The sequence below is a fragment of the Oncorhynchus kisutch genome, linkage group LG2 (genome assembly GCF_002021735.2).
Source record: "Oncorhynchus kisutch isolate 150728-3 linkage group LG2, Okis_V2, whole genome shotgun sequence".
Classification (NCBI taxonomy): domain Eukaryota; kingdom Metazoa; phylum Chordata; class Actinopteri; order Salmoniformes; family Salmonidae; genus Oncorhynchus; species Oncorhynchus kisutch.
Window position 1 is genome coordinate 9900356 of NC_034175.2, and position 121896 is coordinate 10022251.

The 121896-nt window shown below is 44.8% G+C and overlaps 7 protein-coding genes and 1 long non-coding RNA gene across 17 annotated transcripts; 6 read left to right on the forward strand and 2 right to left on the reverse strand.

The window, feature by feature from the left end:
* Positions 1 to 6784: 6784 nt before the first annotated feature.
* LOC109907367 (CD276 antigen-like) lies at positions 6785 to 10311 on the reverse strand. 5 transcript variants are annotated; one of them, XR_004202506.1, is made up of 6 exons: positions 10302 to 10311; positions 10145 to 10176; positions 8191 to 8547; positions 7831 to 7896; positions 7581 to 7682; positions 6785 to 7467 (listed from the first exon to the last, which is right to left on the reverse strand). XR_004202506.1 is itself a non-coding variant. In XM_031787091.1 (5 exons), the coding sequence occupies exons 1-5, from the start codon at positions 10304 to 10306 to the stop codon at positions 7328 to 7330; spliced, it is 600 nt and encodes a 199-aa protein (XP_031642951.1). In that variant the 5' UTR covers positions 10307 to 10311; the 3' UTR covers positions 6785 to 7327. The 5 variants fall into 5 exon arrangements, 3 of the variants coding, with proteins under 3 accessions (XP_031642951.1, XP_020360889.1, XP_020360895.1); XR_004202504.1 differs by having other exon boundaries at positions 7831 to 8103; XM_031787091.1 differs by lacking the exon at positions 7581 to 7682.
* Positions 10312 to 10961: 650 nt separating this feature from the next.
* On the forward strand, positions 10962 to 24614 carry LOC109907381 (uncharacterized). 3 transcript variants are annotated; one of them, XR_004202507.1, is made up of 7 exons: positions 10962 to 11137; positions 11979 to 12055; positions 15091 to 15157; positions 18549 to 18683; positions 18819 to 18953; positions 19097 to 19165; positions 21661 to 24614. It is a non-coding gene; the product is annotated as an uncharacterized LOC109907381 (long non-coding RNA). The 3 variants fall into 3 exon arrangements; XR_002257540.2 differs by lacking the exon at positions 19097 to 19165; XR_002257534.2 differs by lacking the exon at positions 21661 to 24614 and having other exon boundaries at positions 19097 to 19430.
* Positions 24615 to 27577: 2963 nt separating this feature from the next.
* rbm42 (RNA binding motif protein 42) lies at positions 27578 to 38767 on the forward strand. 2 transcript variants are annotated; one of them, XM_031787106.1, is made up of 11 exons: positions 27578 to 27849; positions 28098 to 28158; positions 28338 to 28473; positions 28626 to 28695; positions 30553 to 30624; positions 30763 to 30929; positions 33392 to 33568; positions 33737 to 33883; positions 34062 to 34179; positions 37501 to 37695; positions 38098 to 38767. In XM_031787106.1, the coding sequence occupies exons 2-11, from the start codon at positions 28103 to 28105 to the stop codon at positions 38208 to 38210; spliced, it is 1251 nt and encodes a 416-aa protein (XP_031642966.1). In that variant the 5' UTR covers positions 27578 to 27849; positions 28098 to 28102; the 3' UTR covers positions 38211 to 38767. The 2 variants fall into 2 exon arrangements, with proteins under 2 accessions (XP_031642966.1, XP_031642961.1); XM_031787101.1 differs by having other exon boundaries at positions 27579 to 27836.
* A 748-nt stretch (positions 38768 to 39515) lies between these two features.
* On the forward strand, positions 39516 to 93499 carry arhgap33 (Rho GTPase activating protein 33). 3 transcript variants are annotated; one of them, XM_031787140.1, is made up of 24 exons: positions 39516 to 40073; positions 49536 to 49604; positions 54071 to 54162; positions 55266 to 55350; positions 67899 to 67985; positions 68261 to 68398; positions 68729 to 68821; positions 69327 to 69449; positions 70126 to 70203; positions 71096 to 71162; positions 72830 to 72880; positions 74120 to 74269; positions 74617 to 74719; positions 76383 to 76527; positions 76633 to 76715; positions 78073 to 78180; positions 78374 to 78522; positions 81880 to 82036; positions 82158 to 82297; positions 84097 to 84171; positions 84502 to 85247; positions 85348 to 85534; positions 85696 to 86066; positions 86338 to 93499. In XM_031787140.1, exons 3-24 carry the CDS (start codon positions 54152 to 54154, stop codon positions 88762 to 88764), a joined length of 5574 nt encoding a protein of 1857 aa, XP_031643000.1. In that variant the 5' UTR covers positions 39516 to 40073; positions 49536 to 49604; positions 54071 to 54151; the 3' UTR covers positions 88765 to 93499. The 3 variants fall into 3 exon arrangements, with proteins under 3 accessions (XP_031643000.1, XP_031642981.1, XP_031642991.1); XM_031787121.1 differs by lacking the exon at positions 49536 to 49604 and having other exon boundaries at positions 39518 to 40073; XM_031787131.1 differs by lacking the exon at positions 49536 to 49604 and having other exon boundaries at positions 39521 to 40073; positions 85696 to 86042.
* On the forward strand, positions 76722 to 78066 carry LOC116353129 (uncharacterized). The gene is made up of 2 exons (XM_031787144.1): positions 76722 to 77149; positions 77186 to 78066. The coding sequence occupies exons 1-2, from the start codon at positions 76759 to 76761 to the stop codon at positions 78043 to 78045; spliced, it is 1251 nt and encodes a 416-aa protein (XP_031643004.1). The 5' UTR covers positions 76722 to 76758; the 3' UTR covers positions 78046 to 78066.
* Positions 93500 to 103278: 9779 nt separating the features above from the next.
* LOC109901636 (uroplakin-1a-like) lies at positions 103279 to 106633 on the reverse strand. The gene is made up of 7 exons (XM_031787150.1): positions 106151 to 106633; positions 105655 to 105855; positions 105405 to 105479; positions 105164 to 105271; positions 104329 to 104505; positions 103955 to 104038; positions 103279 to 103763 (listed from the first exon to the last, which is right to left on the reverse strand). The coding sequence occupies exons 1-7, from the start codon at positions 106181 to 106183 to the stop codon at positions 103719 to 103721; spliced, it is 723 nt and encodes a 240-aa protein (XP_031643010.1). The 5' UTR covers positions 106184 to 106633; the 3' UTR covers positions 103279 to 103718.
* A 2407-nt stretch (positions 106634 to 109040) lies between these two features.
* On the forward strand, positions 109041 to 112637 carry LOC109900983 (uncharacterized). The gene is made up of 3 exons (XM_020496937.2): positions 109041 to 109166; positions 110278 to 111172; positions 111393 to 112637. The coding sequence occupies exons 2-3, from the start codon at positions 110295 to 110297 to the stop codon at positions 112201 to 112203; spliced, it is 1689 nt and encodes a 562-aa protein (XP_020352526.1). The 5' UTR covers positions 109041 to 109166; positions 110278 to 110294; the 3' UTR covers positions 112204 to 112637.
* Positions 112638 to 112771: 134 nt separating this feature from the next.
* ppox (protoporphyrinogen oxidase) lies at positions 112772 to 121681 on the forward strand. Its single transcript, XM_020505346.2, has 13 exons — positions 112772 to 112901; positions 114514 to 114621; positions 114777 to 114911; positions 114985 to 115100; positions 115239 to 115371; positions 115463 to 115607; positions 115736 to 115929; positions 117693 to 117753; positions 117900 to 118018; positions 118142 to 118255; positions 119071 to 119220; positions 120192 to 120234; positions 120394 to 121681. The coding sequence occupies exons 2-13, from the start codon at positions 114535 to 114537 to the stop codon at positions 120525 to 120527; spliced, it is 1431 nt and encodes a 476-aa protein (XP_020360935.1). The 5' UTR covers positions 112772 to 112901; positions 114514 to 114534; the 3' UTR covers positions 120528 to 121681.
* Positions 121682 to 121896: the final 215 nt, after the last annotated feature.

Consider the following 121896-nt stretch of genomic DNA (forward strand, 5'->3'; position numbering starts at 1 on the left):
GTATTTTCCTTATTGACTCTCCTGCTTTTCCCATGTTGCTGGGCCTACCCTGGTTAGCTTGTTATAACCCCACTGTTTCTTGGCCACAGAGGACTCTCACAGGGTGGTCGCGAGAGTGCTCAGGTAGGTGTTTAGGGGTTTCTGTTGATGCTACAACGGTGGAGAGTCCAGACCAGGTCTCCACCGTGCCGATTTGGCTCTCTCCATCCCTAAAAAGAAGGCGGCTCAATTACCACCTTATCGACGGGAAATTGTGTGATAGATCTCCTGGTAGACGCTGCACTTCCCAGGAGTCACGTGTATCCCCTCTCACAGGCAGAGACGGAGGCTATGGAAACATATGTCTCCGAATCCCTGCCTCAGGGGTACATTCGGTTCTCCACTTCACCAGTCCCCTCAAGATTATTTTTGTGAAGAAGAAGGAGGGAGGTCTGTGTCCATGTATTGACTACCGGGGTCTAAATCAGATCACGGGGAGGTATAGTTATCCGCTACCGCTCATAGCCACAGCGATGGAGTCAATGCACGGAGCGTGCTTCTTCACCAAACTAGTTCTCAGGAGCGCTAACAACCTGGTGCGTATCCGAGAGGGAGACGAGTGGAAGACGGCTTTTAGTACCACCTCTGGGCACTATGAGTACCTCGTCATGCCGTACGGGTTGAAGAATGCGACATCAGCCTTCCAAACCTTTGTAGACGAGATTTTCAGGGACCTGCATGGGCAGGGTGTAGTGGTGTATATTGATGACATTTTGATATACTCCGCTATATTCGCCGAGCATGTGTCCCTGGTGCGCAAAGTGCTTGGTCGCCTGTTGGAGCATGACCAACAGTCCATCTCCTTCCTAGGGTATCGCATTTCCACGTCAGGGGTAGAGATGGAGAGTGACCGCATTGCAGGAGTGTGTAATTGGCCGACTCCCACCACGGTTAAGGAGGTGCAGCAATTCTTAGGGTTTGCCAACTACTGCCGGAGGTTTATCCGGGGGTTTGGTCCGCTACCTGACCAAACCCCCGGATAAACCTCCGGCAGTAGTTGGCACACCCTAAGAATTGCTGCACCTCCTTAACCGTGGTGGGAGTCGGCCAATTACACACTCCTGCAATGTGGTCACTCTCCATCTCTACCCCATTACTTCAATGCCGAAGGGGGGCCCGGTGCCCTTGCAGTGGACAGCTGAGGCGGACTGTGCTTTCAGTCACCTGAGGGCTCCGTTTACCTCGGCTCCCGTGCTGGCCCATCCGGATCCCTCTTTGGCGTTCATAGTGGAGGTGGACGCGTCCGAGGCTGGGATAGGAGCGGTGCTCTCTCAGCGCTCGGGTATGCCACTGAAGCTTCGCCCTTGTGTCTTCTCGAAGAAGAAGCTCAGCCCGGCGGAGCGAAACTATGATGTGGGGGACCGGGAGTTGTTGGCTGTCGTCAGGGCCCTGAAGGTGTGGAGACATTGGCTTGAGGGGGCTAGACACCTTTTTCTCATCTGGACTGACCACCGCAATCTGGAGTACATCCGGGCGGCGAGGAGACTGAACCTTTGCCACGCAAGGTGGGCCATGTTTTTCACCCGTTTTGTTTTACCCTGTCTTACAGAACAGGCTCCCAGAACGTTAGGGCAGACGCATTGTCCCGGCTGTATGACACAGAGGAGCGGCCCATGGATCCCACTCACATACTCCCCTCCTCTTGTTTGGTGGTGCCGGTAGTGTGGAAGCTGGACGCGGACATTGAGCGGGCATCAAATGCAGAGCCCGGTCCCCCTCAGTGTCCAGCTGGGTGTCTGTATGTTCCGTCTGCTCTCCGCAACCGGCTGATCTATTGGGCCCATACGTCACCCTCCTCTGGTCATCCTGGGGTCAGTCAGACGGTGCGCTTTCTTAGTGGGAAGTACTGGTGGCCCACTTTAGCTAAGGACGTGAGGGTTTATGCTTCCTCCTGCTCGATGTGCGCCCAGTGCAAGGCTCCTAGACACCTGTCCAGAGGTAAGTTACAACCCTTACCCATTCCACAACGGCCGTGGTCGCACCTGTCAGTGGATTTCCTAACTGATCTTCCACCTTCAAAGGGAAAGACCACGATCCTGGTCGTCGTGGATCGTTTTTCTAAGTCCTGTCATCTCCTCCCTTTGCCCGGTCTCCCTACAAACTGTGGAGGCCCTGTTTACACACGTCTTCTGGCACTACGGGGTGCCTGAGGATATAGTGTTTGATCAGGGTCCCCAGTTCACGTCAAGGGTCTGGAAGGCGTTCATGGAACGTTTGGGGGTCTCGGTCAGCCTTACCTCAGGTTTTCACCCCGAGAGTAACGGGCAGGTGGAGAGAGTTAACCAGGATGTGGGTAGGTTCCTGAGGTCTTATTGCCAGGACCGGCCGGGGGAGTGGGCGGCGTGGGTGGCAAAGAACTCGCTCCGCCACTCCTCCACTAACCTTTCTCCCTTCCAGTGTGTATTGGGGTATCACCCGGTTCTGGCTCCTTGGCATCAGAGTCAGACCGAGGCTCCTGCGGTGGACGACTTCAGTCCCTTGTGGACTGGGAGGGGTATGGTCCGGAGGAGAGATGCTGGGTTCTGGTGGAGGACGTGTTGGATCCTTCCATGCTGCAAGATTTCCACTGTCTCCATCCGGATCGCCCTGTGCCTCGCCCTCCGGGTCGTCCCCGAGGTCGGTGCCCGACGAGCTGCTGGAGCCACGTATCGGGGGGCGGTGGGGGGGGGGGGGGGGGGGGGGGGTTACTGTCACGACTTCCGCCAAAGTCGGTCCCTCTCCTTGTTCTTGTGTATTTAACCCTCTGTTTCCCCTCATGTCCTTGTCGGACATTGTTTTGTTTGTATGTGATGTGCTATTTAGTGTTGGTGTGCGACGGGTTTTGTACCCACTTTGTTATTTTGTACATTTTGGTTGTTTTGGAGTTTGTTCAGCATTTATTAAACGTTTATACCAAGTTCGTTCTCCTGCGCCTGACTTCCCTGCCACCAACACGCACCCCTTACACCCACTATTTGGTCTAACCTTGGAGAATACATTGTCTATAATAATGGAGAACAAAAAAGGCCTATTGACACTTCCCTGGGGGATACCATTATCCCCCTCATACCTTTCTGACATAGAGCTCCCCACCCTCACTTGTATTGATTGTCCAAAAAGAAAGGCCTTTATCCAGTTAAAACTTTTCCTCCAAGCCCCATGATTTCCAGTTTGATAAGCAGACCTTCCTTCCACATCATATCATAATCCTTCCGTATGTCCAACTCTAAGGACAGTACAGGATCCGTCGTTCCCCTGCCTTTTCTGAACCAACTTTGGTCTGGTGACAATAGGCCTCTACTCTCCGGGAAGTAAGTGAGCCTTTCTGTTATTATCCTTTCCATACATTTACAGACAAGAGATGTTAACACTATCAGCCTATAGCTTGATGGATTAGTAGGGTCTTTCCCTGGTGTCCGTATCGGCACCACCACAGCCTGGTCCATTCCTGACACACTTTATTGTAAGGGGACAATATTTTCCCCAATTACAGTGTCACTGTGATGAGCCATCATGATGTAACACATCTCATCCTTCCCTGGAGATGTTAGACCAGCTTTAACTATCACTCTCTTCATCTCAGCCAATGTAAAAGGGGCAGGCAATGCGCCTCCTCCACCACCTCTCTGATCCAGGACCCCCAGATGTTCTCTTCTGACCCTCTCTCTCTCTCACACACAAACTGTCCCTTCTCTGCCAAATGATTTGATCTGTGCACCTTCACAAATGCCTGGGCTAAAATCTCTGCCTTCTCCATGTTTCTCAATGCAACAGTTTTCCCCACTTGTCAGCACAGGGAGATTCCAATATCGTCTGTCCCCTCTCCCCACTTTTAATCATCCCCAATACCTCTCCCACTGGGGTAGTCCTGCCAATGTTTCATCAGAACCGGTGCCAATACTCCCTATTTTCTGTCCTAATGGTCCTCCTTACTACTGCTTGTGCTTGCTATATCAGGTGCTAGTAGTTATTGGACCTTTTCAATATCTTGAAAGAACCATTCCTACTCTTTGCAGCTTCTCTGCACTCTTCAGTCCACCAGGAACTGCCTTTCTCCTTCTCCCTCTGTACCTGTGGGTATCACCTGCCTTGAGGCCTCTACTATATCCATTTCCTCAATCAATTTCCTGTTGTATCTCCCACCCTCATTCCTACAGTACATTAATGATAGGGTAGTGATCAATACTCCCTGTAGATTCCTCCCAACTACATCTGCCTGCCATTGAACTTGAGAACAGAGTAAGATCCAGAGCTGATTCAATTCCAGTTACTGGGTCAATCCTGGTTCCCCAGCCATCATTAAGGCACATAAGCCCTTTCTCATCCAGGAGTTCCTCAAACACTTGTCCATTTACATCAGTCCGAAATCCCCTCATCACATCACCCATCTCATATCTTGACCTTTTACACTCCCAATGGCCATCAACTCTTACGTGGGTTGTAAAAGTTCACTATTAACATATTCCCCTCTCCCGACCACACTTCTACCACTACATACTCCTGCTCAACTCTTTCTCCCACAAGCATATATGGGATCCCCCACTTTGTAAAAGGTAGCACACCCTGCCCCTCCCGCTGCCACCCCATCTCTATGGACTGCAATTTAACAAAAATCTAGGGTCGTTTTAATCCCTGTCTACGGGAGACATATCACATATGGTTTATCTGGTAAATCCTCAAGAAACTGTTTGAAATCTTGCCACTTCTCACATTCCATTGGAGGATAACACCATTATAAAACTAACCAAGACATGATTCCTAGGTGGACTGATTCTCAATCTCATTGAGGTCATCCTGTACATTTCCCCATGTCAGTCCTGTGATCACAAGATATTTCACAGCCTCATCCACAATGATCTGTATCTCAGTCTTAGATGGCCCTTTTCTGTGCAATTGATAGCTGCCGTTACAAATGTAACAACCTTTTGCATATCTACCATTCTTGTCATATCCCCCATTCTGCTCGCTACATCACACCCAAACTGCTCTATCCTGGAGGTGCAACGCCCTATCATGTCACTTTATGTTAGTGTTTCCTTTATTTTGGCAGTTACCTATTGCCGGGCTGGTCAAACAGGCTGTTGACATTTATCAATGCACAATTTATTTTGGGGGGTGTAATGCAATTACGTCCAATTGTTCTTATAGACAAGACAGTTCAATGGAAATGCACAGTGAACAGGCAATTATCGCATCTACTAGCCATGCAAACTTTCTAAATGTCGATAAACATCACTGGATAAGTTCATGGAAACCTAGCTTATAAAGGTCATTTTGATGTAGTGAACTACTTTTTCAAAGTAACTACTTAAATAAAACTAACTTTTTCTTAAAGACTTGCTCTGGTACTTTGGCGACTAAGAACGTTTTTTTTTTTTAAACCTGCCGCTTTGGGCTGGATGTGTCAATGTGTACATACATGCATAATCTATGAGCAGACTTACTGTCTAACTTCACGAAATCCCTAGTTTGAAAGCGACTGAGGCCAGATGAGGCGCATGACACAGCAGCCTGGTGACAGAGAGCGCAGGAGAGGGAGCATGTGACAGGACCCCCTCCCCAACGCATGGCTCCAGCCGTAGGACGGCGACCAAAGGGACGATCCCGAGGATCAGGAGCGGACAGGTCACTTCTGCTGAGGCTGTCGAACCGGCTGAGGCGCAGGAGCCTGGCGACCTAGAGCGCCGGAAAGGGAGCATACGTGACAGTACCCCTCCCTGGCATGTGGCTCCAGCCGCAGGACGCTGACCAAGGGGACGATCCCGGGGATCAGGAGTGGACCGGTTGTCTCCGCTGAGGCGCGGAAACCAGACGAACCGGCTGAGGCGTGAGAGCCTGACGAGGTGTAGGAGCCCAACGAGCCAGCTGATGCGTGAGAGTCCGACGAACCAACTGAGGCTTCAGAGTCCAACGAGCCGGCTGAGGACTCCCCGGTCGATCCGGTACTGACACCTGGACCCAACATCCCTTCCAACACCAAAAACACTCATTCAGGGAGTGAATAATTGAATAAATTAACGAAACATAATACAAACCATGAACAACACACAAACCAGAAACAATAACACCGGTGGAAGGAACCAACGGGATTTACATAAATAGGGCAAGTAATCAAGGAGGTGAAGAAGTTCAGGTATGTGTTATTAGGTGCTGATGCGCGTTACGAAGGTGACAGGTGTGCGCAATAATAATCAGCAGCCTGGTGACCTAGAGGCTGGAGAGGGAGCACACGTGACAGTCCTGGGGATAATAATCAACTAATCATCAAGCATTGATTATTTGAACCAGCTCTGTAGTGCTAGGGCAAAAAACAAAACCTGGGAAATATTGGTGTAGCTTAATTTCTTCCAGTGAGAAGTAATTGGTAGCCTGTTCAACTATAGAGTAGCTGTTGGAGGCTATGTTGGACTATCGTTCTGCTTTTTAGATGATGGGACCTGTACATCATGCTGCTACAGTGGAAAATAAATCCAGACATCCCTACATGAATTGGAATTCTCCCCTGTGCAGTCTAAGCACATGAGAATGAGAAATCCCCTGGCTTTGATCAATGTTGCCCCCTGCATCCCACTGGAACACCAAAACAAATCTATTTGCTCTGGGTATAATGAAATAAAACTATAGTTTCATGTCATTATTTGACCAAGAGGACTCTACTAAAATAAGAAATGTGACAGGAGAAAATTACACTCTCCCTGTGCTGCTGGTATACTGCCAACATGCCAGTTCTTTACTGTAAAATAGATTTAGCAAAAATACATCACAATTGGGGTTTCATCTCCTTTTATTACAAAATAACAAATTCTGGAAATTATGATACACTGACTGGAACACACATGTAACAACTTTCATTAGACGCTATAGCTGCCATAATTTCAATCAATATATACATGTAATTTATAAAGCCCAGTAAGACATCTGCAGATGTAAAAGGTGATTTACACAGTAACCTGGGCTAAATCCCTGAGCAAGTAGCAGTAAGCAAAAACTCGCTACATGGAAGAAACCTTAAGAGGAAGTAGATTAGGAGTAGAGGTACATATGACCATCTAGTGGTGTGGTGTGCAACTCCCATTGTCTATCTTTAGTGAATGTGTCAACTGTATTGTTTGACAATACAGTGTGTCAACTCTCATGTTGAACTTTGTGTATAAAGTTTTATAGTGTAATTCAGATTTGACCAAATGACTTCCCATGAAAATGGACTTTAGTAAACAAGGCTGTCCTCCCTTTATGTTTTCTCTGTAAACAAGCAATGATAATTGCTCTGGCATGATGCCTGTTGAGTGACCATGGACTGAAGGTCATTCTATTCTTGTGTTTTCTCATCCTTTTTGGTCTCCTGCTCAGACCTCTTCCAAGACAACAGGAGCACTACTCCCAGCAGCATAAGCAGCAGGGGATACGTAAAAAATCTGCTCCTCTTCTCGGCAGGCATCACACAGCACACTGTGAGAAGAAAGGAACACTCAACCTCAGTCACTGAAATAAGCAACATTCCCCTCTATATCTGACGAGGGTTTTATCATGAACTGTAACAAAGTATTGTGAAAACCACTTACAAATATATTCAGAGAGACACATACTGTTTGAAGCCCATGGTCAAAGGCCATTGTGCAAGTATGGTATCATCATTCATCACATCCCAATGGACTAGGTAAAAACTACACCAGAAGAATGATAATAAGAACACATGTACTGTATGATCAATAATCCAAAATACCCAATTCCAAAAGAACTGTAAACAAATGTTAAAAGTATCTGAAAACAACATTGAGTCAAGGAACAAACTCTGGAACCCTGATATTTTACCTGGTGGTGGGTGGAGTGTGAGAGACTTGGTGAAACTCTGGTCCAGAACCCTCAGTCTAAGCTCGGCTGTAACAGTCAGAGTGCTGTTCAACCACAGTGTCACCTCACTCTTCAGCTCATAGTGCCCCCTGCTGTCCAATTCCATAGTGGTGTTACTGTCCATCACCCCTTTCCACACTAACTCTGGCTGGGGATACCCCTGAGAGGCATGGAGGGTGATAATGAAGCCATCACAAGTGGCTTGGGCGGATATCCTGGGTTCATCATAAGGGGCTGGTTTGAAATATTATAAATAATTTTGTAGGGGCAGTTATCATAATTTAATCTATACAAAAAAGATGCAGCACCAATGGAATTTACCTGCCACTAGAAGTTGTAGCTTTTCCAGGGTGCCTCCCTGTTCATCTGTCACGTCACAGGTGTATTGGCCCTGGTCACTCGGCTGCACACCACTCAGTCTAAGTGAGGCATTTCCCACAGTGAGCTGGTCTTCAAACAGATGAGTGCGTCCCTTGTAAACAACACTCTGTCTTTCCAGCTGATCTCTTCCATGGTAATAGCTGTGGACCACCTCTTCTCCACGCTGCCAGTTGATGACCAGTTGGTTGAGGTTCAGATTTTTAGACGAAGGGAAAGAGCAGTTAAGGGTGAAGTCACTGCCCGGAGCTGCCACTTCTCGGGGTTGTAGACTTGTTGTAGTTACCACTGATGATATCACTGATATATGGAATAGGTGGAAAGAGAGGTTTGAGAGAGGGAGAGTGGTATTGGTAATGTAATGCGCTGTTTGGAGGATTCAGAGTGGAAGGTCAACTATAATGAAAGTTAAGACTAGCTATCTAGCCGAGTTGAGCGGCGACTAGTTTGGGCAGACTGGAGTGCCGACGACACATAAATATTTTTTTTAAATTAAAAAAACAACTGATTTCAGTACCCAAAGAATAGCCCACAATTATACAGACAAATGTTGTGTGTAATTGCGGCATGTTTTTGGGGTCCTGAAATCAGTCTTTTGATAAAAAACGTCATTTGATGTGACATCGAGCTCCAGTCTTCCCACACTAGTCTCAGCTCAACTCCATCGTAAATCGTGGAGTTGAGTTTAATCGACTAAATTAAGACCAGCTCTACAAAATGGGTCTTATTCTCTAGAAGCAACCACCATCTCAATAATTTCGGTGAAAGACAAGAATTCATAGACAAATGCCAGGCATTAGCCTACTAATGAACTGTTCCTTACCTACAATTCTCGCTCTTATTAATAGAGCTGGGACGATCAACTGTAGGCCTACTTATGTTACTTTTCTGAGTCAATTCAGAAGGCATTAAATGTCAGTTTTTTTTAAGAAACACAATTTATTTCAATCTCTAGAGACTAAGTTTGGGAAACCCCAGTCTATAGGCCTACTTGGTGAGTGGCAGTGACTCCTGCTATTAAAGTACTTGCCCAGGAGGCAGTCGGCTGCTGTCCTGAGCCACTAAACTCCCTAGCACTTTGCACATTACATAACATGCAAATTGGTAAAACCGTGAGCTCTTGTTGTACATACAATAGCATAGGCCTAGCGCTGGAAAGTTGTTGTAGGACTGATAGATCAATTATCCTACATGTATAGCAACAACATATTGTGAATTAGCAGTCTAGCTAAGTTTGAGGTTCCACTTCCTCAGGTGGTGAATAATATATAGCCTATAGTATATATGCACAAAAATGTCAGCCAATTCTAAGAGCAAAACATTTATCTGATGGATCTGGATCCTATTTTGGCAGGTTGAACATCAAAATATCATGCATTCCCTGGATATTTTAGATGAAACAGATTACTTTATAAATACTAGACTACCATCTGAGTTGATTTAGCCTACTGTACTTGGCACTGGGGGAAAAAATGTCTAGAGCCTTGCCGCTAATAATGTAATGTAAAGTAACTGTCCATTAAAAAATGATTTCATCATTGTAGGCCATTTATTGTTATGAACAAATTAGTTACATTTATCACAAAATTACTTTTTGCGCAGCCATTCTTATTACAGTAATATTTGCAGAAAATCAATCATTGTTACAATATTGTATCCCTACTTCTTTGCTGTGTAACCAAGAAAGGACAGAATGGTTTAAATTACACAATTCATGATATCGGTTGTCCTGGGCTTGTTTATGCATGTATTATTTGTTTTCATCAAACAGTGTTGAATATGTAGTAAATAAATAACAGACTTGGGTACTGCACACTAACGCACTAATCACTGTACACGTGATAGTCGATGAGGGATGCCATTTACCAACACATACAAATACGTCGTTTTTACTTACTGGTAATAAACAGCACTGAGACCACATGCAGCCTGAAAAACAAATATATACAGAGAGACACATACTGTTTGAAACTGGCTTCTAATAATCCATGTACTGACTTTATTCTTTATTTTCTTTCAACTTTGTGGTGAAGGAATGACATTTTAGCTCATACCCCATGTGCCGAGAAGGAAGCATAAAGGAAGTACTGCAGTGGGTGAGTTCGTTTTACTCCGGGTGGGCGGGTTTCTCACATTTTAAACCTTTCCATTGGCCCTTAAGTGAAACCTCAAGAGAGAGGAACTGAACCATAAACCTGAAAGGCCAGTGGTGTAAAGTACTTAAGCAAAACATACTTTAAAGTACTACTTAAGTCGTTTTTGACAACTTTTACTTTACTACATTCCGAAATAAAATGGTGTACTTTTTACTCCATACATTTTCCCTGACACCCAAAAGTACTCGTTACATTTTGAATGCTTAGCAGGTCAGGAAAATTGTTTAATTCACACACTCATCAAGAGAACCTCCCTGGTCATCACTGCCTGTCTGATCTGGTGGACTCACTAAACAATGTGCAAACTCGCTGCAATAGATGGCGGACTGAACACAGCAGTGTAGATCACCTCAAGATAAAAACGCAATATCGGTAAGTTAGACTAAATAGTAGCACTTCACAAACTGGTGGGCTATAACCTTCAATCTGGATAACAACACAAATCATAAGACTAGAGAAATGTATCGACAAATATTACAAAAACAAGCAACACCCAAACATGACGTAGAGTAAAACAGTGGAACCAATCCCAAAACGTGACTCTTCTACAGACACGGACGATTTATTATTTTCACCACCGGGAATGGTAAAGGTCGAACCCGAGCTGTTAAAATCAATACATGACAAACTGGGCATACTTTAATGAATTAGTAAATATATAAAGGAGTTGAAGGCAAGCCTCAAGATGAGTGACGAAAAAGCTGCGACATTGGAGTTGAAGGCAAGCTAAAAGGGTCAGTCAATAAGATTTAAACCGATATAAATTCATTTAAAAAGGGGGTGGGTATAATTTGTGGAACGTTCCAACAGGAATCCGTTCCAAAAACTTCGGAAATAACAAGGTTGTCAACAAACAACGCATACAAACTCGTATAGCGGTAGAATGAGATTCCGGATAGGGAGTGGGCTATGTAATTCAGTTTAACCACGTTTATTCCGAAAAATATCTGTCTTCATTCTGGTAGCCTCCACCATTTCTCGTTCGTTTTTTTAGTTATTTCCGGTGTTTCGGCATTCGGCGGATGAACTCTACTGCGCCTCAATTAGGCCATCGCTATGGTTAACATGTAATTTAACTAATGACTGCTAGCGCCAATATTTTTACATTGCTAGATGGAAATGCTTCTCAACTACTGGCCTTGGGACTCCACTACATTCCTAAAGAAAATGTACTTTTTACACCATTTTTAAATGTTTTTTACTAGGCAAGTCAGTTAAGAACAAATTCTTATTTTCAATTACGGCCTAGGAACTGTGGGTTACCTGCCTGTTCAGGGTCAGAACGACAGATTTGTACCTTGTCAGCTTGGGGGTTTGAACTTGCAACCTTCCGGTTACTAGTCCAACGCTCTATTTTTTTACTCCATTTACTCCATACAGTTTCCCATTCCATGGTCTTCTTCTGATGACTACAAGCATATATTATGAACCTTCAAAACCTACACTATAGGATGGATATGTTTAGGAATGGGGGACGCAATTTGAAAGTTACATGTTTCCAATTACCAGCAAATAGACGCAAGAAATATTATACCATCATCATAATATTGTACCTTTTTCCCTTCATTTTCTAAGCTATCATAACATGTGGGATTCTTCACGGGGACCAGGAATCGGAACGTCTTTGAATGGTCTACAAAGCATGCCCCCAGGTAAAAGTAGGCTTTTGCAGAGAAGGGTTATATTGTTATTCCACGACATAATATGCTACCACAACTCTATTAAAAGGACATTCTATACGTCATTCGTGCTATTTGATGGGAACTAGCCCCTGTCCCCCTTCACACAAGACAACAAGAAAAATGTTGCCCCATAAATTGCTCCTCTGGGATTTAAACTCTCAAACCCTCCTTTGGAGATCAACCAAAATAACCACTACTCTACCAGTCAGACAGATTTAACTTAGAGAGTTTGGATGTATTGAGACTCCTTCCCTGTTTTCACACGCTATTACCTTACAGACGTATTTTAAAATAGAGAGAAAATTAAAATGTAATCTATCTACACAATAGACAAAGTGAAAATCAGGTTTTTACATTATAGCTAATTCATTACAAATAAAAAACAGAAATACCTCATTTACATAATGATTCATACCCTTTGCTATGAGACTCAAATTGAGCTCAGGTGCATCCTGTTTCCATTGATCATCCTAGAGATGTTTCTACAACTTGATTGGAGTACACCTGTGGTAAATTCAATTGATTTGATATGATTTGGAAAGGCACACACCTGTCTATATAAGGTCCCACAGTTGACAGTGCATGCCAGAGAAAAAAACCAAGCCTAATCAACTAAAATTGTATCGGTCACATGCGCCGAATACAACAGCTGTGGACCTTCCCATGAAGTGCTTACTTACAAGCCCTTAAAATTAATAAATCCTCTTAGGGATAGGCGGGATGCAAATGTCTCAACTGGCCAATTGCCAGGGAAAATGCAGAGCGCCAGATTCAAATAAAATACTATAAAATTCTAACTTTCATTAAATCACACATGTAAGATACTCAATTAAAGCTACACTTGTTGTGAATCCAGCCAACATGTCAGATTTAAAAAATGCTTTTCGGCGAAAGCATAAGAAGCTATTATCTGATAGCCTGCACCATCTGCACCAGCAGTAAACAAAGGAGTTAGCATATTTCAACCCTGCAGGCGCTACACAAAAAGCTGAAATAAAATATAAAACATGCATTACCTTTGACGAGCTTCTTTTGTTGGCACTCCAATATGTCCCATAAACATCACAATTGGTCCTTTTGTTAGATTAATTCCGTCAATATATATCCAAAATGTCCATTTATAAAGCGCGTTTGATCCAGAAAAACACAGCTTACAAAAAACGCAACGTCACCACAAAATATTTCAAAAGTTGCCTATAAACTTTGCCAAAATGTTTCAAACTACTTTTGTAATACAACTTTAGGTATTTTTAAACATTAATAATCGATCAAATTGTAGACAGGGCAATCTGTATTCAATACAGGAAAGAAAGCAAACCAGCGCTGCTTTTCACATCTTGCGCAACTCACAAAAGTGTTCCTAGTTTGCCTACTTCTTCATTGCACAAAGGAATAACCTCAACCAAATTCCAAAGACTTGTGACATCCAGTGGAAGCGGTAGGAACTGAAAACAGGTTCCTATGAATTATCCCTTGGCAAAGACAACTCAGGGAACAGAGAGGGGAATAAAATAAAATAAATTCTGAACAGTTAGTCCTTTGGGTTTTGCCTGCTACATAAGTTCTGTTATACTCACAGACATGATTGTTTTCTATCCAAATCTATGAATAATATGCACATCTTATACTCTTGGCATGAGTAGCAGGAAGTTGAAATTGGGCATGCTATTTATCCAAAAGTGAAAATTCTGCCCCCTAGCCCCAAGAGGAACAATGCAGGTCAAGAAATAGAGTTAAGAAAATATTTCCTAAATAGTATAAAGTTGAAAAAAAAATGTAAATTCATAAGTAACACAAGAAAATGACGTAACAATAACGAGGCTATATACATGGGGTACCAGGACCGAGTCAATGTGCGGGGTACAGGTTAGTTGAGGTCATTTGTAAAGTGACTATGCATAGATATTAATGTCAATAGTGTGGGTTGCCATTTGATTAAATGTTCAGCAGTCTTATTGCTTGGCGGTAGAAGCTGTAAAGGAGCCTTTTGGTTCTAGACTTGGTGCTCCTGTACCGCTTGTAGTGCGGTAGCAGAGAAAACAGTCTATGACTTGGGTGACTGGAGTCTTTCCTCTGACACCGCCTATTATATAGGTCCTGGATGGCAGGAAGCTTGGCCCCAGTGATGTACTGGGCCGTACGCACTACCCTCTGTAGCGCCTTATGGTTAGTTGCCAAGCAGTTGCCATACCAGGCAGTGATACAACCTCTCAGGATGCTCTCGATGGTGCAGCTGTAGAAGCTTTTGAGGATCTGGGGACCCATGCTAAATATTGTCAGTCTACTTGGGGGAAAAGATTTTGTCGTGCCCTCTTCACAACTGTGTTGGTGTGTTGTGACCATGATAGTTCGTTGGTGATGTGGACACCAAGGAACTTGAAACTCTTGACTTGCTCCACTTCAGCCCCATTGATGTTAATGGTGGCCACATCGCTATATTTGTTCATGTAGACATACTTTGAATATGTTTAATATCTGGGTGAAGCATTTCATTTAGTCTTTTTAATTTGTCGTTTTGAGTGACCTGCAAATATTTTAACATCATTTGGAGGGATGTCTGTAAGAAATCACTTATGATGATCATTATTTAATTTTAGTGTAATGACATCACTCACTTCTCCTGAAGGGCGCACATAATATGATTCACTATTCGCCACAAATGTAAAAGCATTAGATTGGCGGATGCATGGCCCAAAAGGAGTTTCTACCATATTTCCTGTTCATGCAGAGAATTGAAAGGGGGCACTTGGGAAGAACTGAGATATTTGGTACAAATTACTGCAACTCCTTACTCCCTCCTTGAAGTAAAACCAAGGCCTCCACTACACGGCTGTAACCTGTCTAGTCATTTCTAGTCAGTGATTACTTCTAGGCAGGAAGAAAGGAGGGAAAAGATGTAAAAGATTGAGCAAGCCACTATTGTCAGTTGCACAACCCAATCCTGTTATTTGCATGTAATATACTTTTGACTTCTGACCTGTATACTGTCTGTAACCATTCCACAGATATCTCGTACAGTGGAAACACTTGCACCTCGTCCACGTCGGCAATAACTCATCACTCCTACTCCAGGTAAATTCATTACATGAAGTTTGATTCCCATATGACCCCACTCAACCCCAGGGTCAACATTCAATCTAACCTGGGGCCTTATATATCAAGTGTTTCAGAGTAGGAGTGTTCCTCTCGGATATGTTTAGCAGTTTACAGCAATAACAAGATTATAGACACATCCTAGATCAGCACTGACTGATATGATTTGTGAATGAAGTCCCAGGTCCCCCTCTGTCCATGTTATGTTGTTCATTTGGATCTTAACATGCCTTTTGGGGGCTCTAACCGATATTTGGTTTGGGGCTCCCCACGTCTCTGGCAAAACATTGTAGTGTAACATTGGAGCTAGAAACCAACATTTTGTTGCACCTGCGATAACATATGTGTATGTGACAAACTTTTATTTGCTAACCAACTGCTGATGCACAACCAAATCTCGAAATGTCACCTTGTGTATATTACTATTGTAACACAACAGTAACTGACTGTTGTTGAAAATTAAATAAATTCTAGTAATAGTCAGTGGCCACCTAGCTACTGCCTATGTGGATTATGCCTGCAGCCCGCTGTGGTTATGTGTCATAGTGCAATTCCATCCTCCCTGGAAGTAATCATTGCTTAGACACGATTGGGCAAGTCATGTATTTAGAAATGATCATTGATTACAGGGGGGATTTTTATTTTAACTAAAATAATTCACTTTCAATCCATGTTCTTTACATTCAATGTCAAATTCTGCACACTGATTATTTCCATTCAAAATTAAGTAACTGATGTAGAATGTAACAGGTCTCAATTTAATTCTGAATGGACCCCAATCTGGCTTGGTAAACTATTTGAAGCACTAGGAGACATTTTTCAATGTACTGTAACATTCCATATAGTTATCCTATAACTGTCTGGAAAACTTGTCCTCTCCATACTTATCCCAATGTAATTTCCCTTATCAGAATACCAAAAAGGAAGAGGGCCCCAACTGTTGATGACATTGCCTCAGTTGTTAAAAGGCTAGGCCTCTCACCAGACGAAGTTACAGCAGCGGGATACCATCAAGAACATTTAGTATTTTCTGTGCTTGTCATTGAACTGGAAAGGTTGAACACCCTCCGCGATCGTTGTCAACTCTACGACATGTGGAGTAAGGGAAGGATAGCCAATGCACCACCCCCCTCCATCTCCCAGATTGCCCCATCTCTACCCCCAGGTCCCCCAATCAATACCCCAGCAAGTATACACCACACACCTGCTGCCTTTAACACCAGCACAAGCAGCTGAAATGTTTGAAACGTTTGATCCCGATAACGTATCCCACCACTCCACCCCAAGCCTGGAGACATTTTTATGTTTGCGGGTAGTTCCTCGTCATGTGAGTACCGGAAGACAGACCAAAAGCGATGGATTCAGAAGGGATCCCACAGCCTTCCTCGCCGTTCACCAAAACTAAGAGTGTGGTACTATGCAGGGAAGGAAGCACCAGGGCTTCATAAAGGGAGTATGAGTTGCTGCATCAGCCTCATACTGTGCTCATTCACTACTTTGATGAGGAGGCACACTCCGCTGTCCCCCACGCCAACAGCAGCAAGCAAGGGATTTCATCTGATCGGCTCCCTCAATTATGAAATGTCCAAGCGAAAGACAGAAACATCTGGCAAAGTACACTCGGAAATGACCAATAACCCATCACCACCCCCAAATGCATCATTCATGACAGAGTACCAACCTCACAACTTGGCACAAGTGAAGAACACAATTCGTCATGCAAGGGAGGTCACTGTTTTGGACCGGGATGAGTTGGTGGCAACACATATGAGGGGTGACATTCTCCTCGGATTTGTCACCCATATGGAGACTCGACCCACAACCCTTCTGGTGGTGGCAGCACCAGAAATGATTGAAGAGGCCAAGGCAGTTATTAAAAGCAAACACCAAGGAGCACACATTTTTCACTATGACACCACATTTTACCTGGGCAATTTGTTTCACCCCTTTTCCATCATGTACTGTTTCAAGAGACACCTGTCCTTCCACTGGCCTTCCTCATTCACATCACCCGGCACATGGAAAACCACAAACAATTATTTCGCACCATCCTTTCACTCCTTCCCCAACTATCAACAGCAATCTTCTGCACAGACCATGAGGTGGCTATTGAGGAAGCAAACCAGTCTGTGATTCCGCAAGCCAGGATTGTCAATTGCTGGAACCACATCTCAAACAATGTGAAGCACAAGATGGGGTCAGAGGGTGCCCAAACTGTGGCCGATTACCAGCAGACCATCAAAAAGCTCTTGGCATTGAAATCAAGGAGTGACTACAAATGCACACTGGAGAGTGTGTGTCCACTGGAGCCCTGACCTCAGGGCTTATTTCCATCAGTCGCTGTCCGACGCCATGGACAAGAGTGCACAATATGTGCTAAACAGCTTGGGCATCCAGTCAGACGGTATTACAAACAACTGCTCAGAGAGCTTCAATGCTGTCCTCAAGGCAAAGGTTGGATGGAAGAAGTTCAGAGTAGATCAATTGGTTTATCTACTCTACCAACTCCAAACCAATGCCTTGAGGGAAGTGCTGCGGGGCTACTGTAACCTAGGGAATTTCCACCTGACCTCTGAGTGCCATGAACAATTTTCCAGGTGAATGCCCACCACCAGTTTCCCCTACCACATGTCGGAGGACGACAGGGTTTCCTTTGCTGAAGGCATCCAGTCCTGTGTGGCACAGGAAGAGTATGACATGGCAGAAACTGGAGCGGAGGCCTTGGCCAGGATGATTGTGGCAAAGGGACGATGACTCCTGGTGCCAAGCACCCAATCATTCCTCTACCAGGGCTTCTCAGACAAGCAGCACGGCGTTACTCTGTTACCAATGGAGACGTGCTCCTGCTCTGCATCGGAGAGTGCCCAGAGGTGTGTCCACCGACTGGCAGCTGTACTGGCCATTGGCGGAAGTGTGGACAGTCCTATGCCAATAAAGCTAAGGACAAGGCATCTGAGCGCAAAACGCTCTGGCCATAAGTGTGCCACCAAGGAGCATGTCCAGATGGCCGCCAAACGCCAGGAAGAACAATCAACCGTTGATCAATAGGTCTGTCTTATTTGTTCCTAGATTTTGTCTTATTTGGGTACGTCACAAAATGTTGACCATTTTACTAAGCCATGTGATCCTCATGCGTTTTATGTATATCCATTAACACAAAATGCAGGCCTGTCCCAAACTGAACTGTCAACATTATTCAATAGGGTGACCAATTCCAACGGTCTCTGAAACACCCCAGCAGGAATGACAAATAGAGTAAGTGGAATGTGACTGTTTTGGTTACATTCTGCATGTTTTCCTATTGCATGTTGATTGCATCTGTACAGTCAGGCAGTTTGGACACCATTATGACCATAATCTGTTTGTATAGGTGAAGAAACTGTGGGCAATGTCGTCGGATTGCGTGGACAGGGCAAACGCAAGGATTTTGTTGGAGGGATCCATTGCCATCCTGCACCTCCATGACTTCCTTACGTTGAAGCCCAATGAGTGGCATAGTGGGGAGGTATGTTCAGGTTGCCTACATGTTATGGTTGAATTGTATGACATTTCCATGGGTGCAGTTGGTATAAAGTACAATTAGACTGTATTGCCTGGGAATCATGTCAACTTTGACCGACCATATGCCATTCTGCTTTAGGTCATTGACTTCTACCTCCAACTGAAGAGGATTGACTTTCAAGTGGAGAGGGATGTTTTTATTGTGGATCACCTTCTGGCAGGGATAATCCTGCATGAGGATAAGGTGGTGATGCGCAAGAACACATTGTCAAAGGTAAATGCATGTCTGCAGAGTTACTTTTGTGTCATGGTTCTAAATAAGAGGCTAGAGGGGTCAATGTGTGGAGAGGTGCCACCTTCCTGACAAAAAATGGCCTGCCACACTATATAAATGTATCTTCATTCCTCTTCCTGTAGACCAGTCTGGAGCAGCACAGTTGCTTGATTGGAGCTTGCAACGTGGCAAACTACCACTGAATACGCTTGGTAAGCTTGGTACTGCTTGCGTTCAGTATGTCAATCACAAGGACTCACTCTGCCATTGTCCTGGACCCTACTTGTTCCCCTAACGCGGAGCGCCATATGAGCGAGAACCTGGTCAAGCACATCAGGTTTGGTAAATCCAGTTGTGTAAAAACACTTGAAAGTAGTTTTTTGGAGTATTTGTACTTTACTATTTATATTTTTGACAACTTTTACTACATTTCTAAAGAAAATAATGCTGTTTTTACTCCATACATTTTCCTTGACACCCAAAAGTGGTGGTTACATCCTGCTTAGCAGGACAGGAAAATGTTAGCATTCATGCACTTATCAAGAGAACATCCCTGGTCATCGCTACTGCCTTTGATCTGGGGGACTCACTACACACAAATTCTTTGTTTGTAAATTATGTCAGAGTGTTTGAATGTGCTTCTGGCTATCTGTAAATTTAAAAAACAAGAATCTTTCCTTCTGGTTTGCTTAATCTGAAGAATTTGAAATGATTTATCCTTTAACTTTTACATTTGTTACTTAAGTATATTTTACCAATTACATTTGCTTTTGATACTTAAGTATATTTAAAACCAAACACTTTTAGACTTTTGAAATGTTGGTGTAATATCGTCAAATCAGTGGAGCTTCAATATCACCAGTGTGCTGGCTTGTTTTCATGGTTACAGTCAAGCAAAAAAGGTTTTCCAAAGTGTTAGACTATCGCAATGAATCAGCTGATTGCTATTGTTAAGATGACAAGGCAGTTGGAGGCCTTCTTTCACATTATATTATATTTCCCAATGGCTCTATAGATGGTAGACATTATTTATCCCGTTGTCTGTTTATGTACTACCTAGATGGCCAGAGAGTTAATGTAGAGGGAGAAGGCACTGAATTATCCAACTGTCCCAATGCATGTTAACAGCGGTGTGTCCAGAATGGAGATGGCGAAAGAGTGTTAGATTTTAAGTGATAGACAATGTAAAGTTGAAGGATTGTAGCCTAGTCTACATCATACACTGCTCCTTGTGTCATTACCATGTGATGGGATATAAGGTGCTACAGCGCAGCAGTCAAGCCCAAGTCACTGCTGGCTTATCTCATTTACTGTTGCTACATTGTCCTGGCCCCACTTTGATAGACGATTGTTAGTGTTCGATAGCACTATTGTTTTACCTACCATGTTTGAGGTTGGCAACGTTTTGTAATTTTAGCCTACATGGAGGTAAAAGTAGCTGGCAGACTACATTATAAATCCTAAGTGCCCTATAACCAACATAACAACCTCCCTACAATCAAACATGGGGGATGTGATTTTGTTCTAATCATTTCGTTGTTGGTAAACATAGAAAGACCCCAATGCTGAAAGAGACGCAAAGCATGACTGAACTTCCTACACCCACCTAAACATTTTATTTTAGAAGAAATGGGGAATAATTAAAGAAAATTGTAAGGGTGACCATATTTAGCCAGAACTGTATATAGTATATCATCCTAAGGCATTAGATGATATAGCTGACATGTTACCTGTTTTCTGTCAGAAATTGACTGGAAAGTCTACTGCAGATTCTGTGCAACAGATGAGGGAGGAGACTGTAGTATTATTTTACACATTGACGTAAGCTAGGCAAAAGCAAGCCTGAGTGCCCCTCAGTTAGCATGCCAACTTCTTGTCACACAGTTGACATGACAATTCCATAAGAACTTTGACCTTTCAATGTTTGAACAGGGCCCAAACACGTCCGTTGCTCTATGAATAATGGCTGGAGTGTAGGCAATTACTGTGGCCTGAGGGGTGTTGAGTTATGTAGTAATTATATGTTTTATAACTTTAAAGGGATGGCTCAGTAATTTCACTCGTTTAAACATTTTCTTACATTTAAAGCAGGTAGTGACATCAATCTTCAGTTTTTTTTAACTAGCCACTGCCAAAAAATGCTAATTGTAAGTCATTCTCCCCTCTTTGCCACATTCATGGCCAAATCATCTCTTGCGTGGATTGTTGGTCAATGATTTCACCTATAATTTAATGGCAAGGGCTAGTTAAACAAAACTCAATTGTGGATTGTTGAGCTATCCTTTTAACGGTGACATCATATAATGGAATCAATGGCCTAATTGACATTTACTTTCACAAATGGAGTGCTCCACATGCTCCAGTTGGTATCACACCTCCTGTGCTGGGGTATCCATCACCATCTACCATCAACACAGAGATAATCCTGCCTTACAATGAATGTGCCCACCCTGCCACCACTGGAGACCTACACACCAAGGCTACTATTGCGTTGATACTGGGTCGAATCGTCCCGGGGTATCGTCGGGTGGGCCACAGTGTCTCCTGAACCCTCGTATCTCAGCCTCCAGTATTTATGCTGCAATAGTTTGTGTTGGGGGGCTAGGGCCAGTCTGTTATATCTGGAGTATTTCTCCTGTCTTATCCGGTGTCCTGTGTGACTTTAAGTATGCTCCCTCTAATTCTCTCTCTCTCCCTCGCCTCCCAGAGGACCTGGGACCATGCCTCAGGACTACCTGGCCTGATGACTCTATGCTGTCCCCAGTCCACCTGGTTGTGCTGCTGCTCCAGCTTCAACTGTTCTGCCTGTGGTTATGGAACCCTGACCTGTTCACCTGTAATGGGTGCGTGTCGTGGCAGGGACGGGCAGGAAAACTAACTTGGTATTAACGGAGTCGTTTAATAAGTGCTCATAAAACTCCAAAAACAAAAATATACCAAAAAATAATGCAAGTGGGTACAAAACCCGTCGCACATCGAAACATGACTTGCACATAACATACAATAAAATACCATCTCCGACAAGGACATGAGGGGAAACAGAGGGTTAAATACACAACATGTAATTGATGGGATTGAAACCAGGTGTGAAGGAAGACAAGACAAAAACAATGGAAAATGAAACATTTATCATTGATGGCTAGAAGGTCGGTGACGTCGACCGCCAAACACCGCCCGAACAAGGAGAGGGACCGACTTCTGTGGAAGTCGTGACATCACCGGACGTGCGACCTTGTCCCGAACCTGCTGTTTTTGACTATCTCTCTCTCTACAACACTTGCTGACTCTAACTCTGAATGCTTGGCTATAAAAGCCAACCTACATTTACTCCTGAGGTGCTGACCTGTTACTCTCTACAACCACTGTGATTATTATTATTTGACCCTGCTGGTCATCTATGAACGTTTGAACATCTTGGCCATGTACTGTTATAATCTCCACCCGGCACAGCCAGAAGAGGACTGGCCACCCCTCAGAGCCTGGTTCCTCTCGGTTTCTTCCTAGGTTCCTGCCTTTCTAGGGAATTTTTCCTAGCCCCCATGCTTCTACATCTGCATTGCTTGCTGTTTTAGGTTGGGTTTCTGTATAGCTCTTTGGCTTTATAAATACATTCGATTTTTTTTTTTTTTTTACCCCTTTTTCGTGGTATCCAATTGTTTAGTAGCTACTATCTTGTCTCATCGCTACAACTCCCATACGGGCTCGGGAGAGACAAAGGTTGAAAGTCATGCGTCCTCCGATACACAACCCAACCAAGCCGCACTGCTTCTTAACACAGCGCCCTCCAACCCGGAAGCCAGCCGCACCAATGTGTCGGAGGAAACACCGTGCACCTGGCAACCCTGGTTAGCGCACACTGCGCCCGGCCCGCCACAGGAGTCGCTGGTGCGCGATGAGACAAGGATTTCCCTACCGGCCAAACCCTCCCTATCCCAGACAATGCTAGGCCAATTGTGCGTCGCCCCACGGACTTCCCGGTCGCGGCCGGTTACGACAGAGCCTGGGCGCGAACCCAGAGTCTCTGGTGGTGCAGCGCCCTTAACCTCTGCGCCACCCGGGAGGCTATTTGATTGATGTTTTAGGGCTGTCACCGACAGAAAAAAATCTTGGTCGACTGAGATCTGTTCTTTCGACCAATCAATTGGTCGCAATGTTTAAATGTATTTAAACACGCCCTATGTGTTTGAAGAAACCCACTACATATGCTTTGAGCTTGTCTGATGCTTAAGCACCCTGTTTGATTAAATAATTTTGCTGTTGCATGAGGCTTGGCGCTCACGGAGTCAGTAGGCTATTAAACACTGAAACAGCCAACAGAAGCCGGAACTGTCTTTCTGTAGAGATGTAACAGTTAGGCTATTGATTATATAACTAATTAAGTGTGTTTGCGCTCTCCTCAATTTTAGGCTTAGCCCTGTTGGCACAGGACTAGTATTACTAGAGAACATTGGTTATGTAATTATTACCCCAAAATGTCCCTTATTCCAGAGGATGATACGTATCTGGTTCGTACGACTTGCCAAAACTATAGTTTAACACTAGTTTTAATGACTCCAACCTAAGTGTATGTAAACCTCCGACTTCAACATGCTGTAATCTGAAGGACAGGCTTCCAGCAGTTCTGAGAGTGTTACAGGATAACACACTTGAAAATAGTGGTGATAGATCAGTGGAGGCAAGGGGCCTTCTTTCTCAGATTTACATTTCATAGGGCTTTTGGTGACCTTTTGTAAAGTGCTTGGTGATGCCAAACGTCTTTCTGACATGCCCCAATCAAGCTTTCTTGACCTAGCAAGGGCTGTGGACCTAGTAGGTGCCCTTACAGACACACTACAGGAAGGGCTGTGGATCTAGTAGGTGCCCTTACAGACACATTACAGGACTACAGAAGTGAGGATTACTTTGAAGAACTATGGAACGAGGTTGAAGAGATTGCAGAGCACTGCAAAATAAGTGTACAAACAGTGTGTAAAAAAGCCTAAAACGAGCTTAAAATCTCACGACTCATTGATGATGAGCAATGAAGGACAGAAAAATAGTGACCAAATTGGTAGTGACAGCATCCAAAGAGCTATCTTTTATCAGGTGCTTCATGCTTGACAGTCTCACAGCTGAGGTGCAGAGGACTTTTTCAAAGAAGAATTGCGAGATAATGCAAGGGGTCCAGTCTCTCAACCCAAAGAATACAACATTCTTGAATGAGGAGCCTCTGTTTGCCTTTGCTCAGACCTTTGAGTCAGATTTAGAGGACCTCAAACATGAGGTTCATCAAACCACGCAGCTTCTTAATAGGATAGAGAAAAGTGTAAGGGACAGACCGTCTACTCTTCTTGACTTTGTTGTGTTTCTAGAACCTTATAAAGAGGTCTTCCATGAACTATTTCGACTTTGTAAGATTTCTGTTGTTACACCAGTCAGCAGTGCTTCTTGTAAGAGAAGATTCTCAGCTTTAAAACCAAAAACCAAAACTTTTCTTTGCTATTAGTTAACATAATATATGTGAGCATAAATATGATATTGTAAGTTTATAGTATTGATGGGCACCAAAAAATGTATTTATTTATTTTTAAGTCCGTTTCTGATTGATACCTGGCATGTCAAATTGCAGTGTTTTTTTGTAAATGTACTTTTTGGTAAATAAACTATGCAATTTATGTAACACACAAATGCTATCTTATTTCCTTGGTTGCTTTAGCTTTATTTTCTGAAATATTTTGATGTTCAACACTTATAGACCCAGAGTATATATTCATGAAAACAAAGTGACCCAAGTCTCTCCACTGTGTGTGTGTGTGTGTGTGAGAGAGAGAGAAAGAAATTGAGCTGCAGTTTCAAGTTAGAGACACTGACTATTCAAAGTATGTTAAAGAATTCTAGTGAAGTCTGGTCCTAAAGGGTTACTATCTGCCACACTGAAGAACTCCGGGTTAAGTGAATTATCACTTCTGCCTCTAATCAGCAATCATAGGATTCATTCATGCTACTTAGATGCCAGGTTAGGGTTACACACACATTTTCTGTCATGGTCTATGGACCCCCTGAAGTAGCCTTAGCCACCCCCTGGCCACCCCATGTATAAAACTCTAGTTCCACCACTGTCTGGGACACTCAAGGACATTCAGAAACTTGTCCCGAAGCCACTCCTGCGTTGTCTTGGCTGTGTGCTTAGGGTTATTGTCCTGTTGGAAGGTGAACCTTCGACCCAGTCTGAGGTCCTGAGCGCTCTGGAGCAGATTTTCATCATGAATCTCTGTGTACTTTGCTCCGTTCATCTTTCCCTCAATCCTGATTAGTCTCCCAGTCCCTGCTGTTGAAAATCATCCCCACATCATGATGCTGCCACCACCATGCTTCATCGTACGGATGGTGCCAGGTTTCCTCCAGACGTGACGCTTGCCATTCAGGCCAAGAGTTCAATCTTGGTTTAATCAAACCAGAGAATCTAGTTTCTCATGGTATGAGAGTCCTTTAGGTGCCTTCTGGCAAACGGGCTGTTGTGCATTTTACTAAGGAGTGGCTTCCGTCTGGCCACTACCATAAAGCCTGATTGATGGAGTGCTGCAGAGATGGTTGTCCATCTGGAAAGTTCTCGAATTTCCACAGAGTAGCTAGAGTTAGAGTGACCAACGGGTTCTTGGTCACCTCCCTGACCAAGGCTCTTCTCCCCCAAGTGCTCAGTTTGGCCTGGCAGCCCGCTCTAGGTTAAGTGTTGGTGGTTCCAAACTTCTTCCATTTAAGAATGATGGAGGCCACTATCTTCTTGGGGACATTCAATGTTGCAAAATTTTTGACCTGCCCTTCCCCAGATCTGTACAGATTCTTGCCGAAGTGTCAATACAGGACTAAGATTGAATCCTACTATACCGGCTCTGATGCTCGTTGGATGTGGCAGGGCTTGGAAAATATTATCGACTACAAAGGGAAACCAAGCTGCCCAGTGACGAAAGCCTACCAGACGAGCTAAATGCCTTTTATGCTCGCTAAGAGGCAAGCAATTCTGAAGCATGCATGAGAGCACCAGCTGTTTCGGACAAATGTGTGATCACGCTCTCCGTAGCCGATGTGAGCCAAGACCTTTTAAACAGGTAAACATTCACAAAGCAGCGGGGCCAGACGGATTACCAGGGCGTGTACTCAAATCGCACTCCACACTGCCCTTTCCCACCTGGACTAAAGGAACACCTATGTGTGAAACCTGTTCATTGACTACAGCTCACTAAGCTAAGGACCCTGGGACTAAACACCTCCCTCTGCAACTGGTTCCTGGACTTCCTGACGGGCCGCCACCAGGTGGTAAGGGTAGGCAACAACACATATGCCACGCTGATCGTCAACACTGTGGCCACCCAGGGGTGCGTGCTTAGGCCCCTCCTGTACTCCCTGTTCACTCACAACTGCGTGGCCAAGCACGACTCCAACACCATCAATAAGTTTGCTGACGACACAACAGTGTCTGATCACCGACAACGATGAGACCGCCAATAGGGAGGAGGTCAGAACACTGGCAGTGTGGTGCCAGGACAACAACCTCTCCCTTGATGTGAGCGAGACAAAGGGGCTGATCATGGACTATAGGAAAAGGAGGGCCGAACAGGCCCCCATTATAATCAACGAGGCTGAAGTGGAGCAAGTTGAGAGTTTCAAGTTCCTTGGTGTCCATAAGGCGCTACAGAGGGTAGTGCGTGCGGCCCAGTACATTACTGGGACCAAGCTTCCTGACATCCAGGACCTATATACTAAGCGGTGACAGAAGAAGGGCCAAGAAATTGTCAGGGAGCACCAAGTCTAGTACCAAAAGGCTCCTTAACAGCTTCTACCGCCAAGCCATAAGACCCCTGAACAATTAATCAAATGGCAACCCAGACTACTGACATTAACGTCTATGCAAATGTGGCCGATGTGAAATGGCTTGCTAGTTAGCGGTGGTGTGCGCTAATAGTGTTTCAGTCGGTGACGTCACTCGCTCTGAGACCTAGAAGTAGTTGTTCCCCTTGGTCTGCAAGGGCTGTGGCTTTTGTGGAGCGATGGGTAACGATGCTTTGAGGGTGGCGGTTGTCTATGTGTGCAGAGGATCCCTGGTTCGGGGCGAGGAGAGGGATGGAAGCTATACTGTTACAAGAGCAGTGCAGAAAGCGTTATGCTGGGGCAGTGAGTAAAGTAGAGGATGGTGGACAAAGCATGAGGGAGAGGATCCCTGTGAGTAGTAGGCCTGTACAGAATGACTTGAACAGTTCTCTGCACACGCAGAGAAGTTTTTGGGAGTGAGAGATTTTACTGCAGAAGAACTACAGGGTTTTTTTTGAGAAGGGGACACAGGCTCCATGGCCAACGGCATGGTGTAGGATCTGTGAGGGCCAAAGTAGTGGGGAGGGGTGGTGGGGTGCGTTGAGGATAGTGGTATATATTTAAGCAATAAGGCACCCCTGAGGTGCCTTATTGCTATTTTAAACAGGTTACTAACATAATTAGAGCAGTAAAAATAAATGTTTTGTCATACCCGTGGTATACGGTCTGATATAACACGGCTGTCAGTCAATCAGCATTCAGGGCTCGAACCACCCAGTTTATAAATAGGGTTAGATGGTGGTGCAATTTCCCTTTTTTTGTGAACAAATGTGCAATGCACTTTCCGAACTGTGAAAGGCAACAATATTCAACAGTGTCTTGCCTGCCGGAAAACCACACGAGAAGATCAGACACCCTGGAACAGACCCAACCACACCGTCGGAATGGAACGCAACCAAGACAACCACGTCATAATAATGCGACTAGCTATTTTGGACAACGTTGGCCTCGGTTTGTAGGGACGGACAAATACAACAATTCATGCTTTATTTAAATAGCTAGTTAAGATTCAAGAGTTTTGGAACGTCACGATTTAGGGTAATAACGTTTTGTACGTATACGTTCTGTACTAACTTGCTGAATTTTAATTTTTGACATCCTGGTTAACGTTAGCCAGACAGCTAGCGATAACTATTCGCAAACAGTTCACGTTACTAGCCAATACAGTAGTTATAACGTAAACATGCCAACGATCAATGCCTTTGGTGTTAGCCAAACGATGACTGTACACATTTTCAGTAGCTCTCTCTGTGTTTAACACCAAATAATGGGCTACCAACAAAACGTTTGTCTTTGCAGTAAGTATGGCGATGAAATCCGGAGAGGAGCGGTTGAAGGAGATGGAGGCTGAAATGGCTCTGTGAGTACAAGAGTTCAGGCATGACACTTCGGTTACCTTCAATAAGATTGCAATGACGTGTGTGGTAACTATGCCAAAACAACCCCTACGAAATTGTCTTTCTTCTCTGTCAGGACAGGCAAACAATAGCTCATGACAATCGTCATCTATTGGTAACTCTTGTGTTGGTTCTGATCCAGGTTTGAGCAGGAGGTCCTGGGGGGTCAAGTGGCAATGACTGCAGGAGACCCTGTAGTGATGGAGGTGCTCCCTATGGGTGTTCCTATGGCTGTTCCTATGATCCGGCCCATCATCGGCACCAACACCTACCGACAGGTACAGAGATCTTGAGGAAAGATAGATTGAACATTATATAGGAAAGATCAATCCTAGGTTTCAGTTCGTTCATTCTATCTTCTGCTAAAAGCAAACAGAATGTGGTGTTAGCCGGATGCATCCAACTCCTTCAAATCCCCTTTCTCTCTCAGGTCCAGCAAACCTTGGATGCAAGGGCTGCCACTTTCGTGGGACCTCCACCCCCTGCATTTGTAGGCCCAGGTGACATGGTTTGATTCAGGTTTATTAACATAAAACATAATGTATTCAGACCCCTTCCCTTTTTCCAAATTTTGTTATAGCCCTATTCTAAAATTGTTTTAATACTTTTTGCCCCTCATCAATATCCACACAATACCCCATAATGACAAAATGAAAACAGGTTTGTAAGTTTAGCAAATTTAAATAGAAAAAAAACTGGTACCTTATTTACTTAAACATTCAGACCCTTTGCTATGAGACTCGAAATTTAGCTCAGGTGCATCCTGTTTCCATTGATCGTCCTTGATGTTTCTACAACTTTATTGGAGTTCACCTGTGGTAAATTCAATTGATTGGACATGATTTGGAAAGGTACACTTGTCTATATAAGGTCCCACAGTTGACAGTGCATGTCAGAGCAAAAACCAAGCCGTGAGGTTGATGGAATTGTCCGTAGAGCTCTGAGACAGGATTGTGTCAAGGAACATGTCTGGGGAAGTGTACGAAAACATTTCTGCTGCATTGAAGGTCCAAGAACACAGTGGCCTCCATCATTCTTAAATCGGGGGAGAAGGGCCTTGGTCAGGGAGGTGACAAAGAACCCGATGGTCACTCTGACAGAGCTCCAGTTCCTCTATGGAGATGGGAGAACCTTCCAGAAGGATAACCATCTTTGCAGCATTCCACCCATCAGGCCTTTATGGTAAAGTGGCCAGATGGAAGTAAAAGGCACATGATAGCCCACTTGGAGTTTGCCAAAAGCCACCTAAAGACTCAAACCATGAGAAACAAGATTATCTGGTTATCTGGTCTGATAAAACCGAGACTGAACTCTTTGGCCTGAATTTTTTTAAATTTTGTACCTTTATTTAACTAGGCAAGTCAGTTAAGAACAAATTCTTATTTTCAATGACGACCTAGGAACAGTGGGTTAAGTGCCTTGTTCAGCATCACTTCTGGAGGAAACCTGGCAACATCCCTACGGAGAAGCATGGTGGTAGCAGCATCATGCTGTGGGTATGCTTTTCAGCGGCAGGGACTGGGAGACTAGTCAGGATTGAGGAAAGATGAATGGCGCAAAGTAGGGATCCTTGATGAAAACCTGCTCCAAAGAGCTCAGGACTTCAGACTGGGTTGAAGGTTCACCTTCCAACAGGACAACGATCCTAAGCACACAGCCAAGACAATGCAGGAGTAGCTTCGGGACAAGTCTCTGAATGTCCATGAGTGCCCAGCCAGAGCCCGAACTTGAACCCTGTGCAGCAATGCTCCCCATCCAACCTGACAGAGCTTGAGAGGATCTGCAGAGAAGAACAGGAGAAACTCCCCAAATACAGGTGTGCCAGGCTTGAAGTGTCATACCCAAGAAGACTCAAGGCTGTAATCACTGCCAAAGGTGCTTCAACAAAGTACTGAGTGAACGGTCTGAATACTTATGTAAATGTGATATTTCAGTTTTTATATACATTTGCAAAAAATGTGTAACCTGTTTTTCCTTTGTCATTATGGGGTATTGTGTGTAGATTGAGGATTTATTTTTAATCCATTTTAGAATAAGGCTGTAACGTAACAAAATGTGTAAAAAGTCAAGGGTTCTGAATACTTTCCGAATGCACTGTATATGCCATTTAGCAGACGCATTTATCCAAAGCGACTTAATCATGCGTGAATACATTTTTCATTATGGGTGGTCCCGGGAATCAAACCCACTATCCTGGCATTGCCAGCACCTTGCTCTACCAACTGAGCTACAGAGGACCACATAGTACATTACTAGACATATTTAAAATACCTATTTTACCCAAAAACAATGTTGATCATTTACACCACCACATCTACAGGTCTCTTCAGTTTATGCTTTTTTTCCCTGCTCTTCAGCTATAACCCCAGGTGTCAGACCACCGCCAATGATGAGACCAGCGTTTATGCCGCACATCCTGCAGAGACCAGGTAATCTATCTCTACTGTTGTTGACTTCACCTCAGTGCTAGCTAAATGAAAAAAGAAATAGGATCAAATCTCTACGGCAATTTAGTCTTCAAATTAAAAACAATGTATTGGGAAGCTAATTTCAAATCTCTCTGTCAGGGGGTCCAAGGATGCCTATGATGCGTGGTCCCCCTCCACAGGGTATGATGGCTCCCCCACTGCCACGCCCTCCTCCTCCCCCGCCCATGATGATGGCACCCCCCATGCAAGGACCCCCTCAGCATCCCATGGACCCAATGGGGCATATGAGCTCAGGAGGACCCCCGGTTAGTTGCTACAGTGCCTTTTTCTTCCTCTGAGGCTTTTAGGACAACGAATATCAATGTTCTCCCTAAAGGCCCACACAGACTGTACGATTTTAGCCATCTTATGCCACGATTTGGCCCTCCCAGACAACATTTCCACATTGTTGGAAAATTCTTAGGTCTTAGACTATTTTCTTTGCTCGTTCAGTGTGACATGGTCTAGGTCTGCCGATTTGAGTACCACTACATGCAGTCATAGGCTCAGACAAAGTTCTGGCAGTGTCAGAAATGTTGAGCCTTTGTCATGTAGTGTGTGTGGCTGGTGTCACGAGCCGATCCCGGTGACTTACCAATAGGAACACGGCCGGCACTGAGTATGCACACAACAGTAGGATTATTGTGAATAGTCAGATTAATATACAGTGAGTGCCCATGAATGTGGATGCTATCATGATTACAGAAAGTCCTGAATTGTGAATAAGAAGTGAGAGAGAAATGCTAAGGTTAGTCTTGGAAGTATGGTATTTGTGTGTCTAACTTTCTCACTCATCATTATTCACGATTCATTCAGGATGATTCGTAATCATGGTAGCATCCACATTAAAGTATGTCGAAACATTCTATTCTTATTTATAATAAACGTGACTCTAAAATGACACACTACATATTTACCATAAATGTTTATTGGGCACAACCTAATCTGAAACAACCAAAACAAAGACCAAATGCATCCAACAAATTTTTGTCAGAAGCTTGATATAGTCATTGCGTGATATTAATATGGGAACAAATACGTAACTTTTGATACTTTAACACACAAGTGAATTTGTCCCAATACTTTTTCTCCACTGAAATGGGGTGACTATGTACAAAAAGTGGTAATTTCTCAATTGTTCACCCAATAACCTCAAATTTATGCTGGCAGTCTGCACTTTAACCTCCATAGTCATTGTTCGATTTCAAATCCAAACTTTTGGATTTTAGAACCAAAATAACAAAACATGCTTCACTGTCCATGTAAATAGTTTGATTTAAATATTTAAATGCTTTGCAAGAAGAACAATTTCCCTAATCTTGTTTAGGCTACATCTGAAAATGTTGACATCTGAAATCGGCAATCAAAATAAACATTCTACCACAGCGACCATGTTATTTTTGGGAAGCGTGTTTGATTCTGAGTTTTCACGAGAATTTAATAATAACTGACAATCAATAGCTCTGACCTATCCCCGAGATCTGTAAGACCATGGGTTTAATAATAATTAGTCAAAGACTCAGCTTATACAAAAATATAGACTTTTGAACGTTCTCTGAATAAACTGTACTATTATCCAAAGACATCCACTTTATAGCTGCGCACATACTTCCATACAAACAGTAGGTATCCTACGCACATACTTCCATACAAACAGTAGGTATCCTACGCACATACTTCCATACAAACAGTAGGTATCCTACGCAGATACTTCCATACAAACAGTAGGTATCCTACGCAGATACTTCCATACAAACAGTAGGTATCCTACGCAGATACTTCCATACAAACAGTAGGTATCCTACGCACATACTTCCATACAAACAGTAGGTATCCTACGCACATACTTCCATACAAACAGTAGGTATCCTACGCACATACTTCCATACAAACAGTAGGTGAGTTTTATCTTTCTCCAGAGTTCTCACCACTGTGTATCACTACCCAGCTGACAGTTCCATTCCCCCGAGATTAGGGAAACCTTGAGAAGTACTCCCTATGCCATCATAAATTCCTCAGAGGCCTAGCCAGGTCGGCCCAAACACAGTTGAACTGTTCTCGTTTTTTTTCTTCGGTACACACATACAAGTTCAAATCCTAAGCTACGCCTTACTCAGACAGTCTGTGTTTTTCCACTATACAGATACATTGTTTCATCTAATTCTGACTAAAACTACACACATCATCAGATTAGAATTTTATGATTCTAATCAATTTCATACAGTTATAAGGTTTCAGAGTAGAATTATTTTATCATTATCTTTCAACATATACATTATTTTATCACAGACATATCAAGTTTGCATATAAAACTATTTCTAAGATGCATACCTTCAGTTTTTTCCGAACTGACTTCACTCACTCATAAGCAGAGGGAGGCTTGTGCTGGCTCAGGTGCAGATCAAATACACTGCTGCAGTTGACATAGCATACATCGGCTGACGTAGCCTCGCAAGCCAATCACAGAACGTGTCAACAGTACTGAAGCAAATCGTACAATCTAGCCAGGTTGATAAAGATTTAAATTCGGTAAGATCGCACAGTGTGACATGTAATAATCGAAGAAGACTGAATCCGACGTACAGTGTGGGAAGGCCTTTAAGGAAATTCAGTGTTAACTGTGTCTTCAATTAGGAATGTGAACAAGCTTGGTCAATCTTACCCCGTTCTGTTGTGCTTCATTATCTCCATTTCTCTATATGCTGTTACCATATCTTACCATCTACAGGTGGGATCGACCCATGGTACACCCATGGGACACTCCATGGTGTCTGCACCCTCAAGGTCTGTGACCCAGGCCCCTCCCAAGCTCACCCCCTCCATCATCTCTGCGGCCCCCACTGTCTACACGGCTCCCTCCGGACCCAAGATACCAGACATCCATGCCCAGAGAAAGGCTCGCATGGTAAGCACACTCACTTCTACTCTTTTTAGTTGAATGCCCTTTGCATTGTAAAGAAATTCAGCGACTACTTAACATTTGCATTCCACATACTTTCCAAGTCTGCTGCAAATTCATACTGAATCTCATCTATCATCATATCTCTGATTTGTTTTTTTCTGACTTCATCAGGAGGAGCTGGCAGCGTCTGTAGCAGAGCAGCAGGCAGCGGTGATGGCCGCCGGACTGCTGGAGGCTAAGAAGGAGGCCAGCCTGGCCGCCTCAGATGACAACGTTATTGGACCCAGCATGCCAGAGCCCGAGCCCGTCCACACTGAGGTAAAGAACACTCTGTCTTGCTATCAGCCCTGGCCCTAGTTAAAGGGTTTAAACTTTTCTGCATTCAAAATGCTTGTACAATTCAGTTGGTATAGACTTGACCCAAACCTTACAAAGGGCCAGTATTGCAGCAATCTCTAGAATATGTCTGACTCTAGAATCTTGTGTTTCTCTGCAGCCAGTGGATAGCACAGCAGAGGAGAAGAAGAAGGGTAAGCAAGAGAAGGCGAAGAAGTGTATCCGTACAGCCGCAGGCACCAGCTGGGAGGACCAGAGTCTACTGGAGTGGGACTCGGGTAAGATGGCTAATGATTTCAGATTACACTGAGATGATTAATTCCTAGTTCAATTTCTTTTTTAGCAACTCTAGTATTTACACACTAGCGTTGCAGGGAAGTAGCGTGCAAAAAAACTGAATAGCCCGCAGAATTCCAGAAGTTCAATCAACTTCAATTTCAACTTACTCTGTCGATTGTCCATAGGGTTGGTCCTTATGCAAGGGGGAAATTGAGAAAAAACATCTAATAGAACATAAATTAAAGACTTTCCAAATGTTGGTCTGTTGTAGACCCGCTTACTTCATGTCAAAATAAAAGTCCTGCGCGTGCGCCATACCTTCAACAACAAAAAAGCAAGATCTTGTGGGGGACTTATTTTGACATGAGGTAAGTAGAGGAACTGACCTCTTATTTAATTATTTAATCAGGTAGGCTAGTTGAGAACAAGTTCTCATTTACAACGGCGACCTGGCCAAGATAAAGCAAAGCAGTTCGACACATACAACAACACAGAGTTACACATGGAATAAACAAACATACATTCAATAATACAGTAGAAAAAGTCTATATACAGTGTGTGCAAATGAGTTAGGATAAGGGAGGTAAGGCAATAAATAGGCCATGGTGGCGAAGTAATTACAATATAGCAATTAAACACTGGAATGGTAGATGTGCAGAAGATGAATGTGCAAGTAGAGATACTGGGGTGCAAAGGAGCAAGATAAATAAATAAATACAGTATGGGGATGAGGTAGTTGGATGGGCTATTTACAGATGGGCTATTTACAGATGGGCTATGTACAGGTGCAGTTATCTGTGAGCTGCTCTGACAGCTGGTGCTTAAAGCTAGTGAGGGAGATATGAGTCTCTAGCTTCAGTGATTTTTGCAGTTCGTTCCAGTCATTGGCAGCAGAGAACTGAAAGGAAAGGCTGGAATTGGCTTTGGGGGGGGCCCGTGAGATATACCTGCTGGGTGCTGCTATGGTGACCAGTGAACTGAGATAAGGCGGGGCTTTACCTAGCAGAGACTTGTAGATGACGTGGAGCCAATGGGTTTGGCGGCGAGTATGAAGCGAGGGCCAGCCAACGAGAGCGTATAGGTCGCAGTGGTGGGTAGTATATGAGGCTTTGGTGACAAAACGGATGGCACTGTGATAGACTGCATCCAATTTGTTGAGTAGAGTGTTGGAGGCTATTTTGTAAATGACATCACCGAAGTCGAGGATCGGTAGGATGGTCAGTTTTACGAGGGTATGTTTGGCAGCATGAGTGAAGGATGCTTTTTTGCGAAATAGGAAGCCGATTCTAGATTTAATTTTCGATTGGCGATGCTTAATGCGAGTCTGGAAGGAGAGTTTACAGTCTAACCAAACATCTAGGTATTTGTAGTTGTCCACATATTCTAAGTCAGAACCGTCCAGAGTAGTGATGCTGGACAGGCGGGCAGGTGCGGGCAGCGATCAGTTGAATAGCATGCATTTAGTTATACTTGCATTTAAGAGCAGTTGGAGGCCACGGAAGGAGAGTTGTATGGCATTGAAGCTCGTCTGGAGGTTAGTTAACACGGTGTCCAAAGAAGGGCCAGAGGTTTACAGAATGGTGTCGTCTGCTTAGAGGTGGATCAGAGAATCACATCATTGATGTATACAGAGAAGAGAGTCGGCCCGAGAATTGAAACCTGTGGCACCCCCATAGAGACTGCTAGAGGTCTGGACAACAGGCCCTCCGATTTGACACACTGAACTCTATCAGCGAAGTAGTTGGTGAACCAGGTGAGGGAAAATCATTTGAGAAACCAAGGCTGTTTAGTCTGCCGATGAGGATGTGGTAATTGACAGAGTCGAAAGCCTTGGCCAGGTCGATGAATACGGCTGCACAGTAATGTCTCTTATCGATGACGGTTATATCGTTTAGGACCTTGAGCGTGACTGAGGTGCACCCATGACCAGCCCTGAAACCAGATTGCATAGCGGAGAGGGTACGGTGGGATTCGAAATTGTCGGTAATCTGTTTGTTAACTTGGCTTTCGAAGACCTTAGAAATGCAGGGTAGGATATACGTCTATAGCAGTTTGGGTCTAGAGTTTCTCCCCCTTTGAAGAGGGGGATGATCGAGGCAGCTTTCCAATCTTTGCGGATCTCAGACGATAGGAAAGAGCGGTTGAACAGGCTAGTAATAGGGGTTGCAACAATTTCGGCAGATCATTTTAGAAAGAGAGGTTCCAGATTGTCTAGCCCGGCTGAGTTGTAGGGGTCCAGGTTTTGCAGCTCTTTCAGAACATCCGCTATCTCGATTTGTGTGAAGGAGAAATGGGGGAGGCTTGGGTGAGTTGCTGTGGGGCATGCAGGTCTGTTGATCAGGGTAGGGGTAGCCAGGTGGGAAAATGCTTATTGAAATTCTCAATTATAGTGTTTTGATCAGTGGTGACAGTGTTTCCTAGCCTCAGTGCAGTGGGCAGCTAGGAGGAGGTGCTCTTATTCTCCATGGACTTTACAGTGTCCCAGAACTTTTTTGAGTTTGCAACAGGATGAAAATTTCTGCTTAGAAAAGCTAAGGCTTAGCTTTTTCAACTGCCTGTGTATATTGGTTCCTAACTTACCTGAAAAGTTGCATGTCACTGGGTTTATTCGATGCTAATGCAGAATGGCACAGGATGTTTTTGTGCTGGTCAAGGGCAGTCAGGTCTGGAGTGAACCAAGGGCTATATCTCTTCCTGGTTCTAAATGTTTTGAATGGGGCATGCTTATTGAAGATGGTGAGGAAGGCACTTTTAAAGAATAACCAGTCATCCTCTACTGACGGGATGAGGTCAATATCCTTCCAGGATACCCGGGCCAGGTCGATTAGAAAGGCCTGCTCGCTGAAGTGTTTTAGGGAGCGTTTGACAGTGATGAGGGGTGGGCGTTTGACCACAGACCCATTACGGATGCAGGCAATGAGGCCTCTGAGGAACTGCAGGGTCTACAACAGACCCACGTTTGGAAATCCTGTTTAATTATATCTTCCATTAACATCTAAAGGAATGTATAGTTCGACAGAATTTCGATAGGTGGATCAGTTAAATAAGTCCCTGCTTTTTTTTCTTCCTCAAATTCCCCCCTGCATAAGGACCATAAGGACAATTAACAGAGTACGTTGAATTGTATTTCTTTCGCAAGCTAATTCCCAGCAACACTAGTGTGTAAAATACTAGCATTGCTAAAAGCAGCTACCTACTTACCTGTATATAGAATAGTATAATTTTTGTTTTCACTACAAACAGGCGACTGTCCCATTCCCTTTTTGTCCCTCCCTCTTTGCTCAGCATCACACCTCATCTGACTTTCCTCCTCCATCCAGATGATTTCAGAATCTTCTGTGGAGACCTTGGCAATGAGGTGAACGACGACATCCTGGCAAGGGCATTCAGCCGCTACCCCTCCTATCTGAAAGCCAAGGTGGTGAGGGACAAACGCACTGGCAAGACCAAGGGCTATGGCTTTGTCAGCTTCAAGGACCCCAATGACTACGTCCGCGCCATGAGAGAGATGAACGGTGAGCAATAGTATGTGTGAAATGGCCAACAAGTTTTGTGTCCAACCCCAAGATGTCATTTTAAAATGGGGAGTAACTCCTGATCTGGATCTTTTAATTCTGAGGCTCTGTAGTAAGTCATATCTTGTGGGAACATGGACTTTTCTTTTTTCATGCAAACACAGGATTAGCTGCATAATTTAGCAAGAAAGTATAGGCAGAAAGCTAAGGAAGGTGACAAATGCACGGCCAAGGGCTACAGCTTTGTCAGCTTCAAGGACCCTAATGATTACATCCACACCATGAGAGAGATGAATGGTGAGCAGTTATGTGTGTTGAGAATGACTTCTCCTTTCCTAACACCTACCTGTGTGGTGGCACCAGTCCAATTCTCAACTGATCATAAACTTTTTTTTTTCACAGGGAAGTATGTGGGCAGCAGACCCATCAAACTGAGAAAGAGCATGTGGAAGGACAGGAACATGGAAGTTGTACGCAAGAAACAGAAGGAGAAAAAGAAACTGGGATTGAGATAGACAATGTTTCCCTTGTGTTTGTATGTGCAAGTGTTTTTTGACTGGGAGTGTGAGAATCACACTGATGGCCTAATACAGTTGCCAGTCCACTCATCCAGCTATCTGACATGTTTTCAATTACCACAGAGTAGGGATGTCATTTTACTCATGGAACATGGTTAAACTAGGCTACGAAACACTGTACATGGCACTGGCCCTGGTTGTAATGGTTAGACATGAACCATGCCCGTATTAAGTTTAGAATGTACTTTTTTTTATTTTAACATTTTAATTTGTAAATAATTTCTGAACATCACTCAGATTTTCTTAGTTGGTATGGCTCCTATGCATCTCAGATGTCTGAAATGTGAGATTGGTGATCTCATTTATGTATATGCTATTGTGGAAACTACTTCCAATGGCAATTTTGTATTTCCGGGTAGCCTCTGTTATTCATACAGCAAACCATTATTTTTTTTAAATATAAAATCAAAATGTTTGTACATTAAAGTGGCTTATTTTGAAGCAGTGGATTCAAACCAATGCAATGTTTTTAAAATAAACCAAATGGCTTGACATATTTGCCTGGCACTCACCTTTCCTGTCCTCCAGCCCAGGCAATGAAAGCGTTTACTGAGGTGAGGTGGGATAGTTCATAAATTGGTCACAAGATGGGGCTCCAATACCATCTTGATTCTTTAATAAACCGACCGTTGAAAGGTAGGGTTGCTATACATACCTTGCTTTAAATTGTAACGGTATACAAAATGGACGAGAAGGTCAGCTTTTAAGATAACTGATATTGAATATTTTGTCCAACTACCACTTGGAGTATTCAACGTTACCATAGCCTGAGGCATAAGGCTTTCTCAATTGTGCCATACATTGGGGAGAATATAGGATAATACTGTTGGATTCTATTTGAGATTAGAAGTATTGTGGAACTAAAACCTTTTGCCCTCAGTGCACAATTTCTAGGAAATAGCAATGTAAGCAGATTAGGATGTCTGTCTTGGGAAGTAATTGGATGATAAAGAATGCTTATCAAGTCTCACCAATATAAATATAATGGGAGGAAAAAGACAGCTAGCTGAATATATTTAGATTTAACTTGAAAGCATAAATAAAGGATAGCCAGTCTGCTTCTTACGCCTTTGTCCGATCAGGGGCATCAACTGGACCTCAGCATTTACACAAAATAGGGGAGCTCTGTCTAAACGAGTCTTTTTGGCTGATCAATGAAGATACAAAAATTGATTATCATTGTTGGCGTTCAAATAATGTTATCTTATTTACGATTAACTAGAGCCTTACACACAATCTTTACGTTTCCATAAAATACACATCACTTTGAGTTTTGGTATCGGCGGATAGTCTGCTTATCCACATTTCAACCACACGTGTGTAGAAACGTCTCATTGCCTGAACTGAGGCAATGAATGCAGCCTACTAACGATGTAGAAAGGACGATTTTGCATGAACCGAGAACTTCTTCAGATTTCTAACTAACAAATTATGTCGTCTATAATATGGAGACAGTTGTCTACATTTTCATCAGGATCTCGCTGAAAATTTGTTTTTTTGCCAAGGCAACGAACTAGATTTCGCCACCCCCTCGTTGTTCCAGTCACTCCTCACAGTCCTGTCTTGGAGGGCTGGTTAGGAGGTCCTTTTTCGTGTTAGATTCACAACTAGCAATGATGCTTCAATATTTTCTAAATGTGAGTTAAACTGTTGGCATAGTTTGCTAACGTTATATATAAAGAAGCGGAGGGCCACTTTAACGAATGCATCAATCAAACATTAATTTAAACCAGTGACATTGGAATTTGAAGACGGAGCCCATCCGACCCTTTTCCCCCGAACCTGGATATCGGAATGGTGGTAAGTCATTTTTGTCTTAGTTCGGGCTGCATATGTTAGTAGACATGAGGCAAGTGAAAAAAAACGTTTTTTTTTCAAGTTTGGCAACAAAACATGTGATAGCTAGTTTGTCGTACCATGTCTGTCACATATGGCTAGTCTGTGTGGCAAACTGAAACAGAAGATGCTGTCCAGTCCGTTGTTGCCATTAGTTACAGGGACACTGCTGAACCTTGGCCTGTCACTGCTTCGCTCAAGTCATTTGATATGGTTCTTTATCCGACCAACTAACTAAATCTTATAGCTAATGCTATAAAGCCAGATCCCATGTGGCTATGCCGTTTATTAGCTCAATTTAGCTAACTAACTAGTTACGTTATTTAATCTAGTGTGCTAGCTAGCTAGCTCCAGTTAGCCACATCGCGCGCCCCTCCCTTGAAATGCAAGCATGAATGGCGGTGTTGTCTGTCAGCCAGACAGGGTGATTCGGTTTTACTGGGCATTCATCACTTGCCTTAATTCGAATATTTACGTGCTGTCTACAACGTGTCATCGTTTAACACAATCTAGCAAGGCTAGCTAATATTATTATGATTGCCTTGTTAGTTGCTAGATTGGCAGCTCAAAACAGTTTTGAAAACGGACCGTCTTTTGTCTAGTCCGGCTGGGGCTTCCATTTCATTAATTGCGCGCAAGCCACAGTGATGAACAGCGTGCAGCTCTTTTCCAACGAACGTCATTCTCATAACAAAGGCACGGGATACTAATGTATCTAATATGATTTTAAATTAGTTAGTACTAAAGAAATGAATGTTATATGCGCAACATAATACAAATAATCTGTTTCCCATTGTCGGGCTGCAACGTTTTCAGATATAATATTGTTAATGTCCCCCTCAGGCGTGTAGATACAATCGGTTCCAGGTAACTGTGTGTCAGCGTGATGAAGTAACACTTCAAACCGTTCCAACGCTATGCTGTCGTCTCGCGCTTTAACATCACTTCACTGACTTCATGTTTTCCTAAGGTAAAAGCGCTTTAGACTTGATGGTTAGTCATAGCTGTGCAACTTGAAATGGTATTTTATTGAATGGAGTGATTGGCCTGCCAACTCCATTTTGATATATTGTCTACTCCCCTGGAGTTATGCCGCGTTCACGTGCTAGTCAGATCTAGGAAACTCGGAAATGTCTGACTTCCTATATCTGACTAGCACGTGAACGTGTCATTATTCTTACATACAGCTGTGTTTGCAATAGACATGGGTTTTGCATACCAGTGGAATAGGTCGATCTACCAGAGAATATGGTGGTTTATGATCAGAGGATACAAATCCCCTCCATCCACGAGTCTCCTGCTCTCAAGACTGACAATTAGTAATCTGGGTTAGGTCCCAAGACTGGCTCTTTGCCACAGCACAGGGTATTTCTGTCATTAATGATCAATCCATCATTAATCTACCCAACCGCAGTGGACCCAGTATGTTACAGCTGAAACAGGCTGAACTAGTGCTTAGCTTCAGATTATGTCACCTATGTTTATTCTCAGACTGTACATTACATTTCCCTTGGAAAACTAGGAATAGCCAGGCCTATTTTATGCTTCTGTATTCTCTAATGCCTGGCCAAACAAGGCATGTGTGTCATTACTGCTTTTTCCTTTATGGAACTAAATCTTATGGTCTTCATTCTGGCTCTGTTGGATTCACTCACTGGCTTCAGATAGATAGTTGGTTCCATGTTCTAGAGAAGCATTACTGTGTTGTCAGTCCTGAGTCTAAAACTTCGCTCAAGGCTATAGTTTAGCCTCCATCTCACAATCTCAAGACCCATTGGTTACGTTGACCTCCCTGGTCTGAACCCTTTCCAAGTATCCTTGTATGTTGTCATTCAGATTCCATGTCCAGCTGGTGTAGCGTATCTTGGCCTGCTCTCCCCAATAGTCAGTTTGAGGATTAGCTCTGCCTCCAGTGTGAGCAGCAGTGGGCGATCAAGGTGTTTAATTACAAACCCAGCATCTTCATAACTCTGTCTGGCAGGAGCTGTGTGTTTCATAGATTGAATGAGACTAAGACTGTGTGTCTGTGTGTATACCATACAGAGACTGAGCGACTGAGACCGAGTGTGTGTGTCTGTGTGTATACTGTACAGAGACTGAGCGACTGAGACCGAGTGTGTGTGTCTGTGTGTATACCGTACAGAGACTGAGCGACTGAGACCAAGTGTGTGTGTCTGTGTGTATACTGTACAGAGACTGAGCGACTGAGACCGTGTGTGTGTGTCTGTGTGTATACTGTACAGAGACTGAGCGACTGAGACCGAGTGTGTGTGTCTGTGTGTATACTGTACAGAGACTGAGCGACTGAGACCGAGTGTGTGTGTCTGTGTGTATACTGTACAGAGACTGAGCGACTGAGACCGAGTGTGTGTGTCTGTGTGTATACTGTACAGAGACTGAGCGACTGAGACCGAGTGTGTGTGTCTGTGTGTATACCGTACAGAGACTGAGCGACTGAGACCGAGTGTGTGTGTCTGTGTGTATACCGTACAGAGACTGAGCGACTGAGACCGAGTGTGTGTGTCTGTGTGTATACTGTACAGAGACTGAGCGACTGAGACCGTGTGTCTGTGTGTATACTGTACAGAGACTGAGCGACTGAGACCGAGTGTGTGTGTCTGTGTGTATACTGTACAGAGACTGAGCGACTGAGACCGAGTGTGTGTGTCTGTGTGTATACCGTACAGAGACTGAGCGACTGAGACCGAGTGTGTGTATACCGTACAGAGACTGAGACCGAGTGTGTGTGTCTGTGTGTATACTGTACAGAGACTGGGACGGAGACAGAAAAATACTGTGTGTGTCTTTGTTTCGGACAGACTGTTTAATTACAGCTGTTGGGTGGACTCACTGGCTACATACCTAATTGATTTCCGTTTAATCGTCTCATGTACGGTCACTTGCAATGTTCGGTAAGAGGAAAGTCAATGCAGACTGATGGTAATGTTGTTTTAAGAGCCTTTTACGGTTGGACATTACATTTGCCGAACGAGTTATTCTGCTTCCTTTGCGTTGTTGGCGCAGTGTGCAGCCGGCTGCAGTTCAATGTGTGTGTGTGTAGTTTTTCTGTACGCATTTGGATTTGTAGTAAGACTATAATAAAGATTAGGCTTCCGTTGCAGCACAAATTAGCCTATCCCAGCCCCAACTGAACTCAAATGCTAGTTGTTTTCAACACACTTGATTTAATGTAAATGCTCCCCTAGGATGCTCACTTGCCGACAGGAGAATGAAATGCTTGGCCTGTGGCTGCCAACAGCTGAATGATAGGGGGCTCTTACTGTACAGAAAGGAACTCGCTAATAATACATCCTTTTTATTTATGCATCCGGTCCCATGTTAGTTGTGTTGCCCTGATGTGCTCTGGTTAATTTAATCCTATTGAAGCTTGTTCCCAGCTGTTGTCCCTTCTTGCTACCATTGATGACCTGAGGAGTTGAAGTGCTAAGGGAAGTGCCTCAGTACACACACACACACACACTCCCTCCCTGTCCTCGGTGCACCAGCGTTATTATCGCAAGAAAACATGAGGAATGGTTGATTTTTATGTTTGTCAGAATCAGCACTGCTGTTGTTACATAACCTCACATTCTATTCCACTATTCCCTTCCCCCCTCTGCCACTTTGGCTGCACAAATTACGTAAAGATGTCCTCAATGTACAAATTTGGTAGGGATAGAGACCCTAGACAGGAAGATGGAGAGAAAGGTAAAAAGCAAAGAGTTGGCACAGCAGGGCCACGCCCACCAATAATCCTCTCCATCGCTTCCTGTTTACTGTGAGGCCCTCCTACTCCCTTCCTCTCTGCCCTCATCTCTTGCTCACTCTATCTTCCCTAGAGATAAACACCTGTGTGGATCTGCCTGTAATGGAGAACAAACACAATACACACACAAATCAATGGCTGCTTACGGACTCTGTAACACTGGCGTTCTGGCCACACCACCTCTGTCATTGGCCACTGGTTTGGTTCTTCACTGACCGATCATTATTTTATCACATACCGTATAATGAGAAACGAAACAAGCCTGGCTGCATTAGCAACAACGTTCAGTCACAAAGCAAGCGGTTTATGTTTGAGATGAAATGAGGATGTGGAGAGCGGCACGGGGGGACTGGTTTAGGCAGCACATAGCTCGTTGTCAGGGGTGACGGTCAGACAGTCCTCCTGTGTGCTCAGTGCTGCTCTCTGCTCGTCTCTACTTCCCCCTGCATGTGGAATCACCGTGAGGACAGATGTTTAGAGAGATCTAGTTTGACCACCTCGGAGCACTACTACGCCTATTGTTTGTCCTGTGTGCTTTATTCCGTGGGATATTATTCAAGCAGATCGGCAAAATGTGCGTGCTCCATGTAGCCTAGTGAAGGCTATGTTATGGACTCATAACCCTAACCGACACGCAACGCAGGTCATCACCTCAACTAGCTGTCTGCTAGTTTTATTTATTCAATGAAAATGATTTTTTCCTACAGTGATATTGGTGAATTGAATTACCGCTAGGCTACAGCCAGGGGGCTGTTTAGCTGAGCATGTTAACATGTTGAGCATCTTTCAAGCTGCTCTCAAAGCAGGCCCTTTAGAGAGGTGCTGCGTCTCATGTGAGCCATCACTATGTTATTACCAGGCACGTTCTGCTGTACCTCATGCCATGTGAATAGTAAAGGGATATTTGATGCCTGGTAGGTCTAGAGGTGAGCTATAAGCTGAGCTAAAGAGGCCTGACTGGGGACACCAGACCTGTCCCTGACCCCTTTCCCAGGGCCTAAAGCTGGAACTGGGCTCACAGGGCTGCTGCTGACAGCTTGGGGGCAAGGGGCGTCACAGAGTCCCGCCTCAGGCCAGAGAAGGTCTGGGCGAGGGCACTGCCTCACGCCCTGTCACCCATCATCTCCTCTAACGCCCTCATAGAGGAGAAGCCAGCCGGCACCAGCCACGCCCAACGTGCGCACACACACACTACTCACCCTGGAGACTCCTTAATGGGTGCTTAACATTAGATCTCTGTGCTAATACTGTGTACGATCAGATATGGTCTATTTACAGTACATTAACCTGTATACAAACCTACGACTTTCTTCCCTTCCCCCTCTTACTACTCCCCTCTCTCTGTCTGTTTTGGCCTGGAGGCTGGAATGTGTGCAATGCCAATATCTGTTTTGCCTCATGGATCACCCTTCTATCCATGACTTACAGTACAGGCAGTGCCTTCAAACCGGTTTTGCATTATGATTCATATCCTGGTTGTCCAAGCCCATATACAGCAGCTTGAAGAGACAATGACTAAACAGACAGCAAACATGGCTATGTAGTACAGCCACCAAGTCACTATCCTGGAGTGTAGCCCTCTCCATATACTATACATGCTAGCTCTATAGTTTAAAATCTTTCATGTTGCCTTGACATCCTCCAACTTGCTGAAGCAAATCTTCAGAACACCCCCCCCCCCCCCTTTACTGTGGCTAGCGACCTTGTTTCCCCCCACCAGACCTAGGCTCCACGTATGGATAGTTTTTCTCCTGTTAGTGTTTTCATTCAGCCATTCTCTCTTTCCCTAATTCCTTTATGGTTTTTCTCTCTCTCCGCTGCAGTCAGATGCTCTGGGTGCCAGCTGTCTGCCCCTATAGAAACATCTGTTCTGAAGCCATGCCCACATTGTTCCGTACCAACACAAATGGCCCCCTCGTCCACTGTCCCTCATGTCTCGCTACACACACACCACATACTTGTTCACAACAGTCAGGCTTCTGATGAATTCACCCTCTTTCTTTTTCTTTCCTCTACTTCTTTCTTCCTCTACTTCTTTCTTCCCCCACCTTTTTTTTTTCTTCTTTTTAGTATTTTCTCTCCCTCTCTTGTGTGTCTCTATTTCACGTGGCTGCAGCTGGGATGAGGGCAGTGTTTGGTGTTTAGTATGCTGCCGGTGGCTCTGTGTCTTTCCTGTCGCGTGGAAGAAAGAGGACGGGGCTCCCAGAGAGGCGCTTATTGGGTAACGGGCGGTGGGGGGTGACAGGGGGACTGTCTGTTTCCCAGGGACCCTCTTCTGGAATGTCCATGATAGAGCCCACCGTGCTCCATTCTTACACAGCCTAGACCCTCCCCAGTCTTCCATCTCAGCTAGCCTTCGTTATGGCTTCCCATGCTTACTCTGGGAGATGGGAGAAGATTTGGGGGGGGCAGTGTTTGTTGCATTAGCCTGAAGGAGTAAAGGGAGGGAGGGACGGGTGAGTGCGGTTCCTTTTTTGGGGTGTAGTTGGGGGTTGGGTGGGATCTATAGGAGGTGAGGGGATGGTGGGGCATGGCTGAATGGGAAGGCCTGTTTTGTTCTGTGAAAGGTCAAAGGGCAGTGGGGGGGGCCTAACGGAGCTCATACATTAGAAACAAACTCCCAGTAAAGTTGTTTTGAGGCTGGGAGACAGAAGAAGCACCCCTCTGGTACACCTCTACAGTGTTAGTGATGGCATACTACATCAATAACCAAGGGGCCTAATGTTGCATGAAACATGAAAAGTAATCATGTGCAGTCTAGTGTTGTGACGTGACTATCTAACTGTACCTCACTGAGTGTGTTTACATGTGCCATTGGGCTGTCAACCTGCTGAATGACTTGACCCATGGCCTCTCGTGTCTGGATCCAGGCTGATGCTTCTCCCCCATGTCCAGTCCCCAAGCTCCTGTCACCGTAGTAGCCCCTGGATTTGAACAACACAGTCCCTGTCTGTCTCTGTCACCTCCTCCCCCCCACGTGTGCAGTGTCCGGCGTGACAGATCAACACTTGTAGCCACGACTGTACTTGCCCCAAACTGGCCCATTCACGTCACATTAGCCCAGCCGCGACCACTTGCAGATGATGACAATAACGAAAAGAGCAGATTTGTAATGCCGTTCCTCCTCACCCCACCTCCCCTGAATTCTCCCAACATTACCCACTTATTCAGTCCTCAGAGAAAGAGGGGCTGACACTTCTATTACACTGGGTTGCTATGAAAGAGAGGAGGAGGGAGAGAGTGAGCAAGAAAGGACACTCTTTGAACCTATTGTTCCCCCTGGAGAAAGAGGGAAGGAAGGAAGGAATGAAGGGTGGAGAAGTGTAGGGGATTCTCATTGTCCTCTTTCATACAGAAAGTGAGTGAAATGGAGTGAGAGAAGCAGGGGATGGGGCATGGAGGAGTAGAAGGGGGAGTTCTAGACAACAAGCAAAACTGTTGGAGCAGCTGGGTTACACAAACAGACATTTACCTTTTGGGCTGTAGTATTCTCTGTTGGCAAGCCAGACCCAGCCAACCATCCCAAGCCAACGTTGTGCTGTGACCTGAAGAGGACAGGCCCAAGACTCCTTGACTGTGAAGACAGCGTCGCTTGGAGTGGGGCGGTTTACTGACCGTGGGAGAAAGGGGACAATAACAAATGGCTCTTCTTCTGCTTGACTGACCCTCCATCCTATTGTCTTATTTTGGGGTCAAGATCCAGGACACCTGCTGAGCCTCAGAGAGTAGAGAGGCAGAGACAAAACAATCATCGTAATAATAGCCAGCCAGAGATTTAGTTATGAGAGATTTGTCAGGATTGATTTATGCAGAGTGGTTTTGAGCTTGTTTTTCAGTCGTCATATGTATGTATGTGTGTGTGTGTGTGTGTGTGTGTGTGTGTGTGTGTGTGAGAGAGTGAGATCCACTTCACTCAACACACCTACAGGCATGAGAGAGTTGCTTGCCACTGTCGCTACACCAACGTCTGTGTCAAGTTCAGAGTCTGTAGAGGAATGAGAGAGAAGCTCACACACCCCTGCACGTCCAGTTCACCCCACATAGTCGAGCACATTTGAGCCTGCTTAAACCCTCTCAATCGCACAAGCATAGAAGCAGTTGAATCAGACTCACGCCATTATTTTTCATTCCCTGTGACACACTCTAGCATGCACACACACACACACACACTCTAGCATAGACATCCACACACACTCTTATCCTACTCTGACATCCTGTCCACCTAAATCTTATCCATGCAGTCCTTTTATAAGCTCGAGAAAGCACACAATCTCCCTCACGGCCTGACATGCAAAAACACGCTGCGTTACCATAGCGACGCTGCCCACATGACGGAAGATCTCGGCAACTGTTGGTAAGGCTCTGGCTGACTAGAAAGCATGGAGCCTCACTTCCCACATCATAAACTCCAACGTCTGCTCTGCACAGACCAACAGGCTGCCCACTGACTCTAGTTAACATTTTAAGCACATTCGATGCCTGTGACTTCGTAAGGTTAGTAAGGAACAGTCTCACTCTTGTGATTCATAGGATAGAGTAGGCCTAGCCGAACTCCCTACATTTACGAAGCCTAACCATGTGACTTGGGACTGTTGTAGGAGTTGAATGGCAGAGGCTATAATAGAATGATCATTGGGCAGATTCACTTGCAGAGAATTCCCTCCTACACACACATTCAAATCAATGGCATTGTTTTTGTATGTTTTTTTAGGGGCATTGTTACATAGCAGCAGAATACTCCCCCTCCCAGAGAAAGCTTCACTGATACTCTTTGATACTTTTCTAATGTGCCTTGAACCTCAAGCCCCCCCCCCACACACACACACGCAAACACGCAGCATAGGCACGCCAAATCTTATACACACACACACACGACTTAGGCATACTCTAGAAGGAACAAAACTGTCACATTTAACCCATTTCCTCAGCGTGTTGACCCCTGTGTGTGACCCATGTCTGTCTGCTCCTCTCCCACCTCCAACTAACTAGATTAGCCAACTCCCCTGAGACAGACAGTGTGACAACACTTCACTCTGCTGTAATACTGGGAAGCCCAAGCACAATGATGCTGTCCGTGCTGACAACCTCACAGGTTATAACTGTTAGAAATGGTATGCGACTGACTTATCGAAATACCAAGGGTTGTTGCCAACAAAGAATATTCAAAACCAGCATAGGCATTTGAGATCAGTTTCTCTCTATGGGTTAGATGGCACTATTATAGGGATGGTTCTGTATGGGAATCAAGTGACCTTTTAATTGTGTCAGAGTGGAGAAGGCTTTCAGAGCAGTGGTGTTGATGCATGGCCTTGTTACGTTAGATCAGAGCTGGTTGGTTAAGGTTTGGCTCTTTCTGATGGAGCGTGAACAGTCAGCCAAGTCCTCTCGCTCCAGCTCTCAACACAGGCCACTTCGTGTTACAGCAAAGCTCAATAGAATTGATTTTATTTATTAATGTTTTTATTTTATTTTTTACCCTCAAACAATTAGGCTAAACAAAAGTCTGACCTTATCTCCAGAATCAACTTTGAACTCAAATTACTCAAATCCCTCAAGGAAGCAGTCTAGAGTGTATTGTCTCTTGTCTACACACATTAAGCCTCTTGTATGAAGGGACGGAAATTAAATGTGCTTCCTTCGATTTCTTTTTCTGTGTGAAGTGTCGTGACCCCAGTGGGTTGGGAAATGCACCATGTTTACACGCGCTATGAGCCGGACAGTCATGTCTGGTAAGTCTCCGTCTACCCAAACTGTCTGTATGCACCTCTTTATGTCTGTGGGTACGTATTGTGCCTGTCTATGCGTGGTATGGTTGTCTGTCTGCACATGTGTGTAAATATACATACTTGTGCATGCGGTCAACAATTATTACAAGTATTGTCTACCTCTGTATGTCGTCAGCACGATAATGTCTGTGTGTGTGGCTTTACCCAGTGTGGTGTGAGTGATCTGCTATTCTGGGGAGACATTCTATCTATGTTATCTCTGTGGCCTGTACAGTATGCATGCTTGTTTTGTCTTATTCCCCTGTGTCTCCATGGTGGTCATGTCTCTGTGTCGCACTGTTTGCCACAGAACAGTGGGAAATGTTCATTATGGCACATAGTTATGGACCAGAAACTACCCAGCAATGGATGACGTTGTACCAGTGTTGGCGATGATCCTCTAAAAATATTGATTACCAAGCAACCAATTACTTCACACTAGAGGAAGAAAAACTACACTAGAGTTACTTTGAAAAAGTAGTTCACTAGATCCAACTACTTTGTGATAAATTATCATATCAAAATCTGAAATGTCATTGACTACAATTTGTTAAAACAGATCTCTCTGAAGTAAGATAACAGAATGTGCATATTAAACACAAACTGTCTTTCAAATGAGAATTAGGGGAAGAGCTGATGCCAAAAAAGATAGGCCATTCTTGTCTACTTCAGCCATATCTTTTCTATTTGCAAGAAGAGTAGTGCATAGTTCCAGTAGTTAGCTACACCGCTACATGGCAAAAAAAAGTAACTATGTACTAAAACACTACCAAGATTGGAATTTAGTAAACTACATTTTGAAGGTGGTGGTAGTTTCAGTTACTTGTTGAACTACATGTAGTTCACTACTCCCCAACACTGGGTAGATGCTGGGTAGATGCTGGGTAGAGCTGGTGCTGAACAACTGCAGCCGCGCTTCCCAAACAAGATCAGAGTTCCTGTTTTCCCGGTCCCTAAAGAGAGGCTTGCATTACCAGGCATGCATTACATGGACTGTTGTTGGATCAGGGCACAAACATTCAAACTATGAGGTGAGCTCTGATGACAGTGGCCTTACTGAGAACCAGGGCTTATCATTTAAAGATGTCTAAACTGAGAGGGGGTTTATATAGCATGCTGGATCCTCTAGACTCAACAGAACATGGTTTCTAGGTCAGCCTACTATACAGTTCTTCTCTGTACCACGAAGACTCCTCCCTCCAACGTGACACATTTTTATTGCCCCCTTATGTGGTTTCGCTATGATGTGGAGGTTGTGTTGCCCTGTGTAACTGGCAGTTGTCGCCAGATGGATTAGGAAGGAAACCAAACGTTTATATAAATTGACCGACCAACCGCCCGTCAGTCTGTCTCCTGCCCCTCACAGAACAGCTGAGAAGCCTGAGCTCTGGCAATGGCCCAGGGTTCAGATCGCTGTGTGTGTTCACACCATGAAATATTCAACAGTCAAGTATGTGTCTGTGCACACGCACACAGACGTAACCGCCAGGTATGCTAGGTCCACTTACCTGTCCCTCTGAGCAGAATGCACTGAGAAGGGACAGTGATGGCTGGGCGGAGGTAACCATGGGAGACCGATGGTGACAGACAGACGGATGGACAGAGGAGATACATAGCACTGGAGATGGACTACACCAACATCTAAAAAGAACCCCCGCCCCCCTTGAAAGGGGTTCTCAATATGTTCAAGAAGAGGAGGATGCAGAAGGTAGAGAACAGGAGGTGGAGAGAAAGTGGGCTGCTGTGGAATCAATGAGGGGGGTGAGAGTGAATGCCTGCAGGGGTTATTACCCATTAGGATTCTCATGTCTTTGGTTTTGGTCTGAAGAAGACCTGTCTGCGTTGTTGCTGTACAACAATACCTACTAGAGCCTAGTCTCTTAGGATTAACTCCTGCTATTGTCCCTGAAGGCTGTGTGTGGATACTGCCCTGCTCTGACTGCCTGCCTGTGTCTCTGACCGTCTAGCTAACTGTTGTTTGGAAGCGGTGGCTTCCATGGCAGATCCAGTTTCAGGTGTCTATTGTGCCATACCGGCTGCCCGTGAAACTCTAGCCTGGTGTAGAGTGAAGAGGGGTGTGGAGTTACTGGAAGTGCAACGACATGACGTGGTCCTCTACGTGGTCCGCTAATGACCTTTAGCATCCATTAATGTACCAGTCGCGTGGTGAACTAAGGTTTTACAATGTTGGAGATGGAATGAATGCATGTTGCAGACAGTCAGTGCAGACTGGATACAGGCCAGGGTTCATGTCTATAAATACCTTATCCCCTGCTTTGTAATGATGGACTCTCAGCTCGTTGAGTTTCTCTGCTGTCGCCACGTTGTCAGAGGAATTGAGTCGAGGCTAAGGGGCCGGCCTGTACTGAGGGCTGAACAGACACATCTTGGTGTGTGATACGCTGAAGTGATGCAGCGCTTATGTATTCTGATTAAGCCTAGCTGTGCCCAGTTTAGCCCCAGTGCTTTCAGCCTCTATGGGCCCCGCTGAGTGCGTACACACACACACACACACACCAGGTGGAGGCAGGTTTGTCCAGGCTTACTGTTAACAGTCAATTTACCACAGCAAGCCTATGCCAGGTGCTCGCTCGCCCAATCTCCCACTCACTCACCCAGGAACAGTGAGGGTGTCAGTTGTCCCTAAGCGATTGACCAGGACCAGTTTGGGTTTGTGTTGGTAAGGTCAGTCCCGGGAGGAGTAGTACTGATCCTAGGCCAATACTCTGAGGAGTAATGTTTTTCCCTGGAGCTGCAGTACTCTATCCAGCTCTGCATCCTCTGCTGAGGAATAACCTGTGAACAGACACGCTGTCCCCAATCACAAGTGATTCACAACTGGGAAGGTTTTAAAAGCCCAGGTGTTTTCATTGCTGTATCCTTTAAAGGTGTTGCAGGAGCCCATGACAGGCCGAGTAGTGGAGAATCTGATCTTCAACTTGGCTTGCACCCTTCCAAACTGTATCCAGTCTGCTATTGTCACAGTTGCTGTTGGCATGTGAGAGTGAGACATTGTAAGATAGGCCAACTCTCTGAGGAAGCGGTAGATTCTCTTACACTTGTTCAGGTAGAGGCCTTTAGCATCTGAACATGGGGTTTTGATATTTGATCCCATTTGAGTATTTGAAGGAGATTCGGGAGTCACTCATCCACATACTTTTAGCCTAATTCCCATCTCATCCTCCTTCCATCTGGGCAAAACCGTTTCTCACTGTCTATGTTGTGAATGGAGATGGTTGTCACCAATTCATCTAATGAATTGGCCTATTTTACTTATTTATTTTTATTTAACTAGGCAAGTCAGTTAATAACAAATTCTTATTTACAATGACGGCCTACCAGGGAACAGTGGGTTAACTGCCTTGTTCAGGGGCAGAATGACAGATTTTTACCTTGTCGGCTCGGGGATTCGATCCAGCAACCTTTTGGTTACAATGCTCTAACCACTAGGCTACCTGCTGCCTCTTAGTCTATTTGGGACATATTTCCCTGACAACAGACAAATTACTTCAGTTAGCCTCTACCAAAGCCTTATGGGTGTAATATACACTGGTCATGTGTGAAAAATGGCTTTTTTACGTACACACACACAGTGAGTGATTGATGTTCGTTCCCTCTGGTGGTTGACAGCTCATCATTGCTGCTACCTGTTTGTGTAGGAGTGGGTGTGTTGTGTGTTGGTTTGCATTCATCAGCTGGATAATATGGAAAGGATATTGATATTGAGAGAGGGAGAGCAAGAGAGGTAGGAATGAAAAGAGGGACAAATATTTGTCTTTCGTTCATTTGTGATGACGATTACATGGCTGTATGCTGGTTTTAGAGATGAGTGAAGGCAGACCTAAAGCCAGAGGGAGAGGAGGGGTGTGTGTCTGGCTTGCCGTAGGGCCTGTGAAGGTGTGAACCGTGTGATGGTTAGAGATGTGTTTCCACCTGCTGTTGAGTCAGTATGAGTCAGTGCACATTCGGCTCCACTGTGTGACGGCTGCTGCATCGTCATGCAGATCCTGACAGGAAGGACTGGATATGCTCAGGGGGACAGGGATTTACTAACTAACAGCTTATATATGCTACAGCATGTGAAGTAGAATCAGACACAGTTACCACTACTACAGTTTGCTCTGTCCTCTGCAGTGGTGTTAGTTGTGCTGTGTTTGTGGAAGTATCTTCTGCATGTTCTGTACTGTAGTCAGGAGTGGCATCGTGGGGCTGAGGAAGTTGCTTTGACCAAGTCAAATCACTGTCAAGAAGGAAGAGATTTTGTAGATGGTGTAGCCTATAAACCATACTTTGACCATAGTAGATATCTAGATATCTCCCTTTGAGGTACAGTCTTGACCACCACCCCTGGAGACAGACAGACACCATGTAACGTGGCCTGTTGACTGTTGTTTTACTAACTATCTTTTTCCTCTTTCTCCCTCCCGAAGGCTTGGAGCACCGATAATCTGGACACTTCCGGGGAGCCCACTACCCGCTCCGTGGGCACCACTGCCAACTTGAAGGGGAAGATGAGCAAGAGGTGATACTGCCACTTAGACTGGCACACTGCCCTCCGGGTCTTAATCGTTTCACTGAGGGTCGATTGGAACAGTTAAAGATCATTTTAAAGAGGGTGGAACAAGTACACTGCTGACCCGCACACGGGAAATGTGACTGCAGTGTAGTTACAGGAAGCAGAAGTGGTGTGAAATGTGAACCATTAGGTACCGATGGAACTTTGGTGCCAGACAAGGGATGCCAAGCATAGACTGAGAGGAAGGGTGTATGTTATATATATTGTAGTATTTCAGGTCCGCTATACTTTGCAGCTGTGCTCTGTGATGAATGCCCTTGTATGGACATCCCTGTCAGTTCAGTCCACTTCTGAGGAGACACGGGTCGGAGAGAAGTTTATACACAAACACATACAGGGAACCTCAGAACTTCCCTTACAGACCACGCAGTGCTGTGAAACAGGACGTTCCCCAGTTTCATTTCCCCCTGGCTGTGGTGAGATTGTGGTAGTTGATAGTGGAGGTTGATGTGATGTGAAGCTTAGAGGAGTGAGTGGTGTCACTGATAAAGTCTGGCCCTGGTCACCGCAGGTTGGCATGAAACCTAACCTTAACCACACCGCTAAACCTAATGCCTAACCTTAAATTTAAGACCAAAAGCACATTTTTGTTTTCAGACATTTTTACAATATAGCCATATATGCAGCTGGCCCATCTAGCAGAAGTCGCTCACTTTTGCCTGCAGGGCAAGATTCATGACAAACATCGAGCTGCAAAAATCACCATGCCAGGTAACTGCCACAGTCAGTGTGTGCATTTGAGAGTAGGGACATGCAAAGCAGTCTGTCCAGGGTGGTTTCTGTTCTCACGAGAACCACTGTCACTGTCAAGCTCTCATAGCTACAGCTTTGTTTGTCCTGGAGCTTCTCCTAAACTAAGTGTAGGTCTACTAATTCACCCAAACATAGACAGACTGTATACAGGGCTTCTACTGCTGCACTAACGTTAGAACAGTGTTGGTCTGCTGCTGTTCAAGACAAATACATTCTCTGTATTGTGACTCTCACTCTGTGACTGTATACTACTGTTATTTAATCTAATCTGACTGCTGTGTGTGTTTCTATCTCAGGCTGTCTGTTGTGAAAGGTCACTTCCCTAAGCTCGTTGACTGTGCCCACTTCCACTATGACAATGTGGAGTTTGGCTCCATCGAGGTAGGTTTCGACGCAATCAATCAATCAAATGTATTTATAAAGCCCTTCTTACATCAGCTGATGTCACAAAGTGCTGTACAGAAACCCAGCCTAAAACTCCAAACGCAAGCAATACAGGTTAAGAAGCACGGTGGCTAGGAAAAACTCCCTAGAAAGGCCAGAACCTAGGAAGAAACCTAGAGAGGAACCAGGCTATGGAGGGGTGGTCAGTCCTCTTCTGGCTGTGCCGGGTGGAGATTATAACAACATGGCCAAGATGTTCAAATGTTCATAGATGACCAGCAGGGTCAAATAATAATAATCACAGTGGTTATCGAGGGTGCAACAGGTCAGCACCTCAGGAGATTAATGTCAGTTGGCTTTTCATAGCCGATCATTCAGAGTATCTCTTCTGGTCCTGCTGTCTCTAGAGAGTTGAAAACAGCAGGTCAGGGACAGGTAACTAGACTGGACACAAGACTGTGCGTGCGGGCTAAAATGCCCATTTTAGAAATGTAAACTACAAAGATGTCCTGCTTGGCTGACTGTAAATTAAGTGTGTTTTAACTAACGTCATAGGTCCTCATGGATGTTCCAGTGGCCTGCATTAGAATCCCAGCCTCATGTTGTAATGTTACTGTAGTGACGGCAACCCCAGCCTCATGTTGTAATGTTACTGTAGTGACGACAACCCCAGCCTCATGTTGTAATGTTACTGTAGTGACGACAGCCTCATGCTGTAATGTTACTGTAGTGACGACAACCCCAGCCTCATGCTGTAATGTTACTGTAGTGATGACAGCCTCATGCTGTAATGTTACTGTAGTGACGACAACCCCAGCCTCATGCTGTAATGTTACTGTAGTGACGACAACCCCAGCCTCATGTTGTAATGTTACTGTAGTGACGACAACCCCAGCCTCATGTTGTAATGTTACTGTAGTGACGACAACCCCAGCCTCATGTTGTAATGTTACTGTAGTGACGACAACCCCTGCCTCATGTTGTAATGTTACTGTAGTGACGACAACCCCAGCCTCATGCTGTAATGTTACTGTAGTGACGACAACCCCAGCCTCATGATGTAATGTTACTGTAGTGATGACAGCCTCATGCTGTAATGTTACTGTAGTGACGACAACCCCAGCCTCATGCTGTAATGTTACTGTAGTGACGACAACCCCAGCCTCATGTTGTAATGTTACTGTAGTGACGACAACCCCAGCCTCATGTTGTAATGTTACTGTAGTGACGACAACCCCAGCCTCATGTTGTAATGTTACTGTAGTGACGACAACCCCTGCCTCATGTTGTAATGTTACTGTAGTGACGACAACCCCAGCCTCATGCTGTAATGTTACTGTAGTGACGACAACCACAGCCTCATGCTGTAATGTTACTGTAGTGATGACAGCCTCATGCTGTAAGGTTACTGTAGTGACGACAACCCCAGCCTCATGCTGTAATGTTACTGTAGTGACGACAACCCCAGCCTCATGTTGTAATGTTACTGTAGTGACGACAGCCTCATGCTGTAATGTTACTGTAGTGACGACAACCCCAGCCTCATGCTGTAATGTTACTGTAGTGATGACAGCCTCATGCTGTAATGTTACTGTAGTGACGACAACCCCAGCCTCATGCTGTAATGTTACTGTAGTGACGACAACCCCAGCCTCATGTTGTAATGTTACTGTAGTGACGACAGCCTCATGCTGTAATGTTACTGTAGTGACGACAACCCCAGCCTCATGCTGTAATGTTACTGTAGTGATGACAACCCCAGCCTCATGTTGTAATGTTACTGTAGTGACGACAACCCCAGCCTCATGTTGTAATGTTACTGTAGTGACGACAACCCCTGCCTCATGTTGTAATGTTACTGTAGTGACGACAACCCCAGCCTCATGCTGTAATGTTACTGTAGTGACGACAACCCCAGCCTCATGATGTAATGTTACTGTAGTGATGACAGCCTCATGCTGTAATGTTACTGTAGTGACGACAACCCCAGCCTCATGCTGTAATGTTACTGTAGTGACGACAACCCCAGCCTCATGTTGTAATGTTACTGTAGTGACGACAACCCCAGCCTCATGTTGTAATGTTACTGTAGTGACGACAACCCCAGCCTCATGTTGTAATGTTACTGTAGTGACGACAACCCCTGCCTCATGTTGTAATGTTACTGTAGTGACGACAACCCCAGCCTCATGCTGTAATGTTACTGTAGTGATGACAGCCTCATGCTGTAATGTTACTGTAGTGACGACAACCCCAGCCTCATGCTGTAATGTTACTGTAGTGACGACAACCCCAGCCTCATGTTGTAATGTTACTGTAGTGACGACAACCCCAGCCTCATGTTGTAATGTTACTGTAGTGACGACAACCCCAGCCTCATGTTGTAATGTTACTGTAGTGACGACAACCCCTGCCTCATGTTGTAATGTTACTGTAGTGACGACAACCCCAGCCTCATGCTGTAATGTTACTGTAGTGACGACAACCCCAGCCTCATGCTGTAATGTTACTGTAGTGATGACAGCCTCATGCTGTAAGGTTACTGTAGTGACGACAACCCCAGCCTCATGCTGTAATGTTACTGTAGTGACGACAACCCCAGCCTCATGTTGTAATGTTACTGTAGTGACGACAGCCTCATGCTGTAATGTTACTGTAGTGACGACAACCCCAGCCTCATGCTGTAATGTTACTGTAGTGATGACAGCCTCATGCTGTAATGTTACTGTAGTGACGACAACCCCAGCCTCATGCTGTAATGTTACTGTAGTGACGACAACCCCAGCCTCATGTTGTAATGTTACTGTAGTGACGACAGCCTCATGCTGTAATGTTACTGTAGTGACGACAACCCCAGCCTCATGCTGTAATGTTACTGTAGTGATGACAACCCCAGCCTCATGTTGTAATGTTACTGTAGTGACGACAACCCCAGCCTCATGTTGTAATGTTACTGTAGTGACGACAACCCCTGCCTCATGTTGTAATGTTACTGTAGTGACGACAACCCCAGCCTCATGTTGTAATGTTACTGTAGTGACGACAACCCCAGCCTCATGCTGTAATGTTACTGTAGTGATGACAACCCCAGCCTCATGTTGTAATGTTACTGTAGTGACGACAACCCCAGCCTCATGTTGTAATGTTACTGTAGTGACGACAACCCCTGCCTCATGTTGTAATGTTACTGTAGTGACGACAACCCCAGCCTCATGCTGTAATGTTACTGTAGTGACGACAACCCCAGCCTCATGCTGTAATGTTACTGTAGTGATGACAACCCCAGCCTCATGTTGTAATGTTACTGTAGTGACGACAACCCCAGCCTCATGTTGTAATGTTACTGTAGTGACGACAACCCCTGCCTCATGTTGTAATGTTACTGTAGTGACGACAACCCCAGCCTCATGCTGTAATGTTACTGTAGTGACGACAACCCCAGCCTCATGATGTAATGTTACTGTAGTGATGACAGCCTCATGCTGTAATGTTACTGTAGTGACGACAACCCCAGCCTCATGCTGTAATGTTACTGTAGTGACGACAACCCCAGCCTCATGTTGTAATGTTACTGTAGTGACGACAACCCCAGCCTCATGTTGTAATGTTACTGTAGTGACGACAACCCCAGCCTCATGTTGTAATGTTACTGTAGTGACGACAACCCCAGCCTCATGTTGTAATGTTACTGTAGTGACGACAACCCCTGCCTCATGTTGTAATGTTACTGTAGTGACGACAACCCCAGCCTCATGCTGTAATGTTACTGTAGTGATGACAGCCTCATGCTGTAATGTTACTGTAGTGACGACAACCCCAGCCTCATGCTGTAATGTTACTGTAGTGACGACAACCCCAGCCTCATGTTGTAATGTTACTGTAGTGACGACAGCCTCATGCTGTAATGTTACTGTAGTGACGACAACCCCAGCCTCATGCTGTAATGTTACTGTAGTGATGACAGCCTCATGCTGTAATGTTACTGTAGTGACGACAACCCCAGCCTCATGCTGTAATGTTACTGTAGTGACGACAACCCCAGCCTCATGTTGTAATGTTACTGTAGTGACGACAGCCTCATGCTGTAATGTTACTGTAGTGACGACAACCCCAGCCTCATGCTGTAATGTTACTGTAGTGATGACAACCCCAGCCTCATGTTGTAATGTTACTGTAGTGACGACAACCCCAGCCTCATGTTGTAATGTTACTGTAGTGACGACAACCCCTGCCTCATGTTGTAATGTTACTGTAGTGACGACAACCCCAGCCTCATGTTGTAATGTTACTGTAGTGACGACAACCTCATGCTGTAATGTTACTGTAGTGATGACAACCCCAGCCTCATGTTGTAATGTTACTGTAGTGACGACAACCTCATGCTGTAATGTTACTGTAGTGACGACAACCCCAGCCTCATGTTGTAATGTTACTGTAGTGACGACAACCTCATGCTGTAATGTTACTGTAGTGACGACAACCTCATGCTGTAATGTTACTGTAGTGACAACCCCAGCCTCATGCTGTAATGTTACTGTAGTGACGACAGCCTCATGCTGTAATGTTACTGTAGTGACGACAGCCTCATGCTGTAATGTTACTGTAGTGACGACAGCCTCATGCTGTAATGTTACTGTAGTGACGACAGCCTCATGCTGTAATGTTACTGTAGTGACGACAGCCTCATGCTGTAATGTTACTGTAGTGACGACAACCCCAGCCTCATGTTGTAATGTTACTGTAGTGACGACAACCCCAGCCTCATGTTGTAATGTTACTGTAGTGACGACAACCCCTGCCTCATGTTGTAATGTTACTGTAGTGACGACAACCCCAGCCTCATGTTGTAATGTTACTGTAGTGACGACAACCCCAGCCTCATGTTGTAATGTTACTGTAGTGACGACAACCCCAGCCTCATGTTGTAATGTTACTGTAGTGACGACAACCTCATGCTGTAATGTTACTGTAGTGACGACAACCCCAGCCTCATGCTGTAATGTTACTGTAGTGACGACAACCCCAGCCTCATGCTGTAATAATGTTACTGTAGTGATGACAACCCCAGCCTCATGTTGTAATGTTACTGTAGTGACGACAGCCTCATGCTGTAATGTTACTGTAGTGACGACAACCTCATGCTGTAATGTTACTGTAGTGACGACAACCCCAGCCTCATGCTGTAATAATGTTACTGTAGTGACGACAGCCTCATGCTGTAATGTTACTGTAGTGATGACAGCCTCATGCTGTAATGTTACTGTAGTGACGACAACCCCAGCCTCATGCTGTAATGTTACTGTAGTGACGACAACCCCAGCCTCATGCTGTAATAATGTTACTGTAGTGACGACAGCCTCATGCTGTAATGTTACTGTAGTGATGACAGCCTCATGCTGTAATGTTACTGTAGTGACGACAACCCCAGCCTCATGCTGTAATGTTACTGTAGTGACGACAACCCCAGCCTCATGCTGTAATAATGTTACTGTAGTGACGACAGCCTCATGCTGTAATGTTACTGTAGTGACGACAGCCTCATGCTGTAATGTTACTGTAGTGACGACAACCCCAGCCTCATGCTGTAATGTTCCTGTAGTGACGACAACCACAGCCTCATGTTGTAATGTTACTGTAGTGACGACAGCCTCATGCTGTAATGTTACTGTAGTGACGACAACCCCAGCCTCATGCTGTAATGTTACTGTAGTGACGACAACCCCTGCCTCATGTTGTAATGTTACTGTAGTGACGACAACCCCAGCCTCATGTTGTAATGTTACTGTAGTGACGACAGCCTCATGCTGTAATGTTACTGTAGTGACGACAACCCCAGCCTCATGTTGTAATGTTACTGTAGTGACAACCCCAGCCTCATGTTGTAATGTTACTGTAGTGATGACAACCCCAGCCTCATGTTGTAATGTTACTGTAGTGATGACAACCCCTGCCTCATGCCTGTAATGTTACTGTAGGGACGACAACCCCAGGCTCATGTTGTAATGTTATTGTAGTGACGACAACCCCAGCCTCATGCCTGTAATGTTACTGTAGGGACGACAACCCCAGGCTCATGTTGTAATGTTACTGTAGTGATGACAACCCCAGCCTCATGCCTGTAATGTTACTGTAGTGATGACAACCCCAGCCTCATGCCTGTAATGTTACTGTAGTGATGACAACCCCAGCCTCATGCCTGTAATGCTACTGTAGTAATTATCACATGTGAACAGGACTGACAGACTCTCCTAATGACCTCACAATACAGGTCTCACTGTGGGTTACGCTGTGTGTTACTGCATGTCTGTACTCTGTGTGTGTGTGTGTGTGTGACTGCATGTCTGCACTGTGGGTGTTTCAGTCAGAATGCGTCAGGACTGTGGGCTTAATGTGGAAGGGGGTGGGCACAGTGGCGAGATGAGAGCAGCAACATCTCCAGGGCTGAGGCTGGCTCTCTTTCTTTGTGCATGACCTACACTCACTCACTCACTCACTCACTCACTCGCTCGCTCGCACGCACGCACTCACTACTGGGCACACAACCACAACTGGACTCACAAATAGAAACGCAGTCAGATTTTCTGTCCATGGGCATCGGAGTGCAAGAGCAGCAGTACTCTCCCTTTTCTCTGACATTCACACTGAGCACATTCTCATACCTCTCTAGATACTGTTCATTGTAACGTAGTTGGTTAATTCATATTCACACTCTTATGTTCATAAACTTGTCGTTTACTTATACAAGCACACACCGTGTACAATTCCCCCCCCCCTAAAAGAAAATCTAAATGCACACACTGTTAAACATGCGCTACTTCAACAGAAATCATATAACATCATCCTATAACAAGGATTTTGTAACTTTAATGCCATTTTAAACACCGTAATGATGATTAACTCCAAACACCTGATGTCGTGAGTGACATCATCACCTCCATGTCTCTCCCCACCCAGCACAGCTGTTAGTGCTCTCTTTCTCTGTGCTGGAGCGTGTATGTATGTGTGTATGTATGTGTGTATGTATGTGTATGTATGTGTGTGTATGTATGTGTGTGTGTATGTGTGTGTTGAGCAGAGGGAGCACTGCTCATTAGTGTCTGAAGCCCCTGAAGAAAAGATCTCACTGTCCTTGCTCTCTGAGTCAGAAACAAACACACATCAAAACCCTCTATTCTTCCTCTCTTTCTTGCTTTTGCTTTATTTTTTAAGTCTCTCTGGCTACTTTCTCTTTACCTCTCCTTCTCTTCCTACCTCCCTCCTATTAGTCTCTCCTCTTTATCCCTCGCCCCCTCTTTCCACCTCTCTCCACTGTCTCCTCTTTATCCCTCTCCTCCTCTTTCTACCTCTCTCTACTGTCTCTCCTCTTTATCCCTCTCCTCCTCTTTCTACCTCTCTCCACTGTCTCTCCTCTTTATCCCTCTCCTCCTCTTTCTACCTCTCTCCACTGTCTCTCCTCTTTATCCCTCTCCTCCTCTTTCTACCTCTCCACTGTCTCTCCTCTTTATCCCTCTCCTCCTCTTTCTACCTCTCCACTGTCTCTCCTCTTTATCCCTCTCCTCCTCTTTCTACCTCTCTCCACTGTCTCTCCTCTTTATCCCTCTCCTCCTCTTTCTACCTCTCTCCACTGTCTCTCCTCTTTATCCCTCTCCTCCTCTTTCTACCTCTCTCCACTGTCTCTCCTCTTTCTACCTCTCTCCACTGTCTCTCCTCTTTATCCCTCTCCTCCTCTTTCTACCTCTCTCCACTGTCTCCTCTTTATCCCTCTCCTCCTCTTTCTACCTCTCTCCACTGTCTCTCCTCTTTATCCCTCTCCTCCTCTTTCTACCTCTCTCCACTGTCTCTCCTCTTTCTACCTCTCTCCACTGTCTCTCCTCTTTATCCCTCTCCTCCTCTTTCTACCTCTCCACTGTCTCTCCTCTTTATCCCTCTCCTCCTCTTTCTACCTCTCCACTGTCTCGCCTCTTTATCCCTCTCCTCCTTTCTACCTCTCTCCACTGTCTCGCCTCTTTATCCCTCTCCTCCTTTCTACCTCTCTCCACTGTCTCGCCTCTTTATCCCTCTCCTCCTTTCTACCTCTCTCCACTGTCTCGCCTCTTTATCCCTCTCCTCCTCTTTCTACCTCTCTCCACTGTCTCGCCTCTTTATCCCTCTCCTCCTCTTTCTACCTCTCTCCACTGTCTCGCCTCTTTATCCCTCTCCTCCTCTTTCTACCTCTCTCCACTGTCTCGCCTCTTTATCCCTCTCCTCCTCTTTCTACCTCTCCACTGTCTCTCCTCTTTATCCCTCTCCTCCTCTTTATCCCTCTCCTCCTCTTTCTACCTCTCTCCACTGTCTCTCCTCTTTATCCCTCTCCTCCTCTTTCTACCTCTCTCCACTGTCTCTCCTCTTTATCCCTCCTCTCCTCTTTCTACCTCTCTCCACTGTCTCTCCTCTTTATCCCTCTCCTCCTCTTTCTACCTCTCTCCACTGTCTCTCCTCTTTATCCCTCCTCTCCTCTTTCTACCTCTCTCCACTGTCTCTCCTCTTTATCCCTCCCCTCCTCTTTCTACCTCTCTCCACTGTCTCTCCTCTTTATCCCTCTCCTCCTCTTTCTACCTCTCTCCACTGTCTCTCCTCTTTATCCCTCTCCTCTTTATCCCTCTCCTCCTCTTTCTACCTCTCTACTGTCTCTCCTCTTTATCCCTCTCCTCCTCTTTATCCCTCTCCTCCTCTTTATCCCTCCCTCGTCTCTCCTCTGTATCCCTCTCCTCCTCTTTCTACCTCTCTCCACTGTCTCTCCTCTTTATCCCTCTCCTCCTCTTTCTACCTCTCTCCACTGTCTCTCCTCTTTATCCCTCTCCTCCTCTTTCTACCTCTCCACTGTCTCTCCTCTTTATCCCTCTCCTCCTCTTTCTACCTCTCCACTGTCTCTCCTCTTTATCCCTCTCCTCCTCTTTCTACCTCTCTCCACTGTCTCTCCTCTTTATCCCTCTCCTCCTCTTTCTACCTCTCTCCACTGTCTCTCCTCTTTATCCCTCTCCTCCTCTTTCTACCTCTCTCCACTGTCTCTCCTCTTTATCCCTCTCCTCCTCTTTCTACCTCTCCACTGTCTCTCCTCTTTATCCCTCTCCTCCTCTTTCTACCTCTCCACTGTCTCGCCTCTTTATCCCTCTCCTCCTTTCTACCTCTCTCCACTGTCTCGCCTCTTTATCCCTCTCCTCCTTTCTACCTCTCTCCACTGTCTCGCCTCTTTATCCCTCTCCTCCTCTTTCTACCTCTCTCCACTGTCTCGCCTCTTTATCCCTCTCCTCCTCTTTCTACCTCTCTCCACTGTCTCGCCTCTTTATCCCTCTCCTCCTCTTTCTACCTCTCTCCACTGTCTCGCCTCTTTATCCCTCTCCTCCTCTTTCTACCTCTCCACTGTCTCTCCTCTTTATCCCTCTCCTCCTCTTTATCCCTCTCCTCCTCTTTCTACCTCTCTCCACTGTCTCTCCTCTTTATCCCTCCCCTCCTCTTTCTACCTCTCTCCACTGTCTCTCCTCTTTATCCCTCTCCTCCTCTTTCTACCTCTCCACTGTCTCGCCTCTTTACCCCTCTCTCCGCTGTCTCTCCTCTTTATCCCTCTCCTTCTCTTTCTACCTCTCTACTGTCTCTCCTCTTTATCCCTCTCTCCTCTTTATCCCTCTCCTCCTCTTTATCCCTCCCTCGTCTCTCCTCTGTATCCCTCCCTCCACTGTCTCTCCTCTTTATCCCTCTCCTCCTCTTTCTACCTCTCCACTGTCTCTCCTCTTTATCCCTCTCCTCCTCTTTCTACCTCTCCACTGTCTCGCCTCTTTATCCCTCTCCTCCGTTCTACCTCTCTCCACTGTCTCGCCTCTTTATCCCTCTCCTCCTTTCTACCTCTCTCCACTGTCTCGCCTCTTATCCCTCTCCTCCTCTTTCTACCTCTCTCCACTGTCTCGTCTCTTTATCCCTCTCCTCCTCTTTCTACCTCTCTCCACTGTCTCGCCTCTTTATCCCTCTCCTCCTCTTTCTACCTCTCTCCACTGTCTCGCCTCTTTATCCCTCTCCTCCTCTTTCTACCTCTCCACTGTCTCTCCTCTTTATCCCTCTCCTCCTCTTTATCCCTCTCCTCCTCTTTCTACCTCTCTCCACTGTCTCTCCTCTTTATCCCTCCCCTCCTCTTTCTACCTCTCTCCACTGTCTCTCCTCTTTATCCCTCTCCTCCTCTTTCTACCTCTCCACTGTCTCGCCTCTTTACCCCTCTCTCCGCTGTCTCTCCTCTTTATCCCTCTCCTTTTCTTTCTACCTCTCTACTGTCTCTCCTCTTTATCCCTCTCTCCTCTTTATCCCTCTCCTCCTCTTTATCCCTCCCTCGTCTCTCCTCTGTATCCCTCCCTCCACTGTCTCTCCTCTTTATCCCTCTCTCCTCTTTATCCCTCTCTTCTTTATCCCTCTCCTCCTCTTTCTACCTCTCTCCACAGTCTCTCCTCTTTATCCCTCTTTCTACCTCTCCACTGTCTCTCCTCTTTATCCCTCCCTCCACTGCCTCTCCTCTTTATCCCTCTCTCCACTGAGTCTCTCTTTATCCCTCTCCTCCTCTTTCTACCTCTCTCCACTGTCTCTCCTCTCTATCCCTCCTCTTTCTACCTCTCTCCACTCTCTCCTCTCTATCCCTCCTCCTCTTTCTACCTCTCTCCACTGTCTCTCCTCTTTATCCCTCTCCTCCTCTTTCTACCTCTCTACTGAGTCTCTCTCCTTTATCCCTCTCTCCACTGTCTCTCTCCTTTATCCCTCTCTCCACTGTCTCTCTCCTTTATCCCTCTCTCCACTGAGTCTCTCCTTTATCCCTCTCTCCACTGAGTCTCTCCTTTATCCCTCTCTCCACTGAGTCTCTCCTTTATCCCTCTCTCCACTGAGTCTCTCCTTTATCCCTCTCTCTCCACTGAGTCTCTCTCCTTTATCCCTCTCTCTCCACTGAGTCTCTCTCCTTTATCCCTCTCTCTCCACTGAGTCTCTCTCCTTTATCCCTCTCTCTCCACTGAGTCTCTCTCCTTTATCCCTCTCTCTACTGAGTCTCTCTCCTTTATCCCTCTCTCTACTGAGTCTCTCTCCTTTATCCCTCTCCCCCCTCTTTCTACCCCCCCCCTCTTTCTACCTCTCTCCAATGAGTCTCTCTCCTTTATCCCTCTCTCCACTGAGTCTCTCTCCTTTATCCCTCTCTCCACTGTCTCTCCTCTTTATCCCTCTCCTCCTCTTTCTACCTCTCTACTGAGTCTCTCTCCTTTATCCCTCTCTCCACTGTCTCTCTCCTTTATCCCTCTCTCCACTGTCTCTCTCCTTTATCCCTCTCTCCACTGAGTCTCTCCTTTATCCCTCTCTCCACTGAGTCTCTCCTTTATCCCTCTCTCCACTGAGTCTCTCCTTTATCCCTCTCTCCACTGAGTCTCTCCTTTATCCCTCTCTCCACTGAGTCTCTCCTTTATCCCTCTCTCCACTGAGTCTCTCCTTTATCCCTCTCTCTCCACTGAGTCTCTCTCCTTTATCCCTCTCTCTCCACTGAGTCTCTCTCCTTTATCCCTCTCTCTCCACTGAGTCTCTCTCCTTTATCCCTCTCTCTCCACTGAGTCTCTCTCCTTTATCCCTCTCTCTACTGAGTCTCTCTCCTTTATCCCTCTCTCTACTGAGTCTCTCTCCTTTATCCCTCTCCCCCCTCTTTCTACCCCCCCCTCTTTCTACCTCTCTCCAATGAGTCTCTCTCCTTTATCCCTCTCTCCACTGAGTCTCTCTCCTTTATCCCTCTCTCCACTGTCTCTCCTCTTTATCCCTCTCCCCCTCTTTCTACCTCTCCACTGAGTCTCTCTCCTCTTTATCCCTCACTCTCTGTCTCTCTCTGTGTATCCCTCTCTGAGGTGTTAGTCATAGTGGATGTGATGTGAAGGTCTGAGGTCCACAACACTGCCTGTCTCATTTCAGATTAAAGTATCTTCTCTTTTAATCTGCCTGGAGCCTCAACACCGCCCTCACTTCTTCCTCCTCTTCCCCAAAAAAGAGAAAAGACAAAAAAACACACCGTTTTCCTTTTGTGCTTGTTTGTAGAAGCCCATTTTGTTTGTTAATCCGGGCCACCAGAACCCCATGGGTGTCCTACGGCTCCACCCGAGGCTTTCTATTAGCTACACATGGCTCTGATGTCACTAGTTTAGCAGGCTTGTCTTTTCACAGCTTTCTCTGCATTGTTAAGTCCATTAAACGTTAATACTGTTTGTTGGCTGAGATGTTGTCAGCCATTTTGAAAGATCTCCTCTGATTTAGTTGGCTGCTTTATTAGAAGATGCAGAATTTGGGCGACTAGGAGGGAGGTTGTGTAAAAGGTACCAGGCAAGGATTGCCATTTCCCTGGATATAATGTATCCTGATCGTGTGTGTAGCTAGGGTGGGTGCTTTGTAGTATCCTTGTATGTGTGTTTGCTTATTCTGTGTGCAGTAGGCTGTATGTTTTGTATAGTTACATATAGTTGTTCCTCTGACCCATGCTTGAGTATGTGTGTGTTTCTGTTCCTCAGTTGCAGTTTGCGAACGAGCAGAGCGATGCCAGCTGGATCTCGGGCTCTGCCAAAGACCTGGTTTTCCTGGTGCAGGTGTCCTGCCAGGTGAGTGGTCACGGCCACATACCCTCGCCAAACACGTGCACACACACTCACACATCTCCTTGCCAGGGCTATATCTAACCCAGACACATTCACACCAACACGTACACTTTGACAGAGTGGGAATATATTTCCCCCTCTCTCTTCCTCTCTCCTCCTGTCTGACTTATTCCCCCCCCCCTTCCTTGCTCTCCTCGTCACATGAATATTTCTGTCCCCTCTTCTTTCCCTCTCTCTGTCTCGCGTGCTCTCTCACTCCGTCTGTCTGTGTGATGTAGGCTAAGACGTGGATGGTTCGGCGCACCTATGAGGAGTTCCGTACTCTGGACGCTCACCTTCACCAGTGTATCTACGACCGGCGTTACTCCCAGCTGCTGCCCCTGCCACCTCTCAGCGAGATCGGGGACAGGGTAGAGGTGAGTGGGGACTGTGGGAGAGCTTATTTGTTGAGGGGGTTATGTAGCATTCTGGCTAAATTAGCTGTAGAATGTTTTTCTGTACTGTATGGAGGTCAATGGTACCGCTGTAGGTTAGCATGAAGACCTCTGAGAATGACATGAAATTACCTTCATCGAGGTGATGTAGTCATGGTTGTCTGTGACCTGTCTGTCTCTGTACACATTTGTTCTCTGATTCTAGCAGGTGTTGATATTTGGGTCACCTGTCTTCATCTATGGTATCTGGGAGTAGATGTATGTAAATGGCTGTCGGCTCCTACAGTCCTGTTTGTTTTTGTTGTTTATCAGATCTTCACCCCGCTGCTGTCGGAGTACCTGAGCCGCCTCTCCATGATCGTGGACAACAAGCTCAACTGTGGGCCTGTGCTCACCTGGATGGAGGTGAGACTATTAAAAGTATCTTTAGAAAACATAAGAGCGGGGCCTGTGTGGTCCGGTGGTTACAGCCACTGACCCCGGCTCACATATATGCCAGAGTCGGCATGGGTTCGAATCTGGCCCACTGCCTTTTGTTTCTCCCTCCCCCATCTTTCACACGGTAGTACGATCTCTTCAATAAAGATACAAAATAAAACAGTGGTACTGCTTTTTACATTTCTTTTGAAAGAGTGGGGCTGCCCCTCCCCCAAAGACGTTGAAAGAAAGAGTGAAGGTGAGAATAAGCTGTAAAAACACGGAACATAAGAAATTGGCCAGAGAAAGAAGACAATTGTTGGGGAAGACCAAAGCAGAGTGGGAGAGCGAAAGACAGCTAGAGAGACAGGCTTTGTCTTACCACCTGTGCATTAGCCCTACTACTATAATTAAGGGATATTGAGAGAATGGTGTAATTATTTGCCTGTCTATTCCTTAAACAACAGAGGTTTGTGTTTGCTGTTCCTCCCAGATTGACAACCGTGGGAATCGGTTCCTCCTGAAAGAGGAAGCTTCGCTCAATGTTCCCGCCATCGCCGCTGCTCATGTCATCAAGCGCTACACGGCGCAGGCCAGCGACGAGATCTCCATTGAGGTATGGAGCTGCTGCAGGGATAAACAGAACCAAATGAGATTTACATTAGTGGCAGTCATAGTTTTCAGATTTCTATGTCACCTCTGTCTGGGCCTTAGTCTCTCTGTTTGGCTGTCACCTTCCTTTTTCTTCTCTTTTTCTTCCATCTTCCTGTTCTGTCTATTCCTGTCCTCTTCTCCTCCTACTGCTCTACATACTGCTCCTCTTTCTGTTTCTGGGCCACAGCACCCCGGAATGGGGTGACCCAAACACTGAGGCACATTTTAGCGCTTCTCCGTCTCTCTCTTTCCGTCTCACTCTCTCGCGCTCTCTCTCTTTCTGTGTCTGTCTCTCTCTCTCTCTCTCTCTCTCTCTGTTTCTCTCTCTCATCTCCTCTCTGTCCTGTCCTCCTTGCAGTGAGCAATGGCAACTGTTTCTCATCTGTTATCTGAAATAAGTGTGAGTGGAGTTCAGCCAAATCAGGCAGGACTACATTATGCCCTGATCCAGCTTGTTGTGTCTGGATAATGTTTAGTTTTGGGGCTGGTGTTTTGACTGCTGAGGCTGTATTATGGGTGTTGGTGTACGTTTTTGGAGGGGGTGATGTTAAATGAAGTCATCTGGCTTGTTTGCCTGTAGAATTTGTCTGAAGTCGGAGGTTGTTTAATGTCTTTGTCTAATGTGTGTGTCTCTCCAGGTGGGAGATATCCTGTCTGTAATTGATATGCCACCCAAAGAGGACTCCAACTGGTGGAGGGGGAAGCATGGCTTCCAGGTACACAACACAATCACAGGAGAATTCCACCACTGGCTGTCTTTCTCACGCACACGCCGGTCTTTCTCACGCACACGCCGGTCTTTCTCACGCACACGCCGGTCTTTCTCACGCACACGCCGGTCTTTCTCACGCACACGCCGGTCTTTCTCACGCACACGCCGGTCTTTCTCACGCACACGCCGGTCTTTCTCACGCACACGCCGGTCTTTCTCACGCACACGCCGGTCTTTCTCACGCACACGCCGGTCTTTCTCGCGCACACGCCGGTCTTTCTCGCGCACACCCCGGTCTTTCTCGCGCACACGCCGGTCTTTCTCGCGCGCACACGCCGGTCTTTCTCGCGCGCACACGCCGGTCTTTCTCGCGCGCACACGCCGGTCTTTCTCGGGGTCTCCGCGCGCACACGCCGGTCTTTCTCGCGCGCACACGCCGGTCTTTCTCGCGCGCACACGCCGGTCTTTCTCGCGCGCACACGCCGGTCTTTCTCGCGCGCACACGCCGGTCTTTCTCGCGCGCACACGCCGGTCTTTCTCGCGCGCACACGCCGGTCTTTCTCGCGCGCACACGCCGGTCTTTCTCGCGCGCACACGCCGGTCTTTCTCGCGCGCACACGCCGGTCTTTCTCGCCCAGAATGCAGAACAACAGTTCGCCAGGTGGCTACATTCACTATCTCACGTTACCATGTTTCTGTACTTCCTTTTCCCTTCTCGTTTGTTCCCTCTTTCTTTCTTTCACTGTTCTCTATTTTCACTGAGCTTTTACTTTTCTTTTAACTCATTTTCTCTTGTTTTTTAACCTATGTGTAAGCAATTGTGTGTGTGTGTGTGTGTGTGTGTGTGTGTGTCCAAGTTTGTCATCCTCAGTTACTTTGGTCTTTCCCCACTTTAGGTGGGCTTCTTCCCCAGTGAGTGTGTGGAGCTCATCAACGAGAAGCCTCAGTCCGCCGCTAAAATAGGTGGCTTACACACACACACACACACGTTATGACACCAACATACTAAATCCCACTTACTGTACATTATCACATACAGTGCCTTCGGAAAGTAGTCAGACCCCTTGACTTTTTCCACATTTTGTTACGTTATTCAAAAATGGATAAAATACATGTTTTTCCTCATCAATCTACAGACAATACCCCATAATGACAAAGCAAAAACAGGTTAAAAAATAAAGATTTAAAAAAAAAAACAGAAATACCTTATTTACATAAGTATTCAGACCCTTTGCTATGAGACTTGAAATTGAGCTCCGGTGCATCCTGTTTCCATTAATCATCCGTGCGATGTTTCTACAACTTTATTTGGAAAGGCACACACCTGTCTATATAAAGGTCCCACAGTTGACAGTGCATGTTAGAGCAAAAACTAAGCCATGAGGTCGAAGGAATTGTCCATAGAGCTCTGAGGCAGGATTGTGTCGAGGCACAGATCTGGAGAAGGGTACCAAAGAACACAGTGGCCTTCATCATTCTTAAATGGAAGAGGTTTGGCACCACCATATCTCATCCAAGAGCTGGCCCACCCGGCCAAACTGAGCAATCGGTGGAGAAGGGCCTTCATCAGGGAGGTGACCAAGAACCAGATAGTCACTTTGACAGGGCTCTATAGTTCCTCTGTGGAGATGGTTGTCCTTCTGGAACGTTCTCCCATCTCTGCAGCACTCCATCAATCAGGCCTTTATGGTAAAGTGGCCAGATGGAAGCCACTCTTCAGTAAAAGGCACATGACAGCCCGATTGGAGTTTGCCAAAAGGCACCTAAAGACTCAGACCATGAGAAACAAGATTTTCTGGTCTGATAAAACCATGATTGAAATCTTTGGCCTGAATGCCAAGCATCACATCTGGAGTAAACCTGACACCATCCCTACGGTGAAGCATGGTGGTGGCAGCATCTTGTTGTGGGGATGTTTTTCAGTGGCGGGGACTGGGAGACTAGTCAGGATCGAGGGAAAGATGAACGGAGCAAAGTACAGAGAGAACCTTGGTGAAAACCTACTCCAGAGCGCTCAGGACCTCAGACTGGGGCAAAGGTTCTTCTTCCAACAGGACAAAGACCCTAAGCACACAGCCAAGACAACGCAGGAGTGGCTTCGGGACATGTCTCTGAATGTCCTTGAGTGACCCAGCCAGAGCCCGAACTTGAACCCGATCGATCGAACATCTCTGGAGAAACCTGAAAATAGCTGTACAGCAATGCTCCCCATCCAACCTGACAGAGCTTGAGAGGATCTGCAGAGAAGAATGGGAGAAACTCCCCAAATACGGGTGTGCCAAGCTTGTAGCATCATACCCAAGACTCGGCTGTAATCACTGCCAAAGGTGCTTCAACAAAGCACTGAGTAAACGGTCGGAAATACTTATGTAAATGTGAGATTTCATTATTTTTTTTTTGTCTTAATACATTTGTAAACATTTATGAAAAGCTGTTTTTGCTTTGTTATTATGGGGTACTGTGTGTAGTTTGAGGGATATATATTTGTTTTAAATCAATTTTAGAATCAGGCTGTACCGTAACAATGTGGGAAAAAGTCAAGAGGTATGAAGACTTTCCGAATGTCCTGTACACCTGCACTGTGTCCCCCGATCAATGTCAGATGTATTGAGTGACGTTTGTGTTTCCAGATGGAGATCCAGCCAACTCCAACGCACCAGGACCTCCCTCTCCTACATCCGGTAAACAGACGCAATCAACCAATCACTGCTGTATGAGTATTTAGTCTCCACAGAGTGTGTCGAAGGTTTTGCAGGAGCTTGAAATGAGGTTGACAACATGCAGTACTAACTGTCATGGTTACTTTTTTTCTTTCTGGCATGCAGCATATATCGCTTATTATATTTAATTGAACTGTATATAACAGCCACTTTTCCTCCCTCTCCCTTGTATCTTCGTCTTGTAAACATAAAAAAATGATATCTTTCTCTCGACAATTTTTTATTTAAGGATACATGACCTTGTGGTGTTAACCAGATGCACACAGCGGATCACGTGACATTACATAGTTTCAGAATTACTCAGCCCATAGGTTGTTTTGCTTGCTTAATGTGGTCACCACAACATCTTTGTAATCTTCATATTTGTATCTCTGACCACAGTATATCTTTGTTGTTCTGTACTTCACACTCCCAAAACAATGTATTTAGCTGGTGTTCCAACCGCCTTCCTGTTGTATCTATTGCCTTTCTCTCTTTCTCTCTCTCTCAGTTCCTCAGCCTTGGTACCTAAGACTTGCTGGTAACAACTGAAATGGAATTACTCTCATTAATCCATTTGTCATCTAATCAGAGTCCTTCCACCGTCCTTATCTTTCCTAACGCCTCATCTCTCCCCTTAATGCAAGGCCTGTATAACACACATTTCCCCTTAAGCCAACCAGGAAATGTACAATAGCCATTTATACAACTAGCCAAGCCTAGGGCTGTTCACATGCAGCATGGCAGGAGTGGCGAGGATGTTTTTAGAGTAGAATTAGTGTACATGTATTTTAGAGTCACCCATAAATCATAGGAACACAATGGAGCTTGTTGTATAAATGAGAAGCAAGTCGTTGTTTTAGAGGAAGACGATACAGGTTTATTATGACCAATGACAATCGTTATTTCCTTGTTCTTAATCCTAATCTTCACCATGCGTCCAAGTAATCTGCTGCTGCTTATTGTTCTAATGATGTTGATGGTCGTGGCTCATTGGTCCAGAACACGGCCCAGCCTCCTACTAGTGTCCATGCTCCAGCTCCCACTAAACTCTCCTATTTTCTGATGTCTTTTCACACGTTTTATATTCCATGACGATGATGACATTTATGTTAAACATTCACGCCCCTCACAGAGATGGACCCCTCACCCACCACAATAGTCTCCCTTTCCCACTGTAGTGTCAATACTCAGCAGCTCTCTGTCGCCCCCCTCTGACAGTTTCTAAGAAGCACGGCAAGCTGATGGGATTCCTGCGCAACTTTATGAAGTCCAGACCCACCAAGCAGAAGCTCAAACAGAAAGGAATTCTTAAGGAGAGGGTGTTCGGCTGCGACCTGGGAGAACACCTCCTCAACTCAGGACTGGACGGTACATAAAACACACACTTATCCTCACGTAACCGTTTGGGGATGTAAAGTAGTTGTCAGTATCTTTGGGCTTGTGATTGTTATAGTAACGTAAGAGTGAGTTGCTGGCTGCAGAGAGTGAGCGGTTTTGATGTGTCAAGTGAACTCAGTACAATATTAAAATCAATCATGCCATTTTAGGATCACATTAGTGCTTCGGAGTTGATGAAATGGGCCAATTGCCCTAGTTAGAGTTCTACAGTTCTAATTCTAGAGTCTCAGGGAGTCATCTCTGTGTGTCCTTGAGAGCCTGGTCTCATTTGGTGTACTACTGTAACATGTGACATGGATCTTTGTGTGCTTCTCCAGTTCCACAGGTTCTGAAGAGCTGCTCAGAGTTCATAGAGAAGCATGGTGTGGTGGACGGCATATACAGGCACTCTGGAGTCTCCTCCAACATTCAGAAACTCCGGTACCACTCCTCATGCTAACCCTAACCCTGCATGTCAGGCCCTGAACCTGTAAAGACTTAAGACTACATAGATCATTGACTGCATGCATGAAATACAGTGGGGTAAAAAAGTATTTAGTCAGCCACCAATTGTGCAAGTTCTCCCACTTAAAAAGATGAGAGAGGCCTGTAATTTTCATCATAGGTACACTTCAACTATGACAGACAAAATGAGAAACAAAATCCAGAAAATCACATTGTAGGATTTTTTATGAATTTATTTGCAAATTATGGTGGAAAATAAGTATTTGGTCAATAACAAAAGTTTATCTCAATACTTTGTTATATACCCTTTGTTGGCAATGACAGAGGTCAAACGTTTTCTGTAAGTCTTCACAAGGTTTTCACACACTGTTGCTGGTATTTTGGCCCATTCCTCCATGCAGATCTCCTCTAGAGCAGTGATGTTTTGGGGCTGTTGCTGTGCAACACGGACTTTCAACTCCCTCCAAAGATTTTCTATGGGGTTGAGATCTGGAGATTGGCTAGGCCACTCCAGGACCTTGAAATGCTTCTTACGAAGCCACTCCTTCGTTGCCCGGGCGGTGTGTTTGGGATCATTGTCATGCTGAAAGACCAAGCCACGTTTCATCTTCAATGCCCTTGGTGATGGAAGAAAGTTATCACTACAAATTCTCACGATACATGGCCCCATTCATTCTTTCCTTTACACGGATCAGTCATCCTGGTCCCTTTGCAGAAAAACACCCCAAAGCATGATGTTTCCACCCCCATGCTTCACAGTAGGTATGGTGTTCTTTGGATGCAACTGAGCATTCTTTGCTCTCTAGCAAACTTCAGACGGGCCTGGACATGTACTGGCTTAAGCAGGGGGACACGTCTGGCACTGCAGGATTTGAGTCCCTGGCGGCGTAGTGTGTTACTGATGGTAGGCTTTGTTATTTTGGTCCCAGCTCTCTGCAGGTCATTTACTAGGTCCCCCCGTGTGGTTCTGGGATTTTTGCTCACCGTTCTTGTGATCATTTTGACCCCACGAGGTGAGATCTTGCGTGGAGCCCGAGGGAGATTATCAGTGGTCTTGTATGTCTTCCATTTCCTAATAATTGCTCCCACAGTTGATTTCTTCAAACCAAGCTGCTTACCTATTACAGATTCAGTCTTCCCAGCCTGGTGCAGGTCTACAATTTTGTTTCTGGTGTCCTTTGACGGCTCATTGGTCTTGGCCATAGTGGAGTTTGGAGTGTGACTGTTTGAGGTTGAGGACAGGTGTCACCTGTTTGAACTCTAACAAGTTCAAACAGGTGCCGTTAATACAGGTAACGAGTGGAGGACAGAGGAGCCTCTTAAAGAATAAGTTACAGGTCTGTGAGAGCCAGAAATCTTGCTTGTTTGTAAGTGACCAAATACTTATTTTCCACCATAATTTGCTAATTAATTAATAAAAAATCCTACAATGTGATTTTCTGGAAAAATTTTTCCTCATTTTGTCTGTCATAGTTGAAGTGTACCTATGATGAAAATTACAGGCCTCTCATCTTTTTAAGTGGGAGAACTTGCACAATTGGTGGCTGACTAAATACTTTTTTGCCCTACTGTACATATAGGCAAATATGCAATACTTTTTTGGCATTCAACCCTATTTGACACTCTCTCTCCCCACCAGACATGAGTTTGACAGTGAGAATGTTCCAGACCTGACCAAGGATATGTACATGCAGGACATCCACTGTGTGGGGTCCCTGTGTAAACTCTACTTCAGAGAGCTGCCCAACCCCCTGCTCACCTACCAGCTGTACGACAAGTTTGCTGTGAGTACATGGCCGTAACCCAACACAACTCCCTCCAACTGAAAGTGCTGTCTATTGTCAAAGGCTAAACTTGCCATCTGTTTTTTCCCTGGTCTTCCTTCGTAGGACTGTATGGGAGAGATGACGGACGACGAGCGCATGGTGAAAGTACATGATGTCATCCAGCAGCTCCCACCACCGCACTACAGGTATACACAGCCATGGAGACAGAGACTACAGGTATACACAGCCATGGAGACAGAGACTACAGGTATACACAGCCATGGAGACAGAGACTACAGGTATACACAGCCATGGAGACAGAGACTACAGGTATACACAGCCATGGAGACAGAGACTACAGGTATACACAGCCATGGAGACAGAGACTACAGGTATACACAGCCATGGAGACAGAGACTACAGGTATACACAGCCATGGAGACAGAGACTACAGGTATACACAGCCATGGAGACAGAGACTACAGGTATACACAGCCATGGAGACAGAGACTACAGGTATACACAGCCATGGAGACAGAGACTACAGGTATACACAGCCATGGAGACAGAGACTACAGGTATACACAGCCATGGAGACAGAGACTACAGGTATACACAGCCATGGAGACAGAGACTACAGGTATACACAACACAGCCATGGAGGCAGAGACTACAGGTATACACAGCCATGGAGACAGAGACTACAGGTATACACAACACAGCCATGGAGACAGAGACTACAGGTATACACAGCACAGCCATGGAGACAGAGACTACAGGTATACACAGCACAGCCATGGAGACAGAGACTACAGGTATACACAGCCATGGGGACAGAGACTACAGGTATACACAACACAGCCATGGAGACAGAGACTACAGGTATACACAGCCATGGAGACAGAGACTACAGGTATACACAACACAGCCATGGAGACAGAGACTACAGGTATACACAACACAGCCATGGAGACAGAGACTACGGGTATACACAGCCATGGAGACAGAGACTACGGGTATACAGAGACTACAGGTATACACAACACAGCCATGGAGACAGAGACTACAGGTATACACAACACAGCCATGGAGACAGAGACTACAGGTATACACAGCCATGGAGACAGAGACTACAGGTATACACAACACAGCCATGGAGACAGAGACTACAGGTATACACAACACAGCCATGGAGACAGAGACTACAGGTATACACAGCCATGGAGACAGAGACTACAGGTATACACAGCACAGCCATGGAGACAGAGACTACGGGTATACACAGCCATGGAGACAGAGACTACGGGTATACACAACACAGCCATGGAGACAGACTACAGGTATACACAACACAGCCATGGAGACAGAGACTACAGGTATACACAACACAGCCATGGAGACAGAGACTACAGGTATACACAGCCATGGAGACAGAGACTACAGGTATACACAGCCATGGAGACAGAGACTACAGGTATACACAGCCATGGAGACAGAGACTACAGGTATACACAGCCATCCCAGATTGTGGACTAATGTTGTCTTTCTCTTTCTCCCTGTCAGGACCCTGGAGTACCTCATTAGACACCTGGCTGGTCTGGCCACCTGCAGCGGAGAGACCAGCATGCACATCAAGAACCTGGCCATCGTCTGGGCCCCCAACCTGCTCAGGTGTGTGTCTATGCCTACCTACTGTACCTACATGTGTGCGTTGGGGATCGTTCACATAGAAATATATCGTTTAGAACAGGTGTGCCTCTGACATGCACAGTGAAGAATCATGTCAGCTCTATTCATGACATTCCTGTCTGCAAAACCATCCTGGAGGTGACCCTGGTGTGGCTGTGTGTTGTCTCCGTGGCAGGTCTATGGAGATCGAGGCGGTGGGTCTGAGTGGTGCTGACCCATTTAAGGAGGTGCGGATCCAGTCTGTGGTGGTGGAGTTTCTCCTCGGTCACGTGGACGTGCTCTTCAGTGACTCCTTCACCTCTGTAGGACGCTTCACAGGCACAGGTATGCACATCACCCTAACCCCAATGCTGGCTTCTCTAACGCTCACTGGACACAATCTTCCTAACTTGAGTTCCATTTGTGTGGAAAAACACATTTCCCATTGAAATCGATACATGATTTGCATCAGTCGGCAATCGTCAGTGACGTGTGTTGATTTCAAGTTAGGATTCGACTGAAAATGTCTTCTCTCCTTCAGAGTGCTCCCTCTGTCCTCTCTGTATCAGCTCTGTGGTTTTGTGTTATCAATGCCACACACAGAGCATTTACCTCAGAGCCTCAAAGCCTCTTTTTAGTACCTACAGTAACTAGGTTTACTACTCAGCCAGCCAGGCTTCCTCTATCCTCTACTTAATGCTTTTAGGTGTCTGGTTAAATGGAGAGCTTTGGTTAAAGCACTGTATATAATGGATGACACTTCTACCGCCATTACAACTGTCACCACTGCCCGCTGTCCTCCGCTTTTTACCCCGCAAATGCTGTAAGTCTATGAAAGCAACTCTACTTGAATGACTCTGATACTAATATTTCATTGCACTCTTTGTCTTGCCTCGCAGCACAGTAGAACATGTGTATGACTAGTCTAAAATGGCAGTAATATAAGTGAATTAAGCATGGAAAGATTTTTCCACTGTATCCATTTGCTCCAAAAAGTAGTACAATATTTGGCAACATTTTGTTCTTTACTCTTGATTAACATCAGTATTAAATATGGAATAAAACTGAAAACTTGACATAAAGTGAGCCCTCAGCCACGCTGATGATGTAGCCATCCCACTGGGCACAGACTTCAATTCAACGTCTATTCCACATTGGTTCAATGTAATTTCATTGACATGATGTGGAAACAATGTTGATTCAACCAGTGTATGCCAAGTTGAATGGAAGCAGCAGCAGCAGACAGTGAGCGAGAGCTGTGTGTCTTCGTAGCACCGGGCAAGCTGGAGTGTAAGGTCTCTGCAGCACCAGAGAACCAGGCTGCAGGAGGCCAGGGGTGAGGAGGTCCCTAGGCCCCCAGGCATCCTCTTTTGGAAGTCACCGTAGCGAGGCGACACTACTCCATGTTCTGACCGTCCGTGCCTTCTCTCTCTCTCAATGTAGGATGCTTACAAGCGCTCTATAGCGTTGATTGGTTTAGTTTAGGCTTGGTCTACTTTTGGCTTCTGTGTGACCCATTTTGTCCTGAGATCTCTACGATATGCACAAGAAAGAGTTCATGATGAATATGTCTCATCCTATTGGGCTTTTGTCTGTTGTTTTCCAGTAGATAGTAAGTATAGCCAAGCAGAAATGATTAAATATTAAAGCATTAGACCTCTCACTAAAGGCATCAGTCATACAAGAGTTATACTTAAATCCAAACTGGTTCTCTAGTAAATTGGTGCGAATGTCTCATCCTATGTTCAAGAAGGGCCTTTTTCCCTTTATTCAGATTACACCTGCCCACTTTAGATTATTTCCTTTTCAAACAATCTCCAAAATATCTTTAGTTTTTAAACAAGCCATAGAAAGTTGGTTGCAATTTCAGTTTAATCGACCTGAAAAGACAGAACAAATAATACAACAAATATTGTGGTTAAATTCAAATATACATCTTTTTGGGAGTTGCAGTGATGAGACAAGACTGTAACTACCAATTTGGATTTTTTAAAAACAAGAATTTAATATAGCCAAGTTTTGTGCGCACATGCTGACATATGTTTGTATAAACCCAGTGTCTCTTCAGGGTCAACCGTGAACTCACATTATTTTTCGGTTGTATTGACAGTTGAATAGGCAATAAACTTCCATCCTGGTTCCAATTCATCCCATCTTGAAGTAAATGTGGTCGGTTACATTTTGTGTTTACTCCAATATTTGTTTTTGTCATTTTAAATAGTTATTAAAGTAACTTGTAGGTTGTTTTGTGCTGTATTGCTCAAAATATTAAAGAATAGACGTTGTTTTGATCAATGTGTCACAAATGCTGTGGATGTTTCTTTTAAGAGGATTACATTGAGCCAGAACCACCAGGTAAAAAAACAATGTTGCATTGATTATTCCCAGCTTCCATGATCTGTTTTGTCTTGTCAGCTAGCTAAATAATCAATAGGCCCAATAGCTAAAATGTTTAACCTCATTGTCTACAGATCAGCAGTATCTGTGTGCTTCTCCAGCTGAAGAGTTTCTGTCAGCGTCCCAGCCAGGGCTCAGTTAGATGCTTGCTTTGTGTCTCAGACTCAGATCCATGCCAGGAAAGTCAACAAATATTTTGGTTGTCTGATTGTTCTAACTATTCTCACAGAAACTTAATTGGGAGGATGACTGTTTGTTTGATATGGTTTTTACATTTGAGGGGAAAAAAGACCCTACGATCTGTGAACGGTACATGATAGTGTGCTCTAAAACATGGATTATGTCGAGATTATGATTATTTATTTATTTTTACATATTCTATTATTTATTAACATATTAATTCAACATAAAACATATTAGTGAATATCTCATACCATTTACATTTTGTACATTGTTTTAAACTATATACTATACAAGTACATAAACTTTCCAACGTTCTGCTATTTTTGAAGTTCTGATAAATGATGTGAGCCCCACCAGTGAATGGGAAAATGGATTCAAATTGAACTCCTTCTGCAGGTGATTTGCTAAATGTGATTGTTTAATGACCTGTCAGTTTTTATGTATAAAATGGTCAAGTCTTCAAAAGTAGCAGAGCACGGACTCAGGTCAAATTTCCAATTTGAATAATGTTTGACTTGTTGTTCCAAACAATATGTCCAAAAAATATGCTAAATCAAAAAGGGTACTTTTGAAATATTAATATGAATACTTTAATGTTGAGTAATTTTAATGTGAAAAATTGTATTGCAGTTTATTAATGTGGGAGAAATATTTTTGGGCTTTCCTGACATGGAATTGCCCTATAAGACACTGTTACAGTACTCTGTTAATTGCATTATAATACATATTTGTTTAGATGTCAATCCTGTGTGATGACCCATGCCCTGCTCTCCCCTGACGGGTGTCCTGTTTTACTTTGGTTGCTCTTTAACTGGGAGTTTCAAATGAAACGGTCCAACTTCCTCTGCATACCTCAGCCTTCCCTCCCTTTGTGTTGTTAACGCCATGTGATTTCTGATTTGCAAGCGTGTCTGTGTCTTATTCGCTCTCGTTGGGTAAATCTGAAATGACACCCTATTTCCCATATAGTACACTTTTTATTTTTATGCTTTGGCCAAAGGTAATGCACTACTATACAGGGAATAAGATCTCATTTGGAACAAAGCTTTTGGCCACCGTCACCGATGCCTCCTCACTCTCCCACCCTCTACCTATTACTAACTGTCCTGTCTCTGCCTGCAGGGCGGCACTCTCTGACCAGGCCCAAGTCCTTTGTGTCCGCCAGGCTGCTCTCCCTAGAAGAGGCCCAGGCCAGGACACAGGCTCCTCTGCTCCTCCAGGGGGCGCCAGTCCAGTTCCAGGGCCAGTTCCACACCGTGCTGGACCACCCTGTCGACAGGTGAGTGGGAAGCCAGGCTTATTCCAGACCATGCAAGTTTCTGTAGTTTCACTATCACATGCAGTTGATTTAGCAGTCTCACCCACCTAAATCTCTCTCTCTCTCTCTCCTCCCCCTACAGGAGGAAGAGAGGGCTGAAGGTACGGAAGGCAGCTGGAGGGAGCTGGAAGACGTTCTTTGCGATCGGGAAGCCCCTGGGGGCGGGGCAACGTAAACCAATGAGGATCAGCTCCCTGTTCCAGCCCGCCACCTCACATGCAGGTAGATACAGTGCCTTGCGAAAGTATTCGGCCCCCTTGAACTTTGCGACCTTTTGCCACATTTCAGGCTTCAAACATAAAGATATAAAACTGTATTTTTTTGTGAAGAATCAACAACAAGTGGGACACAATCATGAAGTGGAACGACATTTATTGGATATTTCAAACTTTTTTAACAAATCAAAAACTGAAAAATTGGGCGTGCAAAATTATTCAGCCCCTTTACTTTCAGTGCAGCAAACTCTCTCCAGAAGTTCAGTGAGGATCTCTGAATGATCCAATGTTGACCTAAATGACTAATGATGATAAATACAATCCACCTGTGTGTAATCAAGACTCCGTATAAATGCACCTGCACTGTGATAGTCTCAGAGGTCCGTTAAAAGCGCAGAGAGCATCATGAAGAACAAGGAACACACCAGGCAGGTCCGAGATACTGTTGTGAAGAAGTTTAAAGCCGGATTTGGATACGAAAAGATTTCCCAAGCTTTAAACATCCCAAGGAGCAATGTGCAAGCGATAATATTGAAATGGAAGGAGTATCAGACCACTGCAAATCTACCAAGACCTGGCCGTCCCTCTAAACTTTCAGCTCATACAAGGAGAAGACTGATCAGAGATGCAGCCAAGAGGCCCATGATCACTCTGGATGAACTGCAGAGATCTACAGCTGAGGTGGGAGACTCTGTCCATAGGACAACAATCAGTCGTATATTGCACAAATCTGGCCTTTATGGAAGAGTGGCAAGAAGAAAGCCATTTCTTAAAGATATCCATAAAAAGTGTTGTTTAAAGTTTGCCACAAGCCACCTGGGAGACACACCAAACATGTGGAAGAAGGTGCTCTGGTCAGATGAAACCAAAATTGAACTTTTTGGCAACAATGCAAAACGTTATGTTTGGCGTAAAAGCAACACAGCTCATCACCGTGAACACACCATCCCCACTGTCAAACATGGTGGTGGCAGCATCATGGTTTGGGCCTGCTTTTCTTCAGCAGTGACAGGGAAGATGGTTAAAATTGATGGGAAGATGGATGGAGCCAAATACAGGACCATTCTGGAAGAAAACCTGATGGAGTCTGCAAAAGACCTGAGACTGGGACGGAGATTTGTCTTCCAACAAGACAATGATCCAAAACATAAAGCAAAATCTACAATGGAATGGTTCAAAAATAAACATATCCAGGTGTTAGAATGGCCAAGTCAAAGTCCAGACCTGAATCCAATCGAGAATCTGTGGAAAGAACTGAAAACTGCTGTTCACAAATGCTCTCCATCCAACCTCACTGAGCTCGAGCTGTTTTGCAAGGAGGAATGGGAAAAAATTTCAGTCTCTCGATGTGCAAAACTGATAGAGAGACACCCCATGCGACTTACAGCTGTAATCGCAGCAAAAGGTGGCGCTACAAAGTATTAACTTAAGGGGGCTGAATAATTTTGCACGCCCCATTTTTTTCAGTTTTTGATTTGTTAAAAAAGTTTGAAATATCCAAAAAATGTCGTTCCACTTCATGATTGTGTCCCACTTGTTGTTGATTCTTCACAAAAAAATTCAGTTTTATATCTTTATGTTTGAAGCCTGAAATGTGGCAAAAGGTCGCAAAGTTCAAGGTCGCCGAATACTTTCGCAAGGCACTGTATCATGTCTGATTTGGACCACACATACACCAGGGTTATGTTCAGTCAATTTACCTGGATGGAAAATAAATACTAACTCCACAGTTTATCACCCCTTTTGATCCTCTTTGTATGACAGATCTCTTTCTCTGGCTGTCTCTTTCCCTGGTCTCTCCTGCAGGTTGTCGTGTGGACAGTGTGACCCTGCGTTCAGCTAAGAGTGAGGAATCCTTATCATCACAGCACAGTGGAGCAGGTACACCACAGTAGGCCATAACTCACTGACGCTAATACTGATACTCATCTCAGCAGGTTAAGTCCTCGCAGACTGATCGATAGCAGAGCCTCTCTCTTCTTGTCCGTTAAGTATAGAGTATGCGATTTCTCTTTTGGGGGAGGCTGTGGAAGACCAGGAATATGTCTGGAAGCAGTGATGATAGTTTGAGTGATTTTGGGACAGTCGGAGTAGAATGGGTCCTTTGGGAGCTGGTGGAGCTGTGTGTTAGTCACTGAGCACTACAGAGACGCCCTAGTTTAAACCCTGACTATTCCGTTTTTTTCCTACCTCTCCTCCTCGCTCTCTCAGGACAGTCTATCCGTCTGCGGCGGCCCCGCTCCAGCAGTGACGGTCTGTCTTTGGCTGCCTCCATGGACCCCCAGCACCTGCCCCAGCGCCCCCCGTCCCGCCTGCCTTCCAGCCGCTCGTATGACAGCCTGCTGCCTGAGGACCGCCGGCCCAGGGATGATGGAGACGATGAGCAGGATGAAGACGAGGAAGGCATCTACATGCTGCCTGACTTCTCCAACCAGGACCCGGCTGCTTCCTGGATGGCCGAGGACGTCATTGACTTCAGCCCCACCTTCCTGGAGGACGGACCAATCGGCTTGGGCAGCAGCATAGTCACCGCGGGTGGCAGGGAGTCCCCGCCCACTGCCACGCCCCCTCCCTACCGCTGCCTCAGCCACCAAGGACACTCTCACTCCAGCAGCCAGCGCTCAATCACAGAGGACCCCGACTCGGTGCTCAACCAATCGGATGCGGCCGTCAGGAGAAGTCTGATCATTGCCGCCACAGCCCCGCCCCTTCAGGTGTTCTGTCAACACAGACCGGCCAATACCAGCCCATCTGCCGGCCAATCAGGGGAGGGTGCCAACCTGAGTACCTCACACAGTCAAGGCCAGGGCCAGCCCACTACACCTGTGACCTCTGCTCAGCCCCCGCCAGAGAGAAGATCTTTCACCCGGAAGATGGTGAACGCCTTCTCACAAAAAGCCCCCAAGTCCCCTACACTAGACATCTCTGACCCTGTATCCATCAGCGTCCCAGCTAAGGTACTTCCTCCCTCTGTCACTGCTGTCCCTGTATTTCTGTATCTCAGGATTGGCTATATACTCTGTATGATACATTTTGACTTGACTTTCTCCCTTGTAGGTGTTGGACATGATTGGCGGGCGAGCTGGTGAATTACAGCCTGGCATCCCGAGCAGCGGCCCCTCCCAGTCGCAGCCGCCTCAGATGATCTCCATGCTGCTGAGGTCATGTGACTTCCAGCTGACGGAGAGCTGCCAGCAGGAGATCCGCAGCAAACTGGGCCCCGAGGCCAAGATCAGAGGACAGGGTGAGTAGACAGGAATGGACTCGGCCAACACGTTTGATTGATTGAATGTATTAGTTGATTGATTTATAATCATCATCAAAAATGTGTTTGTTTTCAATGATGATTTGAGGTTTTACTGCAGACCATAGTCATGTAATTTAACCCTCCTCTCCCTTCTACAGGTAATACGGGACCCACCGGCCCCCCCCTGTTCGCCCAGCCTCCCCCTCCCCCTCCAAAAAACCCAGCACGCCTCATGGCCCTGGCCCTGGCTGAGAGTGCCAACAAGGCCCTGAGACAGGGCGCCTCGCCCCCCTACCGCCCCCCTCAGTCCCGGTCCCAGGACGCAGCCGACACCCGCTACCAGAGGTCCCTGTCTGCCGACGCAGGAGAGCTGCTGTCCTCTGACCCCAATCAGCTCTACTCCACAGTGCGCCCCCTGTCTGTGTGGATGACCGAGGGAGAGGGAAACGCGACAGAGACTGCAGCAGATACAGGACACGGCCAGGGAGAGAGGACTCCAGGACAGGTGTGTGGGAGTGTGCACATGTCTGTAAGTGGCACTATATGGGTGTAACTTTGTGTAAACTGTATCCGTTTGTACTGTGGTAAATTCTAAGTGGTGGATATGTTGTTTTGACTGTGCTGGAGCAACAGCAGTGCTGTCAGGTCATTTTCAGCAGAGCCTTCATTTCCTAACCATAACAAGCACAATGTTTACAGTTGCCTGGGCAAAATTAGATTCCTTTTTTTAACTGTCATTGTTATGAAGAGATTGTAACTTACTGTATGGCGGTAAAAAGATTATACTTTTTGTATTGCAGGATACGGGGACCCTGTCCTCTGAGACGTCTGACTCTGTGGCGTCCAACTCGGAGCTGTCTGGTGGGAGCGCCTCTGGAGACGACCAGACCCCCAGCCCCATCTACAAGAACCAGAAGCAGCTGCCCCAGTCACAGCCCCCCAAACCAGGCCAGTCTGGGGAGAGACCTAGCCCCACTGAGTCCCAGTCTCAGAGGAAGCCCCCAGCCTACTCACGCCAGTTCTCTGCCCCTCACCTCCAACAGAAATCAACCTCCACCCAGTCCAAGCCGTCCTCAGCCCACCCCCAGCTCCTGCACTCCAAGTCAGAGTCCCCTCTGACTCAGGCCCGTGCCTTCCAGCCCACCCGCCCCAAAGTACCCCCTAAGCCCCTGGATCTGGAGCGTCCCCACAGAGCACCACTGGCCCAGACTGAGATGCGTCGCTCCCTGGACTCAGGGCGCATCAGGCGGATCTTTGGTCAGCAGGGGAACCCTCCTCTGGCCAGAGCCTTCTCAGAGCGTCTGAGTGGAGCTCCAGACCACCTCACCCGCTACCTCGCAGCCAGCCAACCATCCCCGGGTCAGCAGCCGCCTCAGCAGGCCCAGATCCGGCCCATGCCCCTCTCCTCCACCTCAGAGGACCAGGGAAGGATGGAAAACTTCTACTACGAGATTGCCGGGCCTGAGAACCCGCAGGGCCCCCCCAGCTACGCCCGCCACAGCTACCAGAACATGAGGCTGGACCTGGAGGGTAACTTCCGCCCAGCCCCCCACCCAGAGACCAACAAAAGGTCCATCTCTCGGGGGCATCACCCTCCCCAACCTCTCCACCACAACCAGGGTGGACCCAGGGAGAGTGGGCCCCAGCTCTGGTCCAAAGAAGCCACGCGGGCTTGGGCAGCCGCCCACTCCCAGTCCCATTCATTCTCCCACGGACACTCTCACCACCACTCCCAGGACGGCTCCACCCACCACCATCACCCCTCTCACCCCCGGCCCCAGCGCCAGACCTCCTCCTCAGTCCGGCTGGCCCGTAGTGAGATGCACCCCCTCCCCTCCTCCTCCATGGTTCCCCTGGCGCTCCACCAGCACCAACGCAACCTCCACCGCTCCAACAGGTCAGCCTCTACAGACCTCACCGCCTCCCAGCTACACCCCTATTTTGAAAACGGGAAGGTGTGCTATCGTAAGCCAGAGGATGCTCCTCTGAATCTGAGCCAGCCTCCCCAGGGCAAGTCTCTCCAGGGCCAGCCATCCCAGCCCTCTCCTCCCCATGCCCACAGACCGACCTCCAAGGACCTTTCTGAGCCCATCTACGTCAACTTCCCTTTCCCCAGCCCCTCTACTGGGGCCCAAAAGAGCTGGACCAGCACAGACCTGGATGGAGACTCTCCACAGGATTTTGAACCTCTTGCCTTGCCAAACGACCCCCCTCCCCCAGAGGACCAGAGACAGTCCTCCCCCCACCTGGCCCCTGACCAGGGAGGCTCCACCAGCGTTAGCCTCACCCCCTCCACTCCAGACAGCCCAGCCGCCCACAACGACTCGACTGCAACGACCCCAGGGAGCATCCAGGAGAGCGACTTCCTCCCAGCTCCCACAGCGTCTACATCGACAGGGATCCACTGCCGCAGCCGCTCAGACCCCCAGAGCTCCAGCTGTAGTACAGAGCCCATCCAGGGCCTGTCGGGGAAGGAGATTGCCTCCCTGCTGATAGAGAAGCTGGCTGAGGAGGAGAGGGCTGAGGGTCCCTCCACAGTCACCTCCTCCTCTGCCTCCACCAGCTCCTCCCCTGCCATGGAGCACCCTGCCAACCCCTACCCCAGCCAGCAGCACAACCAGTCCCCGCCTGCCTATAATGTCTACACCCCGGGCCCCTCACGGATCAGGGCTCCTCAGAGGGCTGGGGCAGGGGGCTTCCAACGCCAAGACCCGCTCCGGAGGTCCTCGCCCGGGGGCCAGTACAGGCAGGCCTTTGACGTCATGCCCTCAGGCGATCAGGTGCTCAAATACTACCGGACCCAAGACTTTACCCAGGGAGAGCACCAGAGCTCTGGCGCTAACCCCTACCCCCCATGGCAGCACTACCAGGAGCCCCCCTACCCCATCCAGAGCCCCCAGGACCCCTGCTCCTCCAGCTACCCCAGCCAGCCCCTCTTGGAGCCCTCAGACTCCCCGTCTGCAGCCTTCTCCAACCTGACGCTGGGGGCCCCCAGGCCCTACCCCGGCCAGCCAGGAGGCCTCCAGTACAGCCGGTACCCATTCCATCCTGGCCCGATGCTGGGCCAATACCCCAACCCTCCCCTCCGCAGAGATGTGGTCCACGAGCCGGGGCTGCGGCCGCAGGGTCTGAGGAACCAGAGAGGGCTGGCACGGCAGGGCAGCTTACCTGGACCATCACCCAATTGGACCATCCATACTGAGGGTCAGACACGCAGCTACTGCTGAGGAGGAGCACAAAGTAGACTTTTACACACGGTACCCTATAAGACTGAATGTGAAAGAGAGAGAAAGAGCTAGGAAGAGACCATGTAAAACTCTCATGGTCCACAGAGAAAGGGAACAGGACGATAGAAATTCTTCCTGGAAACGTGAGACAACCGGTCATGTCTAGAAATGGGACCATGGGCAAGGCATTCTGGGGTAGCTAGACATACAGTCCAGTTTCCTGTTTGAACATTCCCTGGGGCCTATCACCACTTCCCACCTGCAACCACTGGACCAATGAGAAAGAAGGGAACAATGATGGAAGGCGATAAAGAGATGAACCGAAAAGTGGCTTAGATTTGAAAACATTCCAGAGCAGACTGTTGTTGTGAACATTGAGAAAGAATGGCGAATAGCTGCCAGGGTCTTTTCTGGATCAAAATGGGGCTTATGTGGTGGGCGTGGCCAAGCGACAATTTTAGAGGCCCTTCTGTTGGCCGCAGTGACAAAATGTAGCGGTTTCAAGCAAATTTTGTGCAATTCTACTCATTTTGCCATGTGACGGAGATACAATTTGACAGTTTTAAAGCATATTTTCTCCAATTCAAAAAATCTGGTGGCCCCCATGCTATGACAAAAATTCCTGAATGCATAATTTGGGGAATTTTAGATTCTCCCTGATTGTCTAGCTTTTATTTAGGTGATGCTTAGTTCTCAAAGATGATCTTATTTAAAAAAAAAAATATATATATATATAGGTTCATTATCTTTTCTACGTACTTCACATCTCATTTTAGTAATTTAAGTTTACAAATTGAAAATGTTTTCCCATTCTGAAAATTATTTATTATATATATATATATATATATATATACACACACACACACACACACACACACACACACACAGTACCAGTCAAAAGTTTTGACACAGCTACTCATTCAAGGGTTTTTCTTATGTTCTACATTGTAGAATAATAGTGAAGACATCGAAACTTTGAAGAATCTTAAACATGTTTTGGTTCCTACATTATTCCATGTGTTATTTCAAAGTAACCACCCTTTGCCTTGATGACAGCTTTAGCATTCTCTCACCTGGAATGCTTTTCCAACAGTCTTGAAGGAGTTCCAACATATGCTGAGCACTTGTTGGCTGCTTTTCCTTCACTCTGCGGTCCAACTCATCCCAAACCATCTCAATTGGGTTGAGGTCGGGTGATTGTGGAGGCCAGGTCACCTGATGCATCACTCTCCTTCTTGGTCAAATAGCCCTTATACAGCCTGGAGGTGTGTTGGGTCCTTGTCCTGTTGAAACACAAAAGTATAGTCCCACTAAGCGCTTGAAGAAACTTTGAAAGTTCTTGACATTTTACGGATTGACTGACCTTCATGTCTGAAAGTAATAATGGACTGTTGTTTCTCTTTGCTTATTTGAGCTGTTCTTGCCATAATATGGACTTGGTCTTTTACCAAATAGGCCTATCTTCTGTATACCACACCTGCCTTGTCACAACACAACTGATTGGCTCAAATGCATTAAGAAGAAAATAAATTCCACAAATTAACATTTTAACAAGGCACACCTGTTAATTGAAATGCATTCCAGGTGACTACCTCATGAAGCTGGTTGAGAGAATGCCAAGAGTGTGCAAAGCTGTCATCAAGGCAAAGGGTGGCTACTTTGAAGAATCTAAAATATTTTGATTTGATTAACACTTTTTTGGTTACTCGTGTTATTTCATAGTTTTGATGTCTTCACTATTATTCTACAATGTAGAAAATAGTTTAAAAAATAAAGAAAAACCCTTGAATGAGTAGGTGTGTCCAAACTTTTGACTGGTACTGTATATATCATCATTTTGAGTCTTTTTTATTTTTTACATAAGTGGCCTGGAAAAGCACTTAGGCAGCCCGCCCAAGTCTTTTCTATGCAGAAAAAAACCCTGGCTGCTGTACTTTTTAACAGAGTATTAGGTATTCTGCACAGTGGCTGTTAGACTGGCTGTGGGTTAGGTTTGATTGGGTTTGCCTTTATTTTTTACAATGTTGTAGTACTGAAAAAGGACTACACAGGGAAATAACCTCAGTCTGTCTCCTTTAAAAAAAATAAGAACCTCAAAAGCTGCTGAGTTGGTTTAGTGGTTTTCAGAAGCTTGATTTTACATGTTATATTTATTTTAGTTGTGAGGAATGCATGTAATATAAATCATTTGTTTGAAATAATAAGTCTGTCGTTCCACCAATTCGGTGCCTTTTGAGATGTGTATTATTTGTTGATTTCACCTACTTTAGACAGTCATAAAGATCACATGTTCAACTTTCCCATCTCAAGGTTACATTTTTTTAAATGACTAGCAAGTGCCAAATATAGTAAGAAGGTTGACAAGTTCATCTTAAATTGGCCATAAATCCCCTAGTGGCAAAGGAAATGTAAGCTTGTTGTGTGCAACAGGGAGGGGCAATTGAATGCACACTTCACAAAATAATACAATTATCTAACCTAGTTATCTGTGGTTAACAGGGTTATGCTCGGCCCGCTCAGTTTTCCACCACAAAACACCAGAAATGTTTTCAGAAGAACCAGCTCAACTGCTCTTACTCAATTATTTGGACTAGTAGATGTTCAATGTTTATTTTTATTTAAAAAGGAATATTATTTTAAAAGTTTCACCATATTAAAACGAGTTCAGTTCACTTAACCGGGTTGCGCTTAAAATTAGGGAAAGGTTTATTTTTTTCTTAAATGAATGACTAATCACATTTTAAATTAATATTAATCAGAAATGACTGTCAAAGCAACAGAATGACTAGGGCTTTACAATGATGGAGAAATGTTAATCTTCTTTGAAGTCAGAGGGACATGTCAAATGCAGAATTTTGGCACGTTAGCAAGTCTTTATTCATATAAAAAATATATTTATTGAATTCTCCATGTGGTCTATATTAAAGGCCACTTCATTAAATATAACGCTTTTAAAATTCAGTATTGGTGCACAATTTTGTACTTAAAATATCAAAAGGACGCAAAAGGCACTTATTTCGTGGAACGACCCACGTAGAATTTGATTGTTTTAATTTTTATCCCTGGACAGAATGTGAGTGTGTGAATGCATGTACGCATGTCTAAATGTGTCCATGTAACCAATGACGAGTGTCTCTTATGATGAGCTAAAAAGCACATAATTCAGCAAATGAAAAACTGAATCAAAACATTGCCTTCTGTTTTAGGGAATCTGTTTTTACAGACAGTACTTTGTCGTTTTAGGATTAGTGGTACTACACTAGTTTGCGCTTTCATTCTGAATGCTGTGTGTGTGTCTCTCTGTCTGCCTGTCTGACTGCAGAAAGTTTGTACTGTGTGTCTTATCTAATGTACTTATCCTTGAAGGATGTTTTTGTACATGTTAAGTCTAACAGATGCTTTTATCCAAAGCAATGTACTGCGCTGATAATACAATACCACTCACACTGGTCCTTGGTTGTTTTTCTATATCCGTGTTGGTTGAAATACAACAGAAGCACCCCAGATGTCCTTACCTCCATTTTGGGAGATATACTCACTGCCTGCCCCTATGCAACATATACCTGACACGTACAACACATTACTAAAGGTGTGATGTGATGATTCAGTGGAGGCAGAAACCAATTTCATTCCATTAACAAACCACCATGTCTTAATTCATGTATCTCCCCCATTCTGGCGTTGGGACTGCAATACTGTTATTGGACAGCAGGGGGAGACACTTAGTCTCAGATCATTACCTATACTGTAATGGTTTTTGCACAGACTTCCACTATATTGAACTGGGTGTGTGCACATGTGTATCACTTCACTTCTGTCCCTATGACTGTGTCGGTTACAAAACTGGTTCAATCCTTTCCCAGTCGTTGGTATGTCTCACTAATGTCGTTGTGGATACTTTTCCATCACAGATAGACAAATGTCCCAGTGTAGTTGTATTGTAGGAGAGCTAAACAAAGGACAAGGTTCTATTAGGCTAGTTTAGCAGTGCTGTCCATTGAACATTGGGAACTATACATCTTTCAGGGGTGTTTCCTCAACTGTGTTTTAATGCTGTGATACCACTGTAGTGAAGTGCGAGGGAAGGAAGAGCTGTTTTGTAACGGGGGTGAGAATGTGAAAAATGGTGCCACTTCTGAGATGTACTTTGGTTTTTGTTTAACGTGCCTTTTTGATGAACAATCATTTGGTTCCATAAAGCATGTTAAGTCGGTAACTTTCTCTCTTTAGGTCCGGGCTGGAAACATTGTGAATGGTATCTTGCCACGTGCACTATAGCTCTTTACTATGACGGTACAAAGCAGCATACAGGACCTGGTACTCTTTGTGTCCCTAAACTCCTTAGATTAAAGAAAATTGCACATTTTTCATTGAACTCCCTAATGACTCTGGACTTGGGCTTTTTGAAGGATAATTGTTTGTGTGAACACATGTGTGTTCTCTGTTACTGTGTGGGTGTGTGTGAGTATGGTCCTGTTGTGTGAGCAAGCATGCATCCCTCCCTCTTTTATATCTATGCAGTGACCAAGTACATTGAAGTCCATATAAGTTGGAAATACTTAAAATGGCTATACTACCTATGTGTGTATTACAGGTGTGTGTGGGTGTAACCTGAATTTTCAGTCCAATACGATCCCTTTCAGCCTTATAGCACTTGGCAAAAGGCAGTTAATCTTATTTTGTAATATTTTCCAAGGTGTGAATTAAAAACCTGATGGTTACATCACAGATGAAACAATTTGTCCTTGTTTTTTTCCTAAACTGCAGATTGTCATTGAATAGAAAACATACAATAGACATTTTTGAAGATCAATATAAACATTCTCTAAATAATACATTAGAAATTCCCCAACAAAAACAACTGTTCTATCAGATCTTTCAGCACTCTGGCAAAGTTGATCTGATGAGATCTGATGCGTGGGACCGGTACAGGTGGCACCGGGCTGATGACAGCTGGAATAGAACGCACCGGGCTATGAATGCGAAATGGAGACACCGTGCGTATCACTGCGTACCAGTCACGCTCCCCACGGTAAGCACGAGGAGTTGGCTCAAGTCTCCAACCTGACTCAGCCAATCGCCCTGTGTGCTGCCTCATGCATGTCTCGTTGGTACAACTCCTCGTAATATCGCCGTTCCGATTTCGCTGCCTCTATCTCCTCCTTCGGACGGCAATACTCCCCCTCCTGCGTCCAGGGTCCTGTTTCATCCAGAATCTCCTCCCAGGTCCATTCCTCCTGAACACGCTACTTGGTCCTTTGTTGGTGTGATCTTCTGTCACGTTCGTCGTATGAAGGAGACCAAGGCGCAGCGTGATATGCGTACATTCTTATTTGTTTAAAAAATGAACACTGAACAAAATAACAAAACTAACCGTGAAGCTATACAAACCAGTGCTGACAGGAAACGACACATAGACAAGATCCCACACCAGAAAGTGGGAAACAGGGCTGCCTAAATATGATCCCCAATCAGAGACAACGATAAACAGCTGTCTCTGATTGAGAACCATATCAGGCCAACATAGAAATACAAAAACCCCTAGACCTACAACAACCCTAGACATACAAAACCCTAGGCAATACAAAACCCTAGACCTACAACAACCCTAGACATACAAAACCCTAGACATACAAAACCCTAGGCAATACAAAACCCTAGACCTACAACAACCCTAGACATACAAAACCCTAGGCAATACAAAACCCTAGACCTACAACAACCCTAGACATACAAAACCCTAGGCAATACAAAACCCTAGACCTACAACAACCCTAGACATACAAAACCCTAGGCAATACAAAACCCTAGACCTACAACAACCCTAGACATACAAAACCCTAGGCAATACAAAACCCTAGACCTACAACAACCCTAGACATACAAAACCCTAGGCAATACAAAACCCTAGACCTACAACAACCCTAGACATACAAAACCCTAGGCAATACAAAACCCTAGACCTACAACAACCCTAGACATACAAAACCCTAGACATACAAAACCCTAGGCAATACAAAACCCTAGACCTACAACAACCCTAGACATACAAAACCCTAGACATACAAAACCCTAGGCAATACAAAACCCTAGACCTACAACAACCCTAGACATACAAAACCCTAGACATACAAAACCCTAGGCAATACAAAACCCTAGACCTACAACAACCCTAGACATACAAAACCCTAGACATACAAAACCCTAGGCAATACAAAACCCTAGACCTACAACAACCCTAGACATACAAAACCCTAGGCAATACAAAACCCTAGACCTACAACAACCCTAGACATACAAAACCCTAGGCAATACAAAACCCTAGACCTACAACAACCCTAGACATACAAAACCCTAGGCAATACAAAACCCTAGACCTACAACAACCCTAGACATACAAAACCCTAGACATACAAAACCCTAGGCAATACAAAACCCTAGACCTACAACAACCCTAGACATACAAAACCCTAGACATACAAAACCCTAGGCAATACAAAACCCTAGACCTACAACAACCCTAGACATACAAAACCCTAGGCAATACAAAACCCTAGACCTACAACAACCCTAGACATACAAAACCCTAGGCAATACAAAACCCTAGACCTACAACAACCCTAGACATACAAAACCCTAGGCAATACAAAACCCTAGACCTACAACAACCCTAGACATACAAAACCCTAGGCAATACAAAACCCTAGACCTACAACAACCCTAGACATACAAAACCCTAGGCAATACAAAACCCTAGACCTACAACAACCCTAGACATACAAAACCCTAGGCAATACAAAACCCTAGACCTACAACAACCCTAGACATACAAAACCCTAGACATACAAAACCCTAGACCTACAACAACCCTAGACATACAAAACCCTAGGCAATACAAAACCCTAGACCTACAACAACCCTAGACATACAAAACCCTAGGCAATACAAAACCCTAGACCTACAACAACCCTAGACATACAAAACCCTAGACATACAAAACCCTAGACCTACAACAACCCTAGACATACAAAACCCTAGGCAATACAAAACCCTAGACCTACAACAACCCTAGACATACAAAACCCTAGACATACAAAACCCTAGGCAATACAAAACCCTAGACCTACAACAACCCTAGACATACAAAACCCTAGGCAATACAAAACCCTAGACCTACAACAACCCTAGACATACAAAACCCTAGGCAATACAAAACCCTAGACCTACAACAACCCTAGACATACAAAACCCTAGGCAATACAAAACCCTAGACCTACAACAACCCTAGACATACAAAACCCTAGGCAATACAAAACCCTAGACCTACAACAACCCTAGACATACAAAACCCTAGGCAATACAAAACCCTAGACCTACAACAACCCTAGACATACAAAACCCTAGGCAATACAAAACCCTAGACCTACAACAACCCTAGACATACAAAACCCTAGGCAATACAAAACCCTAGACCTACAACAACCCTAGACATACAAAACCCTAGACATACAAAACCCTAGGCAATACAAAACCCTAGACCTACAACAACCCTAGACATACAAAACCCTAGACATACAAAACCCTAGGCAATACAAAACCCTAGACCTACAACAACCCTAGACATACAAAACCCTAGACATACAAAACCCTAGGCAATACAAAACCCTAGACCTACAACAACCCTAGACATACAAAACCCTAGACATACAAAACCCTAGGCAATACAAAACCCTAGACCTACAACAACCCTAGACATACAAACCCTAGGCAATACAAAACCCTAGACCTACAACAACCCTAGACATACAAAACCCTAGGCAATACAAAACCCTAGACCTACAACAACCCTAGACATACAAAACCCTAGGCAATACAAAACCCTAGACCTACAACAACCCTAGACATACAAAACCCTAGACATACAAAACCCTAGGCAATACAAAACCCTAGACCTACAACAACCCTAGACATACAAAACCCTAGACATACAAAACCCTAGGCAATACAAAACCCTAGACCTACAACAACCCTAGACATACAAAACCCTAGGCAATACAAAACCCTAGACCTACAACAACCCTAGACATACAAAACCCTAGGCAATACAAAACCCTAGACCTACAACAACCCTAGACATACAAAACCCTAGGCAATACAAAACCCTAGACCTACAACAACCCTAGACATACAAAACCCTAGGCAATACAAAACCCTAGACCTACAACAACCCTAGACATACAAAACCCTAGGCAATACAAAACCCTAGACCTACAACAACCCTAGACATACAAAACCCTAGGCAATACAAAACCCTAGACCTACAACAACCCTAGACATACAAAACCCTAGACATACAAAACCCTAGACCTACAACAACCCTAGACATACAAAACCCTAGGCAATACAAAACCCTAGACCTACAACAACCCTAGACATACAAAACCCTAGACATACAAAACCCTAGGCAATACAAAACCCTAGACCTACAACAACCCTAGACATACAAAACCCTAGGCAATACAAAACCCTAGACCTACAACAACCCTAGACATACAAAACCCTAGGCAATACAAACCCTAGACCTACAACAACCCTAGACATACAAAACCCTAGGCAATACAAAACCCTAGACCTACAACAACCCTAGACATACAAAACCCTAGGCAATACAAAACCCTAGACCTACAACAACCCTAGACATACAAACCCTAGGCAATACAAAACCCTAGACCTACAACAACCCTAGACATACAAAACCCTAGGCAATACAAAACCCTAGACCTACAACAACCCTAGACATACAAAACCCTAGGCAATACAAAACCCTAGACCTACAACAACCCTAGACATACAAAACCCTAGACATACAAAACCCTAGGCAATACAAAACCCTAGACCTACAACAACCCTAGACATACAAAACCCTAGGCAATACAAAACCCTAGACCTACAACAACCCTAGACATACAAAACCCTAGGCAATACAAACCCTAGACCTACAACAACCCTAGACATACAAAACCCTAGACATACAAAACCCTAGACCTACAACAACCCTAGACATACAAAACCCTAGGCAATACAAAACCCTAGACCTACAACAACCCTAGACATACAAAACCCTAGGCAATACAAAACCCTAGACCTACAACAACCCTAGACATACAAAACCCTAGGCAATACAAAACCCTAGACCTACAACAACCCTAGACATACAAAACCCTAGACATACAAAACCCTAGGCAATACAAAACCCTAGACCTACAACAACCCTAGACATACAAAACCCTAGACATACAAAACCCTAGGCAATACAAACCCTAGACCTACAACAACCCTAGACATACAAAACCCTAGACATACAAAACCCTAGGCAATACAAAACCCTAGACCTACAACAACCCTAGACATACAAAACCCTAGACATACAAAACCCTAGGCAATACAAAACCCTAGACCTACAACAACCCTAGACATACAAAACCCTAGGCAATACAAACCCTAGACCTACAACAACCCTAGACATACAAAACCCTAGGCAATACAAAACCCTAGACCTACAACAACCCTAGACATACAAAACCCTAGGCAATACAAAACCCTAGACCTACAACAACCCTAGACATACAAAACCCTAGACATACAAAACCCTAGCAATACAAAACCCTAGACCTACAACAACCCTAGACATACAAAACCCTAGACATACAAAACCCTAGGCAATACAAAACCCTAGACCTACAACAACCCTAGACATACAAAACCCTAGGCAATACAAAACCCTAGACCTACAACAACCCTAGACATACAAAACCCTAGGCAATACAAAACCCTAGACCTACAACAACCCTAGACATACAAAACCCTAGGCAATACAAAACCCTAGACCTACAACAACCCTAGACATACAAAACCCTAGGCAATACAAAACCCTAGACCTACAACAACCCTAGACATACAAAACCCTAGGCAATACAAAACCCTAGACCTACAACAACCCTAGACATACAAAACCCTAGGCAATACAAACCCTAGACCTACAACAACCCTAGACATACAAAACCCTAGACATACAAAACCCTAGACCTACAACAACCCTAGACATACAAAACCCTAGGCAATACAAAACCCTAGACCTACAACAACCCTAGACATACAAAACCCTAGGCAATACAAAACCCTAGACCTACAACAACCCTAGACATACAAAACCCTAGACATACAAAACCCTAGACCTACAACAACCCTAGACATACAAAACCCTAGGCAATACAAAACCCTAGACCTACAACAACCCTAGACATACAAAACCCTAGACATACAAAACCCTAGGCAATACAAAACCCTAGACCTACAACAACCCTAGACATACAAAACCCTAGGCAATACAAAACCCTAGACCTACAACAACCCTAGACATACAAAACCCTAGGCAATACAAAACCCTAGACCTACAACAACCCTAGACATACAAAACCCTAGGCAATACAAAACCCTAGACCTACAACAACCCTAGACATACAAAACCCTAGGCAATACAAAACCCTAGACCTACAACAACCCTAGACATACAAAACCCTAGGCAATACAAAACCCTAGACCTACAACAACCCTAGACATACAAAACCCTAGGCAATACAAAACCCTAGACCTACAACAACCCTAGACATACAAAACCCTAGGCAATACAAAACCCTAGACCTACAACAACCCTAGACATACAAAACCCTAGACATACAAAACCCTAGGCAATACAAAACCCTAGACCTACAACAACCCTAGACATACAAAACCCTAGACATACAAAACCCTAGGCAATACAAAACCCTAGACCTACAACAACCCTAGACATACAAAACCCTAGACATACAAAACCCTAGGCAATACAAAACCCTAGACCTACAACAACCCTAGACATACAAAACCCTAGACATACAAAACCCTAGGCAATACAAAACCCTAGACCTACAACAACCCTAGACATACAAAACCCTAGGCAATACAAAACCCTAGACCTACAACAACCCTAGACATACAAAACCCTAGGCAATACAAAACCCTAGACCTACAACAACCCTAGACATACAAAACCCTAGGCAATACAAAACCCTAGACCTACAACAACCCTAGACATACAAAACCCTAGACATACAAAACCCTAGGCAATACAAAACCCTAGACCTACAACAACCCTAGACATACAAAACCCTAGACATACAAAACCCTAGGCAATACAAAACCCTAGACCTACAACAACCCTAGACATACAAAACCCTAGGCAATACAAAACCCTAGACCTACAACAACCCTAGACATACAAAACCCTAGGCAATACAAAACCCTAGACCTACAACAACCCTAGACATACAAAACCCTAGGCAATACAAAACCCTAGACCTACAACAACCCTAGACATACAAAACCCTAGGCAATACAAAACCCTAGACCTACAACAACCCTAGACATACAAAACCCTAGGCAATACAAAACCCTAGACCTACAACAACCCTAGACATACAAAACCCTAGGCAATACAAAACCCTAGACCTACAACAACCCTAGACATACAAAACCCTAGACATACAAAACCCTAGACCTACAACAACCCTAGACATACAAAACCCTAGGCAATACAAAACCCTAGACCTACAACAACCCTAGACATACAAAACCCTAGACATACAAAACCCTAGGCAATACAAAACCCTAGACCTACAACAACCCTAGACATACAAAACCCTAGGCAATACAAAACCCTAGACCTACAACAACCCTAGACATACAAAACCCTAGGCAATACAAAACCCTAGACCTACAACAACCCTAGACATACAAAACCCTAGGCAATACAAAACCCTAGACCTACAACAACCCTAGACATACAAAACCCTAGGCAATACAAAACCCTAGACCTACAACAACCCTAGACATACAAAACCCTAGGCAATACAAAACCCTAGACCTACAACAACCCTAGACATACAAAACCCTAGGCAATACAAAACCCTAGACCTACAACAACCCTAGACATACAAAACCCTAGGCAATACAAAACCCTAGACCTACAACAACCCTAGACATACAAAACCCTAGACATACAAAACCCTAGGCAATACAAAACCCTAGACCTACAACAACCCTAGACATACAAAACCCTAGGCAATACAAAACCCTAGACCTACAACAACCCTAGACATACAAAACCCTAGGCAATACAAAACCCTAGACCTACAACAACCCTAGACATACAAAACCCTAGACATACAAAACCCTAGACCTACAACAACCCTAGACATACAAAACCCTAGGCAATACAAAACCCTAGACCTACAACAACCCTAGACATACAAAACCCTAGGCAATACAAAACCCTAGACCTACAACAACCCTAGACATACAAAACCCTAGACATACAAAACCCTAGACCTACAACAACCCTAGACATACAAAACCCTAGGCAATACAAAACCCTAGACCTACAACAACCCTAGACATACAAAACCCTAGACATACAAAACCCTAGGCAATACAAAACCCTAGACCTACAACAACCCTAGACATACAAAACCCTAGGCAATACAAAACCCTAGACCTACAACAACCCTAGACATACAAAACCCTAGGCAATACAAAACCCTAGACCTACAACAACCCTAGACATACAAAACCCTAGGCAATACAAAACCCTAGACCTACAACAACCCTAGACATACAAAACCCTAGGCAATACAAAACCCTAGACCTACAACAACCCTAGACATACAAAACCCTAGGCAATACAAAACCCTAGACCTACAACAACCCTAGACATACAAAACCCTAGGCAATACAAAACCCTAGACCTACAACAACCCTAGACATACAAAACCCTAGGCAATACAAAACCCTAGACCTACAACAACCCTAGACATACAAAACCCTAGACATACAAAACCCTAGGCAATACAAAACCCTAGACCTACAACAACCCTAGACATACAAAACCCTAGACATACAAAACCCTAGGCAATACAAAACCCTAGACCTACAACAACCCTAGACATACAAAACCCTAGACATACAAAACCCTAGGCCAATACAAAACCCTAGACCTACAACAACCCTAGACATACAAAACCCTAGACATACAAAACCCTAGGCAATACAAAACCCTAGACCTACAACAACCCTAGACATACAAAACCCTAGGCAATACAAAACCCTAGACCTACAACAACCCTAGACATACAAAACCCTAGGCAATACAAAACCCTAGACCTACAACAACCCTAGACATACAAAACCCTAGGCAATACAAAACCCTAGACCTACAACAACCCTAGACATACAAAACCCTAGACATACAAAACCCTAGGCAATACAAAACCCTAGACCTACAACAACCCTAGACATACAAAACCCTAGACATACAAAACCCTAGGCAATACAAAACCCTAGACCTACAACAACCCTAGACATACAAAACCCTAGGCAATACAAAACCCTAGACCTACAACAACCCTAGACATACAAAACCCTAGGCAATACAAAACCCTAGACCTACAACAACCCTAGACATACAAAACCCTAGGCAATACAAAACCCTAGACCTACAACAACCCTAGACATACAAAACCCTAGGCAATACAAAACCCTAGACCTACAACAACCCTAGACATACAAAACCCTAGGCAATACAAAACCCTAGACCTACAACAACCCTAGACATACAAAACCCTAGGCAATACAAAACCCTAGACCTACAACAACCCTAGACATACAAAACCCTAGACATACAAAACCCTAGACCTACAACAACCCTAGACATACAAAACCCTAGGCAATACAAAACCCTAGACCTACAACAACCCTAGACATACAAAACCCTAGACATACAAAACCCTAGGCAATACAAAACCCTAGACCTACAACAACCCTAGACATACAAAACCCTAGGCAATACAAAACCCTAGACCTACAACAACCCTAGACATACAAAACCCTAGGCAATACAAAACCCTAGACCTACAACAACCCTAGACATACAAAACCCTAGGCAATACAAAACCCTAGACCTACAACAACCCTAGACATACAAAACCCTAGGCAATACAAAACCCTAGACCTACAACAACCCTAGACATACAAAACCCTAGGCAATACAAAACCCTAGACCTACAACAACCCTAGACATACAAAACCCTAGGCAATACAAAACCCTAGACCTACAACAACCCTAGACATACAAAACCCTAGGCAATACAAAACCCTAGACCTACAACAACCCTAGACATACAAAACCCTAGACATACAAAACCCTAGGCAATACAAAACCCTAGACCTACAACAACCCTAGACATACAAAACCCTAGGCAATACAAAACCCTAGACCTACAACAACCCTAGACATACAAAACCCTAGGCAATACAAAACCCTAGACCTACAACAACCCTAGACATACAAAACCCTAGACATACAAAACCCTAGACCTACAACAACCCTAGACATACAAAACCCTAGGCAATACAACACTAAAAAGTTTTTTTTTTTTTATACATTCCATATGTGTTATTTCATAGTTTTGATGTCTTCACTATTATTCTACAATGTAGAAAATAGTCCAAATAAAGAAACAGCCTGGAATCAGTAGGTGTGACTGGTACTGTACAATTCATGACAAGAACTATATATATATATATATCCCATTACCAAAGCAGTTAGGACATTGAAATTCTCAGGCCAATCCACATTTGTTCATCTGGCATTTACAGTACAATAAACCATTAAATATATATATATATATATATATATATATATACATTTGAATCCCTACACAGTGTTCATTCTCTATATATCAGAAAACTTTTCCCACAGTCATTTGTTATTTAAGAAATGAGGTAGTTGCTGAAGTGAGGGTTGGTGTTGCTTCAGCAGAAAGTATAAAACATGGTTAGAGACATCACCTCCAGACTTCTCACAGCATCAGGTAGTACACCATGGCCAGGATCAACAGCCAGAACTGAATCAAATAATGACAAGGGAACGTTAGACTTACAGCAAGAAAGTGCAAGTGTTGTTGGACTTCTGATAATGTCTCTACTGTATGTTGTGGAGTATACAAAAGTGTCCGATAAATCATTTTCGGGTAATAAATCTAGCAACTGGATACATAACTATTTACCAACCTAAGTAGACCAACTGAAAACTCACCATAAACATTAGCACAGCGAAACCATACCAGCTGATAGCCCATGTATATCGACTGAACACAGACTCAATGTGGTTGAAGCAGCCCTGGGTAGAAAGATAGAGGGTATAAACAGGATAGCCTGTGCCAAGGTGGTTCAAGGACAAGCAACAATGTGCTTACTTCAAGTGGGAGGTATAAATGACCCCTAACCACTGATACTGTACAGGGTCAGATATTTTCCATACTGTTATTAGTTACAGTACAGTTATAATTCATGGCAGGTACTGTATAATCAGATCCTAAATCTGTGGTTATGAGCTACTTAAATCTTGAGCCTACAAGTGAGAACCAGAGAATCTCTTAGGTTTTAGGCAATGGGAATGTGTTTTCTCACCTTAGTGAACATGGTGGTGTTCTGGCCGTTCTTGCAGGCCTCCACATTCACCACCTCGTAGTTGTTCTTCCTCTTGCAGCAGTGGGTGGGCCAGGGGTAGTCTGTACCAAACTTCTCCCTGAAGGTGGAGTTGTACTCTATCCAGTCCACTGGGCCATCCGTTCCACAACACTCCACCTGAAATAGGAGAGGAGAGGATGTTGTAGAAACAATACATGGGTGAGGAATATTCTTCAATCAAACAGGAATAGTTTAGTTAGTCAGTGGACAAACTGATGTTGTGACAGACTGAACTCACTTCACTCAAACTGAGCGAGCTACTGTATAAGTATTTGTAGAACGTGCAGCTCTACATTCTTTATCCTAGCTACATCAACATAGCCTGCAGAGGTTGTTTCTGTCTCTGTGCAGCAAACTGATCCCATCCCTTGTCTTTCACACACTATGGGGCTGTCCAAACTGGTTCACCCAGCAGAGACATATCGGGACTCTGGCATCGATGATGGAGAGAGAGGGACATGCTATGTCATGTCAGAGCTGACAACTCATCTGCTACTCCCAAGGATGTGTGCGTGTATGTGAGTGTGTGTGTGTGTGCGTGCGTGCGTGCGTGCGTGCGTGCGTGCGTGTGTGTGTGTGCGTGCGCGCGTGCGTGTGTATGTGTGTGTGTGTGTGTGTGTGTGTTAGTGGAATGTGATACCTTTCCCTAACAGATACTCCACACAATAACATAGGTTTAGTCGGTCTTCGTGCTAGTCATCTGTTTGGAATGTATGGTGTGGCTCTGATTAGTCAGATTATCCTGACAGATTCCTTTGATTTGGTGACCAGTCACCTCTTTCATCACTTTGTTCCATGTCAGTGTGATCCGACTGCCAGAGTCACCATCGGCTGCATAGTACTTCAGCATCTGCTTCTTCACCAGATTACTGTTTCCAACCAGCTACAAACAGCACATAGCAGAGGATGAGAGAAAACAGGAGAATACATTTCAAAGTGGAGTTTCTAGAATGGTGCTGTTCAAGCAATGTGAAGATCTGAAGGTATCCCAAGGTGCCCATTTCCCATGTACTCACATAGTCTCTGTGGGTGACTGCAGTGATACACGAGGCACACTCAAATATGTAGATGATCAACATCAGGATCAGATACTGTCAAAATTCCAAAATAAATATTATCCTTTACTTGAAAAGAACAACAGGGAAAGAGATATAGACATAACATATATTCCACTTGAATTATATATTTTGAATCAGTGTTCAGATGAACAAATGAAGAACTTTGGTGACCAAAGAGATTGTGATGAATTTAGTATCAAAGTCTTACTGTTAGCATTAAGGCACGGCTCTTCTTCGCAGCAGCCAAGATACCAAAGACACACATGCAGAAGAAGGCAAAGCCTGTGAAAATGGCAATCCAGGCCCCGGCAAAGATGTCATCTTTCCCCGACACACCAGATATAGGGTAGAGCTTGAATTGATCTACTGCAACCCAGATGGCTAGAGCACAAAGGGCAAGACCTGCTGCCTATAATAAGGTAATAACATGTATATTAAAAGTTGTTATAACAAATTGTAAACATTATAACAGGATCCTACATTACAATTGAAAGTGTCAATAACCCGTATAGTGTAGTGCTGAAAAGGACCAGAAATCTAATGTACTGTAGTAAACTTCTGGACAACACCATAGATCTACACATCATTTGTCTACTATATGATTATATATGATTAAACAAATACTTTCAAAATACAGCTACTATAGGAATCAAATCAAGTGCAACTCTTGCAGCTCCAAATATATTCCCCAGGATGAGAATGACCATAAGACAGGTGAATCCCTTTCCATCAGCCATGGTAGCAGTCCTTCTGTCAGCTCCTTCTAAACCCACTGCTCCTGAGCAGAGAAGAAGAAGACGAAATAACAGACCCAAGTACAAGTGTTCCTAACAGATCCAAGAGAATGTAGAGTCTGGCTGGATGTAATGTATTGTTGACATGGGAATGTGTCCAGGGAGGGGCTTGATCTTATTCATACTAGCAGCAACAGAAGTGGTCCAACCAGTTAGGCTCAGCAAGAGATTGCATTGTGGTCCTTTTGAATGGAAACACTGAGATATTGACTACAAAATATGACAAAATAAATGAATTCATGATAAACCTAGACTACATCTGGCCCAGACAGAAAGTGAGCAGTTCTGCATGAAGCCATCAATCTTCAGTCTACCCCTAGGCTGTATAATGTTACACCTATAGCAACCGGTATTGAACCATTCGTGACCTTTTTAGGTTACAGCAGTCTCTTAAATTAGCAGGTTTAAAGACTGTTACAGTTAGAGCAATCATCATATCATCTATTTTTTCACACAACAAACATTACCTCCCCTGCAGTGATGTCAGGCCCTGAGCGTCTTTTTCTGTTGACCAAACAGCTGTCGTTCTGTTGTGCCTGCTGTGCTCAGCACCTGTCTCAGCTTGCTGTTAAATGTAGTCTACTTCCATGATGTCATGGGGCATGTCTGCACATGTCTTGATCCCAAGTTCCTAAAAAAAAAAAAATACAAATCTTTGTACAGTATGTTTACATGCATCTTCATTGTTTTGTATGTGTGTACTGTATATTGACTTATTGGGGTGTTTCCAACATTGAATTTATTGTCAACAGGCCTATTTGACATAGCTCAATAATACACTATTCCAGTGGACGGAGTGGCGTTACTATTAATCCTCTGGCAGTCTCTATGGGGGTGCCACAGGGTTCAATTCTCAGGCCGACTCTTTTCTCTGTATATATCAATGATGTTGCTCTTGCTGCGGGCGATTCCCTGATCCAACTCTACGCAGACGACACAATTCTGTATACTTCTGGCCCTTCCTTGGACACTGTGCTATCTTACCTCCAAACGAGCTTCAATGCCATACAACACTCCTTCCGTGGCCTCCAACTGCTCTTAACCGCTAGTAAAACCAAATGCATGCTTTTCAACCGTTCGCTGCCTGCACCAGCATGCCCGACTAGCATCACCACCCTGGATGGTGCCGACCTAGAATATGTGGACATCTATAAGTACCTAGGTGTCTGGCTAGACTGTAAACTCTCCTTCCAGACTCATATCAAACATCTCCAATCTAAAATCTAAAATCAAATCTAGGCTTTCTATTCAAATAAAGCCTCCTTCACTCACGCCGCCAAACTTACCCAAGTAAAACTGACTATCCTACCGATCCTCGACTTCGGCGATGTCATCTACAAAATAGCTTCCAATACTCTACTCAGCAAACTGGATGCAGTTTATCACAGTGCCATCCATTTTGTTACTAAAGCACCTTATACCACCCACCACTGCGATCTGTATGCTCTAGTCGGCTGGTCCTCGCTACATATTCGTCGCCAGACCCACTGGCTCCAGGTCATCTACAAGTCCATGCTAGGTAAAGCTCCGCCTTATCTCAGTTCACTGGTCATGATGGCAACACCCACACGTAGCACGCGCTCCAGCAGGTGTATCTCACTGACCATCCCTAAAGCCAACACCTCATTTGGCCGCCTTTCCTTCCAGTTCTCTGTTGCCTGTGACTGGAACGAATTGCAAAAATCGCTGAAGTTGGAGACTTTTATCTCCCTCACCAACTTTAAACATCTGCTATTTGGGCAGCTAACCGATCGCTGCAGCTGTACATAGTCCATCAGTAAATAGCCCACCCAATTTACCTACCTCATCCCCATACTGTTTTTATGTATTTACTTTTCTGCTCTTTTGCACACCAGTATCTCTACCTGCACATGACCATTTGATAATTTCACTCCAGTGTTAATCTGCTAAATTGTAATTATTCGCCTACCTCCTCATGCCTTTTGCACACAATGTATATAGACTTTTTTCTTTTTCTACTGTGTTATTGACTTGTTTATTGTTTACTCCATGTGTAACTCTGTGTTGTTGTCTGTTCACACTGCTATGCTTTATCTTGGCCAGGTCGCAGTTGTAAATGAGAACTTGTTCACAACTAGCCTACCTGGTTAAATAAAGGTGAAATAAAAATAAAATAAAAAAATAGTAGGTTGAAATGAAAATCAATGAGGACATCTGCTGGGGAGAAGTGCCATTGCTCTTCTTAACTGTTCACACTCAAACAGGATACAGGACAATTTTATTAGGTAGTAGGCTACATTGTTGAGAATGGTGTTTCTCATGAATGGATCATTAAAAACCTCTAGAAAGTCATTTCATTGCACATAGGTCATAATAATGATTTTGTTTGGCTCTACATTACATTTGGCCTATGAAGGAACTCGTAGGTTATTATCTTAAACGTACAGTAAAATAAGTGGCATTTGTAATTGTATTGTAATAATTATGATCTGAATATCAAACAACAAATTGAATCTTGTTTCATACCAAGTAATATTCTTGTCATGTTTTTTTTTCATGATTCATATCAAGTAATATTCATGTCATAAAAGAAGCCAGTTCTTGTGTTTTCCAATAAGTCACCAGTTTGTCTCTCTGTATTCACACACCGTCGTCTTGCTAACAGCAGCCTCTCTAGCTCGTTGTGTTGTCCCGTGGGTCGTGGCCAGCCAGACTACACACACCTTGCTCCAACCTGAAAAAAAATCTATATCCTGGAAGCAGGTTCTGTGGTTTATTTACAATGCAGCATGTGACTGACTTGGTCAACATTGAAGTGAATGGGGTTCAGATGATTTTCCTAAAGAACTTACCACCTCGGCAAACCTCCAGAAGACAAGGATTACTCAATACAAGAGGAAAAAACACTGTAGTGATATTAGCCTTAAAATCAAGTCTGCATATAATTTTATTTTATCTCTGCAAGGTAAGTAGTCTGACATTATTTATGCTTAAGTATTCTCCATCCTCCATCCAACTAAATCAGTATCTCTTTACGTTACAGTAGACGGGATAAAGTGCTGTAATGTAAAATGCAACCCTCAAATCTGATTATTTCTTACTCCATAGTGTTATGTAGTAGGTAGTGTAGTGTAAGCACACAGTTAGGCAACACATTGACAGGATACACTTCCAAACTCCATTCCCCCAGGAGGCAGCAGGTGCTGTCAATGAAGGTGATAGTCAGTTCAGTAGGTGTCAAGAATGGAACATAAAGTTGGATGCCAACCGCCACAAAAGTATTGTTGGTGGTGGTGGTAATGCTAGATTAAAAAACATGAGCTGGTGCACACCCAGAGGTGCTGACTAATGGCGAATAAACTATAAACTATCCAAATAAAGAAAGTCACACACAAATTGCTGTGAGTTTATATATGGAGTGTGCAAATACCCATTAAATTACTGGGAGTTTATGTATGGAGTGTGCAAATACCCATTAAATTGCTGTGAGTTTATATATGGAGTGTGCAAATACCCATTAAATTGCTGTGAGTTTATATATGGAGTGTGCAAATACCCATTAAATTACTGGGAGTTTATGTATGGAGTGTGCAAATACCCATTAAATTACTGGGAGTTTATGTATGGAGTGTGCAAATACCCATTAAATTACTGGGAGTTTATGTATGGAGTGTGCGACTTTCTTTATTTTGATAGTTTATGTTGGTGGTAATGCAACCGCCGTTAAACCTCATTGAAGAAGAAGAAGAATATGAAGAAGGTGATCGTCAGTCAGTATCCCAGCTAGCAAACCATAAAGGCTGTGGGTTTTGTTTGTTTTTAGCCTTTAGTTTGGGCATGCCTTTGGTATTTTTCCTTTTGGTACATATTTATGTTTAGTCACCAACTGAAAAAATATATAATACGCTTGGACTGGCTGACCAAGAGGTCAAGAGCCTAGGACCCCTAGACAGAGAGAGTGCAACAATATTCATAGGCTAGTTATTGGTTTTGTAACAAGAGCATCTTGTACAATATCAAGTCTTAGGAACACATAATTGTGACAAATAACTTTATACTCATTTGTTTTTTCACAGGGAGATGAACTGAACTCATGATGACTGGGAAACTGAGTGAAGAAATGGTGGAGCTGCTGCTTGCACCATGGCGTTCGTCTCCACGGGCGACGGGACTGGAGGGCAGGCTGGTGGCGGCGTTGGAACTGTATGACCACTTCCCTTTAGATGTGGCTGTTACTGGGGGAACCCAGGAGGCCAACACTCAACTGGCCAGAGCACTGTGTGGGTTAGGAAATGAGGAGGAGGAGGAGGAAGAGGAGGAGGAGAAAAGTGAGGATGAGGAAGCTAGTGATGATGATGAAATTGAGATTTCGGGGACTCTGACTAAAGTGTTTGAGAGAGAAGGAAAAGGACAGGTTAAGGAAAGTGAGCAGGACGACAACAAGAGAGATGACCCTCCCACTGAGAACCAACCGATCGTCCTGCACCCCAAATCACCAATGATCCTGCACCCTAAAATCCCCAACATTCGGATTTGGACAATTCCAAGCCTCGATGGCCAAAACCACCCTATTGAACACTTCGATGTGTTGGTGGTCCTCACCTCAGTGCATCACCAGGACAAACTCCCAGGGCCTATCATGGAGCTCCGCGACAGGGACCAACCGCTGTTCTTAGTCAGAGCTGAACAGGAGTGGGACCTGGTCCAGGAGAAGCTCACAGGACCCTGTAAGACCTGTGCCTGGGAGAGAATGAGAGCCCGTCAGATGGAGATTGAGAGGAAGAGGCTGGCAGCCACAGCTGGAGATGCTGAAGTCCCAGAGGATGTGAAGCAAACGTTACTAGAGTTAAGCGAAATTGGAGCGACCATGACTACAGCTCTGCCTGAGCTGAGAAAGAAAGCATTCTGTCAGTTCATGGTGGATGTTTTCAGAGAAAACAGAGTTCCAAAACTGCTGAGGAATGACGAACAGTGAGTGTGTGTTTAGTCTCATGTTATGGTTAATTGTGCAAACAGTGTGTGTACAGATAATTCATATTAATGAAGCTACATGGCAATTTTCCAGATTCAGAGTAAATAATCAAGTTTGTACCTTGAGGAGATACTGTAAAACAAACCATAATTATTATTTTTTACCCAAATCACACTTCTTTGTATCATTGCATCCTTTTGCTCGTATCCTTCCCTGCAGGTCTCTGCTGTCAGCTGGACTGAGAATGGATAAGGTGCGTCCGGGGGACATTGATTGGAATGGACACCTGTTCGAGTCCAGAGATCTGACCAACCCCCCATCCAGACTTCTCTCCGCCCTCACGGCCTTGGAGCACCTCCGACTGGACCTGGGGGTCCTGGGGCAGACAGGTTGCGGAAGCTCCAGCCTAGTCAACTCCCTCCTGGGCTTGAAGAACCAGGACGAGAGGGCGTCTCCCACTGGAGTCACTGAAACCACCATGGAGGCTCTGGGGTTCCCACACCCTGAGCTGCCTAATGTCTGGCTGTGGGATCTACCAGGCATGGGCAGGGTGGGGGAACTGGCTCCCTCATCGACCAAGACAGATCAGAAGGCTCTTTCATCTTCTCCGCAACCTCCATCTCCATTCCCTCCGATGTCGCTGACTCCTCTGCACCCACTATGTGATGTCTACATCCTGGTTTCGCCTCTCAGGCTTAGCCAGGTCTGTGTCCAGCTGCTGCAGAGTCTGTCAGCTCAGGGGAGGATGTGCTACCTGGTCCTCTCCAAGGCTGACCTAATGGGGGAAGGAGCTGTTGAAGAGGTTAGAAGGTGGAGTGAGGAGGCCCTAGGTCGACTAGGCCTCAAACATACCACTTTCCTGGTGTCAGCTCTCCACCCAGGGGAGCTGGACTTCCCCAGGCTGCAGGAGCTGTTATGTAGTGCACTGGCTTCCCACAGAAAGGCTGCCCTTGTTCACTATGTTGTAGAACTTTTGGAATCAGAGGTGTGGGGGGGAAAGGACCAGGCAGACCCTTGTAAGCTTCAGTGACATGTAATTTCAACAAACTGTATTTGTTTTGTTTTATTTAACCTTTAATTAACTAGCTATATAGCTAGGTACATTCTTTTTTTTTTATCAGAGGCTCTGGATAATCTGAATGACTGGGTCCATGTTCTATATTAAAATCTAAATCAAATCTAAGTTTATTGGTAGTGTACATGAATTTAAAATTGAATCAAATTGTATTTATCACATATGCTAAATACAACCTTACAGTGAAATGCTTACTTACAAGATTTGCAGGTGTTATGGCAGGTGTTGCAAAACACTTATGTTACTATCTCCAACAGTGCAGTAGAATGTCTCACAAATACAATACAAATGTACAAATAATCATTGTATGGTAAAGTTGTATCCAGTTTATGAAGTTATGGGTCATTGTGGTTTTAAGCAAATAAAAATAAATACATGAAATACAATTACCGGTATTCAAATGAGTCATTGTATTTATGGACGGTTATGAACTCCACATAGCAATAAAAGAAAGCAGCCATGTTGTAAGTGCTTTCCCATACACTAGATGGCAGCCATACAGAAAACAGAAAGAACAAGCAAAGGATTTCCAGCAAAAAAGACGAAATCGGTGATTGTAATTGGTTGTTCAAAGCAGCGACGAAGTTCTCTGTCATCAACGTTATGTCACGGAGGTTCATATGAGTCGTGACTCCAACTTTAGACCGCAAAAGGTAAATTCTAGACATTTCTACATTTATTCCAATAAGCATATCGATATGTCTGTTTACCTCTCGTGAAGTTGTGCCTTCCATTGCAACGTATGCTACACTTTTTCCCCAGTTGTGTTGCTTGCTAACTGGCTAACAACGTTTACGTTTATTTTGAATGCATTGGATAACACCTGACAACAGGTTTTGTGAGCGAAGACTCCTTCAAAACAACTAACGTTACTTTGTTGAATTAGATATATTGCCGGTGTATTGTCTATTTACAGTAAAACTGCACACAACCGAATGACTGCCTTTGGCCCCTAGTGTAATTTGGCATCATGCCTTTGCACGTTCACTGGCCTTACTTATCAAACTAGATAAATAGCTAGCAAATCAAACTTTGTCACATACGCCGAATACAAGTGTAGACCTTACCGTGAAATGCTTACTTACAAGCCCTTAACCAACAGTGCAGTTCAAGAAGAGTTCAAAAAAAGATTTACCAAATAAACTAAAGTAAAACATTATTTTAAAAAGTGTTCACAATAAAAATATAATCTTCAAGTTAGCTGTATTTAGGCTATTGCTGTATCCAGCTACTGCTAGACATATGCTCAACTGTTTCCCGGGTGAAAACTGTCACTGACTGTACAAGAAAGTATTTATTTCAATAGTACATTTCTCTTGTCTCTCTGAGTCTCCAGACAGCAGATTAAAAGGGACTGTCATTATGTCATCTTATCAGGGGCCACCACCCAGACCCAACCCTCCTTCTCCACTCAGATTAGTGGGAGACATGGGCTACAACTCTGTCAGTCATCTGTTTGATGAGTGAGAGACACTGTCATATTGTTTTAGTAACGGGCCCTTGTAGCTAACTAAACTCAACTCCGTGGTGAAGGAAGTTTCTGATTATCTCCACCAATGGAGTTGAGCAGGGACCAGGCTTTGTGGAAGTCAGTCACTGACTACATCGATTCTGCCCAAAATTTTAATTCTGAAACACTTACCTTGTACCTATGTTTGTCCTCTGTAGTTGGGTGCCTTTGTCCATACTTTTTACCAAAACGTTTGTCAAATACAACCACTGACCATTTCCAAATTTTCTATTGTTCAAAGATTGCTCTAAAACGTACATTATCCTGCCTAATCTGAGATTCAATTGGCACATGACATACCATTTTAGAGCAACAGAAAATAGGAAACGGTTGGTGGTTGTATTTAATGAACGTTTTATTAAAATGTATGGATTTCAGCGAACAGGCACAGAACTACAGAGGACAAACATGGGTACAAGGTAAGTGTAATTTTATTGACCTTGAGAAGTATTGACCTTGAGCAAATCGATGTAGTCATAGCTGAATTCCACAAATCCTTGTCACTGCATCACCCTGTGGGGAAGCTCATCTTCAAAAACACTTCCTCATGGGGTCAAGTAGGCTTGGCCAGGCCACTTGACAGTTACCGGTCTGATAATGTGCAGCTGTCCTTGTTTCCCCCCTCGTTAACCAAAGCCAAGCTTGGTCCCTTCACCGAAGTTTCTACTAACATGACTTGGCTTGCTCAGTTGCTCTTAATGCCATTTGTCTGGTACAGAATAGACACTACAGCCCTGTTCTGTCCCATTGCACAGAGCTGGGCATCGTAGGGCTGAATGCAGAAGACAGTGGCTGTCCTGGGAGGGGGGATCGGGGGCCTGTCAGCCTGCTTCCACCTCAGCAAGAGCCACCAGGTCTCCAAGGTAAATATCATTACCACAACTATCTCCACATATGCTGCATGCAGGTAGACTACATCTCTACTGTAAGGCCAAACATACTGTAATTAATCTGTTATTACACTATTATGAGATGCCCACTAGGCCCTGCACAGATACAACATTGTCTGTCTGTGTAGATAGTGCTGCTGGAGAGGGCTGGACGGTTCGGAGGCTGGCTAAGCTCAACTCGTAGGGAGGATGGAGCTGTGTTTGAACATGGACCCAGAGGGATTCGACCTGCAGGAGCCGTGGGACGAAACACACTCAACATGGTAGGCACTGTGAAGTGTGTGTGTGAGGGAGTGAGTGAGAGAGTAGGTAAAAATCGAAGTCTGTTTTCTACAGGTGGAAGAGTTGGGGCTGGAGAGCGAGGTCCTCCCAGTCACCTATGATCACGTGGCCTCTAAGAACCGTTACCTCTACGTGGGAGGCCAGCTACACAAGATGCCTTCTGGCTTAGGGTAAGGGGGGGTAAGGATGAGTGATAAAATAGTACCATGTTAGACACAAACAGCTATGTTCATGCATTCACAACATGGTGAAATGAATCAACTGTAGGTAGTCAGTCACCCTCTGTCCCTCTCTCTCCCTCAATCCAGTGGAGTAGTGCGTACAGTCCCTCCGTTCTCTCGTCCTCTGGTCCAGAGCGTACTGAAGGAGATACTGATCAGCAGAGGAAAGGAGGAGGATGAGTCTGTTCATTCCTTCGTGTCGAGAAGGCTGGGCACTGAGGTGTGATGGTGTTAAAAAAAAGACACTAAATTATGTCCACACAACTTCCACATCAGTTCAGAGTGACAGTATGCTCCCCTTCCCTCTGCAGCTTGCAGACATTGCCATCGACAGCCTGTGCAGGGGAGTGTTTGCAGGGGACTGCAGGAAGCTGAGTGTGCGCTCTTGTCTCCCGCCACTCTACAACGCAGAGAAGGCCAGAGGTTCCATCGTCCTGGGGATGTTGCTGGGCTCAGGTGAGAGAGAGTCTGCCACCACACCGAAGCTACATAGGAATTCTGAGAGTCTAAAAGGTCCCCATAACAGTCCTATTGCTGACCTGTCTAAATGAGTAGATGAATAACAAGTGTGACTGTCACCCCAGGCCCTGAACCAGACGTACCCCCCTCTACTCTGGCCAAGAGGGCCGCTCAGGAGAACTGGGCCCAGTGGTCACTGAAGAGGGGCTTACAGAACCTTCCAGAAGCCCTGGAGGAGAGGATGAGGAATGGGGGACGTGTAGAGGTGCACAAAGACACCCCTGTGATGGGGCTGAGTACTAATGGCACCGGCTGGGAGGTGAGACAGCTGGAGACCTGGGGGTTGGGACACATGTATGTGTACTGCCATTGCACTGGAGTTGTGGTGGTACAGTGGGGCAAAAAATATATATATTTAGTCAGCCACCAATTGTGCAAGTTCTCCCACTTCAAAAGATGAGAGAGGCCTGTAATTTTCATCATAGACTTCAACACTTCAACTATGACAGACAAAATTAGGAGAAAAAAATCCAGAAAATCACATTGTAGGATTTTTTATGAATTTATTTACAAATTATGGTGGAAAATAAGTATTTGGTCACCTACAAACAAGCAAGATTTCTGGCTCTCACAGACCTGTAACTTCTTCTTTAAGAGGCTCCTCTGTCCTCCACTCGTTACCTGTATTAACGGCACCTGTTTGAACTTGTTATCAGTATAAAAGACACCTGTCCACAACCTCAAACAGTCACACTCCAAACTCCACTATGGCCAAGACCATAGAGCTGTCAAAGGACACCAGAAAAAAAATTGTAGACCTGCACCAGGCTGGGAAGACTGAATCTGCAACAGGTAAGCAGCTTGGTTTGAAGAAATCAACTGTGGGAGCAATTATTAGGAAATGGAAGACATACAAGACCACTGATCATCTCCCTCGATCTGGGGCTCCACGCAAGATCTCACCCCGTGGGGTCAAAATGATCACAAGAACAGTGAGCAAAAATCCCAGAACCACACGGGGGGACCTAGTGAATGACCTGCAGAGAGCTGGGACCAAAGTAACAAAGCCTACCATCAGTAACACACTACGCCGCCAGGGACTCAAATCCTGCAGTGCCAGATGTGTCCCCCTGCTTAAGCCAGTACATGTCCAGGCCTGTCTGAAGTTTGCTAGAGAGCATTTGGATGATCCAGAAGAAGATTGGGAGAATGTCATATGGTCAGATGAAACCAAAATATAACTTTTTGGTAAAAACTCAACTCGTCGTGTTTGGAGGACAAAGAATGCTGAGTTGCATCCAAAGAACACCATACCTACTGTGAAGCATGGGGGTGGAAACATCATGCTTTGGGGCTGTTTTTCTGCAAAGGGACCAGGACGACTGATCCGTGTAAAGGAAAGAATGAATGGGGCCATGTATCGTGAGATTTTGAGTGAAAACCTTCCATCAGCAAGGGCATTGAAGATGAAACGTGGCTGGGTCTTTCAGCATGACAATGATCCCAAACACACCGCCCGGGCAATGAAGGAGTGGCTTCGTAAGAAGCATTTCAAGGTCCTGGAGTGGCCTAGCCAGTCTCCAGATCTCAACCCCATAGAAAATCTTTGGAGGGAGTTGAAAGTCCGTTTTGCCCAGCAACAGCCCCAAAACATCAAAACATCACTGCTCTAGAGGAGATCTGCATGGAGGAATGGGCCAAAATACCAGCAACAGTGTGTGAAAACCTTGAAAGACTTACAGAAAACTTTTGACCTGTCATTGCCAACAAAGGGTATATAACAAAGTATTGAGAAACTTTTTTTATTGACCAAATACTTATTTTCCACCATAATTTGCAAATAAATTCATTAAAAATCCTACAATGTGATTTTCTGGATTTCTTTTCTCATTTTGTCTGTCAAAGTTGAAGTGTACCTATGATGAAAATTTACAGGCCTCTCATCTTTTTAAGTGGGAGAACTTGCACAATTGGTGGCTGACTAAATACTTTTTTTGCCCCACTGTATATGCATTTTTAAGTTGTTTATTAAATTGAGTAAATTAATCAACTGATGTCTGTGGAATTAATTTTTTAACAAAGATTCAACTGGAGGTCGGCACCATCAAAGCTGATCATATCATTTCTGCTCTACCCGCAAAAGGTAAATGAACTTTTACTAAACTTGACCTCTGAACCTACATATTTTAACTTCAAACAGTGATTCTAAATTCAGTCCCTGCCATTCTGCCTGTGGACCTGGAAGCCTGTGTGGTGTTGGTCTTCAGTTGTGAGTGTGTGTTGTTTTAGCTCTGGCCTCAGCACTGCCCTCTGCTGCACAGCCCCTGTCACAGCAGCTACTGGAGATCGCCACAGTGACCGTTGCCGTGGTAAACCTGGAGTACGAGGGTTCCGTCCTGCCTGTCACTGTGAGAACACTCAATGAGAATGAAGCAATTTGTTTTAGAAGATTCTCTGTTATTTTGTATGGGTATGCGTGTGTTTCAGAATGTGTGTGTATCTAATATGAGTGTTGTCTTGTGTGGCCTCAGGGCTTTGGCCACCTGGTGCCATCCTCAGAAGACAGAGGTCTCCTAGGAGTGGTCTATGACTCTGTGCCCTTCCCCCAGCACAACCGCACTGGAGGACACACCACCAGACTAACAGTAAGAGACACACAATATATATGTACTATATTCTCTCTCATACACAAACAATTACATAATGTGTGTGTTATAGGCCTTTCCTATGTTAATAATGCACAGCATGGCAGGGACCAACCTTCCATGTATAAACCAAAGTGGAACCCATCAAGATATACAGGATTACGCTCAGCGTAAATTATTTATGCTTTAGACGTGAGGATGACAGATCCCCATGTCCCTTACACAGTCCAGCCCCATCCTCATTTAGGCTTATTGGGTCATGTCACAGGGAGTTTGTGGAGGGAGTTTCTGTTTGGAATACCCTGGTGTGGAAGACGTACTGTATAACTAACTGCAAATAGCCTCTGGTGCCATGTGACTTGACTTCTACAGCATATGTCACTCCATTATTGATGTTCCTCCTCACCTTCTTAAGACATTATTTGTTTACTGGGCAGATGCCTGTTTCTCTAGACACGTCAGTTTATGCAAACAGACAAGCTGCTGGCCAAGGCAAATATGGTGCAGCCATCCGTGGGACTTCAACTCAGTAGCCCTGAACAAGGCTGTTGTTGGAATGTAGTTCCATTTCTTCACTGATGGTCTTATAGGTCCTTTAGGACAAAGGATGTTTGATGATTCATTTATCATTAAGCTGGCTGGCAGGCAGACAGACAGTTTTCTAAATCAGGGTTTCCCAAACCCAGTCCTGGGGCCTTCCCTGGGTGTACGCTTTGGTTTTTGCCCTAGCAGTACACAGCTGATTAAAATAACCAACTCATCATCAAGCTTTGATGATTTTAATCCGCTGTGTGTGTACTGTCTGTGTTCCCTAGGTGATGATGGGCGGGGCCTGGTTCCAGGAAGTGTTTGGGAATCCAGAGAAAGTGACTGAGCAGCTCCTCCTGGATAGGGCTACCCAGGCCGTGACATCACACCTGGGCGTTACCACACCACCTATCTGGAGCATCGTTGCATTACTCAAGGTAAGGTGTGTGGTGTGTGTGTGTGTGTGTGTTTGTTTCAAGAGACTTGAATCAAAGGCCTCTTCTTGTTCAATTTCATTCATTAACCACTATGTGTCACCAGAGGTCCTCATTGGGCCCTGGATTCAGTTAGTATTCGAAGCATCCACCGATGTATTCAGTTGAGCTCCACTATGTCATAACTTAGCCCTGTGCCAGGGGAGCAAGACTGGAGCAAACAGATCAACAAGCTTGTTGATGATCACTATCTCACCAGATAGATGGCTCCTCTCTGTTTCTGTATTGGTCTTTCTCCCTCTTTCCTTCTATGGAACTAGATAGGCAGGATGGAGAGAGGTACTGGGATGTTAGATCCTCTTCCCCTACTCCTACACACACCTTCACAGACACGCACTACCCCAAGTCAGCTACATCAGTATTCATAGTGCTGCGTCTCCCTGATTCTAGCTCAAATCCAGATGTTTCCCTTGCACCAAGTCATTCCCCCTGTTGTATGCTCAGATGGTCTTGTAATTTATTTCATCAGCACCAACAAATCCTTTTCCATTTGTGTTATCTCTCTGCGCTCCCATGTCAACCAACAACCAAGCAGCAGAGATAGCAGGAAGTTTTGAGCAAGACAAAGAGTTGAATTTGAATGGTATGGTCTGTATAGATGGACGACACGCGATAATCACTTCCGAACTGACACTGTAGAGGAACAAATGTCCTATTTTAAAAAAATGTGTTGACAGGATGGATTCCTCTTTCACTGCTATCTTCCATAAATGTGTTCTGAGTGCCTGCTTTCCTGTCCAGTCACTCTTAGTTTTAACGTCCTCCACCATTTGTCGTCTGGTTCCAGGTCTGTATGTGCTTAGCCAACTCCTTGGCATTACGATGATAGTTAAGCGACGGCTTTAGCTCATACAGGTCTGGGTTCAGGACAGCTAATATAATTGTTGTCCTAATCTTTAATTTATCTTCTCTAGGACTGCATTCCTCAATATTATCTTGGACACTGGAAACGACTTGGTAAGATGAGGACAGACTTCATTTAATAGATTTGACTTTTGCTTTTGTACTGGGTATCTTTGATCTCTGTGCCCTGTATCGAAAAATAGGTTTAGTTTTTTTAATATACCTATCTACTGTGAATATCTGTTGATTTGGGCTTGGTTTTTCTATCAACAGAAAATATGAGACAGTACATCAGAGACCACAATCTACCCCTTAGTCTGGCTGGGTCCTCTTATGATGGCGTCTCGGTCAATGATGTCATCTTCAGTGGACGGATGGCAGCAGAGGGCCTTGTGGGAAAAGTCTAACCAGACGTTCAGGTTCCAACCATGGATATAAGCTTATATTGTTAAGATTTTTTTTCCCCAATCGCATTGCGTTCTACATTTAGTTTTGCTTTTACACAACTGTATCACAACCGGCCATGATTGGGAGTCCCATAGGGCGGCGCACAATTGGCCCAGCGTCGTCCGGGTTTGGCCGTCATTGTAAATAAGAATTTGTTCTTAACTGACTTGCCTAGTTAAATAAAAATACTAATAAAATGTACATACAACTTACTAGTCACCCTCTGCATTTAAGCCCTCTGCAAAGGGATGTCATTTTCACGCAATATCCTTGATTTATAAGCAGCATATTTATGAAGTTTTCCATTTCTCTCATTTCGACAAAGTACAGCTTGAACCTCGAGATGATTCTATCAGAAACAATACTCTGTCTGAGACATCACCACTAGCCTGGAAATCACAGGTAACCCACAGAACCGTTCTCGTTCTAATAGAATATTGTTTTTGAAATAAAGGGCTGAATGAAGTCATATGTAGTCACTACGTAAAAGGGAACCACAATCTGAACTGTTTTAGGGTGATCTGTCCCCATAAGCTTACTTCAAGGATTTAATTTTCAGAATGTAGAGGTAACATTTTAAATTCAGGATGAGATTTCATCTTTTAGTTATGGTGCCTTTTTGCTAACAGAAATCACCACCCCTTCATGAATGTACAGGCATATTTGATGTGGGAGACATGTAAATGATGTGATAATCAGTGGTGTGTATATCCCTACTCTAACTACTTTGCAGCCATCTATTTTTTACCCTATCCTCTGAATATAGCAGACAAAAATCTATTATTAATATTATGGTAAAGTATGTGCGCTGATGTTTCATCACCATGGTAACAGAACCACACATACTGATGTGATGATCTCCATATGGTGATCTATCATGTATTTGGAATCTAATTAAGATAATGGAAACTTAATTTATAGAGTGCACGTACAGTGGCAAGTGGATGGCTTGATAATGTATTTTTATACACATTTGTTAAATGAAACATTATTTGGAGAATGTTGCAGAGCAATAAATATGATGCTTTATCATCGTGTTGTCTATGTCATGGACTGTCTTAGTGAAGGTCAAAGTGTTTGTTTAAAAAAATAAATAAAAAAACGTTTTTTTTTTTACTTGCTTCAGGTCCTTTTCAACTGACATTGATTACCAATATATTTTACTGCCCAGAGTCAGAGGAATGATCCTGCAGAGAAACAGCTTTACAACAGTGAGCTGATGACAGATTTAGGCCACAAGTCACTTCCCTATGTGATCTACTTCACAGAATGAAATAAGAAAGCAACTTGAGGCCTTGAAAGTCAGTCGCATAAACGAGAGAGCAAGCA

Coding starts and splice junctions, on each gene's coding strand:
- LOC109907367 (XM_020505300.2), bottom strand. Junction 8,548..10,144: donor CTCAGTGCTGTTTATTACCA/GTAAGTAAAAAC, acceptor TCCATATATCAG/TGATATCATCAGTGGTAACT. Junction 7,468..7,830: donor CACACTCCACCCACCACCAG/GTAAAATATCAG, acceptor TTCTTCTCACAG/TGTGCTGTGTGATGCCTGCC.
- arhgap33 (XM_031787121.1), top strand. Junction 78,181..78,373: donor TGGGCCCCCAACCTGCTCAG/GTGTGTGTCTAT, acceptor TCTCCGTGGCAG/GTCTATGGAGATCGAGGCGG. Junction 78,523..81,879: donor AGGACGCTTCACAGGCACAG/GTATGCACATCA, acceptor CTCTGCCTGCAG/GGCGGCACTCTCTGACCAGG.
- LOC109900983 (XM_020496937.2), top strand. CDS start 110,295: ATGATGACTGGGAAACTGAGTGAAGAAATGGTGGAGCTGCTGCTTGCA. Junction 111,173..111,392: donor CTGCTGAGGAATGACGAACA/GTGAGTGTGTGT, acceptor CCTTCCCTGCAG/GTCTCTGCTGTCAGCTGGAC.
- LOC109901636 (XM_031787150.1), bottom strand. CDS start 106,183: ATGGCTGATGGAAAGGGATTCACCTGTCTTATG. Junction 105,856..106,150: donor AGGGATTCACCTGTCTTATG/GTCATTCTCATC, acceptor ACCTTATTATAG/GCAGCAGGTCTTGCCCTTTG. Junction 104,506..105,163: donor GGAACAAAGTGATGAAAGAG/GTGACTGGTCAC, acceptor CTCCTATTTCAG/GTGGAGTGTTGTGGAACGGA.
- LOC116353129 (XM_031787144.1), top strand. CDS start 76,759: ATGGAGACAGAGACTACAGGTATACACAGCCATGGAGACAGAGACTAC. Junction 77,150..77,185: donor CATGGAGACAGAGACTACAG/GTATACACAACA, acceptor CAGAGACTACAG/GTATACACAGCCATGGAGAC.
- rbm42 (XM_031787106.1), top strand. CDS start 28,103: ATGGCGATGAAATCCGGAGAGGAGCGGTTGAAGGAGATGGAGGCTGAA. Junction 33,884..34,061: donor CCGAGCCCGTCCACACTGAG/GTAAAGAACACT, acceptor GTTTCTCTGCAG/CCAGTGGATAGCACAGCAGA. Junction 34,180..37,500: donor TCTACTGGAGTGGGACTCGG/GTAAGATGGCTA, acceptor TCCTCCATCCAG/ATGATTTCAGAATCTTCTGT.
- ppox (XM_020505346.2), top strand. CDS start 114,535: ATGCAGAAGACAGTGGCTGTCCTGGGAGGGGGGATCGGGGGCCTGTCA. Junction 114,622..114,776: donor AGAGCCACCAGGTCTCCAAG/GTAAATATCATT, acceptor CTGTCTGTGTAG/ATAGTGCTGCTGGAGAGGGC. Junction 115,608..115,735: donor GGGGATGTTGCTGGGCTCAG/GTGAGAGAGAGT, acceptor CTGTCACCCCAG/GCCCTGAACCAGACGTACCC.